General features: G+C 34.2%; 5 protein-coding genes and 1 pseudogene across 6 annotated transcripts; 5 read left to right on the top strand and 1 right to left on the bottom strand.

The window, feature by feature from the left end:
- Positions 1–33,199: 33,199 nt before the first annotated feature.
- Positions 33,200–39,517, top strand: LOC145621594 (synaptotagmin-3-like; annotated as a pseudogene).
- A 10,854-nt stretch (positions 39,518–50,371) lies between these two features.
- Positions 50,372–58,488, top strand: LOC145619471 (synaptotagmin-3-like). The gene is made up of 12 exons (XM_081674167.1): positions 50,372–50,701; positions 52,109–52,207; positions 52,283–52,333; positions 52,404–52,527; positions 54,193–54,311; positions 54,403–54,504; positions 54,590–54,664; positions 54,778–54,854; positions 55,175–55,424; positions 56,483–56,857; positions 57,793–57,921; positions 58,021–58,488. The coding sequence occupies exons 1-12, from the start codon at positions 50,591–50,593 to the stop codon at positions 58,147–58,149; spliced, it is 1,641 nt and encodes a 546-aa protein (XP_081530293.1). The 5' UTR covers positions 50,372–50,590; the 3' UTR covers positions 58,150–58,488.
- Positions 58,489–66,015: 7,527 nt separating this feature from the next.
- On the top strand, positions 66,016–72,808 carry LOC145620668 (uncharacterized). The gene is made up of 11 exons (XM_081675371.1): positions 66,016–66,275; positions 67,188–67,229; positions 67,323–67,467; positions 67,997–68,226; positions 69,345–69,402; positions 70,134–70,211; positions 70,305–70,393; positions 70,495–70,576; positions 71,794–71,979; positions 72,069–72,211; positions 72,298–72,808. Exons 1-10 carry the CDS (start codon positions 66,112–66,114, stop codon positions 72,207–72,209), a joined length of 1,215 nt encoding a protein of 404 aa, XP_081531497.1. The 5' UTR covers positions 66,016–66,111; the 3' UTR covers positions 72,210–72,211; positions 72,298–72,808.
- A 5,966-nt stretch (positions 72,809–78,774) lies between these two features.
- On the top strand, positions 78,775–89,480 carry LOC145619546 (actin-related protein 2/3 complex subunit 1A-like). Its single transcript, XM_081674257.1, has 15 exons — positions 78,775–78,949; positions 81,398–81,483; positions 82,144–82,220; positions 82,367–82,461; positions 83,487–83,556; positions 84,566–84,635; positions 85,684–85,757; positions 85,837–85,879; positions 87,072–87,153; positions 87,237–87,325; positions 87,426–87,511; positions 87,792–87,855; positions 88,572–88,678; positions 88,782–88,840; positions 88,943–89,480. The coding sequence occupies exons 1-15, from the start codon at positions 78,880–78,882 to the stop codon at positions 89,002–89,004; spliced, it is 1,134 nt and encodes a 377-aa protein (XP_081530383.1). The 5' UTR covers positions 78,775–78,879; the 3' UTR covers positions 89,005–89,480.
- Positions 89,481–91,901: 2,421 nt separating this feature from the next.
- Positions 91,902–98,460, top strand: LOC145619457 (citrate synthase, glyoxysomal-like). The gene is made up of 13 exons (XM_081674147.1): positions 91,902–92,308; positions 92,565–92,745; positions 93,241–93,326; positions 93,495–93,599; positions 95,164–95,226; positions 95,731–95,840; positions 95,985–96,104; positions 96,183–96,258; positions 96,425–96,498; positions 96,601–96,721; positions 97,070–97,167; positions 97,258–97,381; positions 98,040–98,460. The coding sequence occupies exons 1-13, from the start codon at positions 92,060–92,062 to the stop codon at positions 98,169–98,171; spliced, it is 1,539 nt and encodes a 512-aa protein (XP_081530273.1). The 5' UTR covers positions 91,902–92,059; the 3' UTR covers positions 98,172–98,460.
- A 13,196-nt stretch (positions 98,461–111,656) lies between these two features.
- LOC145620890 (uncharacterized) lies at positions 111,657–117,344 on the bottom strand. Of its 2 annotated transcripts, none has more exons than XM_081675612.1 (8): positions 117,294–117,344; positions 113,907–114,125; positions 113,681–113,818; positions 113,417–113,495; positions 113,230–113,301; positions 113,056–113,131; positions 112,337–112,399; positions 111,657–112,258 (listed from the first exon to the last, which is right to left on the bottom strand). In XM_081675612.1, the coding sequence occupies exons 1-8, from the start codon at positions 117,327–117,329 to the stop codon at positions 112,189–112,191; spliced, it is 753 nt and encodes a 250-aa protein (XP_081531738.1). In that variant the 5' UTR covers positions 117,330–117,344; the 3' UTR covers positions 111,657–112,188. The 2 variants fall into 2 exon arrangements, with proteins under 2 accessions (XP_081531738.1, XP_081531739.1); XM_081675613.1 differs by having other exon boundaries at positions 113,907–114,122.
- Positions 117,345–126,818: the final 9,474 nt, after the last annotated feature.

The raw sequence follows: 126,818 nt of genomic DNA, 5'->3' as shown, positions 1-126,818 counted from the left end.
TTAATTGAATATCTGTTGAATTGTTAATGTTAGTTGGGAGATGGTTGTTTATGAATAAATGTGTACTTGTTTTTTATTGAGGGAATGGCTATATGTGTACACTACTTAGTGTACTTGAATTGTACTCTTTTGGATATGGCAAAACTTTCTAATGTTGGGGGTTGGTTGCACAATATGCACTGTCAATATAAGTGAGTTAAGCGTGTTTTATCCTTTTCCAAATCGGCCAAATATGTGTTCTGACAATGATGTGTAGTAAACATTTCCATATTTGTTTAGCCGTAGTATGTGGGTCCTAGTATGTTCATCATTTCCAATTTTGTATATCAATTAAAACAAGGCCATAAAAGTAGATTACTGATCAATTAAAACATGGCCTTAAAAATCTTTGCTTCTCACAATTTGTCATAGCTAAACATTCCTCCTTTATTTTTTGTGAAGGAAATGGCAGACTGGGGTGACATAGGGTTTACTGTCACGGTTAATGATGATCAGAAGTTGTTTATTTTGGTGAGCAATGCGTTTTTTTAATTTTTTTTTTAACACTACAACGTTCACCATCAGGCTAACATCATCTAAGCACAAATTTTTTTATAACAGTGTCTACCAGATTACATTAAGGAGGTTCTGCCTAGGGGAATTAAGGAGGTCCAGGTACAAAGAGGCGAAGATGATTCAATCACCTACGGTGTGAAGTTGAAGAAGGTTAGGGTTAGGAATAAAACCAAAAGGAAGCTGGTATTTTTAGATGGTTGGGATGTCTTCACTGAGGAGAATGGGGTGGCTGTTGGTGATACATTAGTCATCACTTTAATTGGCTACGCTTCATTTAAGGTGGTAATTTCGAGGGATGGGGTTGAAGTACCCAGGGATGCTATTTTGATCTCGTCTGATTCTAGCGAGGAAGAAGGTGCTAATGATGGAGCTAATGGAGGTGGTGATGATGGTGCTACTAACGGTGCTAATGGTGGTGATGAGATACCCGAGCCTATCCAAATGCGAGCCCCAAACCCCATCTTCACATTCAAGTTCCTCAAAAGCTACATATTTAAACCAACAATTGTAAGTTCAATTTTAATAAGTATTAACATTGTATTGGGATCATGTGTTTGATATATTTGGTACGAAATGTGGATGACTAATATTATTATTTGTTTTTTTTTAATTGTGTTGTAGAACATTCCACTACCCTTTGCTCAAGCAAATTTAAGTGGCCTTAGGGATCCTAGCACTGTTGTTTTAGTGAGTAGTCAGACGTGAGAAGCGACATTGCACATCAAGCACAATCAACATGGAAAGGTCACGGCTTGCAACATCAAGAAAGGAGTCCAACAATTCATAACCGGTGAAGGTGTTAGGTCGGGTGCAAAGTATATTGTGGAGTTGGATGGTATAGATCCCCCAACTCTAACTTTAAGGAGTTACTGAAGTTTATGGACCCTCTTATATAATGTTAATCAATCTGTCTTATCGTTGTGATTATATTGTTGGGAGATGGTGACACTTTAAATGGATCTGTAGCTCATGAAACATGCTTTGTTAATTGAATTTAGTATAATCTATTTTTATTTTTCAAAACATTAATACGACTAATGCTAATATGTTGATATGGTGTCAAGGCAATTCTGAAATGGTGTACTTAAAGAAGCATTTATAAAAATAACTCACTAAAACAATGACAATTTTTACAAGTGAGTTAGATTGAAATCCAACTCTGAAGAATACAGATTTGAATAGCCATTAAAATTGTAACTCCTAAGGTCCCTTAGAGTGGATCAATGGAAACTGATCAGTGTATTGCAGTGGCGTATCCAGGAATTGTCATAATGTGGTTTTGGATATTTGATTAAAATGATGATCGTATAGTAACTAAACCCGGATGATGTATATTCTCCAATTATGGTTTCAATATAACGTGTTCCTATTGCCTCGGTTCTTGTACTAAAAAACGCGAGACGATATAGATTGACCATTACTGGTAGGCTTATTAACATCTGGCATACCTTAACTAGAGCCACGCCGACATAGGACACGAAAATGATTCAAATTGTGCGTGTTCATAAATATACCAAAACGATCCTAGCAGAACCGAATGTTAGCTGACCCTAAATGACCCATCCCTATTGCGACCAGAATACTGACAGGACAAGAATGAACCTTTGGCTGGTCTCGGTTTTCACACAGCTGCAGTGGTGTTGGGTCTACAGACTAGTATGTGTAACTGTAGGGTCTAGAGTTGGGAAGTTGGGGACCAATTTCACACACCCACCCATCACGTGAGGTTCTTGCTTATGGAAAGTCAATCAAGTGGCCCCCATTAATATTTTTTAAATCTTTGAGGAGTCAAATGGACCCCCCTTTTCTTTCCCGTTTTATTTACTTATTTTTTGGAAACAGGGTCCCCAAATATTTTTTCTTTATTACTCCACTTCTCTAAAAATTCTAAAACCCTAGCCCTTTTGTAGGGAATATTTCAAGCATTATGATAACCCCAGACTTGAACCCCACTGTGATCATACACTAAAGTATGGTGGCGTTCCAAAGGGAAAGAAAAAGAGCAAAAAGAGTCGCCAACAAGTTTTAGGAACTTGTAAACCCAAAAGACAATCCAAAAGGACCATCAACTACTCCATAAGGTCTTGAACCAAACAGGGTCCGGAGATGAAGGTACGAATCCAATCTACAAAAGAAAGGACCCGCCCTATAAAATAGGCCTCTACTTTGTTCTGCTCGTATTCATGTGCGCTTTTCGAATAACATACAAACATTATATTGAACCTACCCTGTTTAATCTATGTTGGTTGAATATTAATGCACAAATAATACTATTATTGGCGATCACTTGAATTAAAATCACATTAGCCTAAACCAAATTAATAACTATCTTATTAAGCGTGATTTCAAGTACAAATTCCCTTTAACAATCATAAAAGGTGTGATCAAGCAATAACAATAAAATATATCAAGCAACATAATAATAAACGTGATAATAGCATGATAAGGCATAATAAAGCTTAATAATAATAGCAAGATCCTAGGCATGATACTAACAATATTAATAACAAACCCTAGCATGTCACTATACAATAAAGATCAAAGCTTTAAACCTAACATGGTACTAACATGATATTAGAATGAGTAAAGGCATCCTAAACATGATACTAGAAAGCATAAAATAACATCCTAACATGATACTAGAAAGCATTAAAAGCATCCTAACATGATACTAGGAATTAAACAATAATAAGCATGCAATCTACATTGTGAAAGAAATAGGGAGTGAGCTAATCTACTTACTTTGAAGCCTCGTACCTCTTTCTAATAACAAAATACACAAGTTAGTAAACTTCAATGAAAATAAATAAAGAATAATTAAAGAATTAAATTGAAATCAAATTAAATAAAGTTTAGACTAGATTTGGACCAAACCCTCAGAAATTATCAACCTTGCACGTCTAGGGCGAAGGCAACTTCGAACTTGGCTAAGAGACTCTAAGTCTTGTGAATGCGGAATATTGTGCTTAGGAGGTTGGTTTAGAAAAAGAGGGAGAAAGAAAGCAAATATTGCTCAAGAGAGAAAAGAGAGAATTAAGGAAGATTTGATGAGAATTGAATGATTTTGAAAACAGGGATTCGGACCCTATTTATAAGAAAAATAGTCCGGAAAAACATAGAATTTGATAAGGAATAAAACTACACGCTGTCGCCAGGAGTCGACTCTGTCGCGACGCGACAATGTCTGTCGCGCGGCGGCAGACTTGTCGTTTGGCGACAGACTTGTCGTTTGGCGACAACTTGTATTAGCGCGTTTTCTTCACGCGGAATCCGATCTTTAATCAACTTGATCTACGGAATCCGTACAGGAGATAAAATATGTATTTTTAAGATAATAAAACGATATTTTACTCCAAATAAAAGTCTATTTTTAAAATAATTAATTATTAAATCTAATAATATTAGAACTAAAAAGAACTTTCTAGAAACTTCCAGAAAACTATAATTAATCCTAATAATTTTAGGAATAATAATTAACATGGGGCCCTCCTCTAGATCATTGGGTTGTATTTAAATAATTAACCAGGCCCAGTTTAGTATCTTGGCCATAACTTCCTCATTATTCATCGGAATTGGGCTTATAATATATCGTTGGAAAGGTCTTTTAAAGCCCCATCCAACTACACAATTATTGGACCTTAATTATGGACCAAACTAAACTGGTTTGGCTATTTTTCAAATAAATAAAGTCATTTTCAAAAACAGAGAGAAGAGAATTTTAATTAAAACTAAACCGCAACACTTGACTTTCAACCACTTTTACCTCATTCGATAATGGTTCGACGCAAAAGGTATTCATCACTGGGTTTGGTTTTGGGGAGACACAAATGGGTGTCTACAGAAGCCCCCACTTTGACTGAGTTTGGAGAAACTTATGTTTCGAAAACGAAAGTCAAAGTATCGATAGGGACGGAGAACAATTTAGAATGTTCTGTGATTCCAAATCATTCTTATAACGCCGATACCTGTAAAACAATCATTAGTTAAACAGATAAAAGAGTTAAGAAACGCGTATCTTGCACCGTCGAGCACACGTCTCTGAAAGTAACCATTTTGCTGTTTCATTTGTTGTTTGTGACAACCCCCACAGTGTTTCGTGAACGCCATCATTGAAGATAACCATATGTCGTCGCCATCAATACTCTTGGTGACAATCCTCCACAGTATTTCGGGAACATCGCCGAAAATAACTGTATGTCGTCATCATCTAGGTTGTGGCAGTATGTCGCCACGGCAGTGCATCGCCGCTATAGACAATCTCTTCTTTATCTTGAGGGACCGTCGAAGGTGACCTCACTTCGCCATCTCCAAAATTTGTGACACTACCTCGCCACGGCCGTGCTTCGCCACTAGACAACTCCTCTCTATGTTGGGACATCGCCAAAGAATCATTCTGCTTATTGACCCTTAATATATTGTTATTTATATTCCAATGCTTCGGTGCTTCTGTCTTTGTAAAACATTATTTCGGTGCTTCTATTGAACCATTATTTCGGTGCCTTGTTATGAGCCAATACTTAGGCGCTTTAAGCTAAGTGAGACGCTTTCATCAAGTCGATCACTTAATGCATTGCAATCAAGCTGACTAAATCATGTCAATTTTGCTTAAAGGGGCTAACTGGCGTACCAAGGAACCCAAATTACTAAAATAGACCCACAAAGTCATAAGGAGGGGCTCTGTATTCTGTCGCCGCTACAGCGCTGGCCAGAAATGTCTGTCGCGAGCTTTTGCTTCTGTCGCCACGCGACAGAGTCTGTCGCCTCGCGACAATTCTGTCGTTTGGCGACAGAATCAGGGTTTTAAACACGTCTTCTTCTTCATTTCTATTTCGCTGCTCTCCTTCTCAAAACTCACGAAAACTTCACTTCACTCGTTCTCGCTCATTTCTTAACCAAATTCGCTCAAACTTGTTGCAAATCGAAGCTTTTCTCATCTATTTTCCCGATCTATGTAAGTTTTGCTCAAACTTTACTCGGTTTTTTTTACGAATTATGCATTCTTGTTTGCGGATTTTCGAAAAATCCGAAAATGTTTTTGCTTACTCTGCTTTGTTCGTTGAATTTTATGCCTTGAATTTGTTTAATTATGCTTGTATATTACCTTGGGAGTATTTTGAGACTTGTTTGACTCAATTTGGTGAAAAAACGAGCGATTCACCATTGTTGGACCCCTTAAGGTCGTGAAGAACAATGTGGGTCGTTCTTTGCATTTTTACTGCTTTTGCTTGTACAATTTGTCACAATATTCATCATATGTTTGCAAGAAATTGTTTATTTGCCTGAAAAATGCTTCCATACTCGTTTGAAATTCTTGCTCTGTTTTAGTACTACGTACTCTGTTTTGCGAACATAGTATCATGCGGCCTAGGCGAACCTTAGATACTGTAGAGCCTTAAATTTAATTACTTTTACATACTTTAGCATGGCTAGACGACGTGGTTCTGGCTCTCGGTCGAGAGACACGCGTCGAGAGGACGAGCCCACCAGCGAGGGCGAGGACGTGCCTTCTACTTCCAGGCTGGGTCTCATGCCGGACTAGGATGAGCGCACCCTGTTTCACGCGCCAGTTCATTATCTGTCGGAGCGAATCCGACGAGGTCTTGCGAGTGGGAGGACCCGTAGCCACGGCTCGGGTAATTCCACCATCATTTCTTTGTATGACAACTTCATCAGCCGCGATGAGGGACTTCGTCGTCTTTGGGAGTCGTGCAGGTTGACTCCTCTTCTGCAGGCCACCCGAGCCATGTTTTCATATGATGGGGGTAACCTCGTCGTCCGAGCTTTGGTGAAGTTCTTTTGGGACACCACCAACACCTTTCATTTTCCCTGGGGTGAGATGACGGTCACTCCAGCTGACTTCAGCCTTATTACGGAGCTAGAGTTCCAGTCTACTCCTCTACCCTTCGATGCTGGTGTCACTGTCTATTCGCCGGAGGTTTTGGAGTTGTTGGGGCCGATCGTTGTTCGGGCCCAGGCTGAGGCTCAGTCGGGACAGCTGAGTTCCCGATGTATTCGTCGCTGCACGCTGGCTGCAGCTTTTGAGGATGATGCGACCACCCGAGAGCAGCGGGTGCGCATCTTTGTGCTGATTCTGCTTTCAGGGACGTTTTCCCCTGATCGAGGTAGTAGAGTACTACTTTACTACCTGTCCGCTGTTCGCGACCTTCACTTGGTCGGGACGTATGATTGGGCCAGCATGGCCTATGCGGACTTTCTACTGGGCTTGCGGCGTTCCTGTCGTCACAAGGCCCTGTCTGGAGAGATAGCCCTTTCCAGCTTCTGGAGGGTCGTAGAGGTACATCTCCTTTCCTTTTTTAAGTTTTAATTCTAGATTTAGAAGCACAATCTTTACTGATTTTCATCTTTTCGTATAGATCTGGTTCTACGAGTATTTTCCTTCTCTCGCACCTGCGAGGCCTTCTCCTCGCGTGCTCCCCGTTGCTACCAGTTGGGGAGGCCGCAGAGGTCCGCCAGAGGTGCTACGCCTTCGAGAGATGATCCTCACGGTAGATTTCTACCATTCATACTTTTCTTTTATCATCTTTTAGTATTAGTGCCTTATTTAGTGATTTTTGGAGGAGCCTAGCCCGGTCTATCGACCTTGGGTTGCTTCCCCTATCTCCGCGCTGGCGGCGCAGTACACAGTCGAGCATCGTTACTTTCTGGGGACGTACGACGCGGTGGTCTACCTAGGGGAGAGGGTAGCCATCCAGCATTCCTCAGATACTTTCGTCGTTCCTGCTCCTCCACCTCGGCATATGTTCCACGATGCCTTGCAGCGGGATCATGCTGGTGGGCCTACCCGGGGTACTCCTTGGAGGTCTTACGTTCTCCTTGAGCAGATTTATGAGGAGGACCTGCTACCGTTGCTAGCGCCGACTCCGAACCTTTCAGAGGAGGCAGCGGTATGTTTTTGTTCATTCGGTTTATCTTTCTTTAGGTAGCCCCCAAAGTATTTTTCTAATTTTTTATTCTTAACAGGCTGGCCCTAGGGAGTTCATTCCTCCGCGGATGTCCATACGCTACCAAGGTATGTATGGGCCGATCGAGGAGCTTATTTCGCCAGCTCCAGAGGGAGAGCAGTTTGTGGAGCGGTCTATTCCTCGTCACCAGACTCGAGTATGTGATTTCTCACATATTATCTTCATATTTGCTTCGTAATTGTTACTGACTTAGTTGCTTTGACATTTTTCTCGCGAGGTGGTGACGGCTATGGCTAGGTGCATAGACGCTTTTCGCAGCTAGCTTGTGAGGTTGCGGAACCGCGCTACTTGTCGTAGCAATGATGCTGAGGAGGTATTGCTTTTTGCTTTTATCATTCTTGACTTTATTTTTTCGTTTGCACTTGCTAACTTTGATTTACTTTTGCAGGGGCAGCCTATTCCTTCTCCACGCACTCGGTCGAGACCCGAGCCTAGGAGAGAGACTACTAGGTCTGACTCGAGGCGTCGCCGGACTACTTCCGGTGGCCGAGGTGGTCGTTCTGAGGCGGCCGCTGCAGAGGACTCGGCGTCATCGCCTGAGGATGTTCCGACCGGGCCGACCGTTCGAGGTGGGATGGGTGGTGGGACATACGAGTTTGGCTCGTCGTCGCAGCAGCTTTTGCAGCCCCAGCCTCTTTCTGTCGGGTTTCAGGGTGAGGTTAGGTGGCCTGGCCCTGAGTTGCAGTTTGCGCCGCCTGGTGGTTCAGGGGGCGATGATGGACATACTCCACGGAGTAGGACATTTTTTGATACATTTGGCATCCCACGCGACTTGCGACCTCCGGCGCCATAGTTGTACCTGTGTTTATTTATTTTTGACTTTCGTAGGACTTTGTCTATTTTATTCATATGACTTATGTACTAGACACTTGTATATATATGCACTTTATTATTTATTTAACATTTTATTTACCTGACTTGTGCATGTGAGTGTGAAAGGGTAATTTTTGCGCAAAATTTCCGTCATTTTTAATATTAGTGGAGGGTACCGACTCTCTCCCCCAAAAAAAAGAAATGAAAAAATGAAGGAAAAAAGGTATAATTATCAAAAATAAGCTTAAAATTACTTAAGCTTAATGTAATATAATAATAATAATAATAATAATAATAATAATAATAATAATAATAATAATAATAATAATAATAATAATAATAATAATAATAATAATAATAATAATAATAATAATAATAATAATAATAATAATAAGGGTGTATGAATAGAAAAATAATAATAAGTCAAGTCAAAGTCGGAATCAAGCACGTAAAAAAAACACGGTTTCCTACGCGTAATAGGTGTCGCTGCGAAGAAATATGCTGGCGCCACGTAAATCATCCTGTCGCCACGCGACAGGGTCTGTCGCCACGCGACAGTTTTGTCGCTTGGCGACAGACTCACTTTCCTATTTCCTTCAGAATTTGAAGTCTGTTATGAAGAAAAACTTATAAATAGCCCCCGAATCATCCGTTTACTGCATAATTTAACCAGTTTATTAATTAACTAATTAACTAGAAATCATGCCTTTAGCTAAAAGAACTTTCTGTGGGTACATGAATGAGTGGTGTCGACTTTTAACTGCTAAAGAGAAAAAAAACATTAGATTCTTCTCACATGGGGGGTATGTTTGGAATAAAGGGGGTGAGTCTTGACATGGATTTTATTCATTCTGCCATAGACTATTGGGATATTGATACTCACTGTTTTAGATTTTTCCATGATGAAATATGCCCTTTACCGGAAGAATTTGGAGCCATTATAGGCTATTATTCCACAGATCTTGCGGTAATGCCTAGAATTAGTGAATATTATTATAAAGATTTTGAATGCTTTTTTGATCTAAGGGGTACGGCCTTAAAACATATAGTGCATGGGAATGTAGTTGATTTGTCAGAATTTGCACATTATTTTTATGACAATCCTAATCCTGATTTTCGTGTCCATAAGAGAAGAGCCTTTCTCTTTTGCATGTTTAACCAATTACTTTTAGTAAGTGGTAGGGATAATGAAGGCCAATCAATGATTATATCTGTTATAGAACAAGTTGAGTCCGGGAGAAATCCAATGCCTCTAATTGTTGGAGAGACTATGCTATGGTTGGATGCGTTAAGAAAGAACCCAAGAGCACCTTTTCGAGGTTCTCCAATTTTATTACAGGTATAAAATAATACTATTTTTAATTTACAGAAAACCAAAAATATTTTTACCCTGTAATACTAATTAGATGCATATTTTACAGATATGGCTTATGGAGAGGTTAAAGCTTTAATCCTCCTGACGATATATACACATATGTCCCAAATTGCATACTCCGGCGAAAGAAACGATTTTTGAAGATAGGTCGCCGTGAATGGAGCAAGGTGTTTGCTGCCGGTGATTTTACCATAAGCTGGATCGTTCCTTGGTGGAAGATTGAGGCAATGGTTGGTTGTAGTAACCAAGCATACTGTCGTCTCCCGAGCCTGTCAAGATTAACTTTTTATTTTCCTTGTAGAGTTATGAGACAATATGGTCTCGCACAGACCATTCCTACAGGAGATCTCCGTCGCCCTTATGAATTTCCTGTGTCACAAGAGATCGAGCGTTTTGACAGATATTGGAATGGTAGGCCCTTATGGGAGGTGATTACCCACAAGGATCCACCTTGTCTTTCAAGCAAAGTGAAACAATGGCTTGATGGAAGATTCCAGAAATCTCAAGTCAAGATTGAGAAGACCAATGTAAAGGATCGTCTAGGTGACAAAAAGGTCCCTGCTAAGGAACTCCTAGGGGAAAGGAGTGAATTCAAAACTCCTATTATGCCAAAGAAGAAAAGTTCTAAGAAAGATAAAGGAAAAATAAAGGTTGATTCTACGGAAAAGGAAGCTTGGGTAGAGAAGAAACATGGGGTTTTAGCGGAGGGGGAAACTATCTATACTAAAATAGAGTGTAGGTCTTCTAATGGTTGTCTCCTAGCAAAGGTTATGGATCAAGAGGAAGAAAATGAAGACAAAAATTGGAAGAGAATCAAGAAAGAGAAAAAAGAATAGAGCATTGCTTTTCTTTTGATTTATTAGACAAATTAAATTTGTTTTAGTTAATTTTTTCAGCTTTTATTTTATCAATAATGTAATTTCTTTATCAAATAATAAAATTTCAGCTTTTATTTCAATTAACTTTTAATTAAAGCAATGAGAAACAATTACAATATTTATTTTTCGGAGAATTAATTCGAGTACCGAAGTCGAATAAATTTACAGAATATACGAAACTTGCCCAGACACTCGTAGAAACTTGGCGCTGCTACCCTATTATCTGTCGCTGTCAATTTGGCTCTGTCGCCTAGCGACAAATTTGTCGTCTGGCGACAGAGGCTATCTTCTGGCGCCAGTCTTGAATTTTTGCAGATATGTATTTTTTACTTCGGGGATACAGAATTTGAAAAGATTAAGGTGGCCGCGCCCTGTCTGGGTTGCCTACGTATCCTTTGTTTAAGGAATCAGGCCAAACGTAGCTCTCTTGAGTATTTTACTCAAGTACTTATGGGTAGTATTTCTTAAGTTGGTCAAGGTTTGTCATGTTTGAAAATTCATTACCATCCATGTCAGTTAATTTAGCCGCGCCTCCTGAAAGGATTGTTTTGACAGTATATGGTCCGGACCAATTAGGTCTAAATTTGCCTCTTGGGTCCAATACATTTTTTCTTAATGCTTTTAATACCAAGTCCCCAACCTTGATATTTCTAGTCTTGACCTTCTTGTTGAAATGTCTAGCCATGCGGGTTTGATAACATTGAGTGTGATGTAGAGCCTCTAGTCGCTTTTCATCGAGTAGGATTAGCTCTTCATACCGCGCTCTAGTCCATTCGACTTCATCGAGTTTACTTTCTAACGCGATGCGTAGCGAAGGTATTTCTAACTCTACAGGTTGTACGGCATCCATTCCATATACTAAGTTGAATGGCGTATTTCCTGTTGATGTTCGGATTGACGTGCGATAACCCCACAGTGCGAAGTGAAGTTTGTCAGGCCAATCCTTATAATTTTCAGTCATTTTCTCAATGATTGTTTTTAAATTTTTATTAGCGGCCTCAACTGCTCCATTTGCTTGAGGTCTATAAGGGGAAAAATGGTGATGTTGAATACCATACTTTTGTAGCAATTCTTCACATTCGGCTTGAAAATGAGTTCCATTGTCACTTATCATCTCATGTGGGACTCCGTATCGACAAATTATGTTTCTTTCGACAAAGAGTGCTACATGTTTGGCAGTGAGTTTGGCATATGATTGTGCTTCCACCCACTTTGTGAAGTAATCTATTGCAACTAAGATGTATTCGTGACCTCTTGTTCCGGGAGGTGTGATCTTTCCAATTATGTCTATTCCCCATGTAGAGAAAGGCCATGGTGAAGTGTAGGTGTAGAGAAGAGATGGTGGGATATGTTGTAAATTTGCGTAAATTTGACATTTTGGGCATCTTTTTACATCTTGATGACAATCTTTATTCATGGTAGTCCAGTAATATCCTTCTCGCATTATCTTTTGGACTAGCATTTTGCCATTAACATGTGTTCCACATATACCTTCGTGGACTACTCTCATAGCTCTTTGAGCATCCTTTTTGCCTACACATAATAGAGCTCGACCCTTAGGCACCTTTTTGTGTAGTTCATTTCCTATGAGTACAAACTGGGAAGCTAAAAGTCTTAGTGCTCTTTTCGCTCTTTTTTCAGCATGAGGAGGATACTCTCCTTTGGTGACGTAATTTAATATATCTATGAACCATGGTTCTTCTTCATGTTCTTCTTCTTGGATTATTTCATCATCTTCTATAGCTTGGACGTATGCTGGTTTATGCCTTTTTTCTGTGGTTAAAGGCATTTGCTCAATTTCCTTAGGGATCCTAACCATTGAGGCTAGTCTTGCCAAGGCATCGGCGAATTGATTTTCCTCTCTAGGTAGATAAGTGTATTCCACTTTTTCCAGCTGATCGGTGAGAGTTTCCAAATATGTTTGGTAGGGAGCTAAGCTTTCACTCCTAACCTTCCATCTTTTGGAGATTTGATTAATGATTAAGGAAGAATCTCCAAATATCCGGAGTTTCTTTACGCCTAAGGCTAAAGCGGTTTCGAGGCCTACCACACATGCTTCATATTCGGCTGCGTTGTTGGTGACGTTGAAATCTAATTTAATGGATATAGGAACATGTTCTTCTTTAGGTGATACTAGTAAGACTCCTAAGCCGCATCCCTTTTGATTTGAGGCTCCATCGAAATATAGAGTCCATGTATCGTCCTCCGTCATCATTAAACTTTCATCTGGGAACTCGTTCTCTTCTAAGGGTGTCGAATCTTCTATTGGGAAATCTGCTAGAAAATCCGAGACCACTGATCCTTTAATTGCCTTTTGAGGCATAAACCTTATATCAAATTGGGCCAAATTCACTATCCACCTTGAGATACGCCCGTTAAGTGTAGATTTTTCGAATAAGTATTTAAGGGGGTCCATTCGTGAGACTACGTAAACGGTATGCACGAGCATGTAATGTCTTAATTTAGTTGTGGCCCACACCAATGCGAGGCACAACTTTTCTAATGGTGTATAGCGTGTCTCATACTCGAGCATTTTCTTACTTAGGTATTAAATAGCATTTTCTTTATTTTCTACCTCTTGTGCAAGCATAGCTCCCATTGTTTCCTTTGTGACGGTTAAGTATAATCTTAGGGGTATCCCAGGGAGTGTTGGAGCTAATACAGGAGGATTCGAGAGATAGGCTTTGATCTTTTCAAAGGCTTTTTGACACTCATCGTCCCATATAATTGGTACATTTTTCTTAAGCTTCTTGAATATTGGTTCGCATATCGTGGTTAACTTGGATATGAACCTACTTATGTATTGCAACCGGCCAATGAATCCTCGAATTTGCTTTTCGGTTTTGGGCGGTGGCATAGACATGATTGCTTTGATTTTGGTGGGGTCTATCTCTATTCCTCTAGAGCTTATGACATATCCCAAGAGTTTTCCTGAGGTAACTCCAAAAGCACATTTGGAGGGGTTTAATCTCATGTTGTATTTTCTTAGCCTTTCAAAGAACTTTTTTAAGGCTATTGGGTGTCCTTGGCGGTCTTTTGATTTTACAATCATGTCATCCACATAGACCTCCACTTCTTTATGCATCATATCATGGAGTAGGGCAGTTGCTGCTCGTTGGTAAGTAGCACCCGCGTTTTTTAACCCGAACGGCATTACCGTGTAGCAATAAGTACCCCAAGGTGTTATGAATGTTGTCTTTTCCATGTCTTCTTCGGCCATGAGGATTTGATTGTATCCTGCGTACCCATCCATAAACGAGAGAAGTGCATGATTTGTTGTGTTATCTACCAAAATATCGATGTGTGGTAAAGGGAAGTCGTCCTTTGGACTTGCCTTATTTAGATCTCGATAGTCGACACACATTCGAACTCTACCATCTTTTTTCGGAACCGGGACGACATTGGCGACCCATTCGGGGTATTTGGATACCCTGATAAAACCTGCAGTTATTTGTTTTTGTACTTCTTCTTTTATTTTAAGAGCTACGTCGGGTTTCATTCGACGTAACTTTTGTTTTACAGGTTTCATTCCTAGAATTAATGGTATTGTGTGCTGAGCTATCTCTCTATTAATGCCTGGCATATCTTCGTATGACCAAGCGAATACATCAATAAATTGTTTACGCAGATTAATTAAATCGGTTCTTTCTTCTTTACTTAGTGTTAGTCCGATTTTAACTTCTCTTTTAATGGTTGGATCTTTTGAGATATCAACCGTTTCTGTATCCTCAATTATTGGTGTCTTGTTTTCAAGTGTTTCCATTGCTTTAATTATTTTTTTATCATTTTCATCATTAGTTAAGCAATGCTCGTTATCTTTAGATAAAGAGAAACAAGAAGAATACGGGGAAGAAGACATATTATTGAATTCAGAAATCATTACATCAAATAAAGAAACGTCCGTTGGGACTTGATTGCTAACTATCCTAGGAGTAGAAATAGAAGGCGAGGGTGCTACAACTAAAGTTTTAGAAGACTCGATAGGGGAAGACTCTAACTCAGACTCTGACTCAGACGATTCTTCGAACATTGGTCCTTGTCCTGTAGTTACTGAAATCTTCTTTCCATTTGTAGTGGTTATCTTTACCGTCTTGCGCCATCCACGCTTTTGATCTTCTATTGGGGTGATAAATTCCGAGGGATCAAAGCCTTCATTTTGGAGAACCGTTTGGATAAGTGAAGAATCATCCTCCGCGTATTTTGGTTCATTCTTTTCTCTTCCAAAGAGGAGTCCCATGATATTAAAGTCAAAGCAAGGGGGTGCCTTCCCTTTATAAATTGGAGTTGGGATCTCGTCTAGGAAGTAACAATCCAAAAAGATCTCGAACCCAGGTTGTCTTATACCATTTACAACGAAAGGTTCAGGAAATTCATGACAAGGATAATCTTTTCCTTCTCTTATAAATTGTACATTTAAGGTGAGAAGATATTGATCCATGGGTATCTCCCTTTTTTGTGTGCGGGCGTTCTTTCGTGCTCTTGATTTTTCCCGAGCCCACTTAAGGTCTTCATGAGTTGGTTCAAAACCAAGTCCGAAAGTATCCAATTTAGGGAGGCCAGGTAGTCCCATATGTTTAGCTATTCCTTTCTTCTTTCCTAGAGTCATTCCAGGAAAATGGCCTTGCTTTCTTAGGATAGCATTCGTCGTCATGTTTGAATGGAGGTCGTAATGAAGAGGGGTCCTTTCGTCTTCCTCTATTGAGGAGACCTCTTCGCTAAAGCCCCACAAATCCTCATCATTTTCATCATGTTCCACATTAATTAGTGGATTTTCTATTGTTTTGATCCTCATGGATGAAGCATCAATGGTAATTGGAATTCCTCCGACTATGGCTTTTACTTGTTGATGAAGAGATGAAGGGACGGCCTTTAAATCATGAAGCCAAGGGCGTCCCAATAGCAAGTTAAAGGATGCCTTGATATCCACTACTTGAAATGTAGTGGCATGCTCAATTGCACCCGCCGTTATATTCATGGTAATTGTCCCTAGTGCTTGACGGCGTGAGTTATCATAAGCTCTTATGCCTTGGGTTGATGGTGATAAATCCTCATCTCTTATTCCTAACATTCTTGCGGTTCTAAGTGGGCACACGTTAATTGTTGAACCATTGTCCACAAGAGTCATAGGAACATTCATCCTTTTGCATATGACTGTGAGGTTTAGAGCTTTATTGTGTTTATCACCTTCCGGTGGTAGATCTTTATCCGAAAAGGTGACTAAATTGATTGGACTTGGAAGGTCACTCGTGAGGAAGTTAGCAAGTCCCTCAGGAGTAGTGTCCGAATCTATGCCTACTTTAGCCAAAGCATCCATGACTGCAACTCTATGCTCTCGAGACGTAGCTAAGAGTTTCCATACGTTCATTTCCACTTTAGTCCCTTTTTAACTGTTTGACGACATCGTTGTCTTCTATAATAGGCACGGGAATTTGCTGGATAGAAGGTATAGGTTGTGTTGAAATGGGAGGTTGTACCCTCCCGGACCTAGTGAGGACATCTATGGGCGAATCCTCCTCGTCCCAAATGTCACTTACTGGGTATATTGTTGATAGAGGAGTCTCTTCAATATCTTTAAGGTAAACATCCTCATCATCACTGTCCCATACTCCATTAATCGTGGCGTCTTGAGGAAGTTGAACTAATTTCTTTTCATCAATCAAACGTTGAACCAAGTCCTTGAACTTGAAGCAGTGTTCTATTGTATGTCCCCCTGATTGATGATATGAACAATAGTATTTGTCCACTCCTTTTAGTGATTCAAATGGTCTCGGTTCGAGGGGTTGAATTTTACCATTCTCGGAGAGCATTTTGAACATGTTTGCATACGACGTCCCAATTGGAGTATATTTTCTTGGAGGGAAAAAGGTTTCTTTTGTTTGGGTGGAGGTCTACTTTTAAGTAACTCATTTTTCTCTTTTATAGCCTCAAAGGTTTGTGAGATCAATTTTTCCAGTTCTGTCAATATTGATGTCAACGCCAATACCTCTTGCTTGGTTGGAGGTTCCTGACCATGGAATTCGAGAGCATCTTCGAAGATTTCTTCTTCAATGGTCTCGATAGGCTATATGAGGCTAGATGGATCTACTTGATTTTCTTCGTCGGAAATAGCCAAGGAATCCGACAGCGGTGCGGTATTGATACTTGGTTTCTTGCTTGCAGGGTGCAACGGGAGCTTGTTACTATCGATCAAGTCTTGAATGGCTTCCTTTAGCCTCCAACAATTTTCCGTAGGATGACCCCTTCCTTGGTGATATTTGCAATGTGCATTTGGGTTCCAGCTAGACGTTCTCCTTTCGACAGGTGGGTCTCCAAATGGTCCAATGGGAGTTATAAGACCTTTTGCGTGTAGGCGGTCAAATGCGGTGTCATAACTCATACCAATAGGAGTATAATTCTTCCTAAATGGTTTCTTTTGTCCTTGATTATTGTTCATTGTCAAAACTTCATTTAGATTAAAGGTGCTAACATTATTTGAGTGGGTAGATTTGGATGAAGAAGGATTGTCGTTCTTCTTATTTTTCCAGCCACTACTTGAGTTACTATTAGCAGCTTTTTGTTTAGCGAGGTCATCTTCAATATTAATTCCAATATCATAGACGGCCTTGAAGGTGTTTAGATTGCTTTGGTACCTAAGGTGCTTAGAATATTTTTCTTGGAGATTCTTAATGAACATCCTGACAGATTCTTTCTCACTAGGTACTTCAACCATCTTTGCAGTAGTTTCCCTCCATTTATTAAAGAAGGAGGTGAAACCTTCATTTTCTTTTTGTTTTAGCATTTCTAGCTCTCTATGATCGGTTTCAACTTGTATATTGCATTTATACCTTTCAATGAAGGCGCTTACAATAGACTCCCAACTAGAGGTCTTTTCTTTATAAAGTGAAAAGTACCACTGTTGACATACAGCTTCTAAGGATAATGAAAATACAGAGTGAAATGCTTTTCTATCTATCCCCTTAATGTTCATTACAGTTTCAAAAGCTCTTAAATGAAAATAAGGGTTATCCATAGCCTTAAATTTAGGGATGTCATTGGGATTGAACTTTTGTGGGAGAAGGTCTTTATCCACCGAGACCCCTTGGGAGCTAATCTCTTGGAATCTAAAGTCGTTGGACAGCTTGCCCAAGCTTTCCTGGATTAGGTCCATTTGTTTCTATTTTTCAGGATTACTTATTTGCAGTGATAGGTTTTGTAACATCTCAGCCAAGTTGGCTACCTGTCCCTTGACTTCATTAAGTTCTTCTTGACTAGCCATTGCCATTTTAGCTTTCCTTTTCCTAGCGATTGGTTTGTCAAAAAGTAAGACTTGAACAAAAGTGTTGTCCTTAATTAAACGCCCTTCCTTTCTTGCCCACGTGCTGTAAGTTAAACCATATTTGTTTTAATACTTGACTCTAATTTACTTGACTATGGAAAGAATAGGCAAAAAATGGGGTATATATTTTAAGGGAAATTTTAATGGAGTTTTAAATTAAAATTGGAGGATTAATATCCGACTTACCCCCCTAAAAAAAATGACGGAAAACACGCATTCAAGACTCACTAGACATGGTCATAATGTGACAAACATGTTATGTGTGTGCTTTATGTGTGTGTGAGTGACATGCTTTGACTCTTAGTGTATAACCATTGGACTTTAAGTGCCTAAACTCAATTAAAGACTTAAACATGGTTTGAACCATTAATAAATTGATTAACTGGTTAGTAGACTGTTTATTAGACTCGTCGTGATGACTCGAGCAAGAAATCTGGACTGTCGCTAAAACAACAGGACTGTTGCCACTGTTTGGAGCCTGTCGCCAAACGACAAAACTGTCGCCAGGCGACAGACACTAAAATGCAGCGCCACAGTCCAAATTTCTGTGCCATTGCTGGAACATTAATCTGGACTGTTTCCAGTAATTTTACTCTAAATGGACATGCCTAAAGTCGTACTAAGTCGAATTGATTAATTTATTAGCCTTTAATTAATTCAAAATTAATTAATTAATTAGACAAAGTCCTTTTAGTCATTAGTCAATTTATTTAGTCTTAATCACAAGTCAAACAAACGGTTAACACATATATAATAAATACAAGCAAGGGTGCACAAGTAGTTCACATAGTCACAAGATGAGTTTGCAACCTAACCATGGCTCTAGTTCTCTAAAGTTCGAGGATATGGGTTAAGTCAAAAAGGTCCATGGTTATGAATCCATATGCATTGCACACAAGCCTACCGGGAGGGTTGGAGCGAATGGACAGGATTCCGCGAGTTCGTGATGAAATCGAACTCGACTCCATGGTTTGGTGGATTCACAAACTTTGCACGTACCCAAATCTGAACTTTGCACATGATAGTGGGATATTCCATTGGGCAGGTGAAGCAGGAACCCCCAGAGGGTTATTTCCATATGTAGAACACATATGGGTTCAGAAAAGTGAGAAAAGGACTCAATCAATAAGCAAAATCAAGCCAACAATGCTAGAAATGGTCAAAGCAAGAAGGCAGACCCTAGCTCGGTATTGGAAGAACTTGGCGCCAGACTACAGGGACTGTCGCCGCAAAAAAGCTCCTGTCGCCAAGCGACAGAACTGTCGCCAGGCGACAGAAACTTTTTACGGGCGACAAGCCCTGTTTTCTAGACGCTAGTTCCTACATGCCTTGGCAAGTTTCTGTGTTCTTCGAATTTTCCAGATTTCGCATCATCTTTTCGATTCTAGTCATGAAAGATATTTCTCAAATTTCCTACGTGTAAAATTCCTATGGATTGACTCATGGGGTGCTCCCATGAGGACCTTTTAATGCATATGACAATAATGTTAATCAAATCACGCACATGAAATACTTAGAATTTTTCGAGTCTCATCCGCTCATTCTAAATAATTGCCAAAATTAAATAAATTTCAGGAATATAAATAGAAATCCTCCCCAGTGGAGTCGCCAAAAACTGTAGGGAATATTTCAAGCATTATGATAACCCCAAACTTGAACCCCACTGTGATCATACACTAAAGTATGGTGGCGTTCCAAAGGGAAAGAAAAAGAGCAAAAAGAGTCGCCAACAAGTTTTAGGAACTTGTAAACCCAAAAGACAATCCAAAAGGACCATCAACTACTCCATAAGGTCTTGAACCAAACAGGGTCCGGGGATGAAGGTACGAATCCAATCTACAAAAGAAAGGACCCGCCCTATAAAATAGGCCTCTACTTTGTTCTGCTCGTATTCATGTGCGCTTTTCGAATAACATACAAACATTATATTGAACCTACCCTGTTTAATCTATGTTGGTTGAATATTAATGCACAAATAATACTATTATTGGCGATCACTTGAATTAAAATCACATTAGCCTAAACCAAATTAATAACTATCTTATTAAGCGTGATTTCAAGTACAAATTCCCTTTAACAATCATAAAAGGTGTGATCAAGCAATAACAATAAAATATATCAAGCAACATAATAATAAACGTGATAATAGCATGATAAGGCATAATAAAGCTTAATAATAATAGCAAGATCCTAGGCATGATACTAACAATATTAATAACAAACCCTAACATGTCACTATACAATAAAGATCAAACATTTAAACCTAACATGGTACTAACATGATATTAGAAAGAGTAAAGGCATCCTAAACATGATACTAGAAAGCATAAAATAACATCCTAACATGATACTAGAAAGCATTAAAAGCATCCTAACATGATACTAGGAATTAAACAATAATAAGCATGCAATCTACATTGTGAAAGAAATAGGGAGTGAGCTAATCTACTTACTTTGAAGCCTCGTACCTCTTTCTAATAACAAAATACACAAGTTAGTAAACTTCAATGAAAATAAATAAAGAATAATTAAAGAATTAAATTGAAATCAAATTAAATAAAGTTTAGACTAGATTTGGACCAAACCCTCAGAAATTATCAACCTTGCACGTCTAGGGCGAAGGCAACTTCGAACTTGGCTAAGAGACTCTAAGTCTTGTGAATGCGGAATATTGTGCTTAGGAGGTTGGTTTAGAAAAAGAGGGAGAAAGAAAGCAAATATTGCTCAAGAGAGAAAAGAGAGAATTAAGGAAGATTTGATGAGAATTGAATGATTTTGAAAACAGGGATTCGGACCCTATTTATAAGAAAAATAGTCCGAAAAAACATAGAATTTGATAAGGAATAAAACTACACGCTGTCGCCAGGAGTCGACTCTGTCGCGAGGCGACAGACTTGTCGTTTGGCGACAACCTGTATTAGCGCGTTTTCTTTACGCGGAATCCGATCTTTAATCAACTTGATCTACGGAATCCGTACAGGAGATAAAATATGTATTTTTAAGATAATAAAACGATATTTTACTCCAAATAAAAGTCTATTTTTAAAATAATTAATTATTAAATCTAATAATATTAGAACTAAAAAGAACTTTCTAGAAACTTCTAGAAAACTATAATTAATCCTAATAATTTTAGGAATAATAATTAACATGGGGCCCTCCTCTAGATCATTGGGCCGTATTTAAATAATTAACCAGGCCCAGTTTAGTATCTTGGCCATAACTTCCTCATTATTCATCGGAATTGGGCTTATAATATATCGTTGAAAGGTCTTTTAAAGCCCCATCCAACTACACAATTATTGGACCTTAATTATGGACCAAACTAAACTGGTTTGTCTATTTTTCAAATAAATAAAGTCATTTTCAAAAACAGAGAGAAGAGAATTTTAATTAAAACTAAACCGCAACACTTGACTTTCAACCACTTTTACCTCATTCGATAATGGTTCGACGCAAAAGGTATTCATCACTGGGTTTGGTTTTGGGGAGACACAAATGGGTGTCTACACCTTTCCTTCAAAAACCACATTCTCTCTCCTCTACAAGCACCATTGTCGGCGACAGCACATTTCAAGCACCAGGTTCTTGCATCAAAATCCTCTCCGTCGAAGGTAGTAATCAGTTTCATTATGTTCATGCCTTAAATTTTTTGCAATTACAAGTACATTTTTTCAATTTGTTTATACATGCACAAACTGCAGTATATGGCATGTTCATAGCTTCATATGCCTAATGTTTCCCGAAATTCTAGTTTTTGTATTGTTAGATTTGCCAATTTCGGTTGAATTAAGGTTTTAAATTTAACAGGTTCAATTTAGTGTATGTACTCTGGGGTGTCGATGTTGTTTGTTAAATTTTACAATTGTCGTTTGCATACATTGTTCAATGTTGTTCGTAGTCTTAGATCTGTTGATTATGTAAGTGTGGAGTGAATTTAAGTTAATTACTTGTGTGTGTGGTACTTTATTGGAGCTTGCAGTGTCCTGTACGTGTTCTTGGTGTATTGTGTATGTTGTAGGTTGTTGTTTTAATTGTTGGTAGAGGGCAATTTTGAAGGTGGAATTTTTTTGGTGTTGTCGGTGTTGGGAATGTAAATTGGGATATATTTGTTTAAAGATTTGTGGTTACTGGTTAAATATATTGAAGCATGTTTTTTGGATCTTTAAATATACTGGTAAGGAATTGGATATATCTGGTTGTATGTGTACTTGAATTGTACTCTTGTGGAACTGGTCAAATTTTTAAATGTTGCGCTTTGTATGCACATTATGCACTGTCAATATCAGTTATTTAATCTGTGTATATCATATTCCATATAAGCCCATGCCAATCTGTATTTTGACAATGATATTAACTACACATTTCCATCTTGGATTTGTGGTTTCCTGTGGGTCCTACTATTTTCCGTAGTTTCTACTATGTTGTCAAACTGAGCATTAAAAAGTCACTAATGCCAAGAAAACTAGATTTATGATCGACAAAGTAGTTTATTGGTGATGGTTGCAAAGTGATTTTGCTATAAACTAAATCCATGTATATTGCAAACTAGGCATGTGTCAACTAAGGCAGCGATGTAATGAGAGTCTATCACGAAGATGAAATTGTTTTTGTAAGATTAATCTTGTCATTAGGTCAACCAAAATAGATTTAGTGATAATGCGTGAATCTTTAATAAGTCATTGTGTATTTATTCCCGTGTTAAAAATCAAATGCCACACCTACTCTAATTATTTATTTAGTAATGCGTATTGACTGTGGTCCTTGTTTATTGATAGAAGAAAAATGGCATGGTTTTCCATCATAGTTGATGATGCTGAGAAGATGCAGTTTGTGGTGAGTGTATTCTGTTATATAGTGGATTATAAAGAGAAATTGTTGTATTCCGTAGAAACTAATTTGACCAACTTAATTGTGTTCCTATCAGTGTCTTCCAAAGCATATTCGTGAGGAGGTCAATCGTCGTGGTGTGAATAAGGCTCGTGTTCAAAGACAGAACGATCAGTCACGGACTTTTAATGTTGACCTCGTGATAGTCAAGTCTAAAACTAATTCGAATTTATGTTTTGGAGATGGCTGGGGGGTCTTCATCCAACAAAATGGGGTGGTCATTGGTGATATATTAATCGTTATGTTGCATGATGGTGATTTATTTAAGGTGGTCATTTGGAGGGGTGGGAAAGAAATAACTGGTGAGGTTATGTTGATATCTACTGCTTCAAGCGAAGATGAAAAAGGTGGTGATGTTGATGAGGAGGAGCACATATCTAATGATTCAGACGCTGATGATGGTGGTGGTGATCCTCATCCTGATCCTGACCAACCACCGCCATAAGGGAACCCCTTCTTCGAATTCAAGTTCGTCTAGAGCTACATATTCAAACCGACAATTGTAAGATTTCCTTTTTTAAATATTGATGTTTAAGTCTGTTAAAAGCCTCGGAATAACCATATAAATAGTAGTGAGTGAATAATTTGTGTATTACATAATACATGCAAATAGAAATGGATTAACAATGAAAAGAAGACAAGTATATAATTGTGTTGCTGAGGATTGGCACTTCATGATAATTTGTCACTCCCAAAACAATAATAAGTGAACTTGCATGATTAGCTTATCACAGATGCTAAAGTTTAAAATGAATTTTTATCACATACCTTTTGTTAGTGTTTAGTTATTTAAATAATGGGTCTTTGCATTGTCTTCAAATGTAGAACGTACCTGTGATGTTTGCCCGAGCACATTTTGCTCTCATTCAAGGGCCGTGTAAGGTCCAGTTGCATAAGAGGCAGAATTGGGAAGCAACAATGCACATTAAGCGCGATCAAAGTCGGAAAATTAAAGCATGCTACATCAAGCAAGGAGTGCAACAGTTCATTGTTGGTGAGGGTGTTGAAGTGGATGATAAGGTGCTTGTTGAGCTCACTGGTATGAATCCCCCATCTCTGATAGTTAGGGCATATGAATGAATAAGGAGGATGGATATCTTATACATGTACGCTAAGTTTCGTATAACAACGTTAGAACTAAATCTACATGTTTGATAGCAACTTAACTCTGGACTGATGCATGTTTTTTTACATTACTCAAACTTATGCATGGGAAAATTGCTTGCACCGTTTTGCTCACAGGTAAAATTAAAAATTGTGTGGGAATTCTTGTAGTTCTTAGAAACTTGACTAATGTTGGCTAAGTAATTGGTATGCTTACTTCACTTTTCCATCAAATGGGGGGATCATGGATAATAATGGGCCTGTTTAAATGGGCCGGATTCAACCACATAACTGAGAATGTCACATTTTATTGGGCAGTTGGCATGTCCAAATGTAGAAGATACCCTACTTCACTATAGCCGACAAACTAGTTGTACCAATACAAATTAGGGATAAAACACACCATTAACCCCCACAAAATATTTCCTCCTAAACCCCGACTCAATTTCGGAAATATTTCTTAAAACCCTAAAACAAAAACCAATACAGCTACCCTTAAAAGATTGTTGGTTTTTGTATTTTGGTTTAATGAAAATGTTTGTGGGTTGAGTCGGGGTTTGGGAGGAAATATTTTGTGGGGGTTAAAGATGTATTTTCTCTCTAGTTTTTATTGTTACAACTAGTTTGTTGGCTATGGTGAAGTAGGGTATCTTCTACATTTGGACATGCCAAGTGCCCAATAAAATGTGACATTCACAGTTATGTGGTTGAGTCCGGCCCATTTAAACAGGCCCATTATTATCCATGATCCGCCCATTTCATGGAAAAGTGAAGTAAGCATACCAATTACTTGGCCAACATTAATCAAGTTTTGAAGAACTACAAGCATCCCCACCTAATATTTGAGCCCTGGTCGTTAAGTTTATGGACGAGCTCAGTATCGCAACAGCTCAGCCCTTTATACTTAAGGTTGCAGTGTAGGCCCGTAATATTGTGTATTTAGTATATGTCATCGTCTGTGGGCTCGAACTTTATACGGGCCGGCCCATTACTTTATATTTTTGTCCAAATCAGTTTATTTTTGCTTATCTGACCCAGTTATGGTCACATAAGATACCACTGCATTGATAAATTTGTCTTAAAATTCTCGTGACATAATTTAGTAACAAAAAAATCATTAAACAATTTATTTTTTGAAATAAGAGATCCGGGCGGGCTATCCAACGGTACAAATTCTCTTGTACATATCCCCCCAACATTATATTAACTGGTGGCCTTGACTAGCCCGTCCAAATCTGTAAATTTTATTTCAATATGGCTGTCCAAACCCGGCTATGATGTGGGCCGGTTCGGGCAGTCTAAGCCCGTCTAATAACAGCTCCACTATTTAGCTTTGATGAGACATAGTGCCCATTGAAGAGGGGAGGACATTTCATAACTACTTAAAAACACTGAGACAAAAATGTAACTGTACTATTTCGAAAACATACATAATCCAACCTTCAAATCTCCAGTACAGAGGTCGTACATGTAACTGATAAATGACATGAGGAAATCCACAACAAACAGTACAAGTCCGGCTTATGGAATTAATAACACAAGGTACAGCAAACTAAACATCACCACAAATAAATACCCCCCATATGGGCTACCCCGCTCGGCCCTTGTATGTCATAAATTAATAGTTTGTCATCACTAGCATATGTAGTATATTTTAGAAAAAAAATAACATATACTACCTCCGTTTCTTTTTAGTTGACACGTATTCCTTTTTAGGAAGTTTCTTTTTAGGTGACACGTTTCTTTTTTGGGGAAGGAATAACACTCTTATCAAAAGTAAATGGGGAATAACATATACTACCTCCGTTTCTTTTTAGTTGACACGTATTCCTTTTTAGGAAGTTTCTTTTGTAGGTGACACGTTTCCTTTTTGGGGAAAGAATAACACTCTTATCAAAAGTAAATGGGGAAGGAAAAAAAAATTAAAAAAAAAGATGGAACATGGATTACTTAGTGTAGGGAATATTTCAAGAATTATGATCCCAAACTTAAACCCCACTGTGATCATACACTAAAGTACGGTGGCGTTCCAAAGGGAAAGAAAAGAGAGCAAAAGAGTCGCCAACAAGTTTTAGGAACTTGTAAACCCAAAAGACAATCCAAAGGACCGTCAACTACTCCATAAGGTCTTGAACCAAACAGGGTTCGGGGATGAGGGTACGAATCCAATCTACAAAAGAAAGGACCCGCCCTATAAAATAGGCCTCTACTTTGTTCTGCTCGTATTCATGTGCGCTTTTCGAATAACATACAAACATTATATTGAACCTAACTTATTTATCTATGTTGGTTGAATATTAATGCACAAATAATACTATTATTGGCGATCACTTGAGTTAAAATCACATTAGCCTAAACCAAATTAATAATTATCTTATTAAGCGTGATTTCAAGTACAAATTCCCTTTAAACAAGCATAAAAGGTGTGATCAAGCAACAACAATATAAAATATCAAGCAACATAATAATAAACAATATTAAATAATAACAATTATAATAGCATGATTAGGCATAATAAAGCTTAATAATAATAGCAAGATCCTAGGCATGATACTAACAAGATTAATAACAAATCCTAGCATATCACTAAACAATAAAGATCAAAGCTTTAAACCCAACATGGTACTAACATGATATCATGATATTAGAAATAAGTAAAGGCACCCTAAACATGATACTAGAAAGCATAAAATAACATCCTAACATGATACTAGAAAGCATTAAAAGCATCCTAACATGATACTAGGAATCATAAACAATAATAAGCATGCAATCTACATTGTGAGAGAGTAATAAGATTACATACTTTGAAGCCTCGTACCTCTTTCTAATAACAAAATACACAAGTTAGTAAACTTCAATGAAAATCAATAAAGAATAATTAAAGAATTAAATTGAAATCAAGTTAAATAAAGTTTAGACTAGTTTTGGACCAAACCCTCAGAAATTATCAACCTTGCACGTCTAGGGCGAAGGCAACTTCGAACTTGGCTAAGAGACTCTAAGTCTTGTGAATGCGGAATATTGTGTGTAAAAAGCTAGTTTAGAAAGAGAGGGAGAAAGAAAGCATATATTGCTTAGAGAGAGAATAGAGAGAATTAAGGAAGAATTGATGAGAATTGATAGGAGTTGATGATTCTGAAAACAGGGATTCGGACCCTTTTTATAATGAAAATAGTCCTGAAAAACATAGAATCTGATAAGGAATAAAACTACACGCTGTCGCCAGGAATCGACTCTGTCGCGACGTGACAGGGTCTGTCGCGCGGCGACAGGGTCTGTCGCGCGGCGACAACCTGTATTAGCGCGTTTTCTTCACGCGGAATCCGATCTTTAATCAACTTGATCTACGAAATCCGTACAGAAGATAAAATACGTATTTTTAAGATAATAAAATAATATTTTACTCCAAATAAAAGTCTATTTTAAAATAATTAATTATTAAATCTAATAATATTAGAATTAAAAAGAATCTTCTAGAAACTTCCAGAAAATTATAATTAATCCTAATAATTTTAGGAATAATAATTAACATTGGGCCCTCCTCTAAATCATTGGGCCGTATTTAAATAATTAACCGGGCCCAATTTAGTATATTGGCCATAACTTCCTCAATATTCATCGGAATCGGGCTTATAATATATCGTTGGAAAGGTCTTTTAAAGCCCCATCCAACTACACCATTATTGGACCCTTATCATGGACCAAACTAAACTGGATCGGCTATTTCCAAATAAATAGAGTCATTTTTAAAAACAGAGAGAAGAGAATTTTAATAAAACTAAACCACAACACCTGACTTTTAACCACTTTCACTTCATTCGATTATGGTTCGACGTGCAAGGCATTCATCACTGGGTTTGGTTTTGGGGAAACACAAATGGGTGTCTACACTTAGGTACCCTATGGCCGCCCATTTATATTAACAGGTCGGGCCTAGAGCGTCCAGATCTCTACGTTGTTTTTATAAAATTGTTTGACAGCCCGTTTTTAGCGGGACGGGTTGGGCGGAATTTGCTGGTTGACCCCCATCTCTATATTTTAGCTTTGATGAGACAAAGTCCCCATTGAAGAGAGGACATTTCATAACTCCTCAATAAGACTCAAAAAACATTACAAAACCGTAATATTTAGATAAAATACTCAATCCAAATGTCCAGTACAGAGGTCCTTCATTTAACTAATAGCTGATGTGAGGAAGTCCACAGTAATCGATCAAGGTCTGGCTTATTGAATTAACAAGACAAGGTAGAGCAAACTAAACATCACCAATAATAAATACCCCCCCATTAATTAAATACTCAATATTTAGGGTTTCCATGTAATCCATGTTCCATCTTATGTTCGCCTTTTCTTGGATACCGTCGACCCTTGAATGGTGTGTGGTGACTTTCGCTTCTTTTGTCAACCCTTCAACATGAACACTCCTTGTTAGTAAATTAACTATATAGCGTCGTTGAAAACATTCTTGGGTTCGTATGTTACCTGGGTTTTTAGATATGCTAACGGCACCAATTCATCAAGTGATTTCAGCTTTGGAACCTATGTGATAAAGATGAAACACAATGCAACATTTTAGGGAAATATCCAATTGATATGGTACGTAATAATAATGAAGAGAAAACAAAACAAGTTCCTATTACCTTGGCTCTTTTGGCTAGGGCCGTGTCCTTTTTACCTCTTGTCACTTTGCCATAGATGTTGCTTACGAGCTGTTTTCCCCTTTTCATATTACTTTTTTTGCCATTTTGCTTTCCTTTCCTGCCAACATTTTGCTTTCCTTTGCTACTGTTTTTGCCAACATTTTGCTTTCCTTTGCTACTGTTTTTGCCAACATTATGATTTCCTCCGGCGCTTCCCCGTGGTGTATTGTTCTTTGGGGTATTTGGTTTCTTGAACCCCAACTCCGCATAATTCTTATTTCTTGAACCCTTTGGCCTACCACGGGGTTTTTTATTCACCACAGGATCCTTTAGTATAGTGTAACTTACAGGATCATTGTTTTGATGTTCATCTATCCTACTCATACTAGAACGTCGCTGCTGAACTGGATTCAGCCTAGTAGACAAGGTAATTGGGCTGTTAGGTGCATCCGCTACAGAGTCGGTGGCCACATTTGAATATGAAAGCGATATACTTTCGGCTTCCTTCCTCAAGCTACATTTATCAATTTCAGACCTTACATGCTTCAACCAGTTGCTGACCAACTCCAGAGCATCATTATTGATCATTGCAGCCACGTCACATATATCTTCAAATTCAGCCATCAACGCAGAGTAGCTCTTTGAAGCAGCATACTCATCTGGTTCCTTGTAAGAAACCTCAACAGTGGTGTGCTTCCTTATAATATCCTTTCTCCATCGACTGACAACATAGATTTCTGGTATATCAACTACTTGATTCTGATCAAGTATCTGCATCATATGCTTACACATAATACCATGTGTGCGGAATTTCCGGCATTCACAGTCAACTTCCTTTGTCACCTTGTTAAATGTTGCTGAAAAGTACCTTCTCTTATTCGTGATCACCTCTTCAGTTAGAATGGCACCTGGAGGTCGGTTATTCATACATTTCAACCACTCTTGGAAAATCCATTTAAAAGTATCGCAATCCTCGTGTGTCACCAATGCACATCCCAACAAAATGGTTTGCCCATGGTGGTTTACGCCCACAAAATTAACAAATGGTAATTGGTACTCATTTGTAAGATACGTAGCATCAAAACACACAACATCACCAAATTCTTCATATGCGGCCTGACTACGCCCATCAACCCAGATCACATCTTTCAACCTACCCTCTGGATCTAAGCGCTGAGAGTGATAAAAATTGTTGTTGCCTTCTTGCATTTTTTTAAAATATGTCATCATAGATGTTGAATCACCCCCAATCATTCGCAACCTTTTATCCTTGTAAACCTCGTGCTGCAAGTCTTTCACAGTGAATCGCGGCTATTGGCCATTAACTTCACTAGCAAAACACCCATGAATTTGAGAAACGGGCACACCTTGTTCGAAATAGTTAATCAACCTCCTCCTTGCCCTAGATGTAAGGTGCCGCATTCTATACTCTTTAACTAATTGTGCCATATCCGGATTGGGGGTATGGTTTGCATGTTCCAACTCCATGCTCTTAATCTCCCACTCCCCATCACGGTTTACACTAGCATATATCTTTGCAGGGCAGTCACATTTTTTGGACTTTCTCTTACGGTGCCTTAACTCATCCAGACACACAACTCCACCAAATACTCCGCCTGAACCAGACACATCCATAGCCATAGCCCTCTTCTTTGCTTCTCTAAGTGCTCTCATGTTAGGCTTTCCCCAACATTCACACCTCCACGTTGTTGCAATACGGTCCCTTCGCTCGCCTTTTGAGTACACACCTTGAGCACGTGTCACCCCAAACCCTTGTTCCTCAGCATATGCTTTGTAATAAGTCTCGACATCTTGCCAACTCTTAAAAATCATCCCAATTTTAGGGGGTTCAACATCGTTTCCTACACTCAATTGATTACTACCAACGACTGTTTCTGGCGTGCCCAAGGTATTACTGGGGGTCATGAATTGGTCATCGTTCATATCTAACCCCCCAACTTCACTCACAATGTCATTAGCATCGACATATCTATGTCCTTCTTCCAAAGTATCAACCATACCTCTCGATCCGCTAGGAAAGCAGCTGTGAATTAGAGTTATCATATAATATTAGTTTATCATCTTGTCTAACAACATACAAATATGTGATATATATTGTTAGTTTGTTACAATCACCTAACATACACATTAAGAAAAATAATAAAGTCTAAAAACATGGGTCTACTACTATGGATATCTCAACCATACATTATTATAAAGCTAGTTGTTTCACGATTCTTTTCTAATTATCAACCTAATCTCTTACCCAATCAAGGTAATTTATTAAACACACCAATTAATATTATGGATATCTCAACCATACAGTATTATAAAGCTAATTTTTTCACATTTCTTTTCTAATTATAAACCTCTTCCATTAGCCAATCAAGCTATTTAACTAAACACACCAATTACTACAATCCACACAAGCGTTCAGTCCAATAATTATTTATGTTTTGTAATAACTTAAGTATACATATCAGCTCGTAAACTATAAGATTACTCCTAAAGAAGAGCAGAAATTCGTTACAAATTAATCTCATTCGCTTTTACACTTCTAGTTATGCATCAAGCGTTGTTAAGAAAAAATTCGTATCACAATTTATTAACCCCCCTCAATGGACAATTTTGAATGCATACAAACGTTTCAATTCGGTTTAGGAACACATTTTGTAGATCTATAAATTACAATACTCCACAACAATGTAAATTCTCTAATTTTCGCCCAATATATCACAATCCTGAGTTTGATAGATACAATAATCAAAGACGAAATGCTAAACATGCTATATGGCTGTGCTACAATATTGAACATAACTACTAACCAGAAAAAAGAGACTGAGATTGCTCCTTTACGAGAATTGCGACCGATCCGTGATGGTGATCATCCTCTAAAGAAGTAATAGTCCCGGATCGGATCGGCAACTACGTTTCCATATCTCACTGGATCAACAAATACGTGCACTATTTTCGTCCGTGGAAATTAAAAAAACTTGTCTGTGACTTGTTGCACAAGCAAAAACACCCCCAACAACCTTCATGAAATTGGTATTAATAGCATGTACCTTCTCCCTGACGCAACAAGTGAGTTAACGGAGCCGTTACAATTGACGCTGCATCCGTGTCATATTTACTTGATGAGTAGGACACCTCTTCCAGCACACGCTGACATGGAGGCGAAGATTGTCATAGTATGTGAATCAAAAAGATTGTCTGGGGCGCCCTCCTTAACAATTGAAGAAATAAATCATTTCAGAACCAAATCAATCAAAAATATCAACAAAAAAAAAAAAAAAAAAAAAAAAAAAAAAAAAAAAAAACCCAGAAATTGAAGAAACTGACAGAAAGAAAGGGTTATATGATGAATAAATGGGGTAGAAGAGAAAGAAGGTGGACATAAAAATATACCAGAAGTTGCAGTAATGGAGTCCTGTAAGAGCAAAATTGCAGTTCTCAGAGTGAAAATGGGTGAGAAGCAGAGTAAAATTGTGGGGTATTACTGAAAATTTTGCGTGTGTTTATCGTGTTGTACGAATTCAGGTTTTTTCTTTGGGATTTGAGAAATTTTTGGGATGCAGAGATGGGTGCAGGAGGATGTCACACAGACACCGTGCTAGGCTACCAAACCATGCATGCAAATCTATTATTTTGGACAAACGTTGTGTTGAGATATTAGGTGCCCATATTAATACATCCTCCGTTATTTTAGTTGATCACTTGATCTGTTTCTTTAGTCATGTTTACCGATGCATAAATTCAATTATTAATATCTTTAATTAGTGATAAACAAAGATTATAAAAAATTGATATTGTGAAACTATATATTGTAACAAATGTAACAAAATCCCACGTGATTATATTTTTCATTACGTACAAATCACAAAAGACGGCCAAAGGCAAGTGTGTGAATACTGATAAAGTCAAAACGTGTCAACTAAAAAATCGGAAGTAGTATTATTTAACTATACGTTTATACGTTATACGGAGTAGTTAATAAGTATGGAGAACCTTTCAAATGCTAATATTATTGACGTTTGAGAAAAGTTAAGCTACCAATACATTACCTCTACCACTAACCCGCACATGAAATGTTACCTTACCAATCACTCTTATTTTTTCCTACTGTTATAATTTGGTCTAAACGATAATCGCTACCTAAAACGCTACCGCCAAACATAACCTATATAGGTTGTAAAGGTGAATCACGTGTGTGACTATTCATCCTTCAACTAACAAATTAAAGAATCTACTGGGTTGCAAAATTTATGAAATGAAAAACATATTTACAAGTTACTTTCATAAAGATTACCAAAAGAAAAGTAATTGTATAGTTTTCCAATCCATAATATATATGCTTACTTACCAAAAAAGAAAAAAGAGAATAACTTGATATGTTATTTTTGTAGCTTTTATAATATCTCAACAAAATACTACATATAATCATCTCCCAATATTTCTAAAACCATTTGATAAAATTCAAGTTTCTCCAGCCTAACTGCCTAGTATATAAAAATCCAGGTTGTTGTTACTCATTATTTCTGTACATACAATATATGTTGTATTAATGTACTTATAAACCAATAAACAAAACATTTATGAACACTATATCATAGTTATAACTGATAATTTCAAAGAAAAAAGATATGGGTTTTGTGATTACTTTTGTAGGAATCCTAGGTTTTTGCATTGGTCTCCCAATTGGACTTGCTGCTGGGTTTTTCTTCTTTATATATTCTGAGCCTAAAGATGTTGTGGTAATGCACATTTACTGTTTGATAAATTGTTTGACTGAGTGATGATTATTTTATATTTATGATGATTATATGATCTTTGATATGTTAATGTACTTTGTGTTCATTTTCAATTTTTTGTCATATTATTTGTGTTTTGTTGCTTGATATAATGGTATTATATTCTTGGGTTTTAGTTCTTTTAGCTGAATGTTTAGTATTATGTCAAATGAATAATCATCTTTATGGATGAAATATAACATCTTTGCAATTGTGCTTTAATTTGATTTATATAGTTGACTGCTTCCAACCTTTTAGTTTGATATATTTCGCTGCAAAATCTCAAAGAAGAGAAAAATTGGAACTGGTCATTGTGTAAACATTCAATGGGTTTCTGGAGCTAAGATTTTTGGCTAAGTTGGTTCATTCACTGAATTTCTTGCACCAGAATTATACCTTTTTTTTTTTTTTTTTAAGAAACCTCGAAAGAGGAGAATTACTCATTACTAAGCCGCAAATCAGAGTTCAGAATTATACTTGTATAAGGCTATAAGGAATTGAAGATTTGGGCTAAGTTGGTTCATTAAATAGTTAAAGTTCTTGTTTGTTTGATAGTTGGCAGTGATGCCATGTTGAGTAGGAGGACTGAGAAGAAGCTAGTCTTTCTAATCTCCATGCTACGTTGCTAATATTTCGTAATCTTATAATTGAAAGGAAAAAAAAATGAGTTGATGTTGTATTGGTGTATCTCTCTTTGAATGGCCTGATATCAAATACGGAGTAAAAATATTGCAAAGAACTGCAATACTATAATGGTGATTTTGGGATATTAAATTATTCATCTTGTTTATTCTTATATTGTCCTATTGATTAGTTTTTAATGTACATCTGGTTGCAGTATAAACAGAATAAAGATCCCCCTCCCCCCTTTATTTTATTCTTAATTTTGTCCCTACATCGTTCCCTGTGATGTACTCTCTTGATGATCCAGTATGAAAGCCGTTTTTCAAATTTATATACGTACCATGTGAGTGTCTACTAGCTTAGTTGGTAAAAATTTGGGGGTGATACCCTTGACTTTAAGATTGAGTCCTAATGATACTATGCTTTTGATCCTGTTTAAGCCACTACCTTTGATGATCTTGACTCACCTAAATATTTGATAATACATTGTAGCCTATTCTCAAATAAGGGCCTCTACATCTCAATAATGTAAAAGAGTACTCTAGTGGGCATTTTGGTTATGTTATGATCTCTTAATCTACTTTCCATAAGTATCGAAATCTTTGTAACAAATTATGATGACTTTGGAGCATCTGTTTTTCGAATGTATTTTATGGGCATTTGAAATTAACTGCTTTCAATGTTCTGAATTAAGAAGCTCTGCAGCAATGGCAATACTACTTAGACTAACGGGATGGCAAGTTGCTCAGATGAAACATATGAACAAACTTATTCAACTGCTTAGTCTGACTAAAGTTTTAAATTATAATTTCAACAAGGTTTCTTTAAATTATTTTACTCATAAGCTTGTTAAATATGGACGCAGGAGCCAGTTGCTACCCCACTTCAGGAATTCGATACAGATACTCTGTTGAGTGTTTTACCTGATATTCCAAACTGGGTCAAGAGTCCTGATTATGAGCGAGTAAGTAGTTCTTTTCAGATTTCTTATCAATTATCAATAAAAATGAAGATATCTAAGCAGGCTTCAATATATCAGGTGGATTGGCTGAACACGTTTGTGTCGAATATGTGGCCTTATCTCGATAAGGTGAGTTTCCCTTGGAAAAACTATCTTTGAGTGATTTAAACTCTGATGCTCAATTCATTAATATTTACAGGCAATCTGCAACACTATCAGAAGTACGGCAAAGCCTATATTTCCTGATTACATAGGAAAATATCAGATAAAGGACATTGATTTTGAGAATCTAAGTCTTGAACCCTTCCACCTACTTTTTATGGTGAGTATGCTTAACCAGTTTGGTTTTCTAGCTAGTACACATATATGGTACTTGATTTTTATAATTTGCATGGAAAAACAAATCTTTCTAAGAAACTAGTCCCAAATTTGAGGAATAAAGGTAGCAAAAAAGGAGAGGATGATTGATAAGTGGTGGCTATTAGCTAATTGCTAAAATATATGCAAAATAAAATCTATGTATGATTCTTCTTATTTCATCATAACCCTTTTGAAATAATGCATAATAAGTACAACTTTTTCTAATGTTTGTTCTTCCGACACTAGAATTCAGATGTATTCTCTTCACTGTATCCTTATATGGAAGTGGGTTAAAAAAAACAGTAAATTTTTCACTAATTTAGTTGAAAAGAAACTGGAAAAGGAACCTGTTTGGGGAAGTCATATTTACAATATATAGAAGGTATTTGAATATTTGAGGCAACTCTTAATAACATGATTAGATCTCTACAATACCAGTTGAGAGTATTTCTTTTTTTAAAAAAAACATTGCTGTAGTGTTTGCTGTTCTAAATAGTTCTGATTCAAATTAGTTCTGTTCAGATTCTCAGCTTTGGTGTTCAGCTGGTTTACAATTGTACATTTAGTTGATTTCTAGCTTAATCAAGTCCCGGTTTTAATTTTTGTGAATCTGTGTCTGCTATTGTAAGTCATTCCAGGCTTATTATTACACTTTAGCTCTTTGTTTCCTGAACTCCAGAAGCGGCTTTAACCTCAGATTAGATAAATTCTTATTCTCTATTTCTTGTTGTGATCAAAGTATTATTGTGTGGAGTTTGTGTAATATTTTGGACAGGAAACGTATTTGTTTACTCCAGCAGTCCTGCTTAACTGCAATTGATATCTTTTCAATGTCTGCTGTGACCTGTGAAGTTTAATTAAAACCAGCTTAAGTTTTATTTCTTGAGTTTCATCTAAACCTCTCATTTTTACTTGACGCCTTTCGCAGGTATGAAAGTATATGAGACGAATGAAAAGCAACTGGTCTTGGAACCAGCTATTAGATGGGCAGGAAATCCCAATATAGTGTTGGTTGTCAAGTTGATGTCTGCAAAAATCAGGATTCAAGTAAGAATCGACTCAATGCAGGTATTGTTTAGTTCATACTAAGATCCAAATCATACTGAAAACCAAATGTCCTCTTTTTTCAGCTTGTGGACGTACAAGTATTCGCTAATCCTAGGATACACCTGGAACCCCTTGTTCCAACATTCCCATGTTTCGAAACCATAGTGGTCACATTAATGAAACAGGTATTGCCCTATTTAAATTAGTTTTTGTATGTTGCATCAAAACTTGTTAGCAACTCCTACTGTTGATCTTAAAAGCTTTTTGCAGCCGCATGTGGATTTTGGACTAAATGTTCTTGGAGGAGATGTCATGTCTATACCTGGTGTTTATTGCTTAATTCAGGTGTAACCATAGGATTTGTTTAATGGATAGGGTCAGCAGTCCAATTTATTGATATATTATTGTATAGCTGACTGACTTGGCTGTCTGTGTGCAGGAAACTGTCAAGAAACAAGTTACAAGCCTCTGTCACTGGCCCAAATTTTATAAATATCCCATTTTTGATCAGTCAAAGTAAGATTTCCTTCATAGATGGGTGAGCTGTATATGTATACATCAATACATGTATATAGATATTAGATACACACAAATTACGTCAGACCTTGATGCATTTTGAAGCACTATACAGACTGCAGATGCGGTGTTGGTTATCAAAGTTTACACCAGCAGTCCATATTTAATGACTAATCATCACACCTTATTTGTATACCATTTCACCCCCCCCCCCCACCCCCCAAATCCCCTCCCCCTCTTCCCTCAGGATATATTTTCATCCATATACCATTTTCGTTTTGTGTGTGTTATGTGTCCATGCAGAGTTGTCAAGCCTATTGGCGGCATATTATATGTAAAAGTTATCCGGGCAATGAAGCTTTGGAAGATAGATCTTTTAGGAACATGTGATCCATATGTTAAACTAAGGTTGAGCAATGTAAAAAGGACATTGGGAAAAACATCTATCAAGAACAGGACCTTGCATCCAATGTGGAATGAGGATTTTCAACTATTCGTCAAGGATTCTAAAACCCAAGTTCTTGAGCTACAAGTTTTTGATTGGGACAAGGTTTTCTTTTTAAACTCCTCTTAGACTATTACTTTCAGTCATTTATCACCTTATAATAGTACAATTTTATGTAGACATATAGAATTATGACAATTATCCCTTGGCTTCTTCAAAGATAATATCTTGCAGGAGTGTCAACTGATCCATTAATCATAGACATATTCTATTCCATTAGTGGTCTAGTGGACCTATGGAAAATAAGAAAATGACAGCTTTAGAAGATAATTATAGAAGTAGACACTAAACTTCAATCAAAGAAAACTACTCTAATAGTATAATGATGTTACGAGATTAGTAATGTAACTGTATAATTCTCCAAGCTGAAGAAGATAATTGATTAATTGGATTACGTTTTCATAGTTGGATGCTCTCACGTTTATACTTTTGCTAATGTTTACATCATTACATGACCATAGTGAAGGCATATACAATTATATATAGCTTTAATTCTCTCACAACTGTAATTGATGAATGTGATACTATTTTTTAATGCTTTTGCATGCAGTTTGGAGGAGATGATAAAATGGGGATGCAAGTAGTACCTTTGAATCAACTGACTCCCCACGAGAAAAAGAAATTTACCCTCGATTTACTCAAGAGTTCTGATGTGAAAGATTCTTCTGATATGAATTCAAGGGGGAAGCTTGTAGTCGAGCTCACTTTTGATCCTTTTAAGTCGGGGAGACAGGGGAATGACAGCATAGATAGATCTTTATCTGATGCCTCAATTAGTAGTGAAAGTGGAGCACTTTTGGTTAATTTCATATCAGCAAAAGATGTAGAGGGAGGGAAGCACACCAACGCTTATGCTCAGATTGTGTTCAGAGGTGAAATAAAGAAAACAAAGGTGAGTTCCTTACAAATTCTTGGTTAAAGCTTCTCTCTGGTGATAACCTCCCATGTATAAGAAAATGTTTCAGAAAGTGTTGCTGAGCAAGAATATTTGCTTGAGTTGATGCATTAAATGTGATTTTCAATGTATTTGAATCCAGCAAGAGACAATCGCTTTTAAACCCTAGTACTTCATATGATGTTTAGAGGCGTTAGAGCTTGTTGGGTTTGGCAGCGTGTTGCATTGTTCTCAACAAGAAGTCAAAGTTATGCTTACTCTGTCTGAAATTGATATTTACTTTAGAATTGTGATTTGAACTGGTAATGTGACAATTAAATCCGGATGGCAGATGGAGTGGTTTTCATAGGAAAAATGCTAGTGGATTTATATATTAAGTCCTCAGCAACTAATATGCATAATGCAAAATAGTGTGGCTTATACTTTGTATTACTTCTGTGAACAACTTGCTTTATACAAAGTAAACTGATTCCAGCCATTGGAGCAGTGGGGAGAATTCAAACTGCTTTGTATCTGAGGGCGGGGCTGCCAGGCCGTGTATTCTGCCTGCAGACAGAGTTTGCATGGTGCAACTGAAAATGTACGGAGTAATTTAATGATGGGATGAAATAAAAGCAATAGATTAAACTCTTTAGTATTCATATGTTTCCTGAATCTGATTCAAACCATTCAATGTGAGAAGTTTTAGACTAAAATAAGCAGGGTCCATACACTCATACTGAAGTTCATCTGAATTTATCATTTTTTTCTCAAGTGGTTGTAACTTGTAAGTGCTCCTTTATAGTTTTTATTGGAGTTGTTATTCGTTATATTGTAAAAATTCATCTCTTACTAAATTCAGTTTCTTTGAATTTTTATAGTCATTAACACAATTTCCTTCTGATGCATGGTATATGTTTTTGCAGACTATCGAGAGAAAAAGAATTCTATGGTGGGATGAACACTTTTCTTTTATAGTTGATAAGCCACTTTTGCATGAGAAGTTGCACATTGAAATTTTCAGCAAACGTAGAACTTGTGGTTTTACAAGAAAAGTATAAATATATATGCTCCTCAATTGCTATTATTTATATAGCATCTAAAACCTGCTACTACTACTCCATGTTGATTACCGGTAGACTTTGTTTTGTGCAGAAATCAGTTGGGTTTGTGGAGATCCGTTTGGCTGATGTTGTGAACAATGGATGTCTCAATGAGAAATACGGTCTAATCGATTCTGAGTATGGAATTATACATGTTAAGTTGGTGTGGCAGACAGTATGATTTCAAAAAAATTACTCGAAGCATACATACGTTATCATACATACATTTTGCCTTTGTGTGGCTAAGGAGTCTGATAACCTCAACTGAAAGACAGAAAAGACAGTAACATCATCCAAGCCTCTACGTATGTTAGGATTATCCAAAGATGTCCCAAGGTTGCTTTTTTTTTTCCTTTTCGTCCATTGAGTATATAATATGTAAGTACTACCTCCGTTACAGGTTATGTGCAACGATTAGACATTTTCCCTCTCTGCTTTATGTCAAATCGTTGCACATAACTTGTAACGGAGGTAGTATATAGTTATAAAGTTGTTAGTTTAATTTATGTGAAAATAAAGTCCTTTGAGTTGTGTATATGTGATAGATACATGTATTGCACAATTGATTAATTGATTTGATACAGCAATAATGAAAAACATATAATTTCGAAAAATGTTTCAAATTGAAGGCCATGGCAAGGGGATGAGATTTGCTTACAACTACAAGTACATATTGTTATTAGTCTTTGAAAAAAGGATCAACTTTCTATCTGTTGTTTACTCGAGTTCATGTGTGTCCAAAGTTGTACTCCATCAACAGTTTCATTCCAGTAGATCAAATGCAAGTTTGTGTCTTTTTTATTATTACAAATTTTTGTATGCGGCTGGCCACATGGTGTGGCAGGGGTTCTTGTAGGGTGTTATTGGTTTTGTCAGGGGTTAATAGTAGGTGTTACTTGTATTCTGGGGTTACTTGTATGGGTGTTACTGGTTTTGTCAGGGGTTACTTGTAGGTGTTACTTGTATTATGGGATTACTTGTACGGGTGTTACTGGTTTATATCAGGGGTCACTTGTATGGTTGTTACTGGTTTTGGTCAAGGGTTACTTGTAGGGTGTTACTGGTTTGGTACGAGGTTTTGGTCTGAGGTTACTTGTATGTGTTACTCAACCCCTACAAAACCCATACTTGTAACCCAAGAATACAAGTAACATGCTACAAGTAACCCCAGAAACAAGTAACCCCTACCGCACCATGTGGCCTGCCGCACTAAAAAACCTCTGTTTTATTATACTTTTTTAATTCTTTATACCATCAGTATTTTAGTTTCATAATTTTGCTATATTGGATTAGATGAATTTTTGTACTTGAATGGGATATGATATCGGTAGCACTGTCAAAACGGTTTAACAGTTTGGGTTCGGTTCGGTTTGAAATCGGTTCGGTATTAAATCGAGCCGGTTTGAAATCGGTATAAGTATTTCGCGGGTCGGTTTCAGTTTGGTTTAAATAGTTATCAGTTCGATTCGGTTTCGGTTTATTCTTGAACGGTTTTAATTCGGTTCGGTTGTAAACAGTTTGGGCTGTAAATGGTTTGGTGCAGACGGGTTGCGGTTTGTTAACGGTGCGGTGTAAACGGTTTTTATCCCAGTTCAAACAGTTTCGGGTTGGGAACGGTTTCAGGTTAGAAACAGTTCGGTTCTTTTTCGGCTCAGTTTATAACTAGTTCAATTCTTTTTCGGTTTAGTTTATAACTAGTTCGGTTCTTTATCGGTTCACTTTATAACTAGTTCGGTTCTTTAATGCTCGATCGGTAGTAAACATGTATGCATAATTAAATTTCATTTAAAACACCTTTTTACTTGATTTTAATATTCTCTTTTTAGTAAGCAGTTTGTAGTCGATTCGTTTATAAGCGATTCGGTTCATAAACAATTCGGTTTGCAAGCGGTTCGGTTTATAAACAGTTCGGTGCAAACGGGTTGTGGGTTGTTAACGATTCGGTGTAAACGGTTTTTATCCCGGTTCAAACGGTTTCGGGTTGAAAGCGGTTTCGGGTTAGAAACAGTTCGGTTCTTTTCCGGTTCGGTTTGATTTCGGTTCGGTTTAAAATTGGTTCGGTTCTTATACGGTGTGACGTTATTCGGATCGGTTCGGTTTCGGGTTCATTCACATATGGTTTGGGTTGGTTTTCGGTTTCAAAAAATGGTTTTTAATCGGTTCGGTTCTCATTTGGGTCGGTTCGTTTCGGACAGTTAAACGATTTCGGTTTGAAATTTGACAGCACTAAATATCGGCAATTGATTACTATGTTGAATTATTTATCAAACAACACATATAAGGGCCTGTTCTCATACGATTATTTTCAGTTTAGTTCAGTCAACTCAGTTCAGTTCAGTTCCGCTCCTAATTTCCTTCTCTTTTAAAATATTCATTTTAGTTTATTTCAGTTCAGTTTTAATAAGTTTAGTTCAGCTGAGTTCAGTCAATGAGAACAGGACCTAAACGTATATAAAATATATTAAAAAATAAAATTAAAATAAAATAAAATAATTAAAAAAATAATTGAATGCTTTATAAGCTAAGGAACTACTCCTCCTATTGACTTGTGAGTTTTGTTTTGGGTGTTTTCTTGTCTCTCGGGAGAGTTACATCACCAAAACTGGTCCCGCGCAGTCTGTACCTGCAAAATACGGAGACTTTGGTTGGTAGGAGCTCCGCTTCCAACGATCAAGTTAAAACGTATCCCTACCTTATAAAAAGTAGAAAACTACTCTTATGAATAGTGTAATGCCAATTATACCCTTCAAAATGTGAATTTACATACATATCCTCATTAATATGTACAAGTTATTTTTAATGAATGGTGTTTAGAGAACTATACCCTCTAAAATATTTATGTACTTTTATGCTTTCATTAATGTTAGTTGTCTTGAACATTTATACCGCCTAAATATAGTTGTTTACATATTTACTCTTATTGTTAATTTTACTAATTTGTGATTTAAAAGCCAAACCAGAAAAACCTTCTAGATAAGGCTAGCTATGACGCGCGCATCGCGCGCGTTAGCTGCCCTAGTATGGAGAAAGGTAAGAAGTGCGGAAAAGGTAAAAGTGAGATTTCTCGCATTCCGAGATAAGATGTTTTCTCTAATGTGAGAGAATGTAGGTATATTGTAATAAATGAACGTGCCCCCAAAATGGGAGAAATCTCCTTATTTATAGGGTCATTGGAATACGCGCTCATTAAGTCATTCTGACCTAATGGGCTGCACCGTGTTTTGGCTTTTCTCGGGAATTGGGCCTTGAAGGCTGTTATTTCATTTGTCATTTGAGGCTGACAGGTGTCAGCTGAGGGTGGTCCATGTTCGACCTATCCAGGAATGACACGATTGGGCCACATGTCTAGGGTATTTTACCCTAAACAAGTATGATCTTTATTTTTTATTTATTTATTTATTTATTTATTTATTTTATTTATTTTATTTACTAATCAAGTATTGACCTAATGCCTGCAACTCCTACAAGGCTACAATGTTCAAATGTTAAAATTTATGTCACTTATTTTATTTGATTATAATCTATAATTATAATCTATATTATGTGAAAATTTAAGTAATTAGTTCTTATTGGAAATAAAACATATGACATTAATAAATTTATCATAAAATGATGTTTAATTTTATTTGTAATAAAATATGCTATTGGACATATTTAATTTGCATAAATAACATTTTTAAATCATACGAAGTATATAACTATACAATAAGTGTAAATGTTTTATTATACCAATATACACTCATTGTCAAATTAATTAATTTAACTACTTCATCCCACAATATAGTTCATGTTTTCCTATTTTGAAGACCCAAAATATTATTCCTTTTTTTTCTTTTTTTTTTTGGATAATAATATATAAAGATCACTATACACTCATTTTTTTTTTAACTTCATTCATTGTATTTTCTAAATTGCCTTTTAATTATGCACACATGTCTTGTACTTTTTTCTACTTTCGCTCTCTAACTATTGTCTAAAATTGTATATCGTATTTTTTTACTTTTTTAATATATTTAGGACCTGTTCTCTTCAGCTTAATTTCAGTTCAGTTCAACTCCAATCACTTCAGTTATGTTCAGCTCAATTCCTAATTTCCTTCTCTCATAAACAATTCATTTCAGTTCAGTTCAGTTCAGTTCAATTTAGTTTAACTCCAATCAGTTCAGTTCAATTCAGCTCAATTCATTAAATTAGAACATGCCCTTAATCCACATTCTCCTCTTATTACCTTCGTTTTTTTTTTTAAGTTGACATATTTTGACTTTAGCACTATTCACACACTCCCCTTTGACCGTGTTTTATGCTTTATACGTAAGGAAAAATATAGTCATATTGGGTCTTGTTAGATTCATCACGGTTTATATTTTCAAAACATGATCTTTTTATTAGTTTTACTTATCGGTAATAAAAGATATCAATGTTTGGATTTGTGCATTAGTAAACGTGATTAAAAAAACGTGTCAACTAAAAAGAAATGAAGAAAGTATTTTTTATACTGTATATAGTGAAAAACCCTAAACATGAACTATATATTGGGGCAGAGTGAGTAATTCTAAATGTTCATCCTATATAGTATAGTAGAGGGACCAATTGGTAGTGGGCCAGTGGCTAAACTCAAGTCAAACTACTCAGATATTTGTGTACTACATGAGACCTTGTGCCAAGGTGCGCCCAACTAGTGCTTGTAAGTTGGACTTACTAAATCCAACTTATTTGGCCCATCACTGTCTCAACGTGCATCACGATTCACGCGGTTCACATATGCAACGATAAGATGAATATTCAAGGTTAAGGTGGTATCGTATGACATTGCTTTCCAAATTAACTCTATTTGATCTAGCCACTCATCTAGGGATTTATTATCAAAGTATTGTGAAGTTGTAAAAAGTTATAAAACGGAGGTAGTAAAAATTTGAAAAAAAAAAAATGGGGTTTTTAAAGAGGCACAAGGGTACGTAGTGGTGAGAATCAATCTCAGAATCTCATTAAATTGATAGGGAAACTCTAACCACTTAAGCCATCTCTTACTCTCTATATTTAAATAATTAGCTCCACACAATTTTATTTTATTTTTTTTTATTTTTTTTTTGATAATTCATTAATTTGGGTATGGTACATGTAGCCCTTATAATTATAAAAATATCTTTCATAATTTGGTATTAATCTTGGAATGTAGGTAATTAATGTATAATTTTATTTTTTTTCAACTTTTAGTTTCTTATATGTAACCCTAAAGGCTATGTATAGCATTTTTCTACTAATTTGGTTTACAAAATTACTATAACACTCACTTTCTTTCTTGTGCTTCTTTTGCATTTTCCATCTGTTTTTTTCCTTAAGTATTACACTTAACAAATACGAACTTTTTTTTTTCTAAGTATTACATTTTCTTTGAAGAAAAAGCTATATGTTAATATTATATATCTCTCATGATCCCCAATTTCCCACCCAAACCAAACTCACAACTATTTTTTTTTTATTATTATTTCTTTTTATTTTCTCATATTTATAACTATTCAATAAACTATTAATTTCACTTTTCTTCAACAATTTTTTAATGCTCCAATTAACCCCACTTATGAACAAATCAATGAAATTGCCTATAATTATGTGTCGATTAAAGTATAACACATAAAAAAATCGGAGAGAGTATTATTGATTTTCATAAACAAAAGGAAGTCTTCACCAAAAAAAAAAATTAAAAGGAAGTGGATAATAAATCATTTAGATAATAATATCTATGTCAGAAAAATACACATGTCAAAAGAATATTAAAATATCATATTTGCAGTCTCTTGGTATGATTCATCTTGAAATAGATGGGATGAAAAATTCTAGCCAATTACATAATAAATTGAAGATCAAATTTATAATGCTCTTTATTTATTGTCATAATTATGTGGAATATAGACAATATAGTGGTGAGTCACTTGTATAACTTTCGACCTCTAACTAACATACTTTTTATTAATGAAGCAGTTAGATTACAAAATAAATAAAATGAAAAAATATCTTTATAGGTCACTTTCATCAAGAGAAAAAAAAAATAAAAAAAAAATGGACTTGGTGAGAAGAGAATAGTTTGATGCTTTTATAGTTTTAAATAAAAAATGAAAAAAAAAAAAATTGAGAGTAATTTTATTTTTTAATTTTATCCTTTATAAAATTCTCAACAATCAACCATAATTTTCATATCAATCTTTCTAAATCCAGTGGATGAGTTCAAGTTTCTCCAGCCTAACTGCCTAGTATATTTTATAAACACTTTCAAGAAGTAGTTTAGATTTTGCCAACAAACTTTACTGGTCAAAAACTTGCAAATGTCAAAAAAAATAAATAAATAAATAAAAAATAAATAAATAAAAAAATAAATTAATTTTGTGTTGAATTAATGGAATTTGAGTGTGTCATATATTCATGTTTAGAAACTCACTACTAATTTCACTTCAGCTTAATTTCAGTTCAATTCAGCTCCAATCAGTTTAGTTCAGTCCATTTTAGCTTCTAATTTCCTTCTCTCATAAAATATTCATTTCAACTCTATTCAGTTCAGTTCAGCTCCAATCAAATCAGTTTAGTTCAGTTCAGCTTCAATCAAATCAGTTTAGTTCAGTTCAACTCCAATCAGCTTAGTTCAGTAAATGTGAACATGCCCTAACTCACCAACTTTGTGTCTGGTCTGAATTACATTTTCATGTTGGATAGTCTTGTACCAACCCTAAATATGACCACAAATATAATAGAAAATCAGTAGAATAAGTTTAATCAGTAAAAATTTTATTGTTCAATTAAATTATTTTAGTTCAATAAAAATTAATTTCAGTAAAACTAAGGTGAAGTGAACATTGCCTAGAAAATCAAGTTCAACTAAAATAATTGTTGTATTGAATAAAAATAATTTAAGTTCAGGCAAATTAAGGTGAAGAGAAGAAGAGTAAAGGCCATGTCTTTTCACCTTATTTTAGCGAAACTAAAATTAATTTAATAAACTGCATTTATTTTCACGGAAAACTTATTTTTTTTTTTTAGATTCTCTAATATACTTGGTTTTTTTTTTGATCCAAATGAGGAAAGATTCCAAAAACAAAAAGAAACAAAGCAGTAAAGAAAGAACAAAACAGAAAGCAAAAGAAACAAAACTACAGCTAACTAAGCAGGAACTAATCTAGGGAGTGTCACTCCTCTAGCATCCTCTTGCAGTATCCTTCCAAGCTCATCCGGAACCATATTCATGAATATACTTGTTATTTAAAGTTGCCGATATTTACTAAATAAAAATGATCTTTATAGAATTGAGCATATCACTTTAACTGAACTGTAATTATTATTACTAAATATTATTTCTAATATACTATAAGCCATAAGCCATTGACCACCTAAAAAATACCTTAGTAGCCCTCTTGGTTTGTACTACAATACAATTCAATAATTAAGTAACTTTCTAAATTAAATACTCCCTAATTTTATAAATTCCAATTAATGATTTAATAAATCAAATCCCAAATCACTTAAATCAAAACTTTTATATTCTTCATTTATCAATCTTCTAATTTACAAATCAATAATTATCTAATTAATTCTTAAGTTATCATACAACGTAGTTGTACGATTGGCCAGGCACGAGACTACGATACTTCAATTAAATTTTTTGCCAAATGTTGCGCCACGTAAATCACAATTAATTGTTACTGTGACACATATGATTTATTAGGATATATTTTTGTAGGATAAAACAAGTGCATATATTTGGATAAACTTTTTTAATATAAAAAGTTAAATTATAGTGTTAACATCGATAAAATTTAAATAAATTTTTACTCCCTTTGTTTTAATTTGGGGTGTTTGGTTCAAGCATATTAGGTATAAGGTATGGGTTTGGAATGACCAAAACCCATACCTTGTGTTTGTTTCTTGAAATTTCATTTTTCAAACCCATACCTCAAACCCCCAAGGTATGGGTTTTTGAAACCCAAGGGGAGAGGTGGGTATGGCTCATACCCATACCTTTAGGTTTAAATTAAAAGGAAAACTATCATTCCTAGATAAAAACCAAACACGTGAAATCAAGTATCAAGTTCCAACCCCATATCACCCAGGTTTCATTCCTCATTCCAAACCCATACCATTGTTTGAACCAAACGCCCCCTTAATAGTCACATTTTGACTTTGCACAGTTTTCTAGATGCACCTTTGACCATCAATATCTTTAATTACATATTAACAAATATTATAAAAGTTGATAATATAAAACTAGATGTCGAGAGGAATCTAACTATAATATCTCATGTAACTCTTTTTATTATCTATATGAATGTTAGGTTTTGGTCAAAGTTTTAAAACTTTGACTATAAAAAGTTAAAATGGAACATATATCGATATGAAAACAGAGGGAGTAAGATATATAAAATTGTAGGTTTAAATATAGTAGTACGACTAGTGAAGGCATGAGACAATGACAGTCGGCATTCCAACGTTTCGCCAAGTGTTGCGCCATGTACGCAATAATTAATCAATGGTATGCCCACTACTACAAAATTGGCCAAAAAGACCATATCAAAATGGCCAAAGAGACTATCTTAGGGGCGGTATCTAGCATTCTAGCTCACAGTCTCTTTGGCCTAAGAGAACATTTCATCAAAAGTAGTCTCTTGTTTTAAAAGAGAGACCACTTATTTAGAATAGGTGGTCTCAGTTTTTGAAAAAACTAGATTAGCCCCGTGCGATGCACGGTTTTAAAATAATGACCTAAATAAATTATAGACTCAATCTTTAGCACATGTTGAGAGAAAATAACTACTTTCTCTATAGTACTTTTTAATTAAATATGAAAATACAATTTCAAGAATTCAAATTTTTCATATTTTTTTTATTCAATTAAAATATAGGAAAATTTCACATTTGCTACCAGGGAAAGGACCCTAATTCACATTTGCTACCGCTTTAATTTTTTATTTTAAATTACTACCACCTAAATCAACGTTTTTTAAAAAATCACTAACCACTTAACGGAATCCGTTAGGATTTCCGTTAAGTTTATTAAAAAAAATTAATTAAAAAATAAAAAATTAACCAAAAAAATTAAAATAAAATAAAACCACCCTCCCCCCTCCCCTGCCACCCCTCCCCTAAACTACCACCACCCTGCCCTCCGCCCTGCCGGCGGCCGGCGCCCAGAGCTTCGGCCGGCGCCGGTGCGTACCGATCCCCCACCCCTACGCAGCCAACAAACTCCCCTTCCCTCTCCCCGTTCTTGCTGCCCTAACACCCACACCGAACCAAAACCACCCCAGCCCCGATCCCCCCACCGGAATCCGCCCCCCCCAGCCCCGATCCCCCCACCGAATCAACCCCCTCCCCTTCCCCTACCGTTTTCGGCCTTCACAAACCCTAAACCACCACCCAAAACCCACGAAAAACGAATTTAGGGTTTTTTTTTGGGTGGTTTTAGGGTGATGGTTTAGGGTTAGGGAACGCCGAAAACGCGGTAGAGGAAGAGGAGACAGTCAATTTGGTGGGGGAAAAGGGGTAGGAGCGGATTCCGGTGGGGGGAAGGGGAAAGGGGTGGTTTTGGGTTCGTGTTGGTGGCTGGTCGGCAACAAGAAAGGGGTTCGCTGGAGTCACGGGCAGGGAGTGGGCTCAGGCCACGATTGGCTGGATGGTGATTGGTGGTGCGGTGGTTTGATGTTGAGCAAGGGCGGTGGTTTGATGTTTAGCAATGGCGGTGGGTGAGAAGGAGTGGTGGGTGGGAAGGAGTGGTGGCTGGACGGTGGTTGGGTGGTGGCAACGGAAATCCTAACGGATTCCGTTAAGTGGTAGTGATTTTTAAAAAACGTTGATTTAGGTGGTAGTAATTTAAAATAAAAAATTAAAGCGGTAGCAAATGTGAATTAGGGTCCTTTCCCTGGTAGCAAATATATTATTAACTATTTTTAACAACTATTTGCAAATAATAAAATAGCATAATATGCATAGAAAACTTAAATTTTAAAATTCAATTTGAATTTAATTTTCAAAACAATGTTAAATAGGATAGCTCAAAAGGGGGAAAAAAACAACATGACATCATCCTTGCATTTGGCGGGAAAAAATTAAATAAGAGAGTGACACGTAAGCAGTGATGATGTCAGCGGTTGTTACTTTAGTAATATTTATAGATAGATAGATATAGATTGAGACCACCTATTAGACCCTTACGATTTATTTAGATGGATTTCTTAAGATAAAATAGTTGGATTTTTTAGGATAATATAGTTGGATTTTTTAAGATAAAAAAGCTGGATACATTTGGATAGACTTTTAATAATAATAAAAAAAATATAGTTTAGATTTTTATTTGTAAATGCAAAAATAATTTCAACTCAATTAAAATAAAGTGAAGAGTGTTTCAAATAAAAATAAAGTGAAGAGAACATGTTCTAAATGCTTAATAATTACAAATGAAAATAAAATACGGAGGCTTAGGTAAAAAAAAAAAAGTAAATAACAAAATAACTCTAATAGAGTCCGTTAAAAAAAAAAAAAAAAAAAGGAAGAAGAACCTCTAATAGAAAGTTTTGTGGATTGTGTTACCACTCACAACTTACCATATAAATATTCAACGGACTTAAGCGATATACACTTCACCTTACAAATGTACTTATATTCAGTAAAAACAATTTTAATTAAGTAAAGTTAGTAACTTTAAACGGAAAAAAAAAAGATATTCCATTATTTTAAGAACAAAAATATAATAGAGAATTGATAAAAATAATTTCATTTTAGTAAAATACATTTTAGTTAAATAAATATAAAGTATATTTTAGTTTAGTTTACATCTATTTAGCTCAAATATAAGGTGACTCAAAGAGCTTATTTATTTATTTATTTATTTACTTTTCTAATAAACAAATGCCCCTTGAAATAATTTCAGGTATGCTCATTCACATTTTCAAAGTGTCATTATTAATTTATTATTGTATTTGTGGGGGTATTTATTATATAAAATCCCAGGTTGTCGTTATTATCATATTTCTTGTATAAACCAAAATTCAAAACAACTATGAACACTGTATTTCGACATTTGGTCATTCTTTGAGAGCGAAACCCAGGTTGTCGTAACGTTTTCGAATTCCTTGTACCACAATTCCAATTATTTCCACCAAACTAAAAAAATCCCACATTCAATTTTATCAATTTCTTTTATTGAATTGCTGCACAATTTCTGAAAAATGATCAATTTCATAGCTAAAGACTGATAATTTCACAGAAAAAAAATATGGGTTTTGTGAGTACTTTTATAGGAATTCTGGGTTTTTGCATTGGTCTTCCAATTGGAATTGCTGCTGGGTTTTTCTTCTTTATATATTCTGAGCCTAAAGATGTTGAGGTAATGCACATTGACTGTTTGATAAATTGTTTGACTGAGTCATGATTATTTTATACTTATGATGATGATATGATATTTGCTGTGTTCTTGCACTTTGTTTTAATTTTTTCATCATATTATTTGTGTTTTTTTGATTGATAATAATGATATGGTTTTTGGGTTTTAGTTCTGTTAGCTGAATGTTTAGTATTATCAAATGAATTGAATTTGGTTTATCTAGTTGACTATTTCAAGCCTTTTAATTTTAGTTTGGCATAAAAATATTGATTAAGAATGAATAGGAATTGGTGATTAGGTAGACATTCAATGGGTATCTGGGGCTGAAGTTTTCACCTGAGTTGTTATTCACTGAATTGATTGTACTGGAATGTAATAAGAAATTGAAGATTTTAGCTAAGTTGGTTCATTCAATGGTTAAATTTCTTGTTTGTTTGATAGTTGGCAGTGATGTCATGTTGAGTGGGAGGACTGTGGAGGGATTAAGTTGCAAACATTGTGTATCCTTTGACTATATCTGGATTGATGGAGGTGTGAATGTAATCATGTAAATTGAAAGAAATAAAGAAAAAGATATTGGTTGATGTTGTATTGCTGTATCTCCCTTTGAATGGCCAAATATCAAATAAAAATGTTGCAAAGATCTTCAATGTTATAATGGTTTAAATTATTCAGCTTTTTTATTCTTATATTCTCTTATTGATTATATTTTAATATACATGTGGTTGTGGTATAAACAGAATAAAGTCCCCCCCTCCTTTTTTTTAAAAAAAAAACAATTCTAAATGCTTGTCCCTGCACCTTTGATGTACTTTCTGGTTGACCCCGTATGAAAGCCATTTTTCAACTTTATAATATGAGAGTATATACCGTGTGTCCGTGTGGGTGTCTACCAGCTTAGTTGGTAACGTCTTTAGGTTTGTATTTATGTTTGAATCCTATTTATACAATGTTTTGTATCTTGTTTAAGCCACCACCTTTGATAATCTTGATACACCTAAATAAGTGTTTGATAATACATTGTAGCATACTCATTAAGGGCCTCTACCTCTCAATGTTTTGTATCTAATGGGCATTTTGATTATTCATGGTCTCTTAATATAATTTTTAAAATTGCTGATTTTTTTCTGACAAATTATGATGTCTTCCGAGCATTTTTTTTATTGCATTAAATGACCGTTTAAAATAAATTTTTTAGTGCAATATATTTTGATGTTTTGATTAAGAAGGTCTGCAGCATTGGCAATACTACTTAGACTAACGACATGGCAAGTTGCTTAGATGCAACATATTAACAATCTTAATTAGTTGCTTAATCTGACCGTAAATTTTAAATTTTACAATATCTTTGCATTAACAAGGTTTTTAAAATTGTTTTATTACTCATGAGCTTGTTAAACATGGACACAGGAGCAAGTTGTTAAACCACTTCAGGATTTCGATACAGATACTCTGTTGAGTGTTTTACCTGATATTCCAAACTGGGTAAAGAGTCCTGATTATGAGCGAGTAAGTAGTTCTTTTCAGATTTCTTATCAATTATCAACAAAAATGAAAATTTCTAAGCAGGCTTCAATGTATCAGGTGGATTGGCTGAACACGTTTGTGTCGGATATGTGGCCTTATCTCGATAAGGTGAGCTGCCATTGGCGAAACTATCCTTTGAGTGAGTAAGCTCTGATGCTCAATTCATTAATTTTTACAGGCAATCTGCAACACAATCAGAAGCACGGCAAAGCCTATATTTGCTGATTATATAGGAAAATATCAGATAAAGGACATTGATTTTGAGAATCTAAGTCTTGGAACCCTTCCACCTACCTTTTATGGTGAGTATGCTTTACCAGTTTGGTTTGTTAGCTAGTACACATATATGGTACATGTATTTTACATTTTGCATGGAAAAACAAATCTTTCCATGAACCTAGTAAATTTTCACCTAATTTTGAGGAATTACAGTAGCAAAAAAGGAGAACATGATTGATATATATATGCAAAAAAATAATTCTGCATATGATTCTTCTAATTTCGGCATAGTCCTTTTGAATTGAAACATACTCAGATGTTGCCCGGCCTGACACTATGCTCTTCACTGAATCTTAACATGGATTTTGGTTAAAAAGAAACTCTAAATTTTTCACTAATTCAGTCGAAAAGAAACTGTAAAAGGAACCTGTTTGGGGAAGTCATATTTACAATTTATAACAGGTACTCTGAATCTTAGAGGCAACTCTTAACTTCTATAGGACATGATCAGATCTCTACAATACCAGTCGAGAACTTTTTTAAATTTTTTGTTTTTACTGCTATGGTGTTTACTGCAATAGAAAGTTTTGATTCAAACTAGTTCTGTCCGGATTCTCAGCTTTGGTGTTCAGCTGTAGATTGATTTTAGCTGATGCTACGTTTGGTCATTTTCTAGCTTGGTCAAGTCCTGGTTTCAATTGTGTGAATCTGGGTCTGCTATTTTCTGTCTTTCCAGGCTTATTATTACAGTTTAGCTCTTAGTTTCCTGAACTCCAGAAGCGGCTTTAACCTATGTTATGTCAGATTAGACAACTTTAGCTATGTCAGATTAGACAAATTTAGCTTTTAAAGCTACTGCAGTAGTTTAATTTTCTGTCCTCTGCTTCTATTTTTTTTAATCTTAATTTTGCTACACAAAGCTCATTCAGTTTGTGGCTCCTTTGTGCTGTCTTTAGCTTAATGCTTAGATTTGATTCAATTATATTGTCACTTTGCCACAAAGCAGGTGTTGTTAGCAAAAGTTTTCTGTTCATTTTCTACACTGATATTATCCCGTGGTTTGCTTGTCGGTTTAGTTTTGTTATTCCAGACTGATATTAGCTTATATCAGCTTGTATTGTACCCAGGTGACCTTTTCACCGCAGATGTTATTGTGATACTTCATAGTTTAATAAATTGGTGGTTGTACTTCCACTGTTTGTTCCTTTATGTTTGTCCCATTTTTTTTTTATGTACAATATTCAGCACACATCTTTGACTAATGATATCTTTAATTATGTCTTATTAAAAATTGTACAATTAATAATTTGAATCTAACAAGACTCTACATGACAATATATTCTTCTTTTATATCAGTTACTCGGTGAGTTTAGTCATTGTAAGGTTATAAGTTTGATCGATCAGATGAAATCTCACACTACCTTAATATTTTCTCATTCTAATGGCCAAAAAAGAATTGTCTGTTCATCGGAATTCAATCCCTCTAAATATCTTAGTTTGCAAATGTATACTTCATATTACATTTGATATCTTTTGTCAAAGGTATATTCTTTATTCATGCTGAGATCGAAGATAATTCAGTGGAATTTGTGTAATCTTTTGGACAAGAAACATATCTTGTTTACTTTGGCTTAACTACAATTGATATCTTTTTAATGTCTGCTGTGGCTGTGAAGTTTAAGTCTAGCTTAACTTTTATTTCTTCAGTTTGACCTGAACCTCTCATTTTCATTGGATGCCTTGCGCAGGTATGAAAGTATATGAGACAAATGAAAAGCAACTAGTCTTGGAACCAGCAGTTAGATGGGCAGGAAATCCCAATATAGTGTTGGCTGTAAAGTTGATGTCTGCAAAAATTAGGGTTCAAGTAAGAATTGACTGGGAAGCTCAATTCAGGTATTGTTTAGTCCACATTAAGATCCAAAGTCATACTGAAAACCAAATATCCTCTTTTTCAGCTTGTGGACGTACAAGTATTCGCCAATCCTAGGATACACCTGAAACCCCTTGTTCCAACATTCCCATGCTTCGCTAGCATAGTGGTCTCATTAATGGAAAAGGTATTGTCCTGTATAAATCAGTTTTTGTATGTTGCATCAAAATTTGTTAGCAACTCCCTTTGTTGATCTCATAGTCTTTTTGCAGCCACATGTGGATTTTGGACTAAAAGTTCTTGGAGGAGATGTCATGTCCATACCTGGTCTTTATCGCTTAGTACAGGTGCAACCATAGCATTTATTTAATGGGTAGGACTGTAGGTGATATATTTTGGTTCAGCAGGTCAAATTGTTGCCAAAACTGCTTAGCAGACTGACTAGTCTGTCTGTGTGCAGGAAACTATCAAGAAACAAGTTGCAAGCCTCTATCACTGGCCCCAATCACTTGAAATTCCCATTCTTGATACTTCAACGTAAGATTTCCTTTGTAGATGTGTGAGCTGTATATATACACATATAAATACACACACATTATACTAGACCTTGATGCATTTTGAAACACTAAAAAGAATGCAGAAGCAGAGGTGTACCAGACTACAAGTAAGGCAGTCTTGGTTATCAAAGTTTACGCTAGTATTCCATATTAAATATTCTAGATTTAACACCATACTTGTATACCATCATCCCCCCGCCCCTCCAACCCCCCCCCCCCCCCCCTCCTCTTCTACCAGGATATATTCATCTCTTCCTTTCTTAATTTTTTTTATTGGTTATATACCCAATATCCATGCAGCGTTGCCGTACAGAAGCCTGTTGGCATATTACATGTGAAAGTTATCCGAGCAATGAAGCTTTTGAAGATGGATCTTTTAGGAACATCTGATCCATATGTTAAATTAAGGTTGAGTGGTGTAAAAAGGCCATCAAAAAAAACATCTGTCAAGAAAAGGAACTTGAATCCGGAGTGGAATGAGGACTTTAAGCTGATTGTCAAGGATCCTGAAACCCAAGTTCTTGAGCTACAAGTTTATGACTGGGACAAGGTTTTTCTTCTTAAACTCCTCTTAGACTATTATGTTTTTGCTTTCAGTCATAATTATCAATTTATCACCTAACTATAGTACAGTTTCAGGTTTTAAACATATTGAATTATTCACCCTTAACTTCTACACAAAGAAATTATCTATGCAGGAGTGTCAATAATTAATTGATTGTTATTCATTAATCAAGACTATTAGACATAACCTATTCCATCAGTAGACCTGTGGAAATGACAGCTTTAGAAGATAATCCAAAAATCATAGACACTGAATCATGTTGTTACAGTTCTAAAAACTCTTACGATACTAGTAACTTTATAGTATAAGTATCCAAGTATGTAGTATAGGAATGTTATTGAACTATTATATATGTATATATGAAGTACAGTCTTTTTTTCTTATCTCCATGACAGTGATTTTTATGACTTTGCTGTAGGAGGAACATATGCTTTTTTTTTTTTTTTTTTTTTTTTTTTTTTTTTTTTTTTTTTTTTTTTTTTTTTGCAAATAGATATTGTGAAACTGTATGGCATTGCAGTGCTCCAATCTTGATAATCAAAGCTTATTAGATGAAAAGGTTCTATGCACAAAAGCTGAACTGCAATAATTTTAAGATAATGGTTGGAGAGTTGAGACATTATGTACTGAAGGTTGAATAGCAATGAATTTCCAAAATCTCCAGAACACTATAAAGCAGAGATGTTGGTCACAATTAATGTTGTGATAATTATTTCTGTTTATATATTTGGAATTCTTTCATTAGATGTCAATATCTGTATGTGAAAATTTGTGGTTTCACACTTCCACTCATGGTTGATTTAGCTTGTTGCCCAGATAAGCCAAATTTCATTATGCTTCCTGCTTTCTAATTTCGCATCCCTTATTGGAAGAGTATACTATATATGATTTACTAGGTTACGTATTCATAGTTGGATTCTCTTGCATTTATTTTTTGGCTAATGTTTACATGACCATAGTGAAGGTATATATAACTATACATAGCTTAATCCTCTTACAACTGTAATTGATGCAATACTATTTTTTAATGCTTTTGCATGCAGTTTGGAGGAGATGATAAACTGGGTATGCAAGTAGTACCTTTAAATCAACTAACTCCCCATGAGGCAAAGGTTTTTACCCTCGATTTACTCAAGAGTTTTGATGTGAACGATTCTCCTGATAAGAAGCCAAGGGGGCAACTTGTAGTTGAACTCACTTTTGATCCTTTCAAGTTGGAGAGTGAAAGCTTTGCGGCACCAGGGGATGAAATGATGAGTAAACAGAACAGCTTAAGTAAATCTTTGTCTGATGCCTCGATTAGTAGTGAAGGAGGAGCGCTTTTGGTTAGCGTCATATCAGCTAAGGATGTAGAGGGAGAGCATCACACCAACCCTTATGCTCAGATAGTGTTCAGAGGTGAAAAAAAGAAAACAATGGTGAGTTCCTTATACATTCTTAATGATCAAAGCTTCTCTCTGATGATTACCTCTCATATAAGCAAGCAAGTTATCTCGAGCCTTTCAAAAAATATATTGCTTCAATATCTGAAAGTGTTGCCATGCAAGAAATTTACTCAAGTTGATGCATTAAATATATATTTGCAACCAGCAAGAGAAAATTGCTTTTAAACCCTAGTTCTTCGTATAATGTTGATCTAGACTCTAGAACTTGTTGGATTTGGCAGGATTTTGTGCTAAACAAGTAGCCAATATTACCTTCCCTCTGTCTGAAATTGATAGTTACTTTAGAATTGTACTTTGATCAAGTAATGTGACAACTAATTCTGGATAGAGTAGTTTTCATAAAAAAATTGCTAGTGGACTCATATATAAAGACCTCAGCAACTAGTGTGCAGATAATGCAAATTGGTGTGGCTTATATCAGAGATTCTTATACACCCGGGTGCACATAGAGGTAGGTGCCCCAAGGGTATTTTTTTTACTTTATACTAATAATTTTGGATGAGCAAAATTTGTCAAATGAACAGAAAATCCCGGATGTATCTGAAAAAATTCTGGCTTATTCTTTGTAGTACATCTGTGAGCTTGCTTTATACCGGGAGAATTGAAATAGGTAGGGTTATACTGAATCTAATTCAATGTGAGAGTTTTTATGCAGAAATAGGTAGGGTTATACTGAAGTTCAATTTCTTTTTATCTTATTTTATCAATTTCTTTTTCAAGTGACAGTAACTGCTTCTGTATAGTTTTTGTTGGACTTGTTTTTCATTGAAAAAATGCCTTTACTCAAGAATGTGCAGTTGCTCAAGCTCAATTCCTTCTGTTTCTAAATACATCAGTTTCTTTGAATTTTTAATTGGTCGAAAAAATATTCATAAATTCCGCACTGATGCTTGTACATATTTTTGCAGACTATCAAGAAGAATCGGAATCCACGGTGGGATGAACACTTCAGTTTTATGATTGACGAGCCACCTTTGCATGAAAAGCTGTGCATTGAAATTCTCAGCAAACGCAGAACTTTTGGTTTTACAAGAAAAGTAAAAATATACACCTATCAATTGCCTCAGTTATAACATCTTAAAGCTGTCTGCTACTACTATTCCATGTCATTTAACTGTAGGCTTTGTATTGTGCAGGAGTCACTTGGGTTTGTGGAGATCACTCTAGCTGATGTTGTGAACAATGGACGACTCAATGAGAAATACAATCTGATCAATTCAAAGAATGGAATCATACATGTTGAGTTGGAGTGGCAGACAGTATGATTTCAAAAATTTTACCTGAAGAACATACTTTATAGTTTATAGTACATACATTCTGCCTTGAGTGGCCATGGAGTCTTGCTAAAGTCGTCTGAAAGATGAGTGAAGACAGTAAATCATCCGCTCTCAAGCCTATACATATGTCAGGAATATCCAAAGATTTCCCGAGGTTGATATATTTTTTTTCTTTTTGCCCATTTTACAGGGTGATACAGACTTTTTTTGTCCATTGAGTATATAGGTTATTACATGTGAAAATTATGTATGTGCATATGCCATTTGATACATGTACTGCACAATTGATGCTGCAATAATGAAGAGCATATCTATCATTTCAAAGAATGTGATTTCAAGTTGGAATTGAAGGCCATGGAAGGAGGATGAGATTTGTTAATTCTTCCTTACTTTGCTGAATATATATATATACACGAGTTCAGACTTCAGAGTTTAGTCTCTGAAAAAGGAAAAACTTTCTATCTAGTGTTTACCCAAGGTCATGTGTGTCCAAAATAATACTCCATTAACAATATTCACTCAAACATATTAAATGGAAGTACACTTATAATAATAATAAAAAAAATGTTCACTACAGGATTTGAACTCACAACCTCTAATTCTACACTATGTGATTTTTATGTAGTAAATAACAATATGAACAATAAGAACAACAAATTTAATTACAAGAAAATTTAATCATAAATTACAACATATATTAATGATCAGTTCCATGTAAAAATCCGGGGCATCGCCCGGGTCCATAAACTAGTTGGCATATATATGATAATGAGAAATTCCAAGTTTCTCAATTTGTTTGTTTATCAAATGGTAAAGTTGTAAATAAATGCAATTTTTCTCAAATGGCAAAAGTATACTCCTTACTTTTTTTCTTAAAATAAATCATCAAGTATTAATCTAATACTCTAAGTGCTATAAAAAAAAAAAAAGCTAATCATCTAATAGTATAGGAAAAAAAAAATCTTTCAAACTCAATTCATTTTTATGGTAACTTTGAGGGTGGAGATTTATTTATTCTTGCCCCTCTCTTAAAATTTAGAGATGATTGTTTGTGAGTTGGGCTGAAAAAGCTACACATACATTGAATGTATGTGGCTCCCACATACATTGTGACATGGCGGCATTTTATTGGTTCTTTTAAAGGGGCCCAAAATCCACTAGTTTTCAATTTTCATTTAAATTTGAATGAAAATTTAGAGGTTTGAATTTCAAATTAATTGTCATTTCCCATACAATATATACTTCTATATCTATATCTATATCTATACGACTATACTTAGTATTTAAAAATACAAACCACAAATCTATACAAAGCCACATGTCACCATAATCACTCATATGCCACATGTCACCTTTCTTAATCCTTTCTTTTTAAATTCCCATTTTAATATAAAAACAAAATATATAAATAATGTTTAAGTCTTTAATCTTTATTCATTCTAAAACTTACAAATTTAAGTAAGAAAATTAAGTGTTTCATGTTCAATATAATAAATTAGAGTTAAACTAATTAGTGTTCATTACATTAACAATAAAATAGTATTTTCATCTCCTAAACTTAAAATATAACTTAAACCAATGTGTCATTTCATGCTCTACAATATCTAATATGAATAATTTTTTTTTTGAAACATAATATGAGTAAACTAGTATACGTAAATATGATAAAATCAAATAAAAAAAATTAAACCAACTTATTTAGTAACACAAACAAAAAAAAAAAAGTAATAAACACACAAGAGTATTTAGCTAAAAGTGATAAAAATTTGTGTGTAACCTTAGCTTTTGTGATTTCATGTTAACTTTCAATTATTTGACTAAAAAACTTTAATGAATAAAACCCTCCAATGTATGAATTAATCCGTACAATACTTGATAATTGTATAATTGTAGCTAACACCTATTTAATTTTATATAGTTCCTTATATGTATTAAAAATATAATTTGTACTTTTATGGTATGTTTGAAATTTTTGTGGTAACAATAATAACAAATTAATAACACTTCTTTTAAAAAAATTAACAAACATAATAAGGTTAAAATTGTCCAACTTCAAAATTTTTTTGAAAATACATCGACATGGATGTCTATAAAAAGATCTTTTAAAAATCATTTCATTGATTTTTTTATAATAATTTTTTGATTTGTAGTTTGTAAAATATTGTCAAATGAAGTATTATTCGATTCTTATAATTAACATCTCTCTTCATTAATGACGTTGACTAGGATGTTATTTACTCAGTAACAAAATTGTATATTTTAGTAACCTAAAGTATTTTTTTAGTAACAAGAAAGATTCTTTGGCGCCAATGAAATTTGTCCCACCTTCTAATGGTAAATGGCGCCAAAAACCAAAAAAATTTTGCCTCTCGATTTTGCCTCTCATTTTTTAGCTTATGATGAGTTGTCAATTTTTAATTGATAATGTATGTTGCCTCTCATTTTTTAGCTTATGATGAGTTGTCAATTTTTAATTGATAATGTATGTTGGGACCACATACATTGAATGTATGTGTATTATTGTCCGAGTTGGGCAGGAAATTGACTGGCATTGTAATTATCAATTTTTAGTCCAACAAGCTTAATGTAGCAGAACCAAGTAATTTTATGCGGACTTGAGCATTTGTCCATACTTAGGTCCGGCTTACTCGTGTGCTTAACAACCTAAAATCTTTTTGAAGACTATGAACCTAAAGTCTTTGTTTTTATTTTTCATTAATACTAAAGTACTAATTGACTTTAAAATTTTTCTAAAAAAATGTTTTTATTAAAGGCACGTTCAATTCAGCTTAATTTTAGTTCAGTTCAGCTCCAATCAGATCAGTTCAGTTCAACTCCTATTAATTTTCTTTTCTCATAAAATATTCATTATTCAGTTTAGTTCAGCTTCAATCTGTAACACCCTAGAAATTCCTTTCCTTTAAAATACTTATCTTACTCTTTAAAATACGATTTAGGAATATATAAGACATTACCGCCACCGTGAAAACGACTAAGGCAATTATCAAAGACACACAACGGAAGACTTAATTCAAAAACCGTTCAAAACAAGTCAACTCAAAGTCAACCAAACGAAAGTAAAGTTAAAACCAAAAGCAAACGAATTCAAATAAAAATCAACCTACAACTTGAAACCATTAAAGGCCCTTATTAAAACCAAACCAAATCCAAGACTTGACGTTAGTTCCACTTATAAATAATATCATAAATAATTAAATTAAAGCATAAAAACACATCGTAAACTAATGGAAACTAGCATGATATGATTCGCTCTTCACTCATGTCCCGTCATGAATATGCTTCAATACCTGAAAAACTATCTCTAATTGTTTTCACTACTCTCCATTATAAATGGTTCATCATAGGGCCAAGATAAAGACATGGCCAAAACACACACAATCAACAAAGCTGAGTACATAAACGTAATTACACCAACATGCTTTCACCTATCAACACACACTTACCTCAATGCACCTGTTTACAAACACACACAACATCCAACAAGATTCTTCAACTAGACACTAAATAATTTATTTAGCATTGATCACGCATCGAACGGGTTTTCAACTCTACCTCCCCCAAATTAATTGAGGCTATCGACACGGGAGCTAATCGTGCCAGCATCAAAACTACACATAGGTGACGGAATTCCTGCGCATAATAATAATAAAAGGAATATATAGCGTCCTGTACTCTAGTAGAAGTTATGGTTAAATATAAAACCCCATAACTCACCCTCCCCATATGTTCATACTCAAGGTATATACGTTCCAAGAGTTTTGGTGCGTAATCTCTTTCACTTTACGATATTTACAGATTATTAGACTTGGTGATGACTCACTGTAGACACCCATTTGTGTCTCCCCAAAACCAAACCCAGTGATGAATACCTTTTGCGTCGAACCATAATCGAATGAGTTGAAAGTCAAGTGTTGCGGTTTAGTTTTATTAAAATTCTCTTCTCTCTGTTTTTGAAAATAACTCTATAGCCAAACCAGTTTAGTTTGGTCCATAATTAAGGTCCAATAATAGTTTAGTTGGATGGGGCTTGAAAAGACCTTTCCAACGATATATTATAAGCCCAATTCCGATGAATAATGAGGAAGTTATTGCCAAAATACTAAACTGGGCCCAAACCGGATTTTACCTACGACCCAATGATCATGTGGAGGGTCCAAAGGTTTAATCCTATTCCTAAACTAATTAGGATTGATTAGAATCTTCTATAAGTTTCTAAAATATCTTAATTATCCTTTTTTGAAAAGATAAGATCATGGAATTTGATTTAAATAAAACTTTCCTTTTTTAAAACTTTCCTAATTCTATTCGGATTTAAACATGTTCAAAGATAGTCAGATATTTTTTTCGTGCCTCATATTTTTTTATCCAAATTTTATATGGTTGGATAGATCTTGAAATTATCTTTCCAATGATATATTATAATATTAAATCCGAGCTATAACGAAAAAGATATTAAAGATATACGAAACTCTATCCAAAACTGAAACCGTCCTACTATTTCGTCCATATCTTTTTATCTACAAAAGATTTTAATCTGATTCCAATTGCATTAGAAAGTAGACTTCAAGAGCTTTCCAACGACATATTATATGACTTATTTGGACTTCTAGATAAAAAGATATGATAAAAACAAAATTCGCAAAAACTGCTGTCTACGAGTTTTATTTCGATTCGAATTTGGATTCTTTTCTTATTCTTCGACCTTCTCTTTTTTCTTATAAATAGAGGTCTTATCTCCCCTTTTTTATTCATCAACCTTCATCAATTCTCTCTATCAACTTTCATCAATTACCATCAACTTTCATCAACTCTCATCATCAATTCTTACTATCAATTCTCTCTATTCTCTCTCCAAGCAATATAGCTTAATTCTTTCTCCCTCTCTTTCTAAACTAACTTTTTACAAAATACAATATTCCGCATTCACAAGACTTAGAGTCTCTTAGCCAAGTTCGAAGTTGCCTTCGCCCTAGACGTGCAAGGTTTGATAATTTCTGAGGGTTTGGTCCAAAACTAGTCAAAACTTTATTTAACTTGATTTTAATTTAATTCTTTAATTATTGTTTATTATTTTCATTGAAGTTTACTAACTTGTGTATTTTGTTATTAGAAAGAGGTACGAGGCTTCAAAGTAAGTAGATTAGCTTACTCCCTATTTTATTAACAATGTAGACTGCATGCTTATTATTGTTTTTATCCTTTCTAATATCATGTTAGTACCATGTTAGGTTTAAAGCTTTGATCTTTATTGCTTAGTGACATGCTAGGATTGGTTATAATCTTGTTAGTATCATGCCTAAAATCTTGCTATTATTATTAAGCTTTATTATGCCTTATCATGATTATCATTATATTATGATTATTATTATTGCTTTATTATTATGTTGATTGATTTATTTTATTGTTATTGCTTGATCACACCTTTTATGCTTGTTAAAGGGAATTTGTACTTGAAATCACGCTTAATAAGATAATTATTAATTTGGTTTAGGCTAATGTGATTTTAACTCAAGTGATCGCTAATAATAGTTTTATTTGTGCATTAATATTCAACCAACATAGATAAACATGGTAGGTTTAATATAATGTTTGTATGTTATTGGAAAAGGGCGCATGAATACGAGCAGAACAAAGTAGATGCCTATTTTTATAGGGCGGGTCCTTTCTTTTGTAGATTGGATTCGTACCCTCATCCCTGAACCCTGTTTGGTTCAAGACCTTATGGAGTTGATGGTCCTTTTGGATTGTCTTTTGGGTTTACAAGTTCCTAAAACTTGTTGGCGACTCTTTTGCTCTCTTTTCCTTCCCTTTGGAACGCCACCGTACTTTAGTGTATGATCACAGTGGGGTTCAAGTTTGGGATCATAATGCTTGAAATATTCCCTACACTCACAAACCACAATCATTCAATCAACAATAATTATTCAATCAATCCAACCAATTTAATTCTTGAATAATTTGTGACCACATAATATTTAATGTTGAACCCTTTTTAAATCTACCTCAGTGTCAAAGACACCTTAAACGCATAAAGCGCCACAAATCCTATCACTCGGTGTTAAAAACACCATAAGTGCACTAAGGCACCAACATACAATTTATTCCTCGTGTACATAGACACTTATATAGCTCCTTTTCATGTTTATATAATAGCATCAATAAAAATTATATGAACCATAATAAAATTCCTTTTTAATATTCCAAGCCAAATTAAACATGTAGTTTAATTAAACATGCATTCTATCATGCCATTAATAAAAGCGTAGTCCATATAATCATGCCAAAATATAATTTTCCAATCCATAATCCATCACAAAATAAATCATGCTTCACAATTAAATCACCAACATCAATAATCCACAATTCCAAACATTAATCTTAGCATGATATTACTTGTAATTTAATTTGCCAAACCTATCATGCCACTACATCACCCATATATATGCTAAGTATGCGAACGTACCTTGAATACGATCTTAAAATCGCCACGAATAATAGAAACTGCTCACTTCAAAGTCTCATACAATTTAAAATCATAGAAGAGTATTTAAATCCTCTCCACACAAATTTCCAGCAATATATACTATAATAAAACCCCTCATAATTTAATTAAAATAGGAAAAATTGCTCCCATTAATCTGAACTTTGCCTCGTCCGCCGAAATTAATCCCAACTTTCGTTTATTATCAATCACTCCCAACTTTAGGGGTATTAATTTTTGTTGCACCCAACAAGCCATCCAACCTGATGTAGCATATTACCTAGACATGTGTCAACACGTGATAGGTCCAAAAAATTTTTTAAAAAAAGAAAAAAAAAATTAAAATTAAAAAAAAAAAAAAACTCCCAAACCCAGCCACCATACCCCATTCCCGGAAAACACTCCATCACCACCCCTACCCCGCCGGAAATTCGCGCCCATCCCCGAAAACTCCTCCCCCGTTGCCGGAAACCGCCGCCCAGCCATCCCTTCTTTTCCCCCACCCCCGAAAACCCCTCCCTAGCAGCCCAACCACCTCATAAAACCCCTCCCCATGCCACCCCCGAAAACCCCTTTCCCAGCAACACCCAATCCTTACCCCTTCGACAATCAGCCACGAAATCGGCCACAAACGGTCGTAATCGGCCGGTTTAGGGTATTCAGCCCCAACATCGGCCAATTTCGGCCATTTGTGGCCAATTTACGTGGTCGATTTCGGGGAGGGGGTTCCGGTGTGGCCACTTTTGGTGCCCAATTTTGGTGGGGAAACGGTCGTTTAGGCCTTTGATGGGTTTTCCGGTAGTAATGGCTAGGAAGGGAGTGCGTCGGTGGTGGTAGTGTGGTGAGTAGGGCATGCGTCGATGGTGGTGGTGTGGTGATAATGGAGGTGCGGCAGCTGGGTTAGTTTTAGGATTTTTTTATTTTTTATTTTCTCTATTTTTTTCAACCAATTCAATATTAATACGTGTGCAAAAAATAAAAAAATAATTCAAAAATATTTACCAGATTAATCGGTTGCAAGTCATTTGGGTGCAATAGAAATTAATACTCTTAAAGTTGGGAGTGATAGATAATAATCCAAAGTACGGATTATTTTTGGCGGGCGAGACAAAGTTCAGATTAATGGGAGCAATTTTTTCAAATAAATATGAATACGAGAATATCTCTAATTTTCAATACCTAACTATGTTTTTTTTTCCCTCAAAAAAAAAAAAAAAAAAAAAAAAAAAAAAAAAAAAAAAAAAAAACTATAACCTAACTATGTTTTATTGTAGCTGTAAATCACAAAGTGTAATTTGTGAATAGTATAAAATTCCAAGGGTGAAAATGGAAAAAGAAGAATAGAAATTGTGGGGCAATGCAGTTTGAACAAGAGCACACGATTTCTTTCGGTTTGCGATCTCTGAAGAAGCTTTAAAGCTTCGAAATTCTCTTCAAATTGTTTATTAATGGCAACAAAGATGAATCAAATCTTACCCATTTTTGTTCTTCCCTTATTATTCTTGCTTTCATTGAATGATTACAATGTTGTTGCTGCTGAATCGAGTTCTTCTACTTCCACCACAATGCACACCAATAACTGGGCTGTTTTAGTCTGCACCTCTCGATTTTGGTAATTCCCTCCATTTCATGTTAATTTTGTTCTTGTAAATGTTCCCAATTTTTGTATTTGATTATACCCAATTAGATTCAGTTGGTATTTTATTGATTGACTAGATAGTTTTGTTGTATAATTTTCAATTCTATGTTTTACTTGTGTATATCTTGTTTATTAGCTCAATCTTTTGCTGCTAAAGAATACCCACAAATTCTGTGCATTTATATCAAAAGTACAATTAAGAGTTGTACAATTTCTAATGAAGAATATATATTCTGAAAGTTAATTTTAGTAATACTAATAATTTCTATAGAATTTAAAAGTATGGTATTGCTGTGTAAGCATTTCCATCCTTTTGAAGTTGAGCTGGTGTGAGATTTTATGAACTCGGCCAAAGCCAAAAGGGTTTCACCCTGCAAAGAGAAATGATTTTCTTTTCTGTGAGATGGAGTTATTTTGATCCATTTTGAAGTTCTTTTTTGCTAAATTAGTGCTGTTATTTATTCATATAATCAATTTCAGTAGGATAAAAGGGCTAATGGAGCGATTAATGTGTAGTAGCCGTATCATGCTACTTTATAGGGAAGGTTCATGCTTTAATTAATCTCATACTACATATGCTGCATGTTTTGATCATTATTCATAGCAACTGATTGTTTCCGTGCTTCTATAATTCCATAAACCTTTTTTCCGTGCAATAGTTGGTGTGTTTACCTCTATAGACCGTCTCCCTGCACCTAGATGACTTATTTTTGTTGGAATTTGAAAAAGAAATGATAAGCCTATTCTTAGAGGAGCTTGTTGCTCTTTAATTTTGGTGTTATATTTCTTACATTCAAAAATGGTTTGTCTTAAGCTCATGTTTTTGAAATCTCTTAGCACTGCTTTGATTTGAGGAAAGTTCTTGATTCATCTTTTATTTTGAAGGTTCAACTATCGACACATGGCCAATACCCTATCCTTGTATAGGTAAAAGAAAATCATATCAATCTACTTATTCTCCTATAATCTATAATTCCATGTCTCCTAATTTGTTAAGATATCTTTCCTTTCCATTTTTAGGACCGTTAAGAGACTAGGGATACCGGATGAGAGGATAATACTTATGTTAGCTGATGACATGGCTTGTAATGCAAGAAATAAGTACCCTGCTCAAGTTTTCAACAATGAAAACCATCGACTTAATTTGTATGGAGACAATGTTGAGGTGCATTATTATATTCTTCAACTGTTTTTTAAATACATTTTTTAAGTTTATACTTCTTAAGTTTTAGTTCTACAGTTTTACTGCCAGCGTACTTTGTTTCACTGTATGCTATAAACACCATAATGAACAATGGACATAGTCATCATATCATTTGCTCTTTCTCTTCCAGAATCCATATCACTCTTTATTAATGTGCTTCTTATACTTTTGGTGACTTTTGTATGGATATTGTACTTCATATTGCGTAGTTTTCATCAATCACAATGGGTATACTCTCCCTTTATCTTTGTATTTTCCCTTGTGTTGAAGGGCTGGCTTTGTTGTAATTTGTAAACAATGTGTGCAGCCCCTTATGCATCCCAGCCTGTCAACATAGTGATTGGTAATTCTGGCAGGATGTTGATGCTGTCTCAACTTTTGTTGTATAACTAGTATTTGGCTCTATGAATTTTGAATCCTTTTAGTATTGTGTACAATGACGCAATATCATATAATTATTTGATTGAAATACTATCTGACTGGTCTGCAGGTTGATTATAGAGGTTATGAGGTGACTGTCGAAAACTTCATGAGGGTTTTAACAGGGCGACATGAAGATGCTGTTCCAAGGTCCAAACGGTTGTTAAGTGATGAAGGAAGCCATATACTTTTGTATATGACTGGTCATGGTGGGGATGAATTTTTGAAGTTTCAAGACTCTGAGGAACTTCAGAGCCATGATTTAGCAGATGCAGTGAAACAAATGAAAGAAAAGCATAGGTAACTTATGTTACATGTCCAGATAATTTAACTTATAGCAGTTATAAGTATGCATATGTTACTATTGGTAACCTCAATACATATTATTGGTAACCTCAATTGATGACCTTACATTGTGATTATTGCTATTATTGATCTGAAGCTATAAAAGCTAGTTGTCTATGCTTACTATTACTTTTTTAGTTGGTACATGGTTAGAGGTCCAATAATGGAGAGTATTTTGTAAACATAGCAAGGAGGATATGTCTTTGACCATTATCTTGTTTGATGTGTGTTTAATGCGTATTCTGATTGATGAAATTAGATAATTTGGATCCTATCGTCTTTACCAGTTTAACTGTTTCTGTCTATAGTTTCACGAAATACTTGCAGATGTTTACTCTGTGCATTATTTGTTTTGCGTTGACAGAAGTTAAGGGTTTTACATTCCTCCTTGTTGAGTGGCAATTGGTATTTCCATTAGATCTCTGCCCTCTTCTTGGGGGGTATCAACAACTGTTCCACCTAATTTCCATCCCTAATATTTTTGGTTATGAATTTAAGCCTCTATCTAGGAACTTATTGGTCCAAATTTGAATTGCCTTTACTGAAGCTATGTCAAATAAAGCCTAAATAATTATTTCGTTCCTGTTTTACTTTTTATGTTTTTGGGGCAAGTAATGGCTACTTTTTAGATCCAACTATACTAAAAGCTTCAAATCCTGCAATTTAGAAGTACTATTAGCCTAATAATTTTGAATTTTTGTAATTAGTTTATGTATCTAAACAGATAAGTTACATTCCAACCAATGGCATATTAATAAATTGGAACATTCCTATACAAGCTTCATAGACGTTGGTATTGTGTTCTGTAACTACGTTCTTGAAGCAAACATACCACAAAATAGGTAATCCTAGCCTCCTAGGTTTACATACTGTATGTCTATGTCACAATTGTGATTTATACTCTCAGAACATTGTGAGAGTGCCTTGAGCTTTGTTCCTTGCATGGAATTATGCCTGAAGTTGAGATGAAGTTGCTTGTTAGATCTAAAGCTGCAGTTTTCTCTTAAGATGATTAGATGGAAACAATTTAACTTTAAATATCTAAATTACCAGTGGTTTGCACTCTGTTTTAGATTCAAGGAGCTTTTGATAATGGTTGACACTTGCCAAGCTGCCACTCTTTTCAACCAGGTTAGAATTATTTCATGTATGTGCAAATCATCTTATTGACTCTGCGACCGCCTCACGTCACAAATCTGAGTAAGAATAACAGAGAGAGTATAATGTAGGGATGTTCTTTTCATATTCCTTTTGCTACCTTCAGAATATTCTATGAAAGTTTGGTCACTGCTTTCATTTCATGAAGGAATCGCCAGTGTGTTTCTAAACTTCTTTGAAACTGCTACCCTGTGTGGGTACCTTGTAATTGCCATTCTTCCACTTTCTGCTAGCCAGGAGGTTTTATTATTATTTTTTTTTTTAGTTTTATTTTTGTAATTTTTTTGTAGGGGTACTGAATTCATTTCCTTATTATTTTTTTGTAATTTTTTTAGTTTTACCCCTCTTCTTTCTTTTCCTTACTTTCATCCTTCTGCCCCCGTTTTAGGGAGCTGTAAGGGGTCTAGGTCGAGCTTCTGTCATTAGAGTGAAGATTAAGCTACTAAGTATTGAGAAATTTGTGAAATCACCTTTTTAATTTTTGGGTTTTGTTTTTTTTGGGAGAGCCACACGGGCAAAGTGTGAAGACTAGATTTGATCCTAGATCTTGAGTATTACCCCTTAAGAATTTAGCTGACTAAGCTAGTTGGTTGTCCACTTATCCACAATTTGAGAGATCGTGTAGATAGGCTTATGGAATGTGTGAAAAATCTTGATCAATTTGCACCCCATTTGTGGAGTATAATGTAGTTTTCACCCTGCAGCTACAATCACCTGGCGTTTTGGCAATTGGGAGCAGTATGAAAGGGGAAAATTCTTATTCTCACCACTTGGATTCGGATGTAAGCTTGTTGCTAGCTTCCTAACATTTATCAAACATGTTAATGAATGAGGCTGCTACAGTGTTTACATACTATAAGACTTCCTTTTTTCAGGTTGGAGTTTCTGTTGTAGATCGCTTCACTTATTATACCCTTGCTTTTTTTGAGAGGCTAAATATGTATGACAATGCCTCCTTGAGCAGGTATGTAGCAACTAGTCTTTCATAGAAATGTATTTGTGTTAGTTTTGTATACACCCTTTTCCTTTTGCAACTAATCTTGTTTAGACTTGTATTTGCAACAGTTTGTTCAATTCTTACAAACCAAATTTGCTCATGTCTACTGCATATTACCGAACTGATTTATACAAACGCAATTTAGAAGAGGTAGGTTATGCTTTGCACCTATATGATGTATGGAGTTCTTTCCCTATGATATGCATCTGAGACTTGCAGCATTAGTAAAACCTGCCACTTTTGCCTAAAGTCTTTGTTTAATTACATACTTTTTTTATTTTTCTAATCAGAAACTGTTCAAATAGACATGCACACAGCTCGAAGAATCTTTTTGCTTAGCTCGCCTGTAGTCACATTTGCTTTGCCATTGTCACAAACCATTGTTGAAGATTCTGATTGAATCTTGGTCCATAGAAGCTCACTAGTCTTCCATGCTTTTGTTTGGGTGTAATTGACCAGATATCGATTTTGTTAAATTGATTTAATAAGAAGAATTAATAATGATGGAAGAAGCTTGATTGATGATGGCTAAGAGGTTACAAAATGATAGGTTAATAGCTTTAGGCTATAACTCTCTTTGATAACTTTAGGTTATCAGCCTCTTAGTAACTTGAGATTACTACTCTTTCGATAGGAATTAGCATGGTTTCCAGCACTGACAATGGCAGAAAATAAGAAGAAAGATGATGATTATAGTATTAAGATGAGGATTACACTAGATTGAATGATAATTCCACTTTCGAGAGGTGGATTCTTTCCAAGTATGAGCTTTCGAGAGGCTCACTCTCTCCCAATAACAAACCTCACAATATTTAACATATTTTTATTCTTCCTAATGAGGCCTATTTATAGAAAATCCCTCCTAACAAACCTCTAGCTTATTCCCCAAGTTACTACTAAAAGACTATGACTAACATGCCCTTCCCCCAAATATTGATTCCTTGCATCTCTCAACATAATTTCTCACAATTCACATAATTTTCTACTGCATAGGCTACTACTCCTTATCAAATCAAGCAAAGTCACAAAAGACAGCAAAGATAACCTAACATTTATTAATCTTGTCTTCTACTGCTATCAGAAATCAGCTTATGTTGCTGTACTCCCTAGTGCCTCCTTAATTAGTTCTGTCTCGTAGTGTTCATATGCCGCTCCTTGTCTTTCTTTTATTTCATGTTGCTTTTCTCCTTATATCGGCTCCATTATGTTGGGTTAGAGGTGGAAGGATTATAAAGAGTAGATTTTTTTAATCCCAGCTAGAAATAAAAGATGGAAATGATTTAATTTTTTATCCAATCATCTATAACTACTTTCTTTGATTTGCTCTCATCACTCCTTTTACTTATTTATTCTCCCTCCCTATTCAGGTTCCTGTGACAAACTTCTTTGGCTCAGTCATGGAAACAATTCACACAGAGTCTGCGTATAAAGCATTCTCAAACAAGAATTTAAGTTGGGATATTAGAAGCATGTCACTTGAGCAGCAAGCTGACTTGCAGAAACAAAGAGAGCTGCTAGCTGACAGTGATTTGGAAACTATCTATCGCACAGTGGTAAAGTTTTTTTAAGTCTTTTGATTTTAGTCCAAAATTTATTGGCTGTAATGAGTCTTATAGTGGAAGTTTATTTTTGCACTTTGAAGGATCAAGTTTGCCCTATTCACCAGATGTGGGGTACTCTGCAAAACAAAGTCGATAGTATAGTTGATGTTGAAACTATCGTGAATCGTGGATTGTTCTTTATGCTACCTTTGGTAGCAATTACAACTTGGCTATCGCATTGAAGGTACGGTGCATCATTGCATATTCTTGATTTTATATTTCTTTGATTTTTGTTCTCGAGTTTAATGTGTTTCTGTTGGATTATGTTAGCTGTTACACAAGCTTCAATTCATACCAGCAACCAGTAGCTCAACATATTCAGACTCAAGCAAAGCTACATTACAAGCTTTCTCAAGTCCTCATACGAGCAGTTGTGACGTCAGCAGCTCAAAGGAAGAAGTCTTGAAGACCCCATATGATTAAATGTTATGCTGCTTTCTGCTTTTATATTGAATAGAAGATCTAGTTAGTTTGTGCTCTATAAATAGAGGTTTGATGCCTGATCCTTCTTCTTTGTCAGGACTCAGGAGGCAATGCTTTTTATAATTAACATTCTTTGGCCCAGTTTTGGCAAGTCATCACTTTGGTGCTTAGTCATGTTCCTGTGACTATAATTTGCTAACCCTGCCAGAAGTTGCTTAGGCTGCTGTTCCTTTTCTGTTTATCAACTTTTGTAGTTCGTCCTTGTGTATAATTATAGATCTTAATGTTGAATTACTTTGAACCATAGGGAGTATTATTGGGACTTTAAAATTGTGTACTTTTGACCTTCCGTTTTGGTCAATATGGGAGGCGCTATCATACTCTCAAATGTGAAGCTTCATTTGATTTATGACAGGTATTAATAATAATGATAAAGTGAGAAGAAGCAAGCAAAGAAAAACTTTCATGAATGGAGTTTCTTGATTTATGGAGAGAAAATATGCAGCGGAAGAATTAAGCTAATTGAATGAATCTAACTAACTAGTCTAAGGCTATTTATAGCTCTGTCCTAATGTGGTTGAACCCACAATTAATACAAATAATAAAAGAATGATGAGTCAGAAAATTTCCTAACAAACTAAGAATTAGTTATAACAACTTCTGATGAGCTTTCACTTGTGCTGACTGTACACGTCTTGGATGCTTCTGGAAGCTCCTGCTCAATACCCCCCTCAAGCTAGGTACTGGTGAAACCATGCCTAGCTTGGACAACAATTGATTAAATTGTGTAGAAGGTAGAATCTTAGTAAAGACATCTGCAAGCTGGCTGGAAGTTGGTAAGTAAGTGAGTTGAATAAGCCCTTCAAGTACTTTGTCTTTGGTGAAATGGCAATCAATTTCTATATGCTTTGTACATTCATGGAAGACAAGGTTTCTTGCTATGTGTAGTGCACTTTGGTTGTCACAATACAGGGTCACAAGTCTGAAATTTGTCAGTCCAATTTCTTCCAGAAACCTAACCAACCAAGTAGTTTCTTATGTTGCAGATGCCATTGCTCGATATTCAGCTTCTAATGAAGACTTTGAAGTAGTGCCCTGCTTCTTGCTCTTCCAGCTGATTGGTGTCTCTCCTAAAAGAATAATATAACCAGAGACAGACTTTCTTGTATCTGGACAAGCACCCCAGTCACTGTCAGAATAAGCTTAGCTTGTAAGCATAACTTGTCAGTAGCTTTCAGTCCTTGTACTGTAGTTGAAGCAACATATTTGAGACTGTGTTGCAAAGCTTGAAAGAGTGGAACTCTTGGTGTCTGCATGTATCTTAGAGCCTTATTCGATTACTAATTAAGCCTAAAACGTGTTCATACATGTTTAAACTTGATTAATGACGGACCCAAATGCGTCAAGTGCAATGATTAGATCAAATGGAACCTACATTGTTAAAAACCGAGCCAAACAGATAAACCAACCATAAAATTCCCATGCAAGGCTTATACAAATGGATTGTCCTTTCAAAGAGCTTTCCAACAGTATATTATAAGCCCAATTCCGAGCCAAAACGAAGAAGTTACAATCAAAACACTAAACCGGGCCCAAAACCGACACCCTTGCACTCCAACAGCCATAACTTTTGATCCATAACATATTTTAACCTAATTCTAACGGAATTGGAAAGTAGACATCTAGAGCTTTCCAATGATATCTTACACGCCTAAATCCGACTTTGCAATCAAAAGTTATGGAAGTTTTAAAAACGCGTTTTCGTATAAGGCCAACCGCAAACCAGCGCAACTCAATTGAAGCTAGTAGTTGGATTAATCAAAAGTAGAGGCCGCGCTAGGGCTAAGATCACGATTCCCCTCTAAAGGGAACATTATCTTGGTACCCTCGCTCCCGAAGTCATTTCTGGTTTATGTAGACCAATTTGGGCACGGGTAAACTTATGATTCATGCTAAATATCCCTTGAACTCTACTTGGGAGAAAGGCATGAACGAGGTTTATGGGTTTTCCTAAAACTCATTGGCGACTCCTATTTGTTCCTTACAAAAAAGCGTGTATGATAGAATCATTTCTAATTCAAGGTCCCCCCAAACAGTCAGGAATTCAAATCCTAATACACCCTAACAAGTGTAAAGTCCTAGGCTTTAAAGGGCCATGAGCATCTAAGGAGAAGGATCCCCTACGACGAGAACACCCTTCTTACAGCATGATCAACGAAATCATACAAAATACAATTACGAATTGATAAAATCTAACCTCCATTGTTTTCTTTGACCTCAACTTTCTCTCTCCTCCATTTTTTTTCTTTCCTCTTTGATAAAGCCAAAAGATTGAATTTGAAACTCATAGATTAAGAAAGAAAGGAGTATGCCCATCAAAACACGAATTACTAACTTAAAAATTTTTATAAAGAAGAAAACTTTAGAGATTGAAGGAAAGTGAGGTAAAGAGGAGAGAGAAAATTTTAAATTGAGAAGAAAACTAAAGAGAGAGAAAAATAATAGAGCTAAGGAAGAAGAAGCAAGAGAATTAAGATATAAGGAAGAAAAAAAAACGTATGTTCATTTTAACGTACTATATGTTCATATTTAATGCTGTTGCAGCTAGCTTGGCTGCACTAGAATTCAGCCAAGAATTTGCATAGTTGGCCCAAATTATAAAATAGGATAGTTGGGTATGAGTTATATTTGGATAAAATACTTATTAACCCAAAAATTAAAACATGTTTTATTTAAAATCCAATAATTTAAAATAGGTTGACCCAAAACATATTTTATAAATAAATGAATAATATATAAAATACGTTAAAAATACGGGGTATAACATTTTGAGACTTTCTCCTTATCCATCCAATGGAAAAATTGAAAAGCATATAAATATGGTCTAATAACCCTAATTACAATGTTATTCTGTTTCAAAAAAAAAAAAAATTACAATGTTATTCAAAGGTGCCCATACCATTATTATTGTTCTCTTGAAAGCCTCCATGTTATATGGCCTGCTAGCTCGACAATAGCTTCCCCACCAATAATAACGCCATATTTTCTTTCACATCAAATGAATCGGTACCTCCTAAGTCCACTAAATCGCTCGCTCTCATCATCTTCTAGGAAGAGAGATAGGCGCTTAATTGCTAGGTTATCGCCCATGGTCGGAGTTTAGTCGTCAAAGATGGAGTTATGACTTTTCTTTCGAAGGAGAGAACCCTTTCTTTCGAGGGAGTTCTTTCTACATATATATGATTATTAAATAATTCTTATTTATATTCATGAATAATATCCATTTTTTTTCTAATGTTCAAATTACAAAAATGGTTATATATAAACCGCGCATCGAATGAATTCTAACTGGTAAAGATTTTTTTTTACTCGTATAATCTAATTTGATCTGAATTTACTTATTCTGATCTGATCTATTTTCTAAAAAAAAAAATACTCCCTCTGCCCTATAATACTTGACACACTTTCTATTTTCATCCGTCCCACAATACATGACATGTTACTAAGGGTCTGTTTCGATTTACTGAAATCAACCGAACTAAACTAAACTGATTGAGGTTGAGCTGAACTGAACTGAAATATTAGACTATGGATTAATGATATTTAACTATGGATTAGTAATGATATTAATCCACTAATAACTATGAAAAATAAAATGAAGTTCAACATTTATCCACTAATTTTTTTGTTTGTTTAAATTTTTTTTTTCATGTTAATTAATGTATGTAAAATTAATCTACTGTAATAGTTTGGATGTTAGAAAATAAAATAAAAACAAACCAACAAAACAAACTGAAAAAAATATCCAAAAATAAAATAAATAAAAAACTAAAAAAAAATCATTAGACATAAATATGAACTTAAAAAATCGGACCAAAGGCAAGCTTAAACTAAATTGTCATTAACAATATCATTAGCTAAATCGTATAAAATAAATAAATTAGCAAAAGAAATGAAATGATTAGAGTTGAACTGAACTAAACTTAATTGAAGCTAAACAGAACTGTTCCTAAATATGGAATGAGACCACTAATAAAATATATTTTCCTACATTTTCTTTTTCCTCACCTACCCCACTTTCACCCCAATTGTTTTCTTATAGTACTTCGTATAAAAATACAAAAACGAATATTTTATAAAATAAACAAATATTTAAAATAAGGAAAAATACACTTTAATAATCCCAGCTGGACGATTGACTTCTAATAATCCCAACTAAGGTTTATTTTTTTAATAATCCTAACTGTGCCTTGAGTTTTCCTCCAACAATCCCAAAAACCTGTTACCTGCTGAAAGGGTAATGTTTTTCTGTAAAAAACGCCACATATCATGATTGGCCTAATATTAATAACAAATAAAAATAAAAAAAAAATTAAATAAAATCCATCCCAGCCACCCCCAGCCCGCCGACAACTGCCAACCAACCCCAGCCAACCGAAAAACTGGTTGGTCAACCACCTTCTCCCACCCGAGAAAATGGCCGACAGGCCCTCCCTAACCCCCAAAACCGACCAGCCACCTTTTCCCACCGCGAAACCCTAACCCCACACCACCTAAACTCCCAGGAAATTGACTGCCAGCCCAAACTAACCACCGAAAATCACCGGAAATTGGTCGCCCGCTCTCACCTGACCTAACTTGACCACCGAAACTAGCCAAGTCGATCCCAAAAACCTAGGGTGGTTTTTGGGATCGAGGTGGCTAGGTAGGTGGTTTAGGGGGTCGGGGTTAGGTTAGTTGGGGTCGTAGAGGTCAGGTCGGCCATTTCCGATTGGTAAGGGTGGCGTTCGGCGAGTTGTCGTTGGGGAGGTTAGGGAAACGACTACTCTTTCGCGATGGGAGAAGCTGGTTGGGAATATTTGAGTTTTTTTTTAATTTTGTTTGGTTTTGTTTTTTTTATTTTTATTATTATTATTTTTATTTTGGGACCAATCACGTGTTGACACGTGTCATGGTACCTGTTATAACATGTCGTTGACTTTGTGTTGACCGGTTGGGACGGTTTGATGAAAACTCAAGGCATAGTTAGGATAATTAAAAAATAAACCTTAGTCGAAATTATTAAAAGTAAATTGTTCATAGTTGTAAAATGTATTTTCCCTTTAAATAAACCCACTTGTAGTTTTATAAAGTACGTGTCTATCCCAACATTTTAGGGCCTATTCTGATTGACTGAACTGAGCTAAACTTATTGGAACGAAATTGAACTGAATATTTTATGAGAGAAGAAAATTAAGAACTGAAATGAACTTATTAGAACTGAATTGAACTGGAAATAATTTGAAGAGAACAGACTCTAAATATTACTCCCTCAGTTTTTAAATATTTGCTCTACTTTTCTTTTCCGGCCGTTTTCAAATACTTGCTCCATTTCCTTTTTTGGAAAGCTTTTACAATTTAATTCATTTATCACGCTTAGTTGATCCAACATACTCCCTCCGTGTTTTTTTTTATATGCATCACTTTGACAATTGCACTATTCACATACCATGGTTGACTTAATTTTTTCACCTCTAAAAAAATAAATAGATATTATTAATTTATTATATAACATATCATTTGATTTGTCATAATGTCTAGTTTCGTAATATAATTTTGTTACAATTTTTACTAATGCACAATGAAAGATATTAATGGTCAAAGTAACGTCTCGGCAAATGTACTTGTCAAACTGATGCATATAAAAAATATAGACGGAGTAATTATCTCTCCTCCAAATTTTCCACTACTTTTGCTTTTTACAACTTTTTTTTATTAACTACTCGTACTTCACTACCTTCCTATTTTATTACTTTCTCCAATTTTCAACCAAAGGGTGTATTATGGGACGGACGGTGTAAAAATAATCAAAAACTTTTGTATACATCCGGTTTACACTAATATTAGTGTACATCGAGCAGTATAATTGTGAATTTAGCTAATTTTAGGGTAACTTTTTGTCTGTTTTTGGGTAACTTTAAACATAAAATAATTTTTACATTTTTTTTTGAGAAAAATAATATAATTTTTATATAAATAGACAACAAGAATAGTTTTATAAAGGTAATTTAATTACATTCAATCATCAATAATGGATTTTTAGTCATTTAAAATGTGATTCTTTACTAATATAGTGTAGATAATTTTTATTTAAATGAGTTACTTTTACGCATATTGGGGTAACTTTTATTCATTTCAGAGGTAACTTGTGATCAAGCTATCTTTATAATGGATGTACAATAATTATTGTACATCCGATTCCATTAAAAGTTTGTGAAAAATAATAAGGTGACTAAACAATGTCAATTAACGGAACGAGGAAACTCGATAAGACATCTCTTTTGGCTTTCAAAGGTACCTAACATCGGGTGATCATCTTCCAGGTTTCTAGATCTCAGTTTCATCTGAAGGATTCCCGGTGAGATCTGATTCCCTAACTAGAGTAGAAGAATGACGGCTGTTTCTGTTCATAAGTTTGCTCAGTGCATCACTTGCCATGCCTGGAGTCCTGACCATTCAAGTACTTTCTCTCTTCATACATTTCTTTTGGATTTTGTTTCATTTTCATTTCAATCTTATGGTTTTGGGTAAAATTTTTCTTCATTTTGCCTGCATTGGTTGTGGATCAAACTATTGTTAATGGGGTTTTTATGATTTTTTTTTAATATTAATCAGTGTTATCTTGTTGGTTTAGCAAATTGGGCGTTAAATTTGATTTCATATTATTTATTTTGATGTGCCCATTTTGATTTTGGTACTTTAATTGAGTAATTAAACAAAAGATCATATTTTTTGTGGTGGGGATAATTGAAAATTCTGTAATGTATCTTTATATTAAAGAGGAGATTAGTGAATTAAATGTTTGATAAATAAATTATCATTTCATGAAATTATAATTTGAAATTTGAAGGTATCAGCCTTTTCAGCAATTTGTGCAACCAGAATACCAGATGAAATTTGCCCTGAACCCCTTTAAATAAGAGTGAAACAAATCACAAATGTAATTCTTGGAGAATTTCTGACATTTGTTCATGGGTTTGATCAAATGTTGATTTGGTTTGTGTTGAACTCTTAGTCCTGTGAGCTATAGCAAGAGTATTATCATTTTCTGGAGGGTAGATTCTGGCTTTTGTGGAAAGTATGGACATTGTTGTTTTAACTCGAAGCCTTATCTACTGTTAAACTATACCTGTCCAAATGGCTGACTATGCTTGCTTCGGTAACCAGATTTAGGTGTAGGTGGTGTGTTTCTCTATTGTCTAGCCTATTTGACTGGGCTGAGTAGAATTACTCAACTCGAGCAGGAGCTAGTGAGTTACACAAGGAACTGATTTGCAGACTGTTTAAGAGAGAGCTAAAACATTGGATGTCACAGAAGAGGGAATTGTTACATTTGTTCTACCTTTTGGGTTTATGTCCTCTCTTGGGATTTGGGAATGACCCTTTATACTAGAACAGCTAAACTCTTGGAGATAAATGTCTTAAGCTTTATGAAAATTTAGGACTATGATTCTAGTAACTTGCTTCTATACTGCACCACTTGTGTTTTCTGTGATTGCTTCATCAACTGTCCAGTCAACTGTTCCACCTATGACACCAACATGAAACATCTATGAATTCTGTGTCATTTGAGCTTAAAAAAAGAAGGTTTCTGGTAAGGTGTGTTGTTCTTGCTGCTTCTTTTTGTCCCAACTGGACTGTTGTTGAGAGTAGTGGTGATTCTACTGAGAAGGGCTAGCTTATTTTACTTTTAAAGCAGCTTGTCAATTTCCACAACCATTGATCTGTGATAATGGTTCTCTTTTTCCTTAAGTGTATTCTTGGCTAGTCATTTGATCAAATATATTTTACTAAAGCGTCTAAGACGATTTTATTTTTTTTTGTTTGTTATTATGTGGATAAAATATCTTAGTGGTTGTTTAGCTGACATATTAATACATGATTAGTTGAATACCCTAGGAAAAAAAATATATGTTCACTTGTTTATAGGCAATTACGTAGGAAGTGGAACTTTTGAGGTAGTTTTACTTCACGTGTCAAACCAAATCGAGGAAGTTGCTTGCCGATCTCCCTCTAGGTAAGTGGAACTACATTATAGAACTTCCTATCCCTAACCAAACAAATTTTGGTTGATCTTAAAAAATAAAACTTCACGGCATTTGAACTTTATATGAAGGTTAAACTTTCTATATGTAATTAAACAGCAACTTAATGTAAAGCCTACATTTGAGCAACCAAGCTGTTTTTTCAAATGTTCTTTGTTAGTCTAGGTGAGCTACACTAATTGGAAGGGTTAGGGTTTAGGTTGGAATATTCATACAACCATGTGATTTTATGACTTTTGATTACCATTAGTCAATCAAGTGCTATTATTTGCTTTATAGTTTGCCATCTGTATTATATCCAATTCATTGTCTGTTTGCCAGCTTTTAAATAAAGATGTTTGCTGTGATTCACGAGAGCAATTGTGTAGTAGGACCTTAGGTTTTCACATAGATTCTTCCACATAAACACTGTCATTTAGCTCATAGAGTCATTGTTGGGAGGGGAGGGGGGCTCCAAACAGAAGTTGCATGCATGAATGGCTTCTCCTACGATATTTGTATAGTTAAGAACTTTGTTAGGGAAAGCTGAAACACTGAAGATTTATAGTCACTCAATTCACAGAAAGCTGATAAATGCACTTTATAATCCCTTGGATCCAAGAAATATCTACTTTTTAAATGGTTTATCGCAGAATCTTTTATTCTTATAGTGCAAGTGACCTTCACATTTCCATGTCCCCAGACTGAGAACTTGGCACCTTTTGTAGGGATATAGAGATACTGCTGAATAGACTTGTGCTTTATTAATTGTTCCATTGATTCACAATCGTGTTATATACAAGCTCTATTATGTTTCTGCCTCCTATACTTCCTTTGTTTTTTCATACAACCAATTAAGAGAAAGCCTTTTTTTTTCCTCCTAGTGATTGCTGTATGCCCAAATACTGAAGAAGTCCACATTTATCAATCATCGGCCGACAAATGGGAAAAAGTACATGTCCTTCAAAAGGTATGATGATGTAGAGTTTTTTTTTGATATTCTCATTTTATGTTTAGTTCTGTACTTCTGTCATGTCCTTCAAAAGGCATAATGATGTAGGGGTTTTTTTTTTTTTTTTTCTCTCTGTGGAATTGATATTCTCAATTTATGTTTAGTTCTGTCTTGCAGAATTAATAGGTTAATTTTGGAACAAATTTTCCACTTGTTGATTTAGTATTTGATGAGGGACATGGAGTGCCATATAATACTATTGCAAATACATGTTTTGGTGTTGATTTTGTTAGGACTTCAAGTTTTCTAAGCTTTGATGGAACTTTTTTGTCTATGTTTTTGTTCCTTTTTTCTTATTTTTATTTTTATTTTTATTTATTTATTATTTTATTTATTTATTTATTTATTTTATCATTGTGAGCTGATGCTTCTTTAAATCTTTACTGAACTAAAGAAGAATCATCTAGAACTATCGCTGTATGCAAATTTTGTGTTGGATGTAGTGGATGGCAATTAATTTTAAAAGTTAAGATGTCCTTTTATGATGACATTAAATGTGAATAAATGAAGTGAGTTTGGAAATTCAAAATTGGCTCATAGTAATTTCTGAATTGGTTGTTACTCGGCAGTGTTTTAGCTGACTTAATCTTGAAATTGTCATGTTTTCTTTTGTTGTAGCATGATCAAGTTGTATGCGGTATAGACTGGAGCTCAAACATGAACAAAATCGTGACTGTTTCTCATGATCGAAATTCGTGAGTTATTTTTTGGTCTTGAATGTGGTTTTCACATTCTAATGGAGTTTTCTAAGTGCTTTGATGGCCAAACTAGATTGCCCTTATGGTTGAGATGAATTCCTTTTGTTTGACATTTTTTTACTTTAATTGCTCTTTATTTTCAGGTATGTTTGGCACCATGAAGGAGGTGAATGGGTTCCAACACTAGTTATTCTAAGACTAAACCGTGCTGCCCTATGTGTGCAATGGAGTCCGAAAGGTATCTTAATGTATCACCTTTTTCCTTTGGTAATCTAGGGTTTAACTATATTTGAATTAGGCTCAATATTAAGGAATTGAGATAAAACCACTAATAAAAAATTGGCATCTTAATCATACCAATGTAGTCTCTTTTTGAATCTTTAGTTAAGGCTTAAGGGTATTATCAAGGATTCAAGGGTATGGGAAAGTTCTACAGTTTAGATTACCAAATTTAAAAAATGGCCTTTTTTTTGGGGTGAGGGTGGGGGAGGGGAGGGAGAATTACCTGACTCAAGAAAGTAATGTACTATAATTTGTGTATGCATGTTATTAATTCTTGTTTCACTATCCGTGATCATGAACCAAGATAGTATTCTTTGTGGATGACCACATGTTATTAATTTTTGGTATATGCATTTGATCTTTTTTGAAAATATGGCCATGATTTTGTTGTTGCTTTTGTTGCAATCAATGGTTATTGTTTTTTATCCATATGACATTATACATGTTTCCTTGAGTGTGCAACTGTGCATGCCTTAAGTCTATGCAAACAAATCATAGTTTTCATTATTTGCTGTCTTAAGCAAGTAGTATTTTTGGCTTCCAATCCCTTCTTAGATCCTATCTATGTCCTCTGGCATAACCTTAGTACCTTTCATGTCTCAAACATATCAACCTTTCCAATCATTACTTTTAACTAGTATTTAACCTAGGCAAGTAAAAATGAGGTGAAGAGGAACACACTTTAGCTAGGCTTTGTGTTTGATTTTATCAAATTTCTATATTACTTTGGACAGGTATGAAATATGTCAATGAATAGACAATTTTTTATTTATTTATTTATTATTTTTTTTTTAATTTTTTTTTTTTTTATTTTATTTGACTTACATTTGATCATATATTTTCGCATGTGGATTGTGGACTTTAATGGCCTTTTCCATGTATCTCCGTTTATGGTATCTTTATCTCATGAATTATTCCTATTGGAGACACACATCCTTAAAGAGGCCATCCCAAACTTATACATGTTTACTGTTGTTTCAGAAAACAAGTTTGCTGTTGGTAGTGGAGCTAAGACAGTTTGCATATGCTACTACGAGCAAGAAAACAACTGGTAAGTAAACTGCATGTTGCGATCCACTGGGACCTATTTTTGCTTTCTTATTCATTTGTGGCTGTGACGAGCCCGATTTTCCTGTGGGGTTTTCTTATCTCTGAATTTCTTGCACCAATGTGTTTTATATTTAAATACTTGCTGACAGTTTTCATTGGCCTTAGTTGGAGTTGAAAATATTAAGGTCTAGACAATATTTATAGGCTGTTGATGGCTTTAGTTATCACTGGATGTGGATTTTTGTAGTGTTCCATGTGTGGCAAGGAAATAAAACAATTGAGAAATTTGAGATGGTATATTACAAATAAGTTAGTGATCTCACCTGTAATTATAACAGCCTAGAAATGTTAAGTAACTGTAATCAATAAGTCTTAATTTTGCTGTATACGAATTTTCCTCTGTAAATTCCAATAAATTATCATATTCTGCTTAGCTATGTATGATCAATCTCAAATCTTAATGCTCATTTAGCAATTGAGATTTGGGAAGATGGATTTATATGCTATACCTCTCCGTGACATCACCTCCAGCAGGATATTAGAAGTTAGATAGAGAAAGAACCAGTGTTCATATCTTGAATTTTGAACTCTTTTACATTTGAAATTACTTGGTTGTCGAATAAGACGGTTTGATATGCTCCTTTTTTGAATTCTACTGCTTTAAATTCTGAAATGGTGCAGAAATTGAGTGACAGTAAATTAACATTTGTGGAAAGAAAATTCTACACTATTGCCCTTGGGGTGCGGAAGGGTAGTAAGACTTGATCATGTATATTAGTAGATTTTTGCATGCCAAAACATTAAAAATTGGTTAATTTTCCAATTTATACTTTTGAAAGGTGGTTACCAATTCTATTCTGTTAATTCTATTTGGATTGTTTGTGTAGACAAGGTGAAGAAAAGCATGTATATTTGTTCTATTTGTTACATGCATGTAGCTTGATCTTTTGTATGTTTGGCTGCCATGGCTGGATCCATCAATGATAAGTGTTGTCTTATATGCTGCTCAGGTGGGTCAGTAAACTTATAAGGAAAAAGCACAACTCTTCTGTGACAAGTGTTGCCTGGCATCCCAATAATGTGAGGTTTTTTTTTCCGATCCTCTTTGTGCTTTATTATATGTTAGTGGCTGCGATTACCTTTCTGATTGCAAATTGCTGAAATTCTACTGCTGTAATTTCTGGGTTTCCTTGTTATGTTCCTGCGTTACGTCTGCATGACATGTGTAATATAGTGCTATGGTTATCTTATTTTATATTTTGTGTTGCACTTATTGGCAAGAGTAATAAAAACAGTGCTGGCTTCAAATCTTCAGTAATTTTCCAATATAATGTCCTGAGGACTGAGGCTACAGCCAGATTTATCTTTATAACCAATCGCCAATGTTCTTCGGACTCTCTACTCTCTATATTCAGCATCTTGTCAGCAACATGTTCTTGTTCTGTTCGGTTTGTGTGCTAGTTAGTCTAGATCTTTTTATGAATAATTCAGAATTAGAAGAACTGCAAATTTTCAAAGTTAATATAGGTTCTAAATTGAGTACTGCCTTCTCTGTTGACTTGATGATGGAGATATGTGTTAACAAGGAAGATATCGGTGTTCTTGTACCGAAATGGGAGAGGATATTTAAAGGAAGAACAGAGCTAATGGAATTAGGGGACCCTAGAGGAAGAAGAAAATGGGACAATTTAGAGGAGGAAAATAGGGAATAGGAGATTTTTAAAAAGGGGGAAATTTATTGAGTCTCAGACTCTCAGGTATTAATGATTGTTACATGGTATTACCATATAAAAAAAAAAAAATGTTTGGAATAGAGAATGATGACAAACGTTATTGTAGCATTAGAGTCATTAGACTCATTATGCTACTTAGAAGTAAAAGATCATGTTTCAAAAAAAAAAAAAAAAAAAGTAAAAATACTATCACAATAAGTTTATTGAGATCCCCTCGAGACACTCATCCCCTAAGCTGTGAAATATAAGAAAGCTTTTGAGCTTTTTAAAACTGGTTACCTTATTATTATTTATTTGGTTCATCATTTTCCAACTATTGGAAATTGAAGTAGTTTGTTACATCTGATAATTCTTTTCCTATTTGCAATCTTTCTAATTTGCTAATTTTATTATAGATTCTTTTGGCAACCACGTCAACAGATGGAAAATGCAGAATATTTTCCACTTTTATCAAGGGTGTTGATACAAGGTATTACCTTAAATGCTTCTTGACTTTTGAAAAAATATCTACCTGTACCTTTCTTCATTTCTTGTTGTACTGTTTTCAGGAATTCTGAAGCTGGCTCTTCATCTGATACAAAATTTGGAGAGGTCCTTGATCTATTCTTCTAATTTTTCCCCCTAATTGTGTTCTCTATCATTATTTAATTCTGTTGCTTTTGCAATTAAAATTTATTTCTTGACTATGGATTCTGACGCTGTTCATACTGGAGTAGAATATTGAAATATAGACTAATTTGAGATGATATAGTGATGTGAAGAGTAGTCTCTGAGTTTGTAATAAGCTGACATAAGCAGACAGATTTAGTGATGTTGAACATAGGGGGAAAGATGTTTTTAAAATAATAATAAATTGGAGTTAGGCCCTGTTTGATTCACCTTAATTTTGCTGAACTGAAATTATTTTTACTGAACTGAACTTATTTTTACTGAACTGAACTTATTTTTACCGAACTGAAATTAATTTTACTGAATATTATTTTTTTAAGGTGAAGAGAACAGGGGCCTTACAAAAGATTGAAGATAAATGTCAAGTATTCGATGACTTGACGCTCTCTTAAAGCTAACTAATAAAGCTAAAATAAAAAAAAAGTTCCATGGATTTTTCTTTCCTACTCTCATTGAGTAAATCTGATTCCTCCCCCTCTTAACTAATCTGCTATCTATCTTCTTAAGATACTACTAATGAAATTATGTAGGCGCACCCATAATTTTCTTCCCATAGACTGGTTATAACAGAATTTTCTTTATTGTTATATACCTTAATCGTGAGGCAAAGGCCTCAACACCCTGAACTGTAAATATACCTTAATTGTGTGGCAAAGGCCTCAACACCCTGAACTGTAACTTGGGTGCACCCAGCACCCCCGAACTTCGACTAGTAGTTGGCTCACCATCAACTATGGATTGGGGTGCAACGCATGCCATTAATGGGTTTCCAAATTAATGACACACCAGCAACTTTCCAAGTAGCAGTATAGAGACATTATTTTCCAACTTCCATGTTTTATCTGTGAAACATGACCAGTAGTCGCGATCGCGGAATCGGTCGCCTTGATTAGGTAATTGGAATTGATGCGTTGATTGCAGATCTTATTGCGGTTGTCGTTTAAGAATTCAAAATTATTTTTGTGTATTAAACTATGTATTTTACAAAAAAATTTCTCATAAATTTTAAAAATTATATTCTTATACAAATATACTGCTGTATTTCCCTTTTTACTACTCTGTATACCTGGTAGTGCTGACAACAGGTATTTCCATATCCCTCCTCTTTTTGCAGCAAATTCTACAGCTTGATCTTTCATATTCATGGGCATTTGGCGTAAAGTGGTCTCCTAGTGGCAACACCCTAGCTTATGTTGGTAAGAATTTTTTTAGTAATCATATTTTATTCAAGAAACACATTTTTCTTAACATGGTCTTTCATTTTTATGCGGATCTTCAGGTCATAACTCAATGATATACTTTGTTGATGATGTTGGTCCGTCACCTTTGGCACAAAGTGTCGCATTCCGCGATTTGCCTCTCCGTGATGTGGGTCAGCATCCTCTCTCATCAACTTCAGTAGGAAATTGCTGCTTCATTACTTTTAACTTCAAACTCATATCTGATTTTATGTGCATTTATCTTGCAGGTCTATTTTTTGTCTGAGAAGATGGTCATAGGTGTGGGATTTGACTGCAATCCTATGGTTTTTGCTGCAGATGAAAGTGGGTTGTGGTAATAATAACTTGCCTGTTTTGCTGCTCTGACAAATTTGAATTGATGTGTAATGTTTATGCCTTAATCTAGAGTTTACAATTGAGGTCATGTAATGGATTGCTGTTATAATAATCATACTCTACATATTTTTGTAAGTAGTAGATTTTGTTGCTGGCCTTTGAGTTCCTGTTTCACGAGTGGGTCATAAAATTTAGTCTGTTTTTAATGTACAAGTGCACATTATTATTATTTTGTTTTCCTTTTAAATATATGAATATTTTACTTTGCTCTCTTGTAGGAGCTTTATTAAATTTCTTGGTCAAAAGCAGACTACTCCAACGAATGCAAGGGCTGGTTCTCAGGTACATTCTAGTGCTATAGTTTTTGGCATGCTAAGATATTTCACAATTTTCTGTGACTGGGTTTGTCTTTGATACCCACATTGTCTAGTTAGAGCACTTAGAAGGGTAGGAGTTGGGTCTATTTTTAAGTTTTTTGTCTGTTTGAGGTCTTTACTTATAAGAAGTTTTCATTTCTGTTATGGTATTACTGCATAGACAAGTTAATGTGCACAGCTTGTACTTTAGACAATTAAACCTAGTTATGTGCTAGAAGGCTTGGTTTATAGGGTGGGATTTTAAGTTTGGCTGGCTTGTTTGGTTACTGCAATTAATATCGGTAAAGAAAATGGATTCAAGTGTACTTTGACAATACTTTTAAATTCTTTATGTCCATGGTAATGCAATTCCCTTCATCAGCTGTTGATCGGGATATAGGTTCCTAAACTTGGAATTCATCCCCAAACTTGATTTTTGCCATAGTTCATTACCACCCAATACAAATGGTAATACAAATGGTAATGGATAGTAATGAAAATTTGTGAGATATTTTGAAGTGAACTAGCAATACCATGGGAATAGTAATGGATGTTATTTTACAATGTATATAAAAATTCATTTCCATCATCACAATTTATCACGATTTCCAAAGGTTTTATGAGCAGTTATTGTTACAATTTTATACAGCTCAAATTGCTAATGATAGTTCCATAGTTGATGCAAAAATATTACTGTTACAGATTTCAGGAGCATTTGGAAAATTATATGGTCATTCAAAGTACAACAATGTCAATGATAATGGCAATGATTCTTACTCGAGTGGACGTGCTCATGATAACTGCATTACGTATGGCCTTACCCGGCAATTAGATTATTCTTTTTTTTATTTATCGACTCTAATCTTTTCCTCAAAGTTATAAATATAGCTAATATGGTTGATTTGAATTCAGCTGCATTGTGCCATTGAAAAAGGGAAGAGACTCAAAAGTGACGCGCTTCAGTACTTCAGGTACACAAAGCTTGTCATCTTAAGTTGGTAAATTGTTGTTGAAAGTTTCAAGGTAGATCAGGCTGACTAATGTTTTTTTTTTTTACTTACATCTAATTCTAGGACTTGATGGTAAGGTGGTTATTTGGGATTTGGAAGGCCAAGACCTGGCAGACTATTACTGAAACAGACAGAAGATCTTGGGTCTTGTGAGGACGCTAATGAGCTTGGAGCTTATAGAACTATTATCTGTAAATCAGATCTTTTCTCAGTTAAAGAAGCTGATGTCCTAGCAGCCGCATCCAGTGACATTGATGCAGATTTAGGGTATATGAGACGTACGGAGTAAATATAGTTATACTGTTTGAAAATATATTTGTAGGTCCGAAAGAAATACATTCTTGTTTTGATAATGTGTATTCTCGGTATTGTTACTTTTCGTTCATGTAAAAGTATTTCTTAGCAAATTGGTATGTTATTGCTGCTGTAGTGCGATGAAATTCCTACAGTCGTGGTTGTTTAGAAGCGTTTTGGGGATATAAACAATGGTTTGTATAAGTCAATCTGCTGTTTTAGCTGTTTGGTATGACCGGCTTCAGTTAGCGGTTTGGTCTTCAAACTTAGCAGTTTGAAATCGTTGAGTTGAGCAGCATTTTGAGAGGTTGGCTGATTGGGATTTCAATTGACCTTTTTACCCTTTTGACCTTTTCCATACAACCATTGCAAAGAAAGTTGCTCTGTGCTCCGTATTGCAAACGCTTGCAAATTACATTTGGTGAAAATTATGCCATTATAGAAAAGGCAAAATTGTCACCAGAAAAAAAAAAAAAAAAAAAAAAAAAAAAAAAAAAAAAAAAAAAAAAAAAAAAAACCTTATTTTGAAGTCAATATGTGAATTAATACATTACTTTATTTTTTTTATCCAAATGTTATGTCGAGTTTATTTTTGTTTTAAAAATGACACCTACATGACAAATTTTGAAAAAAAAAATAAAAATGCATGTGTTTAGGCGTTTGACTTTTATCTTTCCATTCATTTTGTTGCTCACAATGGAACTTGTGAGAGCCACCTAATGTATAAACATGAATTTCAAATCATTTCTGCCTTTAATCTATCCTATTCTCATTCAATGGATTGCATCATAATTGCGCAAAGATGGAGGGAGAATAAAAGTTAAACACTAGAAACTTGACTTTTTGGTCGGAATTTGTCATTAAGGTATCAATTTTATAAGAAAAATTAATTCAAGGTATTGGTTAACAAATCAAAAGTATAATAATAATTCAGAAATTGACTAAAAAATAAGGTATTTTTGACAATTGAAATGTCAATTATATGGAAAAAAAAAAAAGATAATCATGGACAAAAAAACGCCCATGAGTCAATTAGGTGTGCCAAACCAAAAAAATATGGATCACAATGGTGGGCTTTTGTAAAGATGTCCATAGCATATATGAAAATTCACCGTGAGAATCTCATTAGAGCTTTCCCAATGGTGATAAAATTCGTTACATGAAGAAATATTTTGGGGAAAATTTTATCCCAATGGTAATTTTTTACCAAAAACTTCATGAACTTTTGTAAAAAAGTTCACACTGTGAACTTATTCACAAAACTATTCACACGGGCCCCAATCTCTCTAATTCTGACTTTTATGCCTTTTTTCTTTTTTTCTTTTTTTTTTTAATAAATTATGTTAGAGAGAGAAGGAAAGATGAGTATGGTTAAGTAAGAGAGAGATTGGTAAGAGTATTTTTGGTTTTTTCATTGATGGGATAAAAAAAAGTTTCCCCCCCACCCCCCAAAAAAAAAAAAAAAAAAACCTAACTTAATAATAGGACGGATGTCGGAGGATGTAGTATTTAAGCTTCTTCTAATAAAAGAAACATACTCGATTTCAAAATAAGTACCCTAATTAGAATGGACATTTATATCATACATAAATTTTGACCAATACTCCGTAATATCTTAAACTAGATGAAGCCAGTGTGATGCATGATTTGTTTGATTATTTTAAAATAATTTTTTTTTTTGTATTAATGTGCTTAAATTTGTTATATTTTTAGATAAAATTCCTATATTAAAAGTTAATATAAAATATTTAATTAATTGAAACTTAAAATTTCATTCCCCAATTTTGCTTACGACATTTGAATTATTTAATTCTAAAAGAAAATAATAATCTCTTATTTAATTGGCTACAACAAAAATTTATAATCGTATATGGCGCGCTAAGAAAATTAAATCCTACGTGGCTCTCTAAAAACTCGGAAAAAAAACTCCCCTGATATATTACTAATTTTGTGCCCGTGCGATAATAAAGTACTACTCCCTCCGTCCCCTTTTGATTGTCCCTTATGCATATTTTTTTACGAAAATTAATAAACATAAATAAGAATAGTAAAATTACGTTAAAAAAGTAAATCGACATTGGGTATGCAAAAAAATTAGAGAGAGAAAATAATAAAAGTACATGTAAAAACAAAATTTACATGGGAAAACGGAGGGAGTACTTTTTTATCCTACAAAATATATCCAAGTTTTTATCTCAATAATAAAATCCATTTTTTTTTAATAGCCTTCATAAAAAAAAAAAAGGTAATGTTATATGTAGCCCTAAGGGCTATATACTACGTATAAAGCATTAAATTCACTCTTGGAAATTGGATAAAATTAGGAATTCATGATATAAACCCGCGTAAATCAGTGTAATTAGTGTTTATATTTTGATGATTTCTTAACTTTTTACGATTTTCAAGTGTAAATTTAATGCTTGTATGTAGACCTTATCCAAATAAATAAGACTAAATCATAAAAAATTTATTACTGTATTTGAAAATCGTAAATTAAAACGTTTTTTTTTTTTTTTTTTAACGAGATATTTAAACGATTCTAACACACTTTTTTTTTTAAAAAAAAGTTATTTGTATTGGTCAAAAGAGGATTACGTAAATAGTGCGAAACTCAACAGATAAATATTTTTTAAAACGGATAGAGTAAGGATAAAATTTAGTGAGAGTGTCAGACCAAAAACTCTAATTAGACCGCTCCAAAACCAAATAAAGTCATATAAAAAGCCCAATTCTAATCTTTGTTTTTTTCGAAAAACGTAATCCAACCAGTTTTAGACTTACAAGAAAGAGAACAACAATCAAATAAAGACTTTGCAATAAAAGAAGACAATCTTTAATCAAATCCATAAAATTGAATCATAATTCTGAATAATCTCACCTACAAAAATGGAGTCTCCAGATTTTTCCAGGAAAGCTCAAGGCAGATTAGCTGTTCTTGCAACTCACCTTTCAACCGCTGATCCACCGCTTAATTTCTCAAATGTTGTTGATTTATCTTGTGTTTCCTCTCAATCCATTGTTGCCCCACCTCCTAATTTGAAGGGATCTATCACAATTGTTGATGATAGAACTGGGAAAAAGTACCAAATTCCTGTTTCTGAGGATGGCACTGTCAAAGCTACTGACTTGAAGAAGGTAATCTATAATGGTTTTTTTTTTGGTTTCATTTGATCATTGATTTCTTTATTTTTGTTATAAATTTTCCTTGAATTTTGATGGGATTTCGATATTTTTGAGGTGGGTTTGTTTATTTCTGTGATTTTTTTGGTTTGTGTTTACTGATATTGTAGTTTTCCCGGGAAAACGATGCATGTTGGTTTTATGATTTGGTTTGTTGTTTTGTGGGGAAATTTTAGATGATTTTTATGAGATTCTTTCTCGTGTGTGACAGATTACAACTGGAAAGAATGACAAGGGACTCAAATTATACGATCCTGGTTATCTCAATACTGCTCCTGTTCGATCATCGATTTGCTATATTGATGGTGATGAAGGGATCCTTAGGTATAGAGGCTACCCTATTGAGGAGCTGGCTGAGGGTAGTTCATTTCTAGAAGTAGCATACCTTCTGTGTAAGTAATCATGAGGCTTTTGTCTATGTGTGTTTGATGCTGATTTGATTGATTTTCATTAATTTTATTTCTACTAAACCATAAAAAATAAAGAATAATGACAATCCAAAATGGATTTTCCATTGTGTACATAGATATTGTGAGATATTATTATGTTTGAATTGAGGTTGTGGCCATGTTGATATACGAAATACTTTCTCAAGTAGTACCCGGGACAAGTGCTTGTTTATTACAAGAAAAGAATTTTGGAAAGAATATGTATAAATCAACCATCATAATCAATTTCCCATTAAGACAATGTTCTTATTTAATGATGCTTGTATATGTGCTACCAGATAGCTGGTGAAAACTGAATGTATCATTTAGCTATAATAGTGCTGGAGTGATTATAGATTAAAATGGCTACTTGACTTTCATGTGCTTCGTTTTGTTTAGAATGCTTTCTGTTTACCTGTTAAGTTGTTCTTTAAATATAATTGTGTTTTCACATTGCAGTGTATGGAAATCTACCCTCAAAAAGTCAGTTGGCAGAATGGGAATTCGCTGTGTCCCAGCATTCAGCTGTTCCTCAGGGCGCATTGGTGTGTCTTTGAACTTCTTAGACTACAAATTAATAGTCTTCCTTGCAGCCAGTCCTTTTAATTAAAGCTTGTTGAATTTGTTTCTGAACCAAGTTCCAACTAACATGGATATTATAAGTTAGTGAAAGATATTGATTTATATTCTGAAAATTTTCAATCTTCTTGTAGGATATCATACAAGGAATGCCTCATGATGCACACCCAATGAGCGTTCTTGTTAGTGCAATGAGTACTCTTTCTGTCTTTCACCCTGATGCTAATCCTGCTTTGAGAGTAAGTGTACAATTTTAAAGTATACTCTTTTATCATATGTTCTATCTTGTATAATGTATGTGAAAAAAGCAGCATGCCTCTATCATCCCAACAATGTAATGCTCCTTGCTGTTCAAACCTATGCACTTTGATCTTCTGTGATATTGTTTATTTTATATTTGGCTCGTCATTATGTTTAGTAACGATTTTACTGTTTTGTGTTGCCTGGTTGAAAGAGATATCTCGCATGTAATCACATTTTCAGTTGCCACGAATCTAGGAATATTGGGGTAATTGACGCATTACAATAAGAGGCTTTTTTTTTTTTTTTTTTTTTTTTTTTTTTTTTTTTTGAGGGGGGGGGGGGGGGGGGAGTGGTAGAAGTCTGATAAAAGTTGAAAAGAGATGATGGGAGGAGTCGGTGTTAATGTTGTAATTTCTAACATCAGAGGCTTTTTACAAGAATTTATTGTAACCTTAAAACTGTGATTTGACTATGTTGGACCTCTTTCATACCTGGTTATGGGAGGTTGCACCTAGAGACTATGCTCAGCCTGACTTTCAGCCCTTCTAACTCCCTCCGCCCAAAAAAAAAATTCACTTTTTTACATGGAATCTAGTTGAACTGATTTCTATGATTTATTAAGATCATGTATGTTATTTTCCAGGCCTTCTTTAGCATCTATTTAGTATAATGAGGATTCAGTTCATTTCTGTTTAGGTATTCTTAGTAACTATAAGGACATAAGTTCACAGATGCTTCTGTACAATTGCGTTATGGTGCTGCTCTTGAACCTTTGAGTTTAGGAAAAAAAAAATGGTCTGGTGTTATGAATAATTTGCTTATTCAGATCAAAATTGATAATGCTTGACTTCTAAGGATGACCTTTCGGCACATATGGAGATTTGTGGATAAGAGCATTCTTATTGCAGTTTATACCTTGAAATTATTTACTGTTTTCCTGTGCTTCACTTCTGACATGCACTAATAATGACAATCTCTATTCAGGAAACTGACTTTGATTTACGAAGTGATGAGCTCTGTGTTTATTTCATTACATTTCATCATGTTTATGATCTACTAATGTGGTTTATGCTGCTATGAGTGCTATCTTTGTAGATAAGGAATAATTCTCTTTGAAATCTATTGCTGTTACCTACTGGTTAGACTGTTAAAACTGCTTATTTTCTGGCCATTTGCCCATTCTCCAACAATATGTGTGATGAGTTCTGTAATCTGTTTAGTTCCCATGTAGTGTTTGGCCGTGCTCCTGTGAGATATAAAACTGACCTACTTTTATCATTAAAGCAGTTTAGTGATAATGCTTGATTTTCCTGGTTTCTGCTGCCAATTTTAGCCTATTAATCTTTTATAAAAAAAATTATCATGGAGGGTCATGATAAAACTATCTATAATGATGAGAAAACTATTTTGGTGATAGTTCTCCTTTGTGAATTTATCTACATCAGACCTTCATCTTAAGATATGATATCAGGAGTTGGTTACTCATTTGCTATGGATCTGTCTTTTAATGGCCTCAAAGTACTTGTCAGCTCTTCATGATCTATTCTGTTTTTTTTGCAGGGTCAGGATCTTTACAAGTCAAAACAAGTGAGAGATAAACAGATAGTTAGAATACTAGGGAAGGTCAGTATCTCAATTTCTGCACTTAATAGTCTTATCCAAATAATTCAACTGTCAAGATTTAAGAATTCTAGAACAAGGTGGTCTAGCAATTAAGCATTTATTGAACAATGCGTTATGTTTTTGTATACTTGCTCCATTATAGGATGTGTTTACATGTTCACCAGTCATGTTCAATTGTTCAAAGCCATACACACATGATTATATATAATTTAATTATTTAGGAAAAGGGTACAGCGAAAAGTGGGACTATTATTATTCTTCAACCCATATGGCCATATCCTCTAGTTATTGGTTTGGGGAAAATGTATGTGGTGAATAACTGTAATTGTTTAGAAAATAGGGTGGTAATATGTAACTAAAAGTCTGGAACTTCATTTGTTCTTTTCTTGTTGGAAAATTGCTTTTCTTTGAAAACTTGGCAGTCACAATTTCCATTGAAACTGAAACATTAAGATCTTCTAGTTTGAGTCTCATCCCTTAAGATTTATTTTAATATCTTTACAGGCCCCAACGATTGCAGCTGCAGCTTATTTGAGATTGGCTGGACGGCCTCCAGTTCTTCCTTCCAACAACCTTTCATATTCAGAGAACTTCCTTTACATGCTTGATTCTTTGTATGTTCTGTTTACAAACTCCTTAGATCACCAAGGGTTAATTATTTGTGTTTTTTGTGCTACCTGTTTGTGTGTGGTCTTTTTTTGATTCAAAAATGATGTGACTATCACTTTTAATATTGATTTTTCCTTTACTGCATGCAGAGGTGATAGGGCTTACAAACCAAATCCTCGTTTAGCCCGAGTTCTAGATGTTCTTTTCATACTACATGCTGAACATGAAATGAATTGCTCTACCGCTGCTGCTCGACATTTAGCATCAAGGTATGTGATATATTAGTGAAACATGTTCAGATGGTTTTGTTATACATTTCAAGTATTGATCTGGTATTGTACATGCAGTGGTGTTGATGTATACACAGCTCTTGCTGGTGCTGTTGGGGCACTCTATGGTCCTCTTCATGGGGGTGCAAATGAGGTAATATGCATTAAAGATTTCTATCTTAAATCTGGTAGCTCTATAATGTAAAAGTTAAGTAGATTGTGGCATGGAAACTTTGTCCATGCATCTCTCTGGAGACTGAATTCATCGTAATTATTCTATAAAGTGTTTAATAAGCTCACCTTTTCTATTTGGAACTTAGGCTGTGCTCAAAATGCTGAATGAAATTGGTAGTGTTGAAAACATACCAGACTTTATCGAGGGTGTCAAAAATAGGTAGTTTGTTCTGTCATTGTCATATCATTATGTATGGTTATTGCTTTCAAAGTAACAAACAAAAGTTGGACTAATAAAACTGTCATTTTTGCATCTTTGAAGGAAACGGAAAATGTCCGGATTTGGGCATCGTGTGTATAAAAATTATGATCCCAGAGCAAAGGTTATTAGGACGTTGGCAGAGGAAGTATTCTCCATAGTTGGAAGAGATCCCCTCATTGAGGTACTTTATTCTAACTTGTGATTTCATCCATTACCTCCTTTATCTAGCCCCATTCTAGAGATGAATAATAATGACTTGTATGTTAGCGAATTATTCAGGGTTTAAAAGATTACATTAGAGATGTAAATAGAGAAAAAAATCACTTCCAACATCAAATACAGTAATTTCTGCCAGAAAAATTGATGTCATCTTTCTTTACCTTTGGTTGATGAACCATGAGATTTGGTAGAAATTTTTAAAAACAGTTTTGAAAAGATCAGAGCTGCTCAATTGTATGGCAGGAAATCTTAGTAGACAAAAATTCAATGCAGAATCATCCATCAATTTGAAATTATGAATATTGTGCAGGTGGCTGTTGCTTTGGAGAAAGCTGCCCTATCAGATGAGTTTTTCGTAAAGAGGAAGTTGTACCCAAATGTTGATTTTTACTCTGGGTTAATCTACAGGTGATTTTCTGTGCATAGTTAATCTCATGTATTTAATTATATTCTTATTACATTGTAAGTTGATTTATTTTTATTTTTTTTCCCAACCAGGGCAATGGGCTTCCCAACCGAGTTTTTCCCTGTTTTGTTTGCAATCCCTCGAATGGCTGGGTATTTGGCCCATTGGAGGGAGTCACTTGATGATCCTGATACAAAGATAATGCGACCCCAACAGGTTCGATTTTTAAACACTTAAGCGCTCATGCATGTTTAAATTTGTGAGATCTTTGATGGTCAAAGGCTTACAATTGAAGGCTTACATCATCGTAATAATTTTATGTTTTCAAAAATATTTCTATTTAATGCATCATTGTATTCATTTTGGCTAAATAACCACCGACACTTGTGTTTTTACATCTATATGATTAACTTTTAATCACTAATCACTACAGCTTAGGATTTTATGCAATATTAATTGCTCCGTTAATAATTTTGTTTCAAAAATATTACCCACTTACCCATATGATAAACAACTGCTCCATCTCCACTGTCCAATGTCCAACCACCTGTCTCCACCATCCTATTAACCCAAATTCGGCTGATGCCACTGTCTTGAACCACAAATCCAAACCACAAATCCACCACTGCCAGAACCACATTGTTCTCACAAACCTCAGCCCCACTACTGATACCTCAATATCCCTTTACTACCACATTTACTTTCACCAAGCACTAATAAGTCGCAACATACATCAACTACCAGATAATAATAATTGTTTTCCTTTTTTCTTCCCTTGTATTTGTATTTAAAGTTTAAACACATTAGGCTTAGTGGTTGATTTGTTTGTTTCAAATTTTTCCAGAAAAATCATTTAAACTTCTTTGTTTTTCAGGTATACACTGGAGTATGGTTAAGACATTACATGCCCTTGAAAGATCGAATGGATTCATCTGGGGCAGACAAGCTTAGTCAGGTCTCGGTTTCAAATGCAACAAGGCGGAGATTGTCGGGATCTGGACTTTAAAGAAAAAAACATTGTACTTTGATAGGAAATAAATGGAAAAAACAGTTTCTATCTTGTTTTTATACAATAACGTTATGGGGATAACAAGACTTGACATATAGGAAATAATGTATAAGCTATAATCAAATCACCACCACCCCCTTTCCCCGGCGGGAACTGTAACTAAGCTTTGTCTTTTTTTTTTTTTTTGGTAATGTTGCAAAATAAATTGTTGTAGGGGTTAAGTTATTTACCATATATTATTTTGCTTTTTTTTAAAAAAAAAAAATTACCTAAGATTGATTTGGAATTTTGGAGTGTGTTTTTAATTTGTCCAGTAAGTAACAAATATGGATCCTTATTTTGCTACCATATATCAGTTGGCAGTTTTAGAACCCATTATGCTCTTTCGAATGCAGAAAAGCAAAAACATTCTGAGACATTCATGCTGAAGAGATATTGTATTATCATGAACATAATGGCTACTAATATTCATCTATGCACTGTCAAGAGTGAAAAACTTGATCACTGTTTCAGCACTCACACTTGTTAACAACCTCATATCATGCTCCTTGAACTTATCAATCATAAACGATTATAACAGAGGAAAGGCCTTGGTATAAATGTATAAACATGTAATGCTCAATATACATTTAACAATTTATGAAATTTTTGCTTAGTCTCTCCTTATTTATTCAAATCATCCATTTTTTTGAGTAAACAGAATGAGGCCAATCTTGCTGAAAAGTCGTTCGTTTTTTTTGACACTCATCTTTACATTCTGTTTAGGATGAGTTGAGTTCAATCTCTTTTGTTTAAAGCTTCTGTTTGTGGTGTGTAAAAGGATGAAGATAAAGTGAAAAGGGGGAATCTTTTAGTGTAGAACTTGCTCAAGACCTCAAGTCCAGATTTGAGTTTTTTGGTTTGAGGCTGTTGTATAGCTGAATTCATGTGTTACATTCCAACTTCCAAGAGTCCAAGAAAAAATATACTTTTGGGATGATATACAAGTATCTTTCTTAACCACTTCAAAGGGCTTTTATCTGGATGCCATTGGATCAGAACAACTAGTTCATAATAATATAGAATATCTGAATCTGCAATAACTTGTTAACTGTTTCACTGTCCTCTGTTTTTTTTTTTCATGCTTGGCTTTACTAGATACGAAGTATTTCTTTGTTTTGCGGTGTATACTCCGCGGGATTGGAGTCATTACTCACAGGAATCATTCACATGATTGATAATCTGATGTCAATCAATCAAAGCCTTAATCCTATAAGTGGGGTCGGCTAACATAAACCAAATTTGATTATTCCCTGTAGTCATCGACTTGATAATCTGATGTAAATCAGGTAAATGATCTCATTGCTAGGGCAGTGAGAAGAGGGGATTATTTTGTTGGGCGGGTATGAGTAACAATAATATATACAAAGTAAAGAGAAAAAAGTCGTATGTTAGCTTGAGGACACCCCCAAAGTGGCATAGTATAACATAGCCAATTATCCCTAGAATGGAGACAGTTAATTGTGTTTTCTTGAAGACCTATACTGAAGATGTTGGGATGTTTTAGCTTCAAAATAAGATATTGTTCCTATGTGATACCTACTGATTAGCTGTGATGAAAAGAAAGGTTTGATCCACCGTATTTGGTGAATACCGGTGAGTGCAGAGTGTATTAGTAGAAACCGAAAAATCATGTTTCTTACTGCAGGAGAAGAAAAGTAGATCAATATAGCTTTAGGCAAACTGCATCCAACAACTCCCTTAAATCCTAGGGGAGAAGAAAATAATTACCTTAGGAAATCTAATGCTATATATAGTATGATTGCAAAAATCCTAGGTTATAATTGTAGAAATTGCATGTGTATGTGATTGTATTAATTATTAATATTGTCTATTAATTATTTTTAATTATTAATCATTATTCTTTAGTAATAAATTTATTAATTAATTTCATTTATTACTCTGTGTATTTTTCTTATTTATTATATTATTATACTTTATTAATATTATTATTTATTATATAATAATATTAATTAATATTAGAAATAATATTATTATTTGTTATTAATTTTATTATTTGATATTTATTTTTAATCATTAATTATTAATTATTATCTAATATATTATTATTAATTATTTTTTAATTACTATTTATTATTATTATTATATATTTAATATATTTTTTTATTTATTATAATATTATTATTTTTTTTAATATTATTAATATTTATTATTATTATTTATTAAATAAATATTATTATACTATTTTTTATTATTATACTTATACTATTAATCATTATTTATTTATTCCCTCAAAAAAAAGTTATTATTTATTTATTATATCAATATTAAATATTACTTATTTATTATAATATTAAAAATAATAATTTATGTTATCATTATTATAATTATTAATCTCAATTTGATTTTATTCAATTCAGGTTAGGTCCATTAAATTTAGTTCAGTTCACTTCAGTTTGATTCAGTCCAAAACAACATGGCGTAAGTTACTTAATTGCTTTGTATGAAAGGTAGACATGTAGCAAGGAAATATGGTATGTAAAAAACTATAAAAGTTGAAGAGAACTTCAAATGACCAAAATAGCTATTGTGCATATAACTTTTTTTTTTCTTTTTTAATGTAAGGGAGCATATAACTCATTATGCTCTATATAAGTACATGGCACAAAAAAAAAAAAATAAAAAAAAAATAAATAAATTGTATATTTAAAATTTCTTCAAAAAAAACTTATAATGTTAATTGCTTATATCCCTCCATGTTGTGTAAACATTTTTTTTATTTATTTAATTTTTTTTTATATAGGGATATTAATCTGTGAATTAAGAGAGTGGCAAGTATTTCTCCTATAATTCATAAAACATTTCCTAATATTTTTTTCATCCTTGAATTGAACCTGAAAATGATTGGAGCACGACCTAACTCTTTAGTGAGTGTAGCATTCATTTGATTAATATTGTACAACTTCCCTGGGATGAAACCATTTCTGGTAAGATATTTAGCATATCCATCTTATTCCGCCTTGATAAACCAAGCTTGAAATATTCACTTTGGTTATTTGAGGTTGTAGACGGCTATCAAGATCATCCCATTCATGTTTCCAGATTCCTTGATTATCATTTGAATTTTTATTGTTGATCTAACTATTATTAAGCCGTATTTCCAAATTCGCTAGTTTATATCAAATACAACACTAGGAGTTGTTGGTTTGACTGTTCATTTGGGCGCATAGTATTCGTCCGTAATGCTGTGAATTGTGAAATTATCTGTTTTCACGGGTTGAGGACAACGTTGATTATGAACGTATTGAGATAAATTTAGGCAAAATGTTGTAGGTCATGATACTACATAAGTTAAGTAGTCATGGCCTTGATTGTATGTACTTTACATAGAATATGAGTGTGTGTTTTAGTAACATTTATTAACAAGCATAAAGATTTGTTTATTATAAAAGTATTTATTTAATGCATATATTAAATTTAGGTAGATGAGAAGCACACATAAAGGTAATTCTCATGAACATATGAACATGACACAAAGATTGCACACTAAATATTTGTTGTTAACTTAGGTACTTCAAGATTATATATATTATATATGTATATATATAATAATTATATATTATATATTATATATGTATATATAAAATATATATATATATATATATATAATTTTGACTAGGTATCTTAGACTAAACAAAGAAACCAAGTTTGACGAAAATCTGTTTTCTTTGGTGTGCTTAGATTTTAAATAACAAGAACTATATTTCTATAATACACACAAGAAGAATCATATAGAAACAATAAAGGGATTCAAAGATTAGTATAAGTTTCATACACAATTATATATTATATATGTATATATAATATATATATATTTTGACTAGGTATCTTAGACTAAACAAAGAAACCAAGTTTGACGAAAATCTGTTTTCTTTGGTGTGCTTAGATTTTAAATAACAAGAACTATATTTCTATAATACCCACAAGAAGAATCATATAGAAACAATAAAGGGATTCAAAGATTAGTATAAGTTTCATACACAATAAAAGGGTATTAATCGTGCTAATTTGGTAGTAAATATTATTAATCAGAAAGACACACCTAATTTGTGTAGGTTGGGGTTAAAGCCTTAAAGGTAAATGTTTTGTAGTTGATAATCCCTACAATTCCAGTTAGCACGATATACGAGAAAACAAGTTAAACTTAGTCATACTACCCATACATTTAGTGCAAACAGACACGGTAATCCAAACCAAAACACCATCACTTAGTAATCCAAATTATATCATCAGTTGCCAAAAAATGGCACACCGGAGTACTAGGTTTGGCCTTCATTAGCTGGAACAAGAGGTAGTGAGGGTCCCAAGATGAAGTATTCATATGGCTGATTGTTATGGCATTTAATTTGGTTCCATCTTCACCTAATAGAGGAACCACTCTTACTTCCGTGTTTTCCTTATGATGGCACCCATAAATAGCATAAGGTAGAAATTCTTTTTTGTGACAACCAGTTACCTTATGCCTTATGGTCTTAACTTCACTGGAAATTGTATACATTTGTCATTTCCCAGCCGGGGTTGATATTGGCTTCACATTTTTTTTAGGTAGATGAGAAGCACACATAAAGGTAGTTCTCATGAACATATGAACATGAAACAAAGATTGCACACTAAATATTTATTGTTAACTTAGGTACTTCAAGATTGTTCCTTCAAGATAATATATATTATATATGTATATATATAATAATTATATATTATATATTTATATATAAAATATATATATATATATATATATATATATATATATATATATATATATATATATATATAGGGGAGGGATCCGGTAAGAACCCTCCTTATATAAGAACCCTAATTATATAAGAATCAATCTCATCCGTAGGATTAGATTAGGATGAGTGGTCAAGATTAAAACAAAAAACAAAACTCCCCCAAAACCCTCCCCAAACGTTCATTCTTTTCACTCTCCTCAAACTTTCAATCATCTTTACTTTCTCTCTCCTCAAATCTCAAAATCTAGCCCAAATTGCTGCGAAACAACCTAAATTCCTCAAATCAGGTACGTTTTTCTTTGATTTTGTTCTAATTTTATGAATTTCACATGATATTCAAGTCGATTTTGTACTTTCAATCGCATGATGTCTGCAAATTGGCGATTTTGATTTTTGCGATTTGATTTTCATGAATTTTGCATGAGTTAAAGCCGATTTTGTATGTTTTTATTTTCGATTTTGTTTAAATTTCTATGAAATTAGCATGATGTTCAAGTGGATTTTTGTTTTTCTTTTCGATTTTTGAAAATTTAGGGCTCAAATTTAGGGTTCAATTTTTGCGGCTTTAGTGTTCGAATTAACAGTTCAATTTTTAGTTCGATTTTTGTTCGATTATTTTGTTCGATTTTAGTTCGAGTTTTGCTCGATTTTAGTTCGATTTTGCTAATATTTTGATTTTTGTTCGATTTAATTAGTTCAATTTATGTTCGAATTATTTTGTTCGATTTTTGTTGTTTGTTTTCTGTCAATTTCGAACAGGCTTGTATAATGTTCTAGACTCTTTTTTTTAAAAAAAAAATTATGTTCTAAACTCATTCTATTATGTTCTATGTTTAAATTAATGGATAATGTTCTAAACTCTTTTTTTAAAAAAATTATGTTCTAAACTCATTCTATTATGTTCTACGTTTAAATTAATGGATACCCGACAACATAATCATAATGGAGGTGGATCTTTGATTTTTACGATATATAATTCCACGTTTTAAAAGCATTGCTGAATGCTGCTGAATTATTCAATGGGAAATTGTGCCGAAGAAAATTCAATAATAGAGCATCTAGTCCAGAGACAACATAAAATCAGTTATCATCCCGGCCCATCGCTGTCAATTCGTTCATAATACGATGTGACATAACAATCAAAGAGGAATCATAAAAAAGGCGTAAAATTAGAATGCTGTCAAAATTTTGATCAATTATACTGGAATGTTGATAGTTCATTATTAGAGTTCATATGAGATTGCAAATAATATTGGAGCATTTGTTGGTAGTTGCACAAATTTAGTCATTTAGGTTAGTTCATGTAAAAATAAGAGTATTATAGTAAGAAATTAGGTTAGCACTTGCAGTAGATAAATTTGCATAATATTTTATAGGAATGGAATCAATGGATGAACATCCAACGGTATATTTTCCTCTGTTAGACTGATGTAATTTACTTGATAATACTTCCTAGTAGTACTGTAGTAGTTGTGTTGGGTAATGTGTGAGCTATGGTGGTTGTTTTAGCAATAATGGAGGCATTTGAGTTTCCACATGTGATCGTTTTCCTGTACTTCTATGGGAGGGTAGTGTGTTGATCTATATCAAAAACCTATTAGCTCAAGTGGTAGAGCACTATGCAAACTGCATAGATGATGTAGGTTCGAATCCTACATAGGCTATATTTATAAATAACTATATAAAAAAAAAAAAAAAACTTAATCATCGTTCTTTCCATAGACAAAATTTAGAAAAAACTAGATCATAATTCATAATATTATAATTTAGAACATAAGAAATAATTTTAGAACATAGGGAAAAAATTAGAACATAGGCTCAAAAGATAGGTTTAAAACATATAAAGAATTGAAATTTAGAACATGGACGAAAAAACTAAGAATATAGGAAATGATTTTAGAGCATAGGGGAAAAAAATTAGAACATAGGCTCACAATATAAGTTTAGAACATAGGAAAAAGTTTAGAACATAGACAAAAAAAAATTTAGAACATGAAAATGTAACATTGAACATAAATCGAAAATCAAGCATAAATCTAAATTTAGAACATAGAAAAAAAATTTAGAACATAGGGAATAAATTTAGAACATAGGCTCAAAATATAGGTTTAGAACATAGAAAAAATTTAGAACATACACGAAAAACTAAGGATATAGGAAATGATTTTAGAGCATAGGGGAAAAAATTAGAACATAGGCTCACAATATAAGTTTAGAACATATGCAAAAGTTTAGAGCATAGACAAATTTTTTTGAACATAGACAAAAAATTTAGAACATGGAAATATAAAATCGAACATAAATCGAAAATCAACCTTTTTATGTTCTAAATTTTTTCTGCTTATGTTCTAAATTTTTGTTTGCTTATGTTCTAAATTTTATTTCTTATGTTCTAAATTTTTTCTGCTTATGTTCTAAAAATTTTCCTATGTTCTAAATTTTTATTCTATGTTCTAAATTTTTTCTGCTTATATTCTAAAAATTTTCCTATGTTCTAAATACAAACTCTTCAAAATTACAGAATTGCCATTACTAAAGGATCATTTTAGATGGTTGGATCAAAACAAATAAAGGGTTAAGATTGATTCTTATATAAGATTGGGTTCTTATATAGAGGAGGGTTCTTACATGAGCCTTCCTCTATATATATATATATATATATATATATATATATATATATATATATATATATATATATATATATATATATATATATATATATATATATATATATATAACTTTAACTAGGTATCTTAGACTAAACAAAGAAACCAAGTTTGACGAAAATCTATTTTCTTTGGTGTGCTTAAATTTTAAACAACAAGAACTATATTTCTATAATACACACAAGAAGAATCATATAGAATTAATAAAGCGATTCAAAGATTAGTATAAGTTTCATACACAATAAAAGGGTATTAATCGTGCTAATTTTGTAGTTATATTATTAATCAGAAATTTTGTCAATCAATTCAAACCACAATCGTGGTAACTGGAATTGTTGGCATTATCAACTAAAAAAACATTTACCTTTAAGGCTTTAACCCCAACCTACACAAATTAGGTGTGTCGGATATAAAATAATGTCAACCCGTTTCCGTCATCTCTATCATTGCTTGAGTCAAATTGTATTCAAAATTCAATTAGATTGTTTGCTACACAGTTCTCATAATCTAACTCGTGTATTATTTATATAAGATTACACAACTTTAACTTGTGACAAATTAAATAAATTAACAAATTACATTAAACTAGTTATATAACTTGATGAAGCCCGTGCGATGCACAGGTCGATTTATTTTTTTTAAAAAAAATATTTTTCATATTTATGTGATTACATTTGTTATTTTATTATATTAGTTGTACATAATATATCATTTTCTCCGTATTTGTTTTAAAATATTAGATAAAAAAACCTAATCTCAAAAGATAATATTTCGTATTTAATTAATGTAGCTATTAAAATCTCATTGGTCAATTATGCTTATGTGGCACTTGAATTTTTTATTGGATATAACTATAATTTATAATTCTACGTGGCACGTTAACTTATCTTAGGTGGCATAATCCTATTGCGGAGCTTTAAAAATATTAATCCTATGTGACGCTCTAATAATTTTTAAAAAATAAAAATCCTACGTGGCGCTCTAAAATCTCAAGAAAAAACTCCCCTTTATATATACATATTAGATTTATATATGAGGCATATCTACCATTACCTTAAATATGGAGTCGCCTCTGACTTGAACAATTCACATAACATAATTACGTAACTAAATATAGGTTAAAAAACTAAAGAAAATTACCAAAAAAAGGTCATTTACAACAAGGAAATAATCAAACATTAGTGCTTTGAAACTGAACCCTTTTCTGTCTAGAAGACTAAGTGAAATCAAATTCCTCGTGATCTGTGGAACATGCCTAACATTGTTCAAAATACAGAACTTAACATCATGTGTCCGAATTCTCATGGACCCTATACCAACTGTTTTGCAGACTTCGTTGTTGGCCATAGTAACACCTCCATCAACCTGCTTGTAGTTCATAAACCACTCCGACGTGATCACATATGATAAGACGCTCCTGAATCTAGAACCCACACATCAGATTGATGTGCACGCTCATCAGCAATCAGGACATAATCCTCTTCTGAATGGGTGTCTCCATCTGCAATATCTGCAGACTCGGAATTTTCCTGTTGTCGCATCTTCTTGGGACATTCAGATTTCCAATTCCCCTTCTCCTTACAGTAATTACAGACATCACTAGGTTTAGGACCCTTAGAATACGGTTTCCTAGATTTTCTCCCCGAATTCCCCTGTCCATTACCTTCATTGGCTACTAATCCACCAGCCTGATCATCTGTACTTGTACCAGACGCCTTATGGCGCAACTTTCTAGTATGGAGAGCAGATCTAACCTCCTCTAGAGTCACTGTCTCTTTACCAATAATACAAGACTGCACAAAATTCTCATATGACACTGGTAAAGACACTAACAAAATTAAGGCAGCACCCTCATCCTCAACCTTAACATCTATATTACGCAATTCTAACAAAATAGTATTCAACTAATCTAAGTGTTCTCTAAGGGATGTACCTTCAGACATTCGCAGACCGAACAAACGTTGCTTCAATAGCAACTTGTTGGTTAAAGACTTCATCATGTATAGACTCTCCCGTTTCAACCACAGACCCGATGAGGTTTCCTCCTCCGCTACCTCGGTGATAACATCGTCTGCCAGACATAACTTGATTGTTGAGTGTGCCTTCTCCTCCTAGACTGCCATCTCAGCGGTTACCGGACCTGGTGACTTCTTTGTCGATGGTGTCTCCGCGTCATCTGGACCCGATGACTTCTTTGCCAACGGCGCCCATAGCCCTTGCTGCTTCAACAAAGCCCACATCTTGATCTGCCACAGACTAAAACTATTCCTCCCCGTGAATTTATCAATTGTCACATTCATCCCAGACATCTCTCCCACTCAAAATCAAACCTCGGCTCTTGATACCACTTATTGTAACGGATGTGAGAAAGAACAAATTAATGAATGCAAAACAAATAAATAACACACAGATTTACGTGGTTCACCAACAGTATGTTGGCTACGTCCACGGGCAAGCGAGAGTAATAGTTTTATTGATCTTGGGGAATACAGATTACAGATTCAAAAACGAATTTGAGACCAATCACAGAAACAGATTGATTGTCTCTCAGATTTGTTATGTTATCTCTCTCAGATCTCACAGATGAGAAATACACAAAAAAAACTCTCAGATTTCTGAATAAACACTCAACTTATGATTGTTACGGCTAGGGAATAACCCTAAGGGAGTAAGGGGTATATATATAACTCTCCAAAACAGAAACTAATTTGGGCCAAAGCCCAATTAATAAACACACAAACCAAAACCACATGGTCGTGTACCTTGACCCACACGGCCGTGTACCTCGCGCAGTCAAATAGTGCGCCCATCTACACGGTCGTGTACCCTGAATCACGATCGTGTGACAAGTCTTGTAGTGGAGGAACTACACGACCATGTACCATGAACCACACGGACGTGTATATTGAAGAGTGCATAATAACACTGACTACACGATCGCGTACAATGGACTACATGATCATGTACCTACTCGGTCACCGATTCAAGGCATATTTTCCAACAACTTGTATTTGAAGAACTTCATGCTTTGACATTCAGACCACTAAAATTCCCTTGGACCGGACATCATATTTGGAGTAGCAAGAGGAGGCCTGAGGCTGAGCATGTTGTAACTTGCAGCCATCTTAAGCCCAGGACAGTGCGTGGTAACAGTTGCGAGTAGATCAGACCACTGAGAGCAAGAATGTTGGGAACATGCAGTTAATTTAAATGCTCTCTATTTTGTCACTTGTCGACCTCCTAATAAATTCATAAATTTCAAAACTTGAAAGTAGGGTGCTGATTGAGTTAAGCAGCTCTCGAGCAACTCGTACTCAACTCGGTCAACGCTCGGTCAAAACTTGACTCGAGTTAGCTCGACTCGAATTCAACTCGACTTGAGATGTTAACGAGCACGAGTTGAGCAAGCTCTAACTCGACTCGATAAGCTCGTGAGCAACTTGATAATATATTATTAATATAGAATTTACAAACAAAGGTACTATGTTTAAACAAATTTGACACTTATTAAGTCTTAATTAATATCATTAAAAAAAAAAGAGTAAATCTTTAATAATATCTATATATAATAAAGAAAACAATATAAATTGAACAATAAATAAAGGCGTATGATAATAGAAGGACCAAAATTTTCACGAGCAGATCGTGAGCTACTCGACTCGAAACTTTAACGAGCACGAGTCGAGCAGGTTTTATTTGCTCAAAACTTTAGCGATCACGAGTTGAGCACATGTAACAAGTTTTCGAGTTGAGTCGAGCACCCCTCAGCTCGTGATCGACTCGCTCGATAAGCACCCCTACTTGAAAGGAATATATCACCTTTTGTTGATGAAGTTGAATAAGTTGTAAGATGTAACATGCAGCTCTCCCTTAAAATGACAGGGTCTCTTGTTTTTAGATTGAAGTATGAAGTTTGTTATAATTTGGGTAGCTTTGTACAAGAATGACTCAGCTCAGAAGCATTTAGAAGAAATCCTCATTACCAGACCTTGATTCTCAAATTGGCAGACCGTAAAGCACAATCTGCATGCATTTTATTTGCAACTGCAACTGCTTTAATACTGCAAGAAACTTAAACATCATACATAGGTCAAGTAATATAACCTTAAGTGTATGTTGGGAATCCTATGACAGAAAAAGTTCGTCCTCTCTTCCTCATTCTTATATTCGTAGAGGGTGCGACGTCTAGGAAAGGACTTCACTCCATTAGCCTCAAGATATTGAGGTTGGTTGACAATTTGCAAGCGCTTTATAAGCCAAATCTAAAAAAAATAGAACAAACGGTGAAATTACGAAATTCGAACCTACTGGATGGGCAACAAGTGTCGCGCAGGATCTTATAAATTGCGCTCATATGCCGAGCGCAAGTTTCAAAGCTAGGCTAACTTTTCAGAGCCACTTTTAAAATTGCGCGCCTTGACAAGTACAAAAAAAAAAGTACATGTAGAAGGAGTGGACTTCTAGTGAAACCATTCCTGTTTGGATTTGTTCTAAGACGATTCAAACAAAGTATGGTTTCCGTTAAAGCTAATGGAGCAGGTGAATGACATCCCTTTATTTGCTCGACTATGGACATTATTTAGTAATCTCCATATTATTTACTTGTTCTAAACAAGCAATTGACAACGAGACAAAACATAATGCACGAATTTTAAAATGTTGTCTAATCAGATTATTACAAAGGGGAATGAAGTGTCCAATGAATTGAACTAAATTTACACCATTTTCAGTGTCTATCTTGGTCATATCATTGTCACTCTCTGAAACGTAGGCTTGGAATTTGACAAGTTTGGAGCATAAGTCACAGGGAGAGTATTCACGGGAAATCCTAAAAGAGCTTCAAATTCGCTTGGCAAAGGCACTATCTCGTCCCTTAAAACAAGAAAACATGATGGTTTGGATCCCAATGATTGATGGTAGCATGAAGAAAATCATAGTTTATATTGAGTTGCATTTAGCTTATTAAAACATCAAGGTGATAAATTTTGGACTTAATTTTTCCTCGCTCGAAAAGGTGGTCATTCATTGTTTCAAACGTTGCTCAAAATTCTTCGTTAACATTTCCCCTTTGCTTAGCAAGAAGAGTTAAACGATTTAATGTGAGATGGTGCAAAGCCCAAAGTTGGACCTATTTGAATAGACCAAAACGGACGAAAATTTGGTAAAAAATGCTAAAAGGAAAATTTCACCAACCGCAACTCAAAACGTTATGTTCGGTAGCTATGCTCAACTATTAAAGTTACGTGCGACAGTCACATGCAACTCTAGGAGTTGCGCGTGATCTGTCTATGCAGCGGAAAGTTTGGATTTTCTTTAATTTCATCGTCGAATTAAAGGAAGTTGTAATATATAGTCTTCATGATTAACTAGCATGCTTGCCTTGTCCTTTATTTTAGTTAAGTCTTTGTTTTGTTATTTTTTTTCTTCTTTCATTTATAGTTTACCACGCATGGGTCTTTTTATTTCTTTTCTTTTTGCTTTTATTAATCAAGTCGATTTAGCTTATTTTTTTCGAGTCTGGAACTTTTCCTCCCTTTGATATTTTGCATTGTATTTTTAGAAAGTATTTTAACATATACTACGATAAATTAAATATGGTGATATATCCAAATTTGATACGTCAAGTTATGCATATTTATCCGCTTGGTTTTTGTAGGACTCAACTCTTTTCCAATTCTCTCAAGTCCTAGTAAATATTGGAAATTTTTTATAAGAGATATATAGGGGGATTGGAGAATTTGTAAATACACAGATTTTACTAAAACTGAGTTTTTTTTGTCTAGTATAAATAATTAAATATCTAAAAATTTATGGCATTGACACATACCAGTAACTAGTCTCTGAAACTAGTAATCAGGAATAAGGCCTGGTGATATTATACAGTAAAACAGATCCAGTTTTGTAGCCCAATGAGTGATGAAACTATATAGCATCAGATTTAGACCAGGCACTGAAATGCAACTCCAAAACGAATAACGTTAGATGTATTCATGAATTATGTGCAAGGCAAAGTAACAAACACGTACAAAGTATAAATGACACATAATACCTCCACAAAATAACAATTTCCCCAAAACTTGGTGAGGGATCACACAGAACCCCTTGCCAATTCTGCAGATGATATATAAGAATACACACCATTATCTCTTGCTAGTTTAAAATGAGTATATAAATTCAAAAGCGTGAAGATCTTATGATCCACAGATAAAACACCACAAATTCAATGAACAAGTATATGGAAAATAATCCTAAAAATTGATCAGCCAGAAGTAGCTCAAGGCTTCAGGTTAGGCTGGATTGATTATTCCATCACTAAGGGTAAATGGTCAGGATTAAAAATGTTGTACATACAACAGAACTGCACAGCGCAGATTACTAGTATGTGCCTATGCGGATATACAGAAAAAGAGACAAGTCCTGCTTAGATTTGGCAGTGCCAGAAGTAGAATAAGATCACCTCAGTCAAAATTGCTTGAATGGTAACGTTCTTGGTACATGCTTGGCAGAGGCGGGAAGGCATTGCTTGTACGTTCATCACTTCCCCAATTAATCAGCTTAATTAGTCCCTTTTGAGTATGAATTTGAATTAGAGCCCATCCCTCGAGCAATTTGAGGCCTCGAGATACTAAAATCATAAGAAGACAAGATCAAAGTATGTTCTTCGAAGTGTACCCATTAACCATCATTGGTAGAGTCAACCTACCTGTTACTTCTTGGTTGCTGTACAGCTCCTTTTCGTATAGCTGCCCGGTTCTTCATCTCTGCACTGTTAGAGAAGCCACAGAAGAAAGCAAAATGTCAAACCATCGGGTCTTTAAAATGCCAAGTTAATAATTCCTGAAGTTTTTTGAAGTAGAGCATGCCAATTACCAATGAGGATATAGGGTAAGCTAATTTGACATGAGGATATTGAAACAATGTAGTCATTTCTAAACAAGTTGATAAACTAAACTTGTCAAAACCGCAAATAAACATATCGTCTATAAGTTTGGTAAATAGTGTAGTATTTAGATAGCTCTGCTCACATTCAGGTTAGAAATGATCACACAGATGCTGAATTCCTTCATAATCTGTATAGTACTGAATCCAATAAATAAATTATTTTTTTTTAAAAAAAAAGAGAGAAAAACAAAAAATTTCCATCCTGTTGAGATAGAGTTTGGGGAGGTGCACATGTATGATGTATCATGTATGTAGCTTTTCCCCAACTAGTCAAATACAACAAAAATGATACTGTACTATTTTGGAGACCCCCACCCGCCCAAGGAATATTTTTTTACAGAAGTGTAGTTTTTAAAACTTTGACAAACAGCTCTATATACTTCGTAGAAAGGACAACAGAAAGTGCATCATCATCACCAAAAATAATTGGCAAAACATGAAATTGAAAAGTGAAATGCATTCAATTTTTCAGATAAATACCTGTTAAAGTGTTCAGCTTTTGCCTTCTTCAAAATGCTGCTCTTTGCATTGGAATAGGTGCTTGATTCTCCAAATGCTACATGTAAGCATCATATCATATGATAAGAGAATAGACAATAGCAGACTATAAGAGTCGCATGATCATTTTGAGCCCCACAAAAACAACAAAGGTACCTCCGCAAAACGTCCGTCTCTTAGACGAGGGGGGAACCTTTGCACAAAACTGGATTTGACGACTTTGCTTTCCTACATTAAAAATTAAAATAAATAAATTAATTAATTCAGAAAACCCCTTTGAGCTAATACCTCCATATAGAATAAATAAACAAAATGAATAGCTTGAGAATTAGAGGAGACTTACGGGCACTTTCATTCTTTAATTTTTGTGCTAGTCGCTCTACTGATACATTTACAGCCTCGTTTACTTCCTTCAATTTCGCCTGCAATGAAAAGCCTTGATTAAAACTGAACAATAAACAAGAAGCATTCAAGCATTTTGATTTGATTACACAAGATCACACTTAAAGCCTTTTCCAAAAGGGGTAAACCAAACATAGTAGCAACTAGCAAGTAATAGAACATAAAGTGTCTGCATGATAAAGCACACCAGATGATTGTCAAATACCTGATACAGTTGTCTCCAATTAAATGTCACATTATACTTTTTCATCCTCGCCTCTACCACTTTAACACTCTCAGCAAAAAATTTTGCCTCATAAAATTTCTTCCAAAGTTTATCAGTAATTGGACTAAGATCCCTCTCCTACAATAGTTCAAAACAACATAAGACGTTAGATAAAATAGAGAAAAGATATTCAATGCACAGAGGCCAAAGAGATGGTTCAACTTACAGCTGTAGCATTTTCAATATGCATCAACTGCTCCACTGTACAATGGGGCAAGATGCGCTCTAGAAGATGTGAATCTAATGCAGCAACATTACCAATGTATCTAATGTTATCTATTGCTGTCTGAACACATATATCAACCAGAGATGGAACTTCCCCATTCCCAATTTTTTGTTTATCAGAAAAGTGTATATACCCCGATCTCATGTCTTCAAAGTCCTGCTGTACCCAAATAATTAGAAAGCAAACAGTTAGAAAATCCTGAACAGAATCTCAGACACTGAAACATTTAATCTTTTTCACCCTACCTCAGTTGCTCTAAAACTCAAGAATATTAATGTTCCAGCTACTTTACTCCATTAATAACACTAGGACAGCAGAAGCATGAGGTAAAAGAATCATCCTTTCGATGAAGCTAGATGGTCTGCTAACGCAAATGTTTCTGACATAGGGAGGGGGAGGGGAATATACAGTAATAGGAAGAAAAGCCAGAGCTGAGGAAGCACACCCATCATTAAGCACGAGACACAATCCAGAAGTCAAATTTTTAATTCAAATAGAAGCCAGAATTTTGAGGATTGAGACATATACTTGTATCTACATCAACCACTAATCTGTTCTGCTTCATCATATTTTCTTCCACTGGGGAATAAGTCAGTAACAGAACGGAAGATCAGTAGCCAATATTCATTTTGAGCTTTTATTGCATACCACAAAAAATTTATCTAGACCCCATCCCACCATATCCATTTTCATCCTAAAATTTAACAATTGTCTGATGGCTTTTCATCAAAAATAAAAGGCGGTTTATAGGGATCACATTTCTCTAGGTAAACTTAGAAGACCATAAACTTATAAAAGAAGCTTCCGAATCGAGAAGAATGAAGCAAAAAGAGGACTGTGAAGGCAAAAGAAGTTTGAAGAAAAGAGTAGATCGAAGTGCAAGAACAGACGTGAAACTTCTTTACCAACAACAACCACCGATCTGATGCCAGAAACCACCAGTTAGTCTCACCCCCACCAAAATCTGTCAATTTACTTCCCAATTGCGAGCTGGGATATCTAATAATTAGGGCCATTCATTTTGGGTTAATATCATTTACATTTATGCAATAATTAAAGGGCTTTTGCTTGAATCTGTCAATTAAAAGACTGAGTAAGAAATAATTTGAAGAAACTTTGGTACTCCTTAGTTCACAATAATCTTCCTAATCTTCATGTAATCCTTTTTAGAATGTCCATATCCAATTACTCGAAATGGAAGTTTCAACACACAAACCATGTGTTGTAAACCTTCCTAAGACAATTAAATTAATATGGAGGAGTGGAAACATCCTTAAAAGTTCAATCAATTCTTCCTAGCAGAATACACCATTTCTTCCTAGCTAAGCACACCACAAGATCATCAATTTATCATCACTGCATTCCACCAAAGCAATACTGAATCCTTAAAGACCACTTCTAAGTGTACCCAATATCAGCGTATAAGTTTTGTTTAGACTAAAGCAAAAGAACAAAAATGAAATTCCATTAACATAGAGATCAAATACAACATTGTGTTGTAATGAAGCCTGGGGTACATGCTCTAGCAAAAGGGCAAGACAAGCGATTGCTTTACATAATTGCAACTTCACAGCACATCACATTAAGATAATGAAATTACATGGGCAACCATCAATCACGCATGGGCTTTCTACAAGACTAATTATGAATTGAGAGGAGTAGAACCATAATTTCCAATGGTATAGATACATAGTTGAAGAAAACTTAAAAATAAATTAATAAATATGTGAAAGAAAATGTAAGAGATAGTGCAAAAAGGTTAAAGGTGTAAGATAAAGTAAGAATGAGAGTGCAAAAAAGATGTTTAGGTTTAAGGAAGAGTGGTGAATAGAGTGTGCAAAGGTGTAATATTGCAAAGAGAGGTAAGTTAGTAAAGATAATTAGTAGGAAAAAAAAAAAGCTATGAAGCAAGAAGAACAAATAAATTAAAAACAAAATAATTATGACTACATTTAGGCTATGTTGAGTTCACTTATGTGATCTAAACTTATCTTTCCTGATATGATTGTGAAGTTATTTTTTCTAATTTGATTGTGAAATTATGTTGACTTTGTATGTTTGCTAATCAATAAGAAAAAAAAATATACATATATATCAAATGAGTCTTGTTAGATTTGCATTAATGTGCATTTTCCAAATATATAAAATTCATAATGTTAATCATTATAGAATTTAATACTACGTAATTAACAATAAAAAATAAAACAAAAATAATAAAGTATGATCTGAAATAAGTAATGAACAAAACACAATGTTATTAGTTAGCTAAATATGAGAGCCAATTGCGTATTTATATAAATGAATTACTATAATATTTAAACTCTACTTGTTATTTTAACCTAGTTAACATTTTTTTCATTAAAGATTATTAGGTTTTTTACGAAACTTATTCACAAATACACAATCGTATATGTAGTATTAAGATTACATTGTATTGAAGGTCTAGAGTAATTTAAAAACCAAATATAAGTACAAGTAAATTTCAAAAAGCTGAACACAAGCAAATTAAATAATAAGACGGAATCAAAAACAATATATCCTTTCACAATAAATTAATTACAAAATTTAATATGGATAAATTGACACCATGAGTCCCAATTATGACCGGCGTTTTTTTAAAGAGCCCATTAACTCAAAGGTCAAAGCAATCCTAACTTTCGGGAGGTCTTTCTCAAACCAGTCATTAACATATTATTAACCGGTTAATAGCGCTACATGTCTTGTTTTCGTTAAGCATAATTAGAAAAATCAATCCTCTACCACTCTAAACAATTATCCCCTCGTTACACCATCTCCATGTTATTTTAAACAACGGACCACTAAAAATTCAACACGTGACAATTTCTACTTGATTGTAAGCTAGCGATTGTTTTAATAAGAACACCCCCAATTTCTAAAAAAAAAAAAAAATTAAAAAAATAAAAATAAACAAACAAACAAAAAAACACCCCCAAAGTTGGAAATGTCATGAGTTAATCAATAGTTGGGAGTTAGGACAGTTTAAAGAAGAATGTCCATATTTGGTATTGATAATGTCAATTTTTCCTTAATTATTCATCAAGAGAACAACACTTGTTAATGAAACAACATATAATTTACATTGATTAAAAATATGATCCATAATTAGAGAATAATACTTCTAAAACATTTATAAAAGCATAACATTTAACGCAACAACATTAATCACGATAACAATAACAATAGTAATAAAGTCTAATAATTCATTTGCAACTATTATAGCTTTGGAACCTAAAATTATAAATCAACAAACATGAAACAATATTAAATATGATAAAGTAAAACATAATAAAAGTTGAATGCCAAAACCTCAAAATTCTTCTTTGTGAGATAGGATTGTAGCATATCTCACTTAACCTCCATTGATTCCAACTTTACTCGTCTTCAAGTTAAACATTTTTTCCATCCAATTGGATTTGCTTTTGCCCTCTTTCATAGGTTCATGCCATAACCTCTCACATCGATACTATTTTAAAAATCTTATCCAAAATTATAGCGATTTGTACCATTGATGATAACCTTTAGAAGCCTTAGCTTTCTTCACACAACTAGAAGAGGCCACCAAAGTCATGAGTACCAATGGTTACTACGTTCACATCACCTTCATCCTTGTACCTTTTTTGCCACAACAACCACTCTTGAAGCAATCCCAAAGTTCCTTTTCAATAAAAAAATGCATTGAGATTTTCCAAACATTTTCGTGTAAAATATTTTGTTTCACGGGCAACAAAAAAGAATGACATGCATGGTCCAAATTGTCACTTCATTGTTTAACCCGCTTGAATGCATCCACATTCTCTTCATGGTAACAAACCCATTTCATAGTGTGCTTTAAAAGGCAAAAGGCTCTACTCCCCATGATGCATGATGCTTTTCCTAATGATGGTAATTCAAGAGGTACCATTTTGATACATGAAGTGCATGGGAGGAGTGTAAGACTCATAGGAGATAAACACTTGGTTTGTAGCTAGGTATAAGAGCTTCACCCTCTCTCTGTAATTAGCTTACTTGGATGATGCACATTTTGTTGTTAATATGGTGGTGGAGGTGTGGGCTTGTAGGATAGCTGATGAGATAATATCAACTTCATTGCTAAAGTTAACAACGTTTCATCTTCATCAAGTAACAATTGACATGCTACTTTGTGAGGAAAAATTGTGATCTTGGAAATTTAGTGGAGGGATTTGTTGTGAAGTGATTTGATGTGGAAGAATTTGTTGAAAATTATATAAATTCCCTTTCATCATTCAAATAAACCTATTTTTCGTGTATGAGAGGTGAATGAATCAAAATTTGTGAAAGCTCTCTACCAACTGTGCCACCACATGTTTTAAAGCACCCCAAACAAACCAAACCTTAAGGTCAAACTTACTTGTGCCCCCTTGACCTTGGTTGCCTCATGTCGTGGAAAGGCAAGAGTGTACATCAAACTTGGCGATATAATGTGTTGCTCCTTGTCTTATTTCTTTGCTTGCACCCTTGTTACCAATAGCCAAAAGCACACCACACGAATCGTGTAATAGGCTATGATAGCTATAACCTTGATCATTTCCAAAAGGAGATAATTAAGATCCATTTGAAAGATAAAATAATGAAAATAGAAACAAAATTAATGTCGGCCAATCTATAAATGTGGACAACATTTTTTGAAGCTTGCAAAGCTCATTCAAAGAGCGCCTTGATGCGCTTAACTGTAATCTCTATAAATCCATAGTGTGCATTAATGCATAATGCATCCCAACCTCCAACTTTAAACTTATTATGCTTAGCACACTACAACAAGAGCAGCCTGAGCTACACTGGAAGACTTGTTTTAGTAGGCATTGATTAAAAACAAATAAATTAATTTATCGGTTTTCAAATTAAGACATTTAATACCATCTCATGGTATAAATGATCTAATGAGAAGAATTGATATAATGGGTAGAGTAACATGAAATGAATTTTCCCCATAATGAATTGAGAATATTATGGAACTACTCCATGAATGGATCCACTACATGAAGCAATTCTCTGACAGGACTAGGGGATAATTGGAAGGAAAAGAAGGGAAAGAAAATTTCTTTATATTCCAAATACAACTGGGTCACAAATATCATACGGGTTCTTTTCCATTTCCTTAATCATATTGGGTCCGCCAATACAATACAAGTAAATTCTTACCTTATATTCAAATGAAATAACTCCCACATACTCATTAAGATAAATATTGTAAAACTACCACTTTTATGTACTTTTCTCATCAAAGCCCTATCATATACATACATCTCTCCTTAATATATACTCCCAAATAAAATGGGTTAAGGCGTTAAGGCTAATTGAGACAAAGAAAGTAGTTCACAATGCCCTTATCCATTGACATATCTCATTAGAAATGTAATACATCATAATATGAATGGGCACAACACGCAATTTTCTAGTTGTTGAGACTTAATTTTAGGGACATATAAATACTTTGATAAATCCTTGACCCTTAGCACAAGGAATTGTAATGGAGACTTGACTTCCCATACAAAAAGGCTTTATCCCTCACTCACTTTATACTTTAATGAGTTAGAGGCAGTATAGAGCAATATTAACTCTATCCATTAAGAAAATGCTCAAGCTGATTTTCCACTCTACTTATCATGAGTTTCTTAAATTCTTTTAGAGAAAATTAACATACATTTTAGGATATCATTCATGAGTAACAACACTCTTGCATATGATCTTTTCCGAAGATTTAACCTTAAGTTTCAATTTGGAAACATGAAAAGGAATGGTTGGAAAAGCATGTTATAATTTTAATTAAAATTTTTAATAAACTTAAAAATTTAAAAGGGAAATTACAAATTTAAAAGGGAGGAAAAAATTCATAATGTTTTTTTAAAAAATTACAAATATAAAAAGGATTACTTTTGTCTGTAGGGGAGTAGGCTTTAAAAACAAAAATGGAGAAAAAAATCATAATTTTTAAATAAAATAAGTATATAAAAGGATAAAAGGTGAAACGCATCCCACATTCCCATTTGAAAACCAAAGAGGCTGACACCAGAGATTTTTTTTGGGAGAGAGAGAGGAAATCTCGAAGGAAAACAGTTAAACAGAGTTGGAAACTTTACTATCCCACATCAACTTACATGGATATTGGATATGATTATGCCATCAATACCAGGTTGAAGGCAGCCAGGAATCTTTATAGAGGCTAGAAATTAGTCAATCATAAAGCTCACTACGTGATTTAGACATATACACATATGGATATGGATATGTCATCAATAGCTAGGTTCTTTGTGAGCTAGCATATGATTCAATCATTCAATGCTTAAGTTTTAGTTTTGGTTTTGGAATTGAGTTTTTCAAGTGAACAAGGATATTAAACTAATTCAACCTGACAAATGTAAATAAGTTGAGAAGCAAGATGATGGGAGATGCATGAACAACAAGACATGACTCAAACAACGAAATCAAGTTCTCTAAAGAAAAAAAAAAAAAAAAAGTTATCTAACAAAACCAAGTTCCCTAATAAATTAAATCAAATGAGTTATCCTAACGACTACGATATATGAAAATGATCAAAACTTGTGTTTTTAAATACTAATTGAACCAACATTGCTCTGCTAATTGTTTACTGACACAAACATTATAATTAGACTAAATGGGAAAAAACCATGAGTTGACTAGAGATTAGAAGCATAGAAACCCATATAATGCAGTACCCAATGCCTGAATCTATGCGTCAGCTGATCAGGATCAGCTGTTCAGATAAGATGGACAACTAGGGCAATGTTGATTAAGTGCCATCTGAAACTAATATACAAGTATCTAATATAATTCCAAAAGATTACACATTGAGATTGCTTCTAATGGAAGCTGAATGAACCGAGTCATGAAACGAAGATGTAGACATGTAGTATGGGAGGAAGACAAGATTCCGTCGTACAATTAAGAAAAAATGTAAACAATGTAGGTGAAGGCTTTCCAAGTAAAAGATTCGAAATTTCTTCTCAAAATTTACAATCATGTAAATATAAGTCATCTTTTTTCGACAATTCAAGTACAAAATTACAAATTCAGATGCTCCATCCTCCAATTGCATCCTAAAGTACCCAAGTCAACTGGAATTTTGCCCAAAATGCCTCTAAACCAAATTGTGTTGATTTCTTAAACAAAGTTAACAATATCAACAACCTTAAATTGGACTCATAAATGCTCTAGAGTAAAGTGGCTTGTGATCACATAAACCAGGGAAACACAAAGATGCACGAAAGTAGTGTTTCTTTATTCTAATATTAGCAAGATAATTTGATTGAATTATCAAATTAGCACCACATCATTTATTTTCGATTAAAAAATATCGACGTAAAAATTGGGGAAAAATTGTAGCAAAAAAAGAAAAAAATTTGATCGTTATAAACTTTTAAAACTTCAGTAATCATAACCAATTGTTCAATCATCAACCTTAACAATTGTTCAATTATCAAGAACCCTAAGTTGATTATACTGACAATCAGAAAAACGATAAACCCTAGATTGGTGAGATTGATATTCGATGATCAATTAAAAAACGAAAAAAAATAGGAAAAAGACATTGTACCTGAGATGCTGCTTCAATGGCCGGTTGAATGGAGGATTGAGAGCACGCGCTACGATGGAAGGTTTACCGGACGCGCTTCGATGGAGGAGAGAGAGAGGGTGCAACGCATAAGAGAAAAACTTCAAAAGAGAAAAAAAAAATAGAGAAAATGTAGGAAGATAATTTATGACACGTATACAACAAGCATTTATGACAACCGTCAGATTTATAAATCCCCACTTTTAAAAAAGAAAGATTAATGATTAAGAGGAGCCCCAGTTCATCTTAATGATAAACATAGGGCGTTCATCTAATACAAATTTTTGCCTAGACTCTAGGCTAGTCAGCTTTCCCTACACCCCCATGATACTACGTCGTTTAATACCTTGCGTATTGGCTTTTTTTTTTTTTTTTTCCTTTCTTCATTCTTCATTCTTCATTTTTCATTTTTGTTAACTTTCTATTCAAGTAACTATATAATGATTTTCTTAACCTAATTTCCATTTTATTTCTCTCTTATTTTACTGATTTCATTTTCTCTCTCCTGCATTTTTTATTTTTCCCCCAATTTTTCTCTCTCTTCTTCCATGGAAATTTCTAGCTCAATTGCGATTGATCTTGACTGTGATTCTAGCTTAATTGCTTTTGATCGTGATTGTGATTCTATTTTTCCTGCTGGAGTTGGTTTAGTCGACTCGTTTTCGAAACAATGTGAGTAATATTTCTCTCAATCAATCGATTTTGATTATGCTCTATTTTTCGCGTGTAATGTTTCGATTAGATTGTGATTATTGTTTTGATTATTGTGATTATTGTTTTGATTATTGTGATTATTGTTTTTATTATTGTGATTGTGATTGTGATTGTGATTATTGTTTTGATTTTGATTATTGTTTTGATTATTGTGATTATTGTTTTTATTATTGTGATTGTGATTATTGTTTTGATTTTGATTATTGTTTTGATTTTGTTTCTATTTTTTCGCGTGATTGTGATTATTGTTTTTTTTATTAGCTTTAGTTTTATAAAATTTGGCATTCAATTAATTTGTTTATAGTTTTTCGTCGTATTAAATTGATGTTCATGTATGTGATATTATATGTACATTTACGTGTACATAGGTGTACTTACTGTAATTTATATTTATTTATGTAATAATAAATGTTCATGTACATGATCATTTATGTAATGATAAATGATCATTAATACTTTACATGTTGTAATTTATGATAATCATTTTTGTAATTGAACATTATTGCTACTGTATGTGTTCATTTGTTACATTTTAATATTGCAGTGGAAAAAAAGGATGCTATTGTTTTTGAAGAAGCAGCTAGTTCTGAATTTTATGGGAAACAATTTCCTTCTGAAGATGTTGCTTATGAAATGGTTAATGAATATGCATTTAGAAAGGGATTTGGAATTAGAATTGGAAAAAGTAAGAGGCGAAGAGATGATTCATTCTCTATGAAAAGATTTGTTTGTACAAATGAGGGTTTTAAAGATGATAAGTGTAGGAATAATAGGCTTTATGAGAGAGTTAACATAAGGACTGGTTGCTTGGCTTTTGTGCAGTTTAGTATTGACCGTTCAGGTGTTTATACATGTACAAGACATGAAATGGTCCATAATCATGAAATGATTCCTGTTGACAAGAGACATTTAATAAGGTCTCAAAGGGATATTTCTAAGGAACATATTCATTTCATTTCTACACTTAGATTGAGTGGAGTTAAAGTTTCTGATTCTTTGAGAGCTTTGAAGAAGGAGGTTGGAGGGTCTCCTAATCTTTGTTTTACAGCTCCTGATGCTTATAATGCTATTTCTGCTGAAAAGAGAGCTAAACTTGAGGGAGGTGACAACAATCAACTAATCAAATTTTTTGCTAAGAGACAAATTGATGAAACAAATTTCTATTATGATTTTGAACAAGATGAAAATGGTGCATTGGTTAATTTCTTTTGGAGAGATGGAAGGATGATGAGAGATTACCATTATTTTGGTGATTTGTTAGTTTTTGATACTACTTATAGGACTAACAAATATGGTATGATTTGTGCTCCATTTGTTGGTATGAATCATCATGCAAATAATGTGATGTTTGGCATGGGATTTATACTTAATGAAAGAACAGAATCATTTGAGTGGTTATTTGATACTTTTCTAACTTCTATGGGAAGGAGAAGTCCTATTACTATAATGACTGATCAAGCTCAAGCAATTGCAGCTGGGATAAGAAATATTTTCCCCAAAGGTGTTCATCATAGATTGTGTGTGTGGCATATTGAACAAAATTCTAAGAAACACATTGGGGCGTTGAGAGCTTTGGATGGTTTCACTGATTTATTTGGTTATTTGCTGAAGTATTGTGAAACTCCACCAGAATTTGAGCATTTTTGGAAAAGGTACTTCTTCTATATACTTGTTTAGCTGCTTAAGAAAATTTTACAGATATGTACATTTAGTTGTCTGTAAATGTTTATTTGAAATGCTCATAACTGTTATGCTTAATGATCATGTTTGATTTACAGAATGGTGCTGAAATATGACTGTGCAAATGTTGATTGGTTGAATGATTTGTATAAAATCAAGGAGATGTGGTGTCCAGCTTTTTCAAAGAAACATTGGTCAGGAGGTGTGCTTTCATCTCAACGTAGTGAGACAACTAACAAATCTGTTTCTCAAAGTCTTAACAAGACACAAGGTCTATGTGATTTCTATCAAGTGTTTCTCGATGTGGTTCAAGAGTGGAGAAGCAAAGAAAAAGGGAGAGATTATAATACAATCAGAGGTAATCGTCATTTGGCCTTTGCATACATTGGGATTCTTGTTCATGCTAGGTCATTGTATACTATTCAAGCTTATGTGCTTTTTGAGGAAGAGTTCATTAAGGGTACTGCTTGTGATCATAAAGATGCTGGTGTGAATTCTCCTGAATATTATTATCATTTGTGGAGACCTGGGAAAGATATGATCAAACATGAGGTTGTTTTTAATAAAGAAACACATGCAGTATGTTGTACATGCATGTTGTTTAGTGAAATGGGTTTGCTTTGTTCTCATGCTCTTCGAATTTATCATATGAATTGTGTTCGTAAGATTCCAGATGATTATATATGTAAGAGGTGGACTAAGGCTGCCATGTGTAGTCATGGCCTTGATGAACCTACAATGAAAACCAATGTAATATCTACAAGTGTTTGAAGGACACAAACACTAAGGAAATTTGTTAAGTTGGTAACAAGTTGTCAACACTCTTTGAATGCTAGAGCAGAGGTTGAATGTTATTTCAATCTTTTAAAAGAAAAGATTGAGAGTGTTACTGGTACTATTGATTTTAATGAACCAATTGAAGGTATTGAAATTGTTGATCATGAAGTTAAGAATCCGGAAAAATCAAGACCTATTGGAGAGAGGAATTTTAGGCCTAAGAGTAATATGGAGAAGGCTTATAACAAAGCCAGGGGTCAGTGGATGAAGAAAAAGTCAGTATACACTCCTTATAAAAGATCTAAAGGTCAAGCAGTAGTTCAGGTAATGATGAACATTTATGTTTTTGTTATTGATTATTTATGTTCAGGAATTGAACATTTTTGTTATGCCTTAGGAATTGGACGAGAATGGGTGTCCTATATCTTATGCTAATTCTTTGGCTGATCCTAATGAGTTAATTGTGATTGAATATCCAATTGGTCAGGTAAATATAAACTTATTTTCTTTTTTTTTTTTATCTGTTTTTATCAAATTTTGTAGAATATAAAACATTTTTACTTTTAATTTTTTTACAAGGTTGGTAATAAAAAGACTGGCATTGTAGAAGATATCCCTTCAGATGATAGTGTTTCAAATGACTTTGAACAGGTATTATGTAAATGATTATGTATATAATTGTAGTTGTTCATTTTAGTATTTTAAGTTGGGATTATAATGTTTTTATAATTTTCATTGTATTATAGGAATATGGAGATAGCTCTATGCAATCAAATGTTGTTGTTGATCCAGACATATCTTCTATTGTGAAGGTGAAATATTAATCATCTACCTTTTAATTTTGTATAAGGTCATTATTTATTTTGAATTTGATCATTTATTATTTTAATTTTGATCATCAGGGTAAAACAGCTACAATTTCTCATGATGTTAATAATGTCCCAACAAGTTCTCAGTTGCCACCAAAGAAACCAAGAAATGTACAATTTCCCACAGCTCAAATCAATGCTCAAGCTCCTTCTAAAGTTTCTAGCATTGTTAAAATTCCTCCAAGAAAAGTTCAAGTTCGTTCTAGTATTCCGAAGAAAGTTCAAGCTCCTTCTAATGTTCCAAGAAGTACTCAAGGAAATTCAAGGAATGTGCAAGATTGTCCTAGTTTTTCAAGGAATGTTCAAGTTTCTCCTACTGTTTCAAGGAATGTTCAAGGATCTCCTACTGTTTCAAGAAGTACTCAAGGTGGTTCTCCACAGATTTCAACCAAATATGATAGGTTATTAGCGTTTTTTGATACTAGTGTGGCTAAGAGATTGGCTACAAATGGTAAATAAGAGATCAGATCAATATGCAATTATGTTTTGCTGTTTAACTATCAACATTTTTAGTTGTCTCAACTTTATAGAGATTCAAGTGCTCTAAGTTTTTAATATTTAGATTCATTATGTAATTTGAACCTTTTTTTTCAAAACTATCCTTAAATGTTCTATAAATGTTTATTATCGCTTTTGGAAGTGATCATTTACTATTTTAAATAGTATGAACCATTATTTAATAGTAATAATTATATTAGATCATTTCAAACTGGCAATTATAATGTAACACTTTAGTAGAACAACAACAAAAACAACAACATTAGTTAATATTAAAAAGATAATTAATTTTGTCTTTACTAGAACAACAACAAAAACTTATGTCCATACAAAAACTGAAAGCAAGTATGATCATATATGTGCCTATATATGAACATATTCTATTAAGTTTGTGCAAATCTTCTTGCTGCTCTTCTATTGTTCTGTGACTGCCTGTTTTGTTCATTCAGCATTAGTTGAGCAGTGTATTGTACTCTGAGCTTTCTGATTTGGTTCACCTGTTTCAGGAAAATAATTTATTATAAACATGAACATTAATTGTGATATAAATGATCATTATGTATTATAAAGTGATCATGAAGTATATTTTTTTGTTATGTTGAAATTTACTTACATTGTTTGCTTTTAGGTCACAAACCCATTCTTCATTTGGATCAGCAGTGAAAGTTTCCATATGTTTCATAATGTAAACTCCACAGTTGA

This window comes from Chenopodium album, chromosome 27 (assembly GCF_948465745.1).
Source record: "Chenopodium album chromosome 27, dcCheAlbu1.1, whole genome shotgun sequence".
Classification (NCBI taxonomy): Eukaryota; Viridiplantae; Streptophyta; class Magnoliopsida; order Caryophyllales; family Amaranthaceae; genus Chenopodium; species Chenopodium album.
This window is presented reverse-complemented; position numbering and strand designations above follow the sequence as displayed.

Excerpts from the sequence above, each read along its gene's own strand:
- LOC145619471 (XM_081674167.1), top strand. The coding sequence starts at position 50,591 with ATGGGTTTTGTGAGTACTTTTATAGGAATTCTGGGTTTTTGCATTGGT. Across the intron at positions 54,505-54,589 it reads TGGTCTCATTAATGGAAAAG|CCACATGTGGATTTTGGACT; the intron begins GTATTGTCCTGT and ends GTCTTTTTGCAG. Across the intron at positions 56,858-57,792 it reads GTGAAAAAAAGAAAACAATG|ACTATCAAGAAGAATCGGAA; the intron begins GTGAGTTCCTTA and ends ATATTTTTGCAG.
- LOC145619546 (XM_081674257.1), top strand. The coding sequence starts at position 78,880 with ATGACGGCTGTTTCTGTTCATAAGTTTGCTCAGTGCATCACTTGCCAT. Across the intron at positions 87,856-88,571 it reads ATGCAAGGGCTGGTTCTCAG|ATTTCAGGAGCATTTGGAAA; the intron begins GTACATTCTAGT and ends TTACTGTTACAG. Across the intron at positions 88,841-88,942 it reads GACGCGCTTCAGTACTTCAG|GACTTGATGGTAAGGTGGTT; the intron begins GTACACAAAGCT and ends ATCTAATTCTAG.
- LOC145620890 (XM_081675612.1), bottom strand. The coding sequence starts at position 117,329 with ATGCTACAATCCTATCTCACAAAGAAGAATTTTGAG. Across the intron at positions 113,302-113,416 it reads ATTAAAGAATGAAAGTGCCC|GAAAGCAAAGTCGTCAAATC; the intron begins GTAAGTCTCCTC and ends TTTTTAATGTAG. Across the intron at positions 113,132-113,229 it reads GAGACGGACGTTTTGCGGAG|CATTTGGAGAATCAAGCACC; the intron begins GTACCTTTGTTG and ends GCTTACATGTAG.
- LOC145620668 (XM_081675371.1), top strand. The coding sequence starts at position 66,112 with ATGGCAACAAAGATGAATCAAATCTTACCCATTTTTGTTCTTCCCTTA. Across the intron at positions 69,403-70,133 it reads CTGCCACTCTTTTCAACCAG|CTACAATCACCTGGCGTTTT; the intron begins GTTAGAATTATT and ends TTCACCCTGCAG. Across the intron at positions 70,394-70,494 it reads GACAATGCCTCCTTGAGCAG|TTTGTTCAATTCTTACAAAC; the intron begins GTATGTAGCAAC and ends TATTTGCAACAG.
- LOC145619457 (XM_081674147.1), top strand. The coding sequence starts at position 92,060 with ATGGAGTCTCCAGATTTTTCCAGGAAAGCTCAAGGCAGATTAGCTGTT. Across the intron at positions 96,259-96,424 it reads TTCATGGGGGTGCAAATGAG|GCTGTGCTCAAAATGCTGAA; the intron begins GTAATATGCATT and ends TTTGGAACTTAG. Across the intron at positions 97,168-97,257 it reads TACTCTGGGTTAATCTACAG|GGCAATGGGCTTCCCAACCG; the intron begins GTGATTTTCTGT and ends TTTCCCAACCAG.